The following is a 139704-nucleotide window of genomic DNA, read 5'->3' on the forward strand; positions in this document are numbered from 1 at the left end:
TGGTGCAATGTAAGGCCATACCTTCATGGTGCAATTCTGGAAGAGATTGTATCCATACTACAATTTTCACTGGGAAGCTGCAGAATGCACGCCTCTCCATGTTTGGCAAGAACTGCTGGCTGTTGAGGAGGGAAGACAGGAAATGGACTCACTCCTTTTGGCATTACATGCTTCTGGGAAACCTAGGAGGGAGCAGTCTCTGTGCTTGAGGATTCTCAACGACTGTGACCATGTCTGACTGCTGCACTGCGGCAATAGAGGGGAAGCTTCTTGCAACTTTCTCTTCCCTCCTTATGCAATTGCCCAAGGCCCAGTCACATGCTGATCCTTTGTGTTTACACTCCTTAAATACTGGTAGATGCATATCGCACTCTTTCTCCCCTCATCATTTAACTAATCATGCTATTTAGTTCTTGTAATCTTCACTCATGAATCCATCATTCCAGTCCTTGAATAATTTTTGTGCTTCTTGAACTCCCTCCAGTTTGCCATCTTTCTGAAATGGAAGCTGCCCAAATTGTGCTCAGTGTAGTAAGTACGCTGGCCCTAGAGCCATATACAGAGGGACTATCCTTTTCCTGTTTTGTGATATGATATTTTGCCCACGCATCCCGAAATCTCATTAGCTTTTTGGCTGCTGTAACATATTGCAAGTTCCTATCTAATTTGCAATCCAGTATCACCCTAGGTCTCTTTCAGCATTATTGCCTTTCAAGTATTCTCATCCTATTGAACATCTCTGTTTTGGATTATCCCCCTCCAGATATATCAGTGTGCATTTTTCCAATATGACTCTCATTTTGTAATTGTTTGCCTGAATTTTTGACTTTTTATTATTTCTCTGTCCTCACAGATGTTTGCAATATCTTTCAATGTAGTAACGTCTGTGAATTTAATTAATATGCCATTTACCTTTACCCTCCAGATCATTGATAAAGATGTTAAATAAAACTGACCCTAACATTGATCCTAGTAGTGCCTCACTAGAAACCTCTCTTAATAACATGCTTCCATTTATTTACATTTGCCTTCGTTTACAGTCCTTCAGCCAGTTTACAGTCCATGTGACAATGATCATATGCAAGTAAATTCATATTTGTTTTACAAGCAAGATTTTCCGAGTCACTGCATCAAACTCACTTTTAATCTCCACATATAAAACATATACTGTGTTACATTCTCTTCATCCATTAATTTTGTAATGTAATCAATAAAAACAATTGAGTTTTTCATAGTCACAAGTTAGCATGAGACTAATCATTGCTGACAAGATGGGGTCAAATTCAAGTTTTGATAAGTTGTTTTGGTTGTATTGTTGTTTTAATTAAGGTTTGTGTCCCTGGCAAGGAAAGACACTTTTTAAAAAAAGATGCTCTATGTCACGTGATGCTGCCTTACATTTATTTTGTGCCTTATCCCAAAGAGCTTTACAACCAAGTGGGGTATATAGCAGAGGAACTAACACCTCTAGGGTGAAATGATTTAACGTTACACTAAACACTACACAATGAGTTAGGAAAGGAAGCAAAGAATACCTTACCCTAGTGGAATTGAAGTGGGTATTTAAAATACATAGATTACAGCTACCAACAGAATTTGGTGCTAACCTTGCTATTTTGGCAAAAAGTACCATGAACTCTTTAGGTGATACTCAAGTTCTGTCTCTCATCTGGGGACATTTCCAGGAGCACGGTCTTCTATCACCTAATGCTATTCTGCGGCATTGGCTTAGTCCTAAACAATAGGAATTGAGAGAGAAGAGGGCCACTTCCTAAATCACCAACACCATACTCAATATTGATTGTACAATTTGTAAACACAATGTGAAAATGAAAGTATTATGAACAAAGGCTTATTTTTTTTTAAATAACATCATCTGCTATCATATGTGCAGGATGGCTGTGTACAAATGTAATAAAAGGGAATGCAATGTGTCATGTACTGAGTGGCTCACAACCGTGAGTGCCAACTTCAGGGCCGACACCCCAAACTGGTGGTATGTTTTATAATTAGATTTCACCAACCCAGTAGCAAATGTGAACTCCTGAATCACTATATGAGTCTTACCCTAGAGTCACAGACAGTCCCCTTGGGAACGGCAGTCTATCTGGCAACCCAGGCAAGCTGGATTTAGTGATAAATTTAGTGATCTATGGTTCCAAAAGGTGACAGAGTTGTAGTAATCTCTCAGTACTGAATATCTTTTGAAGGCTAAACCAGGTTGACCTTGGGGATCTCTGCTTCTGTTTCCTAGCTTCAGCCCAATGAGAGTCCAAACAGCAAAGACATGAAGAATTTTCATGTCAGCTATCTTTATTTTCTTCTTCCAGAATTAAAGTTGATGGGACAGGCTTCCTTGTACATAGCTGCTTTACAGATGTGAGAAGGCAATTAGCCCAAGCTTCATATTGTGATGCTTCACAATGGCCCACTTAGTTTTGATACAAACAACGAGGAGTCCTTGTGGCACCTTAGAGACTAACAAATTTATTTGGGCATAAGCTTTCGTGGGCTATAAGTAAGTGAAAGTAAGGTGGTACAGGCTGGTATGCCGTACCGGTAAAAAATGGCCGCTGGTACCGGCTCCTACCGCCTTACTTTAAAGCGCTGCCGCTTTTGCGCCACCCCGTCGGCGGCCCTGCTGGGTTCCTAGTGGCAGGGCCGCCAACGGGGGAGCACAAAAGGGGCAGCGATGTTAAAGCGCTGCCACGGCAAAGACCCTGCTTAAAGTGCTGCCACGGCAGTGCTTTATTGTCGCTGGCCCTTTTGCTCCCCCCCCCCCGGCTGCCAACGGGGGGGGGGGGGGAGGGGGAAGGGCAGCAAAAGAAGCAGCTGCGCCGGGGCCAGCCATTTAAAAGGGCCCAGGGCTACGGCCGCTGCTACGGTAGTGGCAGCAGCGGACGGAGTCCCGGGCCCTTTAAATCGCTGCTGGAGCCCCGGGTGGTGCGGGCCAGGCAGCCTGGAAGGGCTGGCTGGGGGATGCTGACCCCCAACCCTGCCAGCTTCCTCCTAAGGCCCCGCCCCTTCCGGGGGGGCCAGAGCCGGCTCCCATACGGTAAGTTTTCAATTTTACGTTCACCCCTGGCTATAACCCACTTCATTAGATGCATGGGGTGAAAAATACAGCAGGCAGATATAAATATACAGCACATAAAAAGATGGGAGTTGCCTTACCAAGTGGGGGGGGGTCAGTGCTAACGAGGCCAATTCAATCAGGGTGGATGTGGCCCATTCCCAACAGTTGACAAGAAGGTGGGCTGGGGAACCACTCCTTCTCCTGGGTTTGCAGGTTCAGAGCAGGCATTTTTACAGTTATAAAGCGAAACTTACGTATTACCTTACAGCATGGGCTATAGATATGACAAGTAAGGTTAATGCATGCAGCAATTTACAAGCGTTTTATAGAGTCTAAACATCCTTACAAGTCCAACACCTATCTTGAACAGGAGAACTGGTCTGATTTCCAGCTATGGATTTGTCAGTGCTCAGCCTTGGCAAGAGCTGACACCTAGTTTACCAGTTTCACAGAGTGCACTATAGATGATTAGAAAGTTTCCAAACAACCTATACAATATCTGTGCTAAAGGACAGAAATGAACAAAAAATATCTGACTGATTAAAACAAAGCAGATATTACTTTCCTGGAAGTTCCTTTCCTAATTAAATTATATGTTTCTGCTGCATGTTTTATGCCGCAGAGATAAAAGTGCTTTTGCAAAATTGTGGGAAAGCTATATCAGCATTTTCCTTGCTCTTCGGTCCAGTGTGTCATGTTAGCAATTGTATCATACTATAGCTCTGTTGCTTTGCAGTTCTAATACTGCTTAATTCACCAACAGCATTTGATTCTGCTGACCATAAAATACTTCTCCACTGCCCTGAGCAGCTTCTGCTTCTTTCATGTTTTTCATTATTTTAGCTTTTGTCCCCCAACCTCTCCCAACATTTACATTTTGTTAAGATAGACTAGAGTATAGTGGTTAGAGCAGAGAACTGTGAGTAGGGCCTCCATTTACCAATCTGTAAATGAGGAATGTTTGCTTTCCTTTCCTTTTTTTCTACTTCTGATCCTGGACTTAATTTAAAAAAAGTTAACTACCTGCCAGGTATAGTAATATTACCTACCACTCTGAGGTTTTGAGGTTTTCTTAATTAGGTCCAGATTATCAAAAGTGGGTGCAGTGGGCACATCTACAAATCCCAGATTTGTGTGCACAAATCAGGTATAGTAACAGTTAACTATCCCCTATATATGGTGCAATTACAGGATCTGCTCACCCGCTTACGAGACAGACTATTGTAATTGTCTGGTTACTCATGTGAATACAAGTTTATGGATGTACCTATTTATACCCACATCTTACAATTTGCTCATTAATGTTTATAAAACTCTTTGGGATTATCAATTGAAAGATTTCAAAGAAGAATTATTAATTATTTTTGTTTGATTTAGTAAACACTTACATCCAGATAGGTATTCAGTGTAATCCTTGTTTACGTGACGTAAGTGACAGAGGGAACAACCTATGGCAGTTTCAGTGTCAGCATCATATTCCTCTTATGGGTCCAGACCAGGGGTCTTATCCAAAGTCCACTGAAGTCAGTAGGAATCTTTACACTGACATCAGTGGGCTTTGGATCAGGTGGTGTTGGTCCTGCTTTGAGCAGGGGATTGGACTAGATGACCTCCTGAAGTCTCTTCCAACCCTAATATTCTATGATGCTATGACCAGATTGCCAGGGAATTCCCTTAGGTATCCTGCAAAATGAAAATAATGCTGCTTGTTTGTAAATCTGGGGTTTTGCCTCCAGTACTAGTAACAGAAAATGAGGCAGGGCAATCAAATTTTAACACCTTCTGTTGTAAACTGTTGGGTGGTCATTGTTCATCCTATCCTATTCTTTTGAGGAAAAATGTGGTTAGAAAGACCTTATTACTGTTGCTAGATTGAATTTGTTTTGGTTTCAGTCATGCCTTAATGAAGGATGAGCACTTCATCTATGCAGAAAGAGTTGCATTGATTGGTTACCAGTCAAATAAATTGCTTTTAAAGTTTACTCTGCGAACTTACATGTGGCCTCGGTGGAGCCCTCACATCTTACTTCCTAAATTGCTTGTTAGTTTTGCAGTATTAAATATGATGTGACAAATTTCTTGGTTTTTAAGTATGAAAACATATTGCTGGCAACGAGGGAGCATTTTGAAGGCTCCTCTTCACCTCTTTGGAACACTTTACTATTGATTTAAATGGAATTACTTATAGCTCTAGGCCTGGTAGCAAGTGTTTACAACATCAGTGGCATAAATTATACAAAAATCTGTATGAGGTCAGAAGATCTTTCTCTTCTTACATGAGTTGTTTACTTACACATACTTTTGCTAATCAGTAACATGTAGACAGAGGACATATTCCAACATGAATGTTTTCAGCTCTTAGATCATTTGTACTGTATGTGGTAGACACTGCATATTGGGGGCACTGGAAAAATACTGGTAATATTACCTGTTGAGCCTTTTGTAGCACTATATAGTAGCAAACATGGATCTCTGAGCAGGACACATCAGTGCAAAGTGTAGGCAGCAAGAGTTAAATGAATCATCTATGTTTTTTTTATTGCTAATGTAAACACTTTAGCAATGCTAATCAGTTGTACTGATTTTCTGTTTTGATTTTCATTAATAATTAAGCAAAAGATCTGGAATGCAATCAAGTTTTACACTAGGGGGCTCATGCAAATGATTTTTTTTAAAATATATTTTAAAATTTGTTAAATGTATCCAAAAGCAAAGTTATTGAAGTTAAAAAAAAAAAAAGAAAGAAAAAAGAGAAATACAGTATACAGTCTGCATATAAATAAAAGTGTCTATTTTAATGGAGGAAATCACCACTTTGTTGGTATTATTAAATTGAAAATGCAGCTGCTTTTATTTGTTTTTAAACTAACTCCACACTAAATACCTTGGCATGCTATGCAGAATGATAGGGAAGTTCCAGAGCATGAAATGTCTTCAGTCAGGCCTGGGATTTGAAGGAAGGTTTTGAAAAACTGGGCAATCTCTGTGATTTCTACTTCACAATTTAAAAAAAAAAAAAAAAAAAAAAAAAAGCATGTTTCTTTGATTTTTTTTAAACATGATCTTAAACTGCTTGTATATTTATTTTGTATTCTTAAGGAGATACCATTAAGTAAGTCTCTGTCTATTTCATGTTGCTTCTGCCATGTTCCAATGCATTTTTATTTTTTTTCCTTTTAAAATAATATGTCAGTAGGTTTGGTGTTACTCTGTAGTGAAACAACTCAGAAACTTTTTGTTTCAGATACATTTATTTTACCAAAAATATTTTTATTACTTAAAAAAATAACTCTTTGGTGGGAAATCTACTTTATTTCTACATCATAAGTTAGCTTTAACAATCTTAGAATTGTTTTTGCCCAGATTTCGGAAGCCATGTATAAATATAGTGTTAATGTTAGAGTCATCAAATGAGGATACAGGGCCAGATCCTCAGCTAGAGTAAAATGGTATAGCTCTATTGATTACAATGGAAACATGCCAATTTAAACCAAATGAGGATCTGGCCCAGTATAGCAGATCTATAATAGATCTTTCTTAATGCATCTATAAAATCATTGTTTTAGTCTAATTTCTCCTTTTACACAAAAAAGCAAATTCCAATTTGTAAATGGATGATTTTTTTGGTTTGAATTGTTGACTCTGTATATAGTTTCTAATTTAAGGTAATTGTTTTTGTGTAGATGGCAAATTGCTGCTTACCAGCCTTCATTCTAATCTTTTGTGGGAACAATATTAAGAGCCTGGGTCTTAAAAAGTAAAAGCATTTCAGTGTGTATTTTAAAATTCAGTAGCTGAAAATTCAGCTACAACATACTCAAAGCAATTGGGCAGCATTTCAGTTTATTTTTAAGATGAGTTTTTTGATGGAGGAGGGAGTTGTGCTAGCATAGAACTTTATGACTTACAATCGGGGATTTTATATCAGCCATCAATAAATGATTTTTACAGATATTTGATAGTTAAATTTAGAAGCACACCAAAAAATTGGAACCACCTGTGAGAAAATCTTGCAAAAACTTAAAGCAAATTGGTTAAAAAACCCACATTGTCAATGTATGCACTTACATGGGAATTATGGGTCTGGTTCTGCAAGGTATTGAGCAATTCCTGGAGGTGGTGAGCACTCTATACTCTCATTGAGGGGTTTGTTCAGCATCTTGCAGGTTTGAGTAATATGTGATTCATAAACCAAAAAAAAAGTGTAGCATTTATTTATTATTACTTGATTGTTTATCTGACTTCCATCTTTTCCCTGTGATTTTGTTGTCAGTTTCACCATCCCAGACTGGGTAAACAATAATATTTATTAAAACATGCTAACTGTGATGTTATGTGCATGTTAGTAGGATGTTCCATGTGTTAAAGATAGTCCTTTTCCAAGTAAGTCTTATGTTCATCTTTTTGCTATCAGCATAGGATCCAGTTCAACTCTGTGCACAAGCATCGCCCTTGTGTGCAGTGGGACATGTCTATTCTCACAGCCAAGATCAGAACATGCACCCTTTTCACAGTGCATTCAACCATCACTGGTCCAAGATCAGTCTTGATTTTGCCATTATTCACATCATTTCTGTGCGAATCTTATCTGAAATATAGATCTTTCTCATTTGCCTAGCTCTCCTCTGCTGGTGTGCACACACCACTGTGTATCATGCTGAACAATATTATCTAATTGTTTTCTTGTATTCCCCATTTTTTCTGTATCCTTTTCTTATCTCTTGTCTTATACTTAGCTTGTAAACTACTTAGAGCAGGGACTGTCTTTTGTTCTGTGTTTGTACAGCCCCCAGCACAGTGGGGTCCTAGTCCATGACTAGGTCTGCTAGCTTCTACAGTAATACAAATAATAAACAATAAGAATATTGAATTCTATCAGTAGGAGGAAGTATGGTCTAGTGAATAGGGCATTGGACTTTGGACTCCGGAGACCTGGGCTCCATTCCTGATATAGACTTCCGGTGTGACCTTGTTCAATCTCTTATTCTAATCTGTGCCTTAGTTCCCCATCTGTAAAATGGGGGTGATATTTCACTACCTCAAAGAGGTATTGTGAGGCTAAAATCCATTAATGATTGTGTAGTACTCAGACATAGTAAGGGGAGCCATTAGAAATAGATAGATGAAGAATTCTGGGATACAGTTTTTATGAGAGATGCTGTGCAAAAGACAGTTGTTTCACATTATACACTATCGTGGTTTTTTATAAGTGAAGTTGGGTCTTATTAAATTGTGGGACTCATAGCTCTAAATACTTTGTCCCTAGAGCCATTCTGTGAACAAGTGCGGTCTGCACTTTTGGACAATACTCAACCAATTGCATCTTCATTCTGATTGGGAACATTCCTGCTCCTCTAGTCTTCAGTCTTTTCTGAGCTAAAGATGTCAGTTGTTTTAATTTGTGTGTCTGTTCTGTGGTATAGACAGATAACCACTAGTATGTAAACTGAGCCCATCTAACACAATTTCACGTGACACTGGTCTAGGGTGACCAGATAGCAAGTGTGAAAAATTGGGACAGGATCTGGGGGGTAGTATGTGCTTATATAAGACAAAGCCTCAAATATCGGGACTATCCCTATAAAATCAGGACATCTGGTCACCCTACACAGATCTCCAGAGGTAAAACTGTAGTGCATTTGCTCACTCAGTGCCATCTAACCTGTTCACATTTAATTTCTGATTTTGAATTCTATTAAGCAGAGCCTTGTATTCCTACTACAAGGCTGTCACCATGTGTCTTGCTGTTAAATGCCTGCTAGCCTACATAATCCGGTTTGGGGCCAGATTCTAACTTGGTGTAACCAATGGAGTTTCACCAAGGAAGAATTTGTCTCCCTATGTTTATACTTTGAATATTACCTTGACATAATATAAATCATGTTTTTGTTTACAGGTCATTTATTTGAAAGGATGATTATTAATTTGAACTGGTTTGTGTGCTTCCCGGTTGTACTGTTACACCACTGGATGGAGACAACATTATCCTTGAATCTTGAAGATCCAAATGTGTGTAGCCACTGGGAGAGGTAATGTTTCTCTTAGCATCATAGATCTGATATATCCTTAGTTGCTTCTGATTATATTTATTATTTATTTTATACAGGGCATTTCACATGCTTTAAAGTGTTTTATAAAATAATGAACTGTGGACCAGATCCTGCAGTTACTACAAGGGGAAAAATGAAAAATTGGGCCATGTATATGTAAAGGGACCATCTCGCTTTACATTAGAATGCAGTCATCTCTGGGGTAGGATGCAGCATCCATTATAAGGACACCAATAACACTACACAACCGTACAGGGACAGAAGTTAATAAGAATACCTTATCCAATTAATTCAGCAGGGGAATTTGCATATTCAGAATATAATTAGCCATACTGGAATTGGGCCAAGTATGATTAGGGTGCTTCTTTACTTTTCAGCTTTCCCTGAACCTAAATTAAGACTTGTTGGCTTAATTTTTTGATGAGATTCAGAAATTTAAAATGTACGTCTATAAATTCATCAATCTAGTTAGTCCGTTGCTTTCATGATTTCATGATAATTGCCAGTAGAATGTTCACATTGGGTAAGACAAGATTAAACAATAAGCATTTGTTTTCCCTTCTTTTCATGTATAAAGATTATAATAATGAAACCATGCCTCATGGTCTCATTATCATTATTTAATAATGCCTACAACTGATCAGCTAGTCAGTAAGCCAGGCTGACTGTTAGTTTGAGGACATCTCTAGGTTATTCTTCCGACATCAGAAGTAAATTGTATTATATATTTAAGTGTTGAGAGTTTTAGTGAGCATTAGTAGACACGCATGCCTTATGGTGATATTTCTACATTTTATGGGCCATTTATCAAAAATCTAAGGGCCTGATCCAACAAATACTCTGAGATTCATGTGGAACATTTCAACTCTCTGGCCTTAAATTCTCACATGCAAGTTAGAATATGCAAAAACTTGTATTTGCTGATATATATCAAGCAGTTAGCTGAATAAATACCCGGTTTCTGAATGCCAAGCACAAAGCCAGAAGCTTGTCTGATATTACTTTATGTCCTATGTGGTGTGGGATGAGGAGGGGTTGGGGGGTGCTGTCTTTAGCTCTAGGGATGATTTTGAAGGAAGCTACAAGATAAATGTAAACAAAAAGAAAAGAATGATCTATTGCAAGATTTCTTTAAGATAAATAATCAAAGGCTGCAGAAAACAAAAATGTAACAAATCTGCCTAGTGTTTCTAAATGTCAACTTTCATTCATCCTTCCATTTTCTGGGGCTTAGAGAGTGGGTAGATGTATACAAGCACAAACTGAAAATTGCCATAGCATTTATATTCCCATTCAGAACAGACAGCAGGTACATAAGTATAAAAGAGTAACCACCAGCTACCAGCTTATTACTGCTTGTGTCATTGGCATTCCTATACACTTTAAGTAAGAAGCCCGCCCAATAATAAAACCCTCATTACATGTGAACTGAGAGCATAGTAGGAATGAACAGAGCTGGCCCTGTGTAAAGTAAGAAGTGCAGGGCCCCAGGGAAGTTGAGGTAACCCCCATAACATTTGGTTGGACAGAGTATGACAGCTGGATGGATTAGAGTTGTTTGTCTTTAGGAGGATGCAGGAACCAGCAGGGAGTGGGTTCTGGGCACTTGGAAAAGTTAGATCCCCAGTGTCCCCTCTCAAGGTAAGTGGTCAAAACAGGAAGGGGAGATTGTAGGTGCTGTCTTGGAATAGACACTGACTGATCAGGGACACCAAATGTGTGGGGCCCTATTTGGCCGCACACTTGGCACATGTTTGTGGCCAGCCCAGGGAATTAGCACCACAGAAGAAAATGTACCCTTCACTCTCATACGTTATAATCCCATTACTCGGTGAAAAGTTGATTTATTGCCAGCACAAACAGTCTGGTTAAGAGTTTTCTAAGATTCAATTATTCTTTTCTCCTCTGAAATGTAGATGGATTCCACTTGCTCCAATGGCTTCTCTGCAGGCTTTGAGTCCCAAACCATGTATACTTTCCCACTGGGTTGCACCTGTAGTTTGGCAGGAAACAAAACTAACACTTTAAAATTGTATTTCTTGAAAGCTATTTTAAAAAAATATGTTTATCTTTAATGTCCCGTACTTTCTAAGCCTCGTTCAGAATACACTTTATCTCCTAAATCTGTTACATGAAATAATTGTTCTACACACTGTCAGCAATTATCATCCAACATATTTCTAAGATTCCTGTCATTTTAGTATCTAAGTATACCATAACTTTAGGTATTCTCTTAATCATCCCTCTAAGTCTTTCCATTCACAGTATTCAAAGCGGATTTCAGGTACAGTTTTTTCAGACATTTCTCTAAAAGTCCTAGCAGATTTTCTCTCTCTACTTTCTCTGGTTGGTCAAGAAACCTCATTTTATGGCTCCAAACTTGGCTCTCCAGCTGCTCAGTGAGATTATTTAAAAGCTTATTCCCTTGATATATCCTCAGGAAAATGTATTACAAATTTCAGTCTCCTGCCTTTATTTCTCCAATTTGGTCCTCACTTGAGACAACTGATTTTTCAGATTGACATTACTTTTCTTTAAACAATCCAGTCTTAGTTCCATTTGGTCGGATATATTACCCAGCAGCGCAGTCCCTGCCTGCATGCAGAACAATTTTCTTTTTTTAGTGAGGTCTGTGATTTTTTCAGTTCATGTCTTCTCTCTGTTCTTTAAAGATGGTTGGGTCACCTATTAATTAAGCTTGTACTTCCTGATGAGCTTCAATTTTACATATAGTTGTCATTTTTTAACTTTAATATTCATCAGGAAACATCTCAGTACAAGTGGATATATCCATTACACTACTGTGTCTTGTGCTGTATGTTTTTAATGTGGAAATTGCAACATGGTAGACATTTAAAAACTAAACGGAAATCAATGTTATGTTTGGCTATCTGTTAATATCTGCATAATATAGGATTTATTAGGTTGTTAAGATCCAATCTGTGGCAATTAGCTGTTTTCCATTTCATAAAATGATGGACATTGTTAGGATTGAGAATAAGAACATTAAAATATTATGACTGACGCAGATGTTACTCTTTAGTTAACTGTAAGATCTCTTGTTATACTTTTCTCACAATCAACAACAATTCACAGCATAATAGAGCTCAGTCATTTTGTAGAAACTCCTAGATTACATTGGTTAGTTATCATTGCCATCCACTTTGAATTATTAAAGTCTTCAATAAATCAGAATCTAGTGATCACTTTCTTTGATAGACATAATTAATTTCAGGTACAGTTTTCTTGAAAAGAAATATGACCTCCCAAGTTCAGAAAATTTGGCACAAAATGAAAGGCTGTCTTTAAACAAACAACCCAAACAACAATAACTCTTAGTGGTCTGTATCTTTAATAAACTCACATGAAAATATTAAGGAAAAAAATAAATGTAGAGTCAAAGTTAAATTGTATGCACTGATATGCTTCTGTTAGGATGGTGATTATTTTATTTTATTTATGTAGTACCAAATTAAGGCCTTAGGATCCAATCCTCCAAATTATTGAAGGTCCATAATTTCCACTAAAATCAATCAAAATTGAGAGTGCTCAACACCTCTCAGGAGCTGGCCCTTTTTCTGCAGAGTGGGTGAATGGCCTTCTGGGGCACATAAGGCTCATAATGCCTCATAAACTACTTGCTGCTATTAGCTGACCTGTTCATGGCCCCATGTGCAAAAGAGAAACCCAAATAAACCCTTCAATTTCACTGTTCTTAGTAGTGTAGCTACTCAGGTCCGGCACTGTAACAGCAAGATGGGCTGAAGACTGGGATAGCCATCCATCTCCTCCCTCAGAGCCTGTGCCACAGGCCATGAAAATATCTACAGTATTACAGCTGTAATTGGTGTAATTCCTGCTGTATTATTCCCTCCTGGAGAGGAGAAGGCGGTGAGAAAGGAACCTAGAACTGGTGTTCTTTGTAGAAAGTAACAAATCTGCAATTATTGGTTAGGATGAGGATCTTCCTACACTGATAATCACTGCTGAGGGCGGTATTGGCTTGGGGTTGGATGTGTTCCACTTTCCTGGAAGTACTTGCAGTGCCTATTCCATAGTTCAGTGTAGTGAGGCAGGGAGCTCATCCTTCTTTTTCCTCCCTGTTCCAAAATACCATCATGACAAGAGAACCTTCCATTCAGTGAATCCTGCCCTTTTTTAGCTGTGTTCCATTTTGGAGTTGTCATCCCTGATGGTTAGGCACCCAGGGAAGAACTTGCCACTCCATTTTACATTTACTTCTGGTAAAACAGTAGAGAAAGCATTGAGTGTGCTAAGTGCTTCCTTGATGCCATTTCCTAAATTTTCATACATAGTAGTTGGAGCTTGACAGTCACAGACTCTACCCTTAGGAAGGGGACAGTCTTAGTTGATAGTGTAATGTGTAGAGCTGTTTCTTAGGGAGGCTCAAGGAACTTCTCTTCTGCAGGTCTGCATCTGTGAAGGCAAACTTGGATGGAAAAGGACTGTCAAGTTCATAGTCTTATATTGTTAAATACTGATATAGATATTTCTAGGGGTTATTGGCTCTCTCGCAAAGACCTGTGTGTAGTCATCAATTCTAGCTACAGCTAATCTACTGGGATTGATCTTTCTTTGTAAAAAGATTAATACTATGAGCATATACTTGCTCAGTAATCTGTTTTCTTTCTCTTCAGTTATTCAGTTACAGTTCAAGAATCATATCCACATCCTTTTGATCAAATTTACTACACCAGCTGTACTGACATACTGAACTGGTTTAAATGCACACGACACAGGTAATTTATAATTATCAATATTTTCAAATTGTTCATTTGTTGTAGTAATGTATGAAAGGTATATATTTAGAGTGTTAAAAACTGACTGTTGTGTACAACATACATCAACAATAGTGAATAAACTGTCTAGCAGTTACAGTTCAGCTCATCTGGAAAATGTTTGTCTAAATCAGTCAATAGTATATGTGTTTATAGCATTTGTCCCTGTCAAGATCATAGGGTCTATCAACCCATCATATATGGGTATGTATCTAATAGGTGGTGACCAGGTTAAAAAAGATTTGTATGATATACCAAAAAATGATACCCCTCAGCTCCTATAAGGAGTAACTGGAGGGAGGTGTAAAATGAGGCATATGACTTGCTGCCCTCTTTGGAGAAAGGGAACATTGCCTTCAGGGAAAAAAAAGGCTTGTTCAAGGAAATCCCTTTCTTATGCATAGTAACAAAATAAGGAAGGAATGAGTGACTCAAAACTGGCCTCGGCAGCTGTAAAGTATTCTTTCTCTTCTGCCCAATCTGATACACCCATTAGTTATGGTGGTGTTGGGTAACTACTCCTTGAGCATACCACATAAGATAGTTTAATATTGACAATACGAAATACAAGTGATACAGAGTTCATGGAGATGTTGTACTGACAACATGTGTCTTCTATGTTGCCATTTAGATGTGTGCTGTTCATTGTTCAGTGTTCATATTAGGTCAGATTTTGTGAGGGTATGAGTATTGTTTCCTTAAATCTGTAGTCAGAAGCCAGGCAGGAGAGAGCTTGGGAAGGTTCTAGGCTGGAACTCTACAGTGAAGAGAGAAAGTGTAGAGAGAGAGGCTGTAGGGATAAAGCTATATTCCTTATTCTAATAAAGTTGCTTGTTTAGTGTTAGGAAAAAAAAGCAACTCTTTCTGTGATTCTTTACCATTGTCACATTGACACAATTTGTATTTCTTTTGTTGTGTTAGTGCTTCTGTTCACATGGGGCGTGATCCTGCAAGGTGCTGAATGCCTCACGCCTGTGAAATTCTGTGTGCCCTCATGTTTCACAAAAGTTAGCACTTTTCAGGATCTGAGCCCATAGAGCTGTGCTCTCTTCCTCTTAACCCTGCAGTATGGCTCTGGCTCTGAGACCCTGAGTAAACCTTTTGCAGGGTAATTTCCAGAACTATTGCCTTTGGAAGTTGGAACCTATAATGATCTTATAGGCTGGCCAATTTGTGTTGTGTAGTTCCTTAATTTTATTCTAGAAAATGTTACATTCGAAAGCTCTATTTCCAGAAATGTCAAAATCTAAGATGGCGACACCTATTGGCTTAAATGTAGGCTAATAATCAGAATGCTTAATCTTTTTTACTGGCCCCTGAAAAATAAGGTTTATGATGGTAATACTGGCAGATTTCCAGAATGGAACATTGATATTGTTAAATTTATCAACCAATAAAGCCAAATCTTTGTTTTTGTTTCTCTTGTATTATGTATCAACCCAAGATATTCCTAAATATGCTAAATTAAACATTGTTTTATTTCAAAGCTATTATAATAAATTTAACATCCATTTATTTTTCATTAGAATCAGTTACCGTACTGCCTACAGGCATGGAGAAAAAACAATGTACAGACGGAAATCTCAGTGCTGTCCTGGATTTTATGAAAGCAGGGAAATGTGTGTCCGTAAGTTCAACTTTGTATTGCTTTGAAATTCCATGTGTTTATCAAAATGCTGGGTCTTTGGAGGTAGACTTGTGGAACTTGAATTACCAGGGGCTCAATTATCCCATCAGTTGTGCACATGCAACTCTCTTTGAAGTCAGTTGGTGTTGTGCATATGCAGATGACAGGATAATTGGACCTCAGATGTATAAGTAGATACATTTGACATGATTTTCACTAATGATCAGCTGGCATGTTGCACCTCATACAGTACAAGTGTCTGTGTCCTTTCCAACACAATACATAAATACTTAATACTAGACCAGTGTTTTTCAAACTGAGGGTCGCGACCCAGTACTGGGTCGCAGAATGTAAGGCACTGGGTTGCGGCGGCTCTGGTCAGTACCGCTGACCGGGCCATTAAAAATCCCGTGGGCGGTGCTGCCCAGCTAAGGCAGGCTAGTCCCTACCTGTTCTGACATCACGCTGCGCCCTGGAAGCGGCCAGCAGCAGTTCTGGCTCTTAGGCGGGGGGGCCATGGGGCTCCACGTGCTGCCCCCGCCCTAAACACCGGCTCACCGACCAAAGGGAGCTGGGGTGGGGGCGGTACCTGCGGATGACAGCCATGCAGAGCTGCTCGTGCACCTCTACCTAGGAGCCGGACCTGCTGCTGGCTGTTTCCGGGAGTTTTTCACAATTCTTACAGCATCTTATCTTCCATTGCTGTCCTGCTTTCAGGAGGAGCTTGGCACCTCACTATTTATTGCCCTAAAGTAGTAACAATTACAACATGTGTTATTTCATGGCTGGCTTTTGAAGGGTTATAGTCCTGGGTGAAACTTCTTCCCTTGGTAACATTTAGATTCTCAGGAGCATACTCTTTGTCCACTGTTGCCACCAGGAAATGGGATTTTGGAAATGGAAATGAGAGAAAGCATCAGTACTGTGTATGGTTCAGTTTTCCTGGCACAGAATACTGTGCTATTTGATTAGGGATATAGTACATGAACACTCGCTAGTTCTATAATTGATTCTTACTTGGCAAATTACTATTGACTTTTACTACTAGGACCTTTATTATTCAAATATAAAAATAACTTTCTATCTAACAACTATCTATCTATCCTATATGAGCAATATTTTCCATAGGATTATCAGTCTGAAATCAACAAGATGAAATTCCATAAAGACAAGTGCAAATTACTACACTTAAGAAGGAAAAATCAAATGCACAACTACAAAATGGGGAATAACTGGCTAGGCAGTAGTGCTGCTGAAAAGGCCCTGGGGATTATAATGGTTCACAAACTGTATGAGCCAACAATATGAAGCAGTTGTGAAAAATGTCATTCTGGGGTATATTAACAGGAGTGTCAGATGAAAGAAACGGGAGGTATTTGTTCTGCTGTACTCAGCACTGGTGAGGCCTCAGCTGGAGTACAGTGTTCAGTTTTGGGTGCCCCACTTTAAGAAAGATGTGGACAAATTGGAGAGCATCCAGAGGAGAGCAACAAAAATGATAAAAGGTTTAGAAAACCTGACCTATAAGGAAAGCTTAAAAAAAACTGGGCATGTTTAATCTAGGGAAAGAAGGCTGAGGGAGAACCTGATAATAGTCTTCAAATATGTTAAGGACTGTTCTAAGGAGTATGGTGATGAAATTTTCTCCATGTCTATTGAAGGTAGGTCAAGAAGTAATCCGGGGGCATGGATCAGCATTCACGTCACACTCCCCATCAGTACCCCTCCTGGGCAGGCTAATGATCCAACCAGCTGACCAAATTTGGTGATGAATCCTGGTCATGTGTCACCTGAGGCACTTTGCGCATGTACTAACAAGAAGTAATCAACTTAATCTGCAGCAATGGAGATTTAGGTTGGATATTAGGGGAAAATTCCTAACTGTAAGATAGTTAACCACTGAAATACGTTAATGTTGTGGGATGTGGCTTCCCTGTAGCACCCCCCCACACACCCCCGCTGGCCAAGTGTGGCACTGCCTCAGTTTCCATTCCTGAGATGGATCTCCTCAGCTCTCTACACACAGGTCGGTGCTGGAGATGTGGCTTAGGTCCCTTTCAGCCCTACATTTCTCTGATTCTATGACCTGCTTTGAACACCATGTTCCATAAAATGCCATGCTTCTTAAAATTAAATTCCAAACCCATTGCCAGGGATGTATTTGGAAAAATCTGCGCAGCAAATATCTGTAGCCATTCTGACTGTCAAATTGACATACTTATTGAGTTTATGAAGGAAAACTTGCTAAATTCTTAGATTATTCTATAACGCCATTGTCATCTGAATGAAATAGTGCCAACTTTTTGTTTCGGAAAGTATGGATAATGCCCTTGCAAGTGAGACAACCCGATCAGCAAAACTTAGGTGACCTAGCATAAACCACTGTTTACTCAATATGTTCTTTTTGGCTACCACAGCCAAAACATATTTCAATTTTTTAGAGGGAAACCAGAATCCATTGCTGTGGAGTGCAGGTTCATCCCTGGAAACATACCTGTAAAGCACTGTGAAAAAGCCTTTGTCAGCTTCCTTTGCTAGTGGTGGATTTAATTTGCCCACAAATTAGACCCTTATACTTTCAGAAATAAAAACAGTTTTTACTTTAGACAGAGAATGAGAGAAGACCCCACACATGACAGATGCCAATCATATTTCTTGATGCATAATTAGATGGCATTCATTGTGTTCTTTAAGATCAAATCACTCATTATCACTGCAGCAGTAGGACTAACTCAAAGTTATACATTCTGTCAAGCAGGGTGGGAATGGAGATTATCTGAGTAAAGATATATTTTTGTTCTAGTTTAAAGGAGATGTGAAATCTAAATAACTCCCCCCAAAAATTAGGGGGGAGAGAAAGAATCAATCCATTCATTTAAATGAGACCACTTGCAGAATAAGTAAGGGTGCCAGAACTGGACCTTTAATTGTACTCTGGCTAAAATACCAGTGGGCTAAAATACCAGAGGCCACTCACCTCTATTACTTCTGTGGAGATGAGCTTCATTTTGGATGTCCAGTACCGCAGGTAACAAGAAAACATAAAATCATCACTGATAAAGTTTGCAGATGACAAAAGAACAGGGGGAGTGGTCACTGATCTGGATTGCTTGGTATGCTGGGCACAAGCAAACAATGTGCATTTTAATACAGCTAAATGTAAATGTATACATCTAGGAACAAGAATGTAGGCCATACCTATAGGATGGGGGGCTCTATCCTGAGAAGCAGTGACTCTGAAAAAGATTTGGGAATCAAGGTGGATAATGAGCTGAACACAAGCTCCGAGTGCGACGCTATGGCCAAAGGGGCTAATGCAATCTTTGGATGCATAAACAGGGGAATCTTGAGTAGAGAGGTTATTTTACCTCTGTAATTGACACTGATGTGACCACTGCTGGAATACTATGTCCAGGTCTGGTGTCCACAATTCAGGAAGGATGTTGCTAAATTGAGGAGGGTTGAGAGAAGCGCCACAAGAATGATTAAAGGATTAGAAAACATGGCTTATAGTGATAGACAAAGAGGTCAATCTATTTAGCTTAACAAAGAGACGGCTCGGGGTGTCTGAATAGAGTCTATAAATACCTATTTTTAAGAAAGGGAAAAAAATGTGATCCGCGTAACTACAGGCCTGTTAGTTTGACATCTGTAGTATGCAAGATCTTGGAAAAAATTTTGAAAGAGAAAGTAGTTAAGGATATTGAGGTTAATGGTAATTGGGTAATTGGATGTCTGGTGGGTGAGTCTTGCCCACATGCTCAGGGTTTGGCTGATCACCATATTTGGGGTTGGGAAGGAATTTTCCTCCAGGGCAGATTGGCAGAGGCCCTGGGTTTTTTTTGCCTTCCTCTGCAGCGTGGGGCACGGGTCACTTGCTGGAGGATTCTCTGCACCTTGAAGTCTTTAAAGCATGATTTGAGGACTTCAATAGCTCAGACATAGGTTAAGGGTTTGATACAGGAGTGGGTGGGTGAGATTCTGTGGCCTGCGTTGTGCAGGAGGTCAGACTAGAAGACGATCATAATGGTCCCTTCTGACCTTAACGTCTATGATTCTATGAATAAGTATTTGATAATGGGCTCTTCAGTCCAGCAGAGAAAAATATAACATGATCCAATGTCTGGAAGTTGAAGCTAGATAAATTTAGGCTGGAAATAAGAAGTAAATTTTTTAACAGTGAGAATAATTAATTATCAGAACGATTTACTATGGGTTGTGGTGGATTCTCCATCACTGGCAATTTTTACATCAAGATTGGATATTTTTGTAAAAGATATGCTCTAGCCTAGGAATTATTTTGTGGACATTCTGTGGACTATGGTATAAAGGAGGTCAGACTGGATGATCACAGTAGTCCCTTCTGGCCTTCATATCTGTGAATCTATGAAAAACTGATTGCAGTTGAGCCCCACAGAAGTTCAGAAGAGCTTTCCACCATCTCTCTGCAGACCCTGCCTCCTTCCTTTTCTCCTCACAGGGACTTCGGAGGCTTTTCCCCCAGTGACTACAGTAACTTCCAGGGAGCTGTCTGTGCAGGGGATAGCGGATTCTGGGGATCAGAATTCTGTTTGCCTCCACTCCCACCAACACCATGTGCTTTTGGAAGTGGCTTAGGGAGGTTGTAAAGGATGAGCCCTTCCTCCTCCTCACTTCTTTTGCCTTAGAAGGGTCATTCTCAGTTGCAGTGTCCTTTCTGGGCTGATGGCTCCATTTGGCAGTTATCTGGTACTGTATCTCCTTGCTCCTGTCAGTTGTGGGTCAGCAAGGAGAACCTGCTTCCCCATTTCTCCCCATGCTGGGACATTCCTCCCAACATCATTCCCCAGTGATCCCATTGTCATACACAGCAACAGAGGGCAGGTTCATGAACTCTGCCTGTGAAAGAGGGAACGGGGATGGGGACTTAGGATTTGTTCTGTGGCCATTACAGGGACACATGCAATATCCACTAACTGCTCTTTGGGCACAGAGTCTGGCCCAGAGGTAAAACTGGGCTATAGCTTGGATCAATGCCGGTAGGGCAGCGGAGTCATGATTTAGCCATTCAACTTCAAATGTAGTTTTGCCAAGTATGGTTTGGGGATTTGACCCTTTATAAATATATTTCTCTCTGGAGTTTTGCGAATAACCAATTTTTCAGTTCAGTGGCAGAACCAAAACATTGAAGAAAAGAAGTGCTTGTGCTTGTGGTTGTGGTTGTTTTGGGTTGACCCAAAATTAACATTTTTTCAAAAGTTTCAGCAAACTGTAAAAGTAAAAAAAAAAAAATCATTTCAGGATGAACAATGCATTTTATTTGACCTGAAATGAAACATTTTGTTTTCAAGGGCTTTTTTACCTATAATTTTTAAAAAATGAAGTAAAATTCAAAATGAGAAGTCATTTTCAATTGAAAAATCTAAATGTTTCATTTCAAATATGTCAAAAACATACTTTGACTTTTTCAAAATTTTATTTATTTATTTATTTATTTTCCAGCTGAAATAATTTGGCAGATTCACAGTTCAGTATATCCAAATCTGCAGTTTTCGTTGAAAAAAAAATTTAATCTGAAAATTTTCACCTAGCCCTATTCCTGAGCAATATAGGTTTAATTCATTTCAAAGTATTTGACAAAGTTCTTCAAAAAATTGTGCATTCCTTGTATTAAAGATCAAACCCTCTTTCTCATTTCAAGATTTACTGTAGTGAATTCTTCAGCATCTTCTTTTGACATCAGAAGCTGTTTAAACACAGTCCACAATGGCCTATGATTAAGAAATTTCATATCACTTTCTTAGTTACTGTGCGGATTCATAAAATGCCATTCAGAAATTTTGATTCACCTGATTATGTTTCACAGCTGACAGGCCTGGTGCACAAGTAAAGGTGTAAGGTTAATAAGTTCCAACACTCAAGTGTAATACTTTAAGTAGATGGTGGAATTGAAGAGAAGTCTAAATTTGCACCATAGGTGGTGTACTGTAGCACATTAATGTAAAAAGAGGTTTCTGGATTGCAATCTTCTCTCTAAATGTCATACTGTCTGTCTGTACCCCCGTGATAACAGACAAGTATCAATTAGAGGCCTTGTACTGGTGGTAGGACTAATGTGGTTAGTGTCTGAAAATCGCAAGTTGATCTGAAACTGTATTATATGCACTAAACATGGTTTAATTCCCTTGGTATGATCTCCCCTCACCATGATACGATCCTGTGATATGTCTGAAAATGTGTGTGTAGAGTTTGCCACCACCAGTTGCAATAGTATAATAATAATAAAAATGGCTATGTTCTATGCAGATAACACTTTTTACATTTTAATATGCAGTACTGAGCTTACTCAGCAATGTGTTCTCATTTGAAAAATACTCTCATTTTTTCGTATAAATGGTTGTTTTGGCATTGGTTGATTTGGCAGTGCTGAATGTGCTTTCTGCATGCTGCTTACTACTGTCAATGACTGCTTGGTGCTATTTGAACCAGACTGACTCAATGTTAAGTTACACCAATCCTTGTACATCAGCATGTTAGCATCAGGTCTGAAAGTTCTGATAACGGGCCATAACGCAAACAGGACCTCTTTCCTTGATGCCATGCCTTGTTCAGCTTTTTCACTAGTCCAAGTCATATCCCACCCACAGCCCAGTGCAAGTCTTCTTACATCTTTTCTGACACATTTCACACATCCACAGATAATATGCCCCTATTTGCACTTCCTTCCACTGGAGCAGATGCTGTTGCTCTGTTTGGTGCCAGCTCTGAATTTACCTTAGAGTTTTAAAATGCCAGAACTTGATGATGTGGTATTTTTTGCCTCACACAACATATGTTAAGGATGCTGGCATGAGTTCAGATGCTGTGAGTCCAACAGTAACCACAGAAGATTTATGGGAAACAAATAATTATTTTTATGACTGTAAGCAGTTATGGATATATTAGTGTCCTGAGTATGGAAAGAAAAATTTCTTGAATTAGATATATTTTTGGATTTAAGAAGCTTAACTAAGAAATGTTTCATGTCCCTCCTTTCTCTTCTTTCTTAGGCACACATAGGATGTGATCCTGCCTTTCTTATATTACTTAAATATTCCTCAACTTTAGTATAACCTCTTGAAAGTAAAGAATTACATGTGGATCTTCTTTTGTGTAGAATTTTGTAAATATGGTATTTTCATTTGATGTTTTAAATTATCTTTATTATTGCTTCCAAAATATTTTAATAATCATGTTATATAATATCCTTTATATCAATGAACTTCATCCTGCATTCCTTGTACATAAGGAATGGCCAGAAGAGTCAGCAGGAGTTTTGGATGTGAAAAATTAGTTTAAAGCCTATTCGAATTTCTTTCAAAATGGCAGTTGATCCAATGCCACCTCCCTGCAGTCTCTACTCATAGTGTAGGCAATATGGTAGTCCTCAGCTGGTGGAATGGACTAAGGTTGCTTTTATTCTATACTACACTAGGAGCAGTGCTGGCTCTAGATTCAAGGAGCCTCAACCGGCTTCTTTGTGCCCCTCTGCTGTACCCATCAGGCATTGGGCACAACTGAGAATCTGGGCCAGAGTCTTTCACCTTTAGGTCACCCAAATCAGTTCTGGACTTTAGTGACTCAAAGTCTTTGCCATCTGATGGTTAATCTGTAATCTATGTGAAATGAGGCGGTGGTTTTAATTCAGTTCCTGATGGGTGTGTGTCCACTTACACCATCAAAGAGGGCTCTTAATGGCATCCTTGTTAACAGCTTTAGTGGAGTTGCCAAAGAACTAATGGAGAGGGAAACTGAACTATGCTCACTGTTTCGGGAGGTCCTTTTGAGATCAAGGACACATTGGTAGCTGTGTGGTGAAGCCTGAACTGCTATTGCACATGCTGTAGCTCCTCTATAGATAGATAAAGGACTTCAATCTGCAGGATTGGCAACCTGGCATATTTCACCAGCACTAAATTCACTTTATTTTTAAAATAACAGTTACTTTTCATGGGGGTTGTAAATCTCTAGCTTTATAAGTTTAAAACAGTCTAGTAAGTAGACTTCTCTGCAGTTACTGATAAAGGTATTACAGAGGTATTAAGTTATAAAGATATTATATAAGTATTATTATTTAGGCTTGTATTAACACATATAAACTTTTGCATGTGTTATTTCTATGTATTTCACAGTGTGCATAATGGGATATAATGAAAATGGGGCCAAGGCAGAACTATGTAGCCCCATTGCATAGAAATTTGGGTTTAGTATATGAGTAATCACCTGTTTATCCACACATGCACATAGTTCGGGCTTGCTGCTTTCACTATCACTGTGTAAACCCTATGGTTCATTGGGAAGTTTACAGCAGACTTGGCTGAGGAAACACTTGTAGCTATTCTAGTGTGTGAGGCAGCATTAATTTAGGGCAAGAGTCTTCAGTGATGTAGGTAGTGCATATCTAGTTATAAGACTAGTGGAAAAGTATGATGTATCATTTAATTTAATTATTTAGGAAATTAACACAAAAAACCCCAGTGTGATTGCTTTATATTTTCTGTTGGCTGGTGCTTTAAAAATATATTTTCTCAACCTAGATTTCTAATGAAGGTCATTTTAATGCACCTCTGAAAAAGAGCTTACCAGCACAAAGCATCCAGAGAGAAAATTAGAATCTGTGAAACCATGAAGTTTACAGTCTGGGGCTCAATAAACAAAACCTTTATTGGTTTATGAGGCACATATCTATCAGACTGATCTCTATGGGTTTTCATTTTTTTTTTTTTTATCATCTAAAGCTTAAAGATGACCACTCTGGCCTCTTATCCTTAATTAGAAAAAAATCAGTGGGAATGTTGAACATATTTTTATTCTTCAGTGCTAATTAACTTATGGGCTGAAGCATTTCCCACCCATTCAACAAAAGTCCAATTCATATGTAGCCTCCTTAAACCTCTTGCAAACACCAGCCGAGCCATTTCTCTTTTCCCTCCCTCAAAGATTCTCTTCTCATTGGTATAAATGATCAGGTTTCTGTTGTGGATGTTTCTTTCAAATGGCAGACTTTGAAGATGTTACAGAGAGAATCATCATCCCATGTGTATCTTTTGGAAATTACTGTTTGAATTTGTTGTTGAAAAATTCCCACAATGTATGTGTGTGTGTGTGTCTGTGTGTCTGTGTATATATAAAAATTAACTGACCTTCCTGGGGATGTACCTTCAGTGTATGTAGTTTTCTTTATTTGTTTTTCTTTGCTAGAGTGATTTCAAACTCTGAGAGGTGTGGTCGGTCAGTCATTGTCTTAAATATTTATCACCCCTAACTCCTGCAGAGTAGCTGTGATGGGCAATTCTATGAGGCTTCTTTAGTTTCCTGGCCTAAGCATTAGATAATGTTACTGTTAGTTGGGAGGGCAGGACTAATTGACCTGTCTGCCATTGTGACTGACAGAAGCTCTTCCCCTCAGTCAGTATGGTGATGTCTTTGTCTTGTTTGCAGTTTGGCCTTTTTGTCCAACAAAGCTCTGCCTTCACCTCAATCCCTACTCTGGACATGTCTTCACAACAGCCCCGATTCCTTCCCTATTCCAGTCTCCTCTGTGCTGCTTCCTCTCTGCTCTGGGTTCCCATAGCTTCCTTCTTGCTCTAGGTTTCCCTCCCTGTATCCCATGCTAATGGTATGTAGCTTTTTGTGCCCTTCTAGTGGCTAGACCACTGTTTCTGATTCTTCATCAATAATAATTTACACTGTGCTTTGCATCTTCAAAGAGCTTTGCAAACATTAACATTAATTCATGTTCACCCCATTATGTAGGTAAGGAAGTAACATGTATTTCAATTTTATAGGTGAGGAAATTGAAGCAAAAAGATTGTGATTTGCCCAAGATGACCTAGTGTAAGTCTTATGCCCAGGATTAGAACACTCTGGCTCCCACTTCTGTGCTCCAAACACTAGAGCACATCTCGCACAAAAGACTCAACATTAGGGCTGGTCAAAATAAAAAGTTTCCCCCCCAAATTTCCAATTTCAAAAAAGGCCCTTGTTTGTTTAAAAAAAAGTTTCAAATGAAAAATTTCAGCCAGCTCTACTCAGCACTGGCAATGATAATTGCAGGAGGAGTCAGCAAGTTTACATTTTGTATTAGTCTAGTGATCATGTTTGTTTCACTGTGCTGCTTCTGAGTCATACAGTCATTCATAAAGATCAATATTAAAGTACTGATGTGTTGTGATGTATTCTGTGTCATATAGAGAAAATCATGTTTTACTCACTGCTGCAGCAAAAACTGGCATGAGTTTTTCTCCAAAAGTTTAGAGTATCTTCTCATAGCTTATAAGCATGAAATGGTATTTGAGCAGCCTTAATGGAATTTATTTTGAGATTTTGAACTTAGAGAAGAAGTTTTATGGTTATAAAATACATGTTAAGTCTGAAAAATGACTCCCAGGCGAAGCTACCAAACATGAATTTATCAACAATTTTTCTTGTTTTTAAAAGATATTTGAGATAAAAATATAAAACAGCTGGATTGGTGAAAAGGCTATTGTGTGGTGTTTGTTTTTATTTTTGTGCAAGATGTTCTTATTTTTATTGATTTCTCTTTTTGACAGCTCACTGTGCTGATAAATGTGTCCATGGTCGTTGTATTGCTCCAAACACCTGTCAGTGTGAGCCTGGCTGGGGGGGACCCAATTGCTCTAGTGGTAAGTTTACACCTGCTGCTGCCTGTCTTGTGCTGTTTTTACTGTATTGTCCTTCTTTTGGGAAATTATCATAGATCCTGTGCTTGATCTCCTTGTCACTGTTGGAGGAGCTTGCGCTGATTTACCAGAATGTGTCAGAACTCTGTGTGTGGTCTGATTTCTTTCATTTATTCCAAAGCAGTTGCAGCAAGTGCCAATATTAAAAAATGCTAATTAATTTAGCCCCATTGACAAGCCAGATTGGATAGGGTTTCATTGCTGGAGAAGGTAAATATATTTGCCCTGATCAAGGTTCCCTCTAACTTTTGTTTTCTGAGTGCAAAAAGAATGACTGCCTAAGCTCAAGTTTAAACCTGACTAGTCTCTTCCGCTGCCTATTCCCTACCCCTTTTACTCTATCCCCTCCCTCGTCTCATTTACCCCTTCATTCACTCATTTCCATTCCTTCCTCCTCCATTGACTCAGTATCCTTTTTTGTTCATTCCATATCCTACATTCATTATCACCTTCTCTCCATTTGGTTGATTTCTTTTCATTTCACTCTCCCTCACTGTTTTTCACTTACCAGCCACCTCTCTCCAACTTTCCTCTCCCTCACTTTTGCTGTGTGTGAATTGCTGTATCATAAAAAATTTAATTAGTGCATTGAAGGCACTGAAAGAACTTGGGACTTCAGTTGTTCTTCATTATAACTAGTTTCACTACATCTGGCCTGCCCCAGATATTCATGAACAACTGTTGTTGAGCTTTATTCATTTTTGCTAGCATGGAGAATTGCCAATTACTCTTGCCTGGCCCCTTGAACCAAAGGAGGGATTCACCCAAGACAGGGTGGATTCCAGAAGAGCTCTGCCAGCCACTGCTGCTGAGTGGATACACTGTGTTTAGGGCATCTCGGCACCTTAGCCATGCCCCCTACTCAACAAGCTCCACCCACATTTTGGACAGCACTGCCAGACTATAGGCCTCCAGCTGAAGGGTGGTTGCAATTGCTTTCTCCTTTCACTGCTCTTTTCTTTTCTTGGGAGTCTTTCCTGTGGCCCTGTGACAATCGTTATACAAATAATATTAACAATCCCCAAAAATCATGAATCAAACTCCAAAAAATCATGATATTGACTTAAAAATCATGAGATCTTAAAAATATTAATTTGGGGATTCCTTTTCTTTGCATTTTGTTGTAACCCCTTTGGGGTTTAGAGAGCATGGCCCCTTTAAATCTTTTTCCTAGGGGGGAGGGAGGAGTGAGAAAAAAGAAGGGAAACTCCCGGGGGGGCTCTGAAGCTGAGAGGGAGAGAGAGGGGCAGCCCGGAGAGGCCCTCACAAAGTGAAGCAGCAGAGAACCTGCCTGAAGTCTGGGAAGGACAGGGCTGATCAGGGACACCCCAGGACAGGAGCCAGGAGGACCACTGTGCCAGGGAGGAATCGCCCGAGAAGGACAGGCTGGAGCTGGACCCAGTATCACGGCTGCCCAGAGCTGCATGGGGCTGTGAGTACTGGAGCTTGTGACTCTGCATTGGGAACAAGGAGAGAGGTTGCTAGATAGTGGTCACTCGGTGTAGCTTTGCAGAGAGCGGCAGAAGAGGGCACCGGAGGGGTTTGTTGGGGGAAAGTTCACTGGCGCCAAAGACGACCAGGAGCATCCAAGACTCACCACTGGACTGGAACTTTGCTCAGGACTCCTGAACTCTGTGTGCAGACACATTGCTCAATGTCTGCCCTTCCAGACTGTGCTACCACTGGGCCCGTGGGGCCTTGGTTTGGATGCAACCCTGTTTTACTGCTCCCCCTATATTTCCCCTTGTTGTTTTTCTCCTCTCATCCCTCCGTAAATAAATATTTCCCTTTCTTATATCTATTGTACTTTTCCTGTGGGTGTGTGTTCACTCTGGGGGGTTTGGAACAGGTGCCCATGGGGTGGAAGGGATTTCTCCTGCTGCATTCCTGCGCGCGCCATCTGTTGGCCAGAGCTGCCTGCAGAGCAGCCTCCATCTTGGCCACGAGGGCACTAAAGTTACATTGTTTTTTGAGCCTTCAGGGTGCACTTGGATCACGTTTTTCTCCACAACCACCACATCAAATATCAAGAGAATTGTGATAAAACCTGTGCCACTGTTACCCTGATCTTTATCTAGCGTGCTGAATTTAAAGTTGCACATGTGTAGCTGAATCCTTATGAAATGCGTTCAGTATGAAGTGTGTTCATATATTCATATATATTAGATATAATTTATTTATCTCCATGGATAGCCAATGGGAATTTTAAATTAACACATTGAGGACTCTGTTGATTTGTGTTCGAATAAGTCCTCCCCATCAGCAGACTCTCCAGGATTACTTTCCCTTGACTCAAGCCCCTTCAGTTATAATTTATTTTGAATATATTTGTATCAAATCAACTCTCTTCTGCTGCTACTTCTGCTGCCTCTGCATGTTGCCTCTGACTGCTGGTCATAGTACCTTCAGCAGTGAAAATACCTCGTGCTGTCTGTATACAAAAGACCTAGGCCTGGTCTACACTACACCTTTAATTCGGATTTAGTGGCTTTAATTCGAATTAACTCTGGAACCGTCCACACAACGAAGCCATTTAATTCGAATTAAAGGGCCCTTTAATTCGATTTCTGTACTCCACCCCGACGAGCGGAGTAGCGCCAAAATCGAATTTGTCAATTCGAATTAGCGTTAGTGTGGCCGCAATTCGATGTTATTGGCCTCCAGGAGCTATCCCACAGTGCACCATTGTGACCGCTCTGGCCAGCAATCTGAACTCGCATGCACTGGCCAGGTGGACAGGAAAAGCCCCGGGAACATTTGAATTTCATTTCCTGTTTGCACAGCGTGGAGAGCACAGGTGACCACAGAGAGCTCATCAGCACAGGTAACCATGCAGGCTGATAATCGAAAAAGAGCACCAGCATGGACCGTACAGGAGGTACTGGATTTGATCTCTATATGGGGAGAGGATTCAGTGCTAGCTGAACTGCGTTCGAAAAGACGAAATGCCAAAACTTATGAAAAAATTTCCAAGGGCATGATGGAGAGAGGCCACAATAGGGACACAGATCAGTGCCGCGTGAAAGTCAAGGAGCTCAGACAAGCCTATCAAAAAGCAAAGGAGGCAAACGGTCGCTCCGGGTCAGAGCCGCGGACATGCCGCTTCTACGCTGAGCTAAATGCATTTCTAGGGGGGGCCGCCACCACTACCCCACCTCTGACTGTGGATTCCGAGCTGGGGATAATCTCATCAGGGACACCTGATGATTCCGCGGAAGGGGAAGAGGAGGAGGAGGAGGACGAGCTGGCAGAGAGCACCCAGCTCTCCGTTCTCCCCAACAGCCAGGAACTGTTTCTCACCCTGACTGAAGTACCCTCCCAAGCCTCCCAAGCCAGCACCCAAGACCATGACCCCATGGAAGGGACCTCAGGTGAGTTTACCTTTTAAAATATAAAACATGGTTTAAAAGCAAGCATTTTTAATGATTAATTTGCCCTGAGCACTTGGGATGCATTCGCAGCCAGTACAGCTACTGGAAAAGTCTGTTAACATGTCTGGGGATGGAGCGGAAATCCTCCAGGGACATCTCCATGAAGCTCTCCTGGAGGTACTCCAAAAGCCTTGCCACAAGGTTTCTGGGCAGTGCAGCCTTATTCCGTCCTCCATGGTAGGACACTTGACCACGCCATGCTAGTAGCAAGTAATCTGGTATCATTGCCTGACAGAGCCTGGCAGCGTATGGTCCCGGTGTTTGCTGGCATTCAAGCAACATCCGTTCTTTATCTTGCTGTGTAATCCTCAGGAGAGTGATATCGCTTAGGGTAACCTGGTTGAAATAAGGGAATTTAATTAAGGGGACTGAGGTGGCCGTTCCTACTGGGCTGTTTGCCTGTGGCTGAAAAGAAATCCTTCCCTGCATTTAGCCAAGTGCAAGGGGGGGGGGGGGGAGGATTGGCCCAGAGCTTTTCGCGTTTTGCTAGCAGGGATCTTCCCTGATACCAGCCAGGCGGTGGGGGGAGGGATAAAGCACTCATCCCAGAGAATTCATGGCGGGTGGGGGGGGGGGTGTTAGTTTGGTTCCTGCAGGGATCTTCCCTGATACCAGCCACGCGGTGGGGGGAGGGAGAAAGCACTCATCCCAGAGAATTCATGGCGGGTGGGGGGGGGGTGTTAGTTTGGTTCCTGCAGGGATGTTCCCTGATACCAGCCACGCGGTGGGGGGAGGGATAAAGCACTCATCCCAGAGAATTCATGGCGGGTGGGGGGGGGTGTTAGTTTGGTTCCTGCAGGGATCTTCCCTGATACCAGCCACGCGGTGGGGGGAGGGATAAAGCACTCATCCCAGAGAATTCATGGCGGGTGGGGGGGGGTGTTAGTTTGGTTCCTGCTGGGATCTTCCCTGATACCAGCCAGGCGGTGGGGGGAGGGATAAAGCACTCATCCCAGAGAATTCATGGCGGGTGGGGGGGGGGGGGTGTTAGTTTGGTTCCTGCAGGGATCTTCCCTGATACCAGCCAGGCGGTGGGGGGAGGGATAAAGCACTCATCCCAGAGAATTGGATGGGGGGGTGGGGTGTTAACCTTCAGCAGCAGAAAACAAGCTAACAGGAAAACTGCAGCACAACGGGCTTTGCTTGGTATGTGGGAAAGCAGGGCGCAGAAGCCTAAAGACAGTGGCTTACCATGGCAGCATGCAAGGTGAATTCTGTTGCCCCGACCTGCGTCTGTGATCTCTAGCAGCAAAGCCACAGGCACTCAATATTAAGAGGCAAAATGCGACCTTGCACAGAAATCACATGTGCTATGTAATGTGAATAGTATACACCGTGAAAGAGTATAAGCATTGTTCTGAAAAATGTATCTTTTAAAAAAATTCTCTCCTTTTTTCACTCCCTCCAGCAGGTGCAAATGTTTCAAGCCTCCCTCCTCCTTCCCGAAGGCTATCCCAGATAAGGCGTCGTAAAAAAAAAACGAGAGAAGAGATGTTTTCCGAAATCATGCAATCCACCAGGAATGAAAGAGCTCATCTGAATGAGTGGAAGGAGACGGTTTGCAAGTATAGGAAAGAAGCCAGTGACCGTGAGGACAGGAGGGACCAACGTGAGGACATGAGGGACCAACGTGAGGACATGAGGGACCAACGTGAGGACAGAAGGGACCAACGTGAGGAGAGGAGAGACGCTCGAGATGAGAGGTGGCGGCAGGAAGATCAGAGGAGTCGGGAAGCAACGCTGGGGCTGCTGCGTGAGCAAACAGACATGCTCCGGCGTCTGGTGGAGCTTCAGGAACGGCTGCTGGAGAACCGAGTGCCGCTACAGCCCCTGTATAACCCCCCTACCTCCTCACCATGTTCCATAGCCTCCACACCCAGACGTGTAAGAACACGGGGGGGGAGGCTCCGTACACCCTCCCATTCCACCCCAGTGGACAGCCCAAGCAAAAGGCTGCCATTTTTTTAACCTTTTTTTACTGGGCTTTTCCTTCCCGCTGATCCTCCTCCCAAACCCCACTCAGGTTCTGTGCCGCTACAGCCCCTGTATAACCCCCCTACCTCCTCACCATTTTCCATAGCCTCCCCACCCAGATGTGTAAGAACACGGGGGGGGGAGGCTCCGTACACCCTCCCATTCCACCCCAGTGGACAGCCCAAGCAAAAGGCTGCCATTTTCTTAACCTTTTTTTACTGGGCTTTTCCTTCCCGCTGATCCTCCTCCCAAACCCCACTCAGGTTCTGTGCCGCTACAGCCCCTGTATAACCCCCCTACCTCCTCACCATTTTCCATAGCCTCCCCACCCAGATGTGTAAGAACACGGGGGGGGAGGCTCCGTACACCCTCCCATTCCACCCCAGTGGACAGCCCAAGCAAAAGGCTGCCATTTTCTTAACCTTTTTTTACTGGGCTTTTCCTTCCCGCTGATCCTCCTCCCAAACCCCACTCAGGTTCTCTCCCTCTTTTTATAATCAATTCATAAAGAATAAATGATTTTTAAACAATGGTGACTTTATTTCCTTTGAAAGCAAGCTGGGGGAAGGGGGAGGGTGGGTTCCTTACAGAGAATGAGTCAATAAAGGGGGCGGGTTTTCAGGAAGGATAAACAAACATAAATTTCACACTGTAGCCTGGCCAGTCATGAAACTGGTTTTCAAAGCTTCCCTAATGCGCAGCGCTTCATCGTGTGCTCTTCTAATCGCCCTGGTGTCTGGCTGCGAGTAATCAGCAGCCAGGCGATTTGCCTCAGCCTCCCACCCTGCCATAAAGGTCTCCCCCTTGCTCTCACAGAGATTGTGAAGCACACAGCAAGCAGTAATAACAATGGGGATATTGGTTTGGCTGAGGTCTGAGCGAGTCAATAAGGATCGCCAGCGACCTTTTAAACGGCCAAATGCACATTCTACCACCATTCTGCACTTGCTCAGCCTGTAGTTGAACAACTCCTGACTCCTGTCCAGGCTGCCTGTGTATGGCTTCATGAGCCATGGCATTAAGGGGTAGGCTGGGTCCCCAAGAATAACAATTGGCATTTCAACATCCCCCACGGTTATTTTCTGGTCCGGAAAGTAAGTCCCTTGCTGCAGCCGTTTAAACAGATTGGTGTTCCTGAAGACGCGAGCGTCATGAACCCTTCCCGGCCAGCCCACATGGATGTTGGTGAAACGTCCCTTGTGATCCACAAGTGCTTGCAGCACCATTGAGAAGTACCCCTTGCGGTTTATGTACTGGGTACCCTGGTGCTCCGGTGCCAAGATAGGAATATGGGTTCCATCTATTGCCCCACCACAGTTAGGGAATCCCATTGCAGCAAAGCCATCCACTATGACCTGCACATTTCCCAGAGTCACTACCTTTCGTAGCAGCACCTCCGTGATTGCTTTGGCTACTTGCATCACAGCAGCCCCCACAGTAGATTTGCCCACTCCAAATTGATTCCCGACTGACCGGTAGCTGTCTGGCGTTGCAAGCTTCCACAGGGCTATCGCCACTCGCTTCTCAACTGTGAGGGCTGCTCTCATCTTGGTATTCTGGCGCTTCAGGGCAGGGGAAAGCAAGTCACAAAGTTCCATGAAAGTGCCCTTACGCATGCGAAAGTTTCTCAGCCACTGGGAATCGTCCCACACCTGCAACACTATGCGGTCCCACCAGTCTGTGCTTGTTTCCCGGGCCCAGAATCGGCGTTCAAAGCCTATAACCTGGCCCATTAACATCATAATCTCCAAAGCACCGGGGCCCGCGGTCTCAGAGAATTCTGTGTCCGTGTCCATGTCCTCATCACGCTGGTCGCTGCGCTGCAATCGCCGCCTCCTCCTCCTCCTCGCCTCTTTTTTCTGGTCCTGTGTAAGCATAAACTCCACGAGAAAGCGCGAGGTGTTTATAATGTTCAAGACTGCGTTCTGGAGCACAACGGGATCCATGCTTGATGCAGAATGGAGTCTGCAGAGTTCACTCAGGAAAAAAGGCGCGAAATGGTTGTCTGCCGTTGCTTTCAGGGAGGGAGGGGGAGGCTGTACCCAGAACTACCTGCGACAATGTTTTTTGCCCCATCATGCACTGGGGTCTCAACCCAGAATTCCAAGGGGGGTGGAGACTGCGGGAACTATGGGATAGCTATGTAAAAGCTACCCACAATGCAACGCTCTGGAAATCGATGCTACTATGGTAGCTTGGACGCACACCACCGAATTAATGGTGCCTAGTGTGGCCGAATACATTCGAATTTATAAAATCGGTTTCCTAAATTCGAATTATATAAATTCGAATTAATCCTGTAGTGTAGACATACCCTTTGTGTGAAAGAGCCTTTGATATTGTACCTTGAATAGAGTGATCTCATGGGATATTTGTGATGCTCTGTAAAAGTTTTTGCATACCAATACAGCTAAATTTAACTGCTAAAAATTTGTTTCAGATTGCTGTTGTTCTTCTAGGAAGGATTAAAGAGGAAGAGGGTATTTTGTTCACATACTGTTGAAGCAATGTTTGGGACATGGGGTTTGGCGTATATCCAGCTTTTTTATGAGATGTTGCTTAAATGAGATGTTGCTTTAATTGGATTGTCTTGCTGAAGATTCAGTTGTTCATAGGCATTCTAGGAACAAATAATATTATCGTTGGCCAGCATAGAGGGGAGGGTAAGTTTTAATTTGAGCAGTGAAGTTTGTTACTAGATATAGTATGACAGAATTGTGCAATCTCCTCATCTGTGTTGACAGACAGCGCCTCTTAAAACAGACCCGTAGTGGAAATCAGACCAAATAAATAATAGTTTGTAACACTGGGAAGGCAACTACTAGACCTGATTTTCATCAACATTTGCATAATATAAAAAAACCCAACCTCTTCACCCAATATACTTTCAGCTATATTATCCATGGAGTCCCAAGACTTGCATTTTCTTTAGTTTGAACAAAGGCACAATAAAATTATATATATATCAGATTATTTATTTTTATAAACTTTTGGGGTTGTTATAAAATAACATGATTATACGGTGGTGATGATATATGCCTAGATATCTAACTCAGTAAGTAAGACAAGCTAGAGACTCTCCATGAAATCCAAATTTATTTTGCATGGCTGAAGCTCTGATTCAGAGGAGATGGGTGGCAGGATAAAATCTTAAAATAGAGAGGGAGACATTTTCCTAGGATTCTGAAATTTGTTGTAAATTATTGTTTGGTAAATCCTGATTTGGTGTTTAATTTATTTGCATGGTCATTCTACTCAAGAATAAAACCTGTTATGTAAATTGTGCAGAAATGAACCTACTCTCCAAAAAATACAATTCCTTATCAAGGAGGGTCAAACACTGCCCTTATGTCGGAGCTGCACATATTGGTATCTGAGGATAGAATTGGACCCATAATGGATCTCTTCACCTGTTCTTCCTCTTCAAACCCTACTTGCATTTTGACTATTATTTATCAATTGTGTGACTGTCTTCTGTTAACAGAACTTTTATTTCAAAAAGTCTTGGGCTGCTGTATTACTGTGACTGTTTGGCTTGCTGGGTGGTAATTGTAGACAAGGACTTCCTGAGTGTTATAATGTTCTCTCTAAAAATGACAACATGATTGCACTGACTCGATTCAGGTATCATGCATATTACAGCTGTGCAAGCAGCCTCCTCCCATACCCATTACTGCCAATTCACCTCAGTGTGATATGAGCTAATGTCCATTTGGGACTAGCATGGGACTCCAATTCACTTTTGATGCAGATTTGAACTCCACTCTCTCTAGAAATGCAGGGGGAAACCCACCGAAGGAAATTCGTGTATTCTCCCAACCGTATCCTGTGCACTTCTGAGCACCTGGTTCCTCTCCATCCTTCCCACAGAGTGGGGATCTTGGTTCTTCTTCATTCCCTGCAAGAGGGAGGACATGTTCATCAGCTTTTCCCCTCCCTGATTTATTGCAGGGATTGCAGGCATAAGATTCTCCCTCCCTAAGCAGGAGATTCTCTTCAGTCTCCCTTGTTCTTGACTCTTGGTCCCTACATGCTGTGACAGACTCATGTGAGAGGCCAGGAACGGAGACGATTCAACTTTATTGAAACACCAATTCCTTAGATTGCTAGTGGAGCAACTGCAAACTTTTTATAAGTAGGTCTGTTCTTGCTGCACATTGTAGTAAGAGAGTGTGTGTGTGTGTGTGTGTGTGTGTTAAACCTCCCTACATTACTTTAGGTGTCTTGCCAAGGAATTACTCTACTGTGACTCTCAACCCTTGTATTGAGAAAGCTCTTTATTGCATGCCAGTATTTAGTCTATTTTCATAGGTAAAATCCTGACGTCCTTAATCAGTAAAAATATCAGTGTTTTTTACCAGTCCCTGAGTAAAATATGAGCAGAGACTTCAGGCCTGCTATGTCTAAGATCTCCTTGATGAATTTGTCATATGTATAGATGTTTTTTCTTCAGACCTTAGATCTTATCTTTTTGGCAAACATATTATGAGGCATTGGGTAATGTATTGCCTGCGGTATAGTTCGGTGCAGAGAGATTAATGAGATGATGATAATATAAATCTGAAAAGAAATGCCACATGGATTAAAAGGTTGCACATTTACAAAACATTTTCATTCCAGTGCAAGAGCTGATATTCATGTGAAGTAAATTATTCTAATAAAGATTTATTGACTGGACACAATAGACAGATCAATGTCATTTGAATGGACAGAAGACATATTGAACCTATCCCTTGGAGCTAGTGAATCAGTACATCCATTTCACTGTCAGGATCACTTTGAAAAATTGTTCATGAAGCTAAGAGTATGAACTGATCAGTTTGCTTTGGTCAGAGTGAGGGCAGAATTTAGGAGAGGAGAAGGGTTGATCATGATAGGAAGGGGTGGATTAAACATGAAAATATTTGACAAAAAGAGCCTCTGATTGTCTCTTAGTTAGCTTGATTTTTGTCAACAGTTATAGTGAAAACTTGAATTACAGTAGTGTAAGTTTTACTGGTTACAATATTAGAGGAATAAAATAAAATAAAATAAGAGCTCATACATATGCAGTTTTTTTCTTGTAAGAGTAGTTCTGCCACTAGCAGAGATTTCACTTACGGGTGTGGGATCAAACTGTATATCATCAAGTACTGTGAGTTCTGATTCATGTGGGTTAGTGTGCACTGCAAACTCTAATTTTATTTCTGACAAGTAAAACAAATTCCTTATTTGCGAATTCCTCAATAGCAAAAGATAGAAACCACCAAGTGAAGATGTGTTGTGTTCATTTCTATACATCTAGACAGACATGAACACAACACATCTTCACTTGGTGGATTCTACCTTTTGCTATTTTACCTTTTTTCATGATTGGGGGACACAGAGTGATATCCAGATGAAATGATACATAGCATTATAGATCACACGGGTCTCAGTGTGGGACATGTATGTGACTGAGGTATGCATATGCTGTAATATTGATTCCTGATATGTATTAGGAAATTCCTTTTCTTAACATTTTCTCAGACTGAATAGTTCTTAGACCACAAATTGTTCCACTGAAATCAATAGGACAATTCATAAGGAAGCTTTTCCTCAATGAGAATAAGGATGACAGAATCCAGAGGATGATTCATTCATAGAGCTGAATTTGGTATCGTTTTAAAATTTATGTTAAGTGCGAGTGACAACTAGTAAAGGAAGGATCTGGTCCTAGGCTTTGGTCTGCACTAAGAATGCTCACTGAATCCCTCCACATCATTCCCATAATCTCATATGCCTTGGAGTGCCAGGGTCTAAGACTCTTGGGCAGTCTGATTGGTGGATTTGCCCTACAGCTGCAGACCAGGGTCCCCTGCAGCCCACCAGGAATCCAGGCAGGGTTCTGTGGGAACCCTGCTTGGTTTCACTGAAAGTTTTTCGAATACAGATATTTCCAGTGAAATGTTTTGGGCTTGACAAATCGGCATTTTCCAAAACTTTATTTCATTGGAAAATTTCTGACCAGCTCTACTTATAGGAGCCACCAAAACTCGCAATTTACTTGTAATTTCTAAAATTCCCCTAATTTAAATCCAACTTTGTCTGATTAACTTCTAACTTTTCCCTCTAGAAACAATGAGAATCTTCAGCTTAAGATGTAGGGTTTCTTTTCCCAGCTATTTAGATGGAGTGCTGGGGGTCAAAAATGGAAACTATCAACACCTTAACAGTGGACAGAGTCATTACTGTGGCTTAAGTAATAGGTAACTTAGCTGCAGAACCAAAATTTCTGATGCTACATGGCTTTGGTACTTATCCAGGCCCCAAATCAGCAAGGCACGTAAGATTAATGTTATACATATCTTTAAGACCATCTCTATTCGGAAGAGCACTTAAGCATTGAAATCCCACTGAAGTCAATGGAAATTCAGCCCCTGCTTAAATTTAAGCACATGCTTAGGTGTTCTGCTGAATCATGGCCCCATTGTTTAAGCCCAGGAGTAAATACAGAGCTCTTCTCCAGTCCTTAATTAGGAGAATTACTTGTCTAATGATTTACAGTACCTTTTGGAATGAAAATATGAACCACAGTAGCTTTAGAAATCCATTCCAAACAGCACAAAGTGACATAAATAATATATGCCCCCCTAAAGAAAGTACTCAAGCACATGTTTATCTTCAACCCTCCTAATGTTCGGGGTCTATCTGGCCCCAACAAGCCCAAACATTTTTCATGCCAAACCTGTGCCTCTTCATACATTAAGTATGCTCAGACTAGGGATGAGGTCAGTCTTTCCACATTAGTTTATCATCATACCTGTTGTGGTTTTTGTGTAGCAAAAAAGATCACTAAAAAGGTAATGGGGTCAGTTAGACCACTCAATATTAGTGAACGGGGACAATGAAAGTACTACGCTTCCAAGATATTTGGGGGTCTCTTGGACCCTAAATACATACCAAAATTTAAATGAAATATGAAACCACTGCCTCTCTTTTCTTCAGGGATTCTCCTGAGGACAACCTGTATATCAACCTGTCTGCAAATCTGTTGTGGTGCAAAAAAGTCACTCAAAAGATATTGGGGTCAGACCCCAAATTAATTATGCAGGCATTTTATTTTGAGGCAGCAATATATTTCAGCATTGTTTTTACCATCATAGATTCAGTGTTTTTTGTTTTAAAAAAAATGCACCTGTGGGGTTTAGGGTGGGATGTGGGGTGGGGTCATTGACATCCCAGATAACATTTTCCTTATGTGTCACCACAATTGTCCAGCAAATTGAGTTTCTTTGAAGATAACACTGTCAAATTGATTTTCTGGGAAGCCTACACTTGCTAGGATTCTGAGGAAGCCACAGTTGTGAAATCTATTTTCTGGCAAGCACACACTTGACAGATGCTGTTGTTGGGGCAAAGAATTTCTGGGGAAAAGACTCACTGCTGCACATGCACATTGCATATCTGAATGCACATATTGTTTGGATTTTGTTGAATCACACATGGCATAATAAATCTTTGAGTAAGAGATGGGTATTTCTAAGGGACCTGGGTACAGAAATGGTGAAACCACTGGTGCAGGAAAGGAACATTGCAGACCTTCCTTAGGCTTCTAGGGAACATAAGAAGCATAAGTGATCCATCCCCTGTTGCCCATTCCCAGCTTCTGGCAAAGACAGGCTGAGGACACTTCAGAGCATGGTTTTGCATCCCTGCCCCTCCTGGCTAATAGTCATTGATGGACCTATCCTCCATGAACTTACCTAGTGCTTTTTTGAATCCTGTTACAGTCTTGGCCTTCACAACATCCTCTGGCAAAGAGTTCCACGGGTTGACTGCATGTTGTGTGAAGAAATATTTCCTTTTGTTTGTTTTAAACCTGCTACCTATTAATTTCATTTGATGACCCCTAGTTCTTGTGTTATGAGAAGGAGTAAATAACACTTCTTATTTACTTTCTCCACATCTGTCATGATTTAATAGACCTCTATCATATCCCCCCTTAGTCGCCTCTTTTCAAAGCTGAAAAGTCCCAGTCTTATTAATCTCTCCTCCAATGGAAGCTGTTCCATACCCTTAATTATTTTTGTTGCCCTTCTCTGTATCTTTTCCAGTTCCAATATATCTTTGTTGAGATGGGGTGACCACATCTGCACGCAGTAGTCAAGATGTGGTCATACCATGGATTTATATAGAGGCAATATGATATTTTTTGTCTTATCTATTCATTTCCTAATGATTCCCAACATTCAGTAAGCTTTTTTGACTGTTTCTGCACAATGAGTGGATGTTTTCAAAAAATTATCCACAATGACTCCAAGATCTCTTTTTTGAGAGGTAACAGCTAATTTGGACCCCATCATTTTATATGTATAGTTGGGATCATGTTTTCCAAAGTGTATTACTTTGCATTTATCTACATTGAATTTCATCTGCCAGTCACCCCAGTTTTGTGAGATCCCTTTGTAACTCTTCACACTCTGCTTTGGGCTTAACTATTTTGAATAGTTTTGTATCATTTGCAAATTTTGCCTCCTCACTGTTTACTCCCTTTTCCAGATCATTTATAAACATGCTGCACAGTACTGGTCCCAGTACAGGACCCTTGGGATACCACTATTTAACTTCTCCATTCTGAAAACTTACCATTTATTCCTACCCTTTGTTTCCTATCTTTTAACTAGTTACTGATCCATGAGAGAACCTTCTGTCTTATCCCATGACAACTTACTTTGCTTAAGAGCCTTTGGTGAGGGACCTTGTCAAAGGCTTTCTGAAATTCTAAGTACACAATATCCACTGGATCACCCTTGTCTTCATGCTTGTTGACCCCCTCTAAAAATTCTAGTAGATTTGTGAGACATGATTTTCCTTTACAAAAACCAACAAATCATATTCATCTGTGTCTCTGACAATTCTGTTCTTTACTATAGTTTCAACCAATTTGCCTGGTACTGAAGTTAGGCTTACCAGACTGTAATTGCTGCAATCGCCTCTGGAGCGTTTTTTAAAAATTGATGTCATATTAGCTATCCTCCAGTCATCTGGTACAGAAGCTGATTTAAATGATAGGTTACAAACTACAGTTAGTAGTTCTGCAATTTCACATTTGAGTTCCTTCAGAACTCTTGGGTGAATACCATCTGGTCCTGGTGACTTATTACTGTTAAATTTACCATTTCCCCCCAAAATCTCCTGTAATGACACCTCAATCTGGGACAGTTCCTCAGATCTGTCACCTAAAAAGAATGGCTCAGATTTGGGAATCTCCTTCACATCTTCAGCCGTGAAGACCAATGCAAAGAGTTCATTTAGTTTCTCCTCAATGGCCTTATCTTCCTTGAATGCTCCTTTAGCATCTCGATCGTCCAGTGGCCCCACTGGTTGTTTAGCAGGCTTCCTGCTTCTGATCTACTTAAACATTTTTTTTGCTGTTACTTTTTGCGTCTTTGGCTAACTGTTCTTCAGATTCTTTTTTGGCCTTCCTAATTATATTTTTTATACTTCACTTGCCAGAGTTTTTGCTCCTTTCTATTTTCCTCAATAGGATTTAACTTCGACTTTTTAAAGGATGCCTTTTTGCCTCTAACTGCTTCTTTTACTTTGTTATTTAGCCACAGCGGCACTTTTTGGTCCCCTTACTATGTGTTTTAATTTGGGGGATACATTTAAGTTGAGCCTCTATTATGGTGTCTTTAAAAAGTTTCCATGCAGCTTGCAGGGATTTCACTTTTGGCACTGTACCTTTTAATTTTTGTTTAACTAACTTCCTCATTTTTGTGTAGTTCCCCTTTCTGAAATTAAATGTTACCATGGTGGGCTGCTTTGGTGTTTCCCCCTGTAGCGAGGCGGTGGGATACCCCACAGCCCCGCTGAGGGCCGAACCTCCCCTAATACCGACGTGGGCGGAGCCACCGGGTCCGGTGCCTGCCCCTCAGAGGTCACGGTGCCGACCCGGAAGTATAAAAGCCCGCTTGCAGAGCTCAGTGGAGCCCACGCCGGCAGAGAGAGCAGATGTCCCTGGCCGAGCTCCCGCTTGGGAGACAGCTGCAGGCCGCGACCGGCCTGCTGACTTACCAGGCCTGCCGAGCCTACCCCTCGCCCGCTACCCTGAGGAGGACAGGCCAAGCCTGCCCCGTGCCAGCTACCCCGAGGAGGAGCCAAGCCTGCCTCGTGCCAGCTACCCCGAGGAGGAGCTGAGCCTGCCCTTCACCCGGTACCCTGAGGAGCCGATGCTGGTCGAGAGTACCGAGGACACTAGGACGGCCCAGGTACCATACGAGGGGGAGTGTGGAAGTAGCCTGGGGGCAGCCGACCCCAGTCTGGCTGCTGCACTGCCAGAGCCGATGTCAGTGTGTTGCGGCCAGGATCCCCACTGACAGCAGCGAGTTTCCGCCGCTGCTAGGGCCCCGGGCTGGGACGCAGTGGAGTGGGAGGGCCTGCGTCCCCCCTGCCACCCACTCCTTGGGTGGCAGACTCCCCCTTTTTCCCTGGCCTAGAGAGGCTGGGTTTCTGACTGACTATTTGCTTGCTGCCCCTCCCTGACCTAGGGCCTGGGCTGCTACAAACCCTGACCCAGCCCCTGCTTAAGGGCCTGGGCCTCTGATTGACTATCTGCTACTGACCCAGCCCCTGCTTAAGGCCTGGGCCTCTGATTAACTATTTGCTTGCTGCCCCACCCTGACCCAGGGCCTGGGCTGCTACAAACTGACCCAGCCCCTGCTTAGGGACCTGGGCCTCTGATTGACTATTTGATTACTGCCCTGCCCTGACTTAAGGCCTGGGCTGCTATAGACTGCCTCAGCCCTTGCTTAAGGGCCTGCGTTCGGACCTCTTGGCTCAGCCCCTGCTTACGGGCCTGAGCCCCTAACTGTGGGTTTGCGGTCCCCGACTGCCGCCGGACCAGAGCAAGGCGGTGGGATACTCCACAGCCCCGCTCAGGGCCGAACCTCGGCCCAAAACTACTACACCCCCCCACAGGAATGTTACATTTTATTATGTTTGGGTCACTATTACCAAGTGCTTCAGCTATATTCACCCCTTGGACCAGATCCTGTGCTCCACTTAGGACTAAATTAAGAATTGCCTCTTATCTCATGGGCTCCAGGACTAGCTGCTCCAAGAAGCAGTCATTTAAGGTGTCAAGAAACTTTATTTCTGCATCCCATCCTGAGGTGACATGTATCCAGTCAATATGGGGGTAGTTGAAATCTCCCATTAATATTGAGTTTTTTATTTGTATAGCCTCTCTAATCTCCCTGAGCATTTCACAGTCACTATCACTGGTCAGGTGGTCAGTAGTATATCCCTACTGCTATATTCTTATTATTCAAGCATGGAATTGCTATCCATAGAGATCCCAGGAAGCAGCGTCTAGTTGCTGAGCCAGAGACTAGGAAACAAGGATGATGTTCCATCTGTTCCAGAACAAGAAACAGAAAAACACACAAAAATGTGCAAAGTGTAAAACCTTTGTATGTTCAGAACACGTTACTTGTTTGCTCCCTTTGCTCGAAGTATTAGGCCACTGACTGCCACTTTGCTGTGTTTGTGCCTTTGATTTTGTTGCTGTTGCAATCTATTTTCATTGTCTAAACATAGCGTCAGTTAGAGCCTGACACTTGTATAATTTGTAGCTTTTAAAAAAAAATGTGTTTGATCATGGGGTCAGTTAGACCCCAACACAAGTACTGTGTAGTGTGCTTCTGAATCTAGGAAAGTTTTAATTTGTTCATAGTTTTATAATTCACTGGTTACAATACAGTTAGTTTTAAATGCATGCCATGTTTTTTTTTTTCAATTTTGACATACTAGGGGTCTCCAAGACCCTAATATGGAAATAGTTGGGTGGTTTTTTGTTCTATACGAGGTAAGCAGGCAGGGCCGGCTCCAGGCACCAGCCCAGCAAGCAGGTGCTTGGGGCGGCCAAGGGGAAGGGGCGGCATGTCGGGCTCTTCCGGGGCGGAGAAAAGGACCTGCCGCCGAAGAAGAAAGCGGCGCGGTGGAGCTGCCGCCGATCGCGATTGCGGCTTTTTTTTTTTTTCCCCTCCGCTTGGGGCGGCAAAAACCCTGGAGCCGGCCCTGTAAGCAGATGCTTACATCCAGTGGGACTAAGTATATGCTTAAGCACCTTCCTGAATAATTATGCTTCCTGAATCAGGGCCATAATTTCTACTTTAATTTGCTTTAAAATATATTATATATTAACATTATCTATTAAATGTAATAAATGAATAATTGGAAGTAATTTATTCCTGTTTTTAATTAAAGTTCATTTAGGTGTAAGGGATAGTCTCAATAAATCTTTCTTCTAAACATTTAACAGTAATTTAACAATTTCAATAGCACACTTTATTTCACTTAGCAATACTAGCCTTAATGATAAGCCTCTGGTGGGTTTTACCTTGTACTTTACATTTCCCTTGAAGCATGTAATTTTTTAAATATAACTAAATTTCTTATCAGCTGTTATGGTGTAGTTAATTACTAGAAATGCTAGTGTCTGTATTAAAATCAGTTAAAACAACTAATTGACTTATGACATACCCCGTGTTAAAATATGTAGTTTTGTTTTTTATGGTCACAAAAAGGCTTTCTTATGAGAGCTATACTTTTATTCAGACCTTTTTTAACATACACTCATACTATGGCTGAAAGAAACATTTGTATCTTTCTATTCAAGAGTTACCAAATGATCTTTAAAGCATATGCTTAGTGTGTCTGGAGGGAGCTAGTGGTGTTTGGTAAGTAGGTGTTGGGAGGAGAAAAAATATGATTAACTTTAGGTTGTCATAAAAACAGTGTTTATCACTGATATTATTTTACATGTAGAATGTTGTTTATATTAATAGGGTCACTGGTGAAGCTCAGCACATATTCAAGCGGCCACATTAAAACTTAACTTCTGGAAATGCTAAATATTTTAAATAAAGATTAAAAAATTGTTTAAAAAGTCTATATCCCTTAAAAATAGCAAAAAAGGAATTTCAAAATATCAGAGAAAGTAAGATTGGATTCATGGCCTGGTTGCTAAAATTAATACAAAATTGGGTTCAGTCCTGCAAACTCTTGCTCACAAGAATAATTTGTGAGTGGATGACCCTAAGCTGAGGGGAAAGGTAGATATGCTGGAGGGTAGGGATAGGGTCCAGAGTGACTAGACAAATTGGAGGATAAGGCCAAAAGAAATCTGATGAGGTTCAACAAGGACAAGTGCAGAGTCCTGCACTTAGGACGGAAGAATCCCATGCACCACTACAGGCTGGGACCAACTGGCTAAGCAGCAGTTTTGCAGAAAAGGACGTGGGGATTACAGTGGATGAGAAGCTGGATATGAATCAACAGTGTGCCCTTGTTACCAAGAAGGCTAACAGCATATTGGGCTGCATTAGTAGGAGCATTGCTGGCAGATCGAGGGAAGTGATTATTCACCACTCGTGAGGCCACATCTGGAGTATTGTGTCCAGTTTTGCCCTCCTCCCACTACAGAAAGGATGTGGACAAATTGGAGAGAGTCCAACAGAGGGCAATGAAAATGATCAGGGGGCTGGGGCACATGACTTACGAGGAGAGGCTGAGGGAACTGGGCTTGTTTAGTCTGCAGATAAGAAGAGGGAGGGGGGATTTGATAGCAGCCTTCAGTTACCTGAAGTGGGGTTCCAAAGAGGATGGAGCTCGGCTGTTCTCAGTGATGACAGATGACAGAACAAGGAGCAATTGTCTCAAGTTGCAGTGGGGGAGTTCTAGGTTGGGTATTAGGAAACACTATTTCACTAGGAGGGTGGTGAAGCACTGGAATGGGTTACCTAGGGAGGTGGTGGAATCTCCATCCTTAGAGGTTTTTAAGGCCCAGCTTGACAAAGTCCTGACTGGGATGATTTAGTTGGTGTTGGTCCTGCTTTGAGCAGGGGGTTGGACTAGATGACCTCCTGAGGTCTCTTCCAACCCTAATGTTCTATGATTCTATGAAATAGTCCCATTGAAACCAAAATAAATGTATTGTCTTTAATTTAATTGACTTGAGTTGAACTACTCACACGAGTAAGGGTTATTAGTGTGAGGGGTTGTAGAATTGGGTCCTAAATATGAGTGAACCTCTTTGTATTCAATTTGGAGCAAAAGCAGTTAGTTGTTCCAAACTATGGTTTAGAACAACTAATTGCTTTTGCTCCAAATTGAATACAAAGAGGTTCACTCATATTTGTTCCATAGTTGTTCCATATTTGTTCCAATTATGGTACAAGTTGTACCATTTCCATACCAGGGGGAAAAATTGCTAAAATTGGTTACATAATTCACTGCAAATACTGGCCCCAATTTAGGACAGCACTGAAGCATGTGCTTAGTCATGCATAAGTTCTTTCCTGAATCAGGTCTATATTCATTGCAAATTTTGGCAATTTTTTATCCAATAACTTTTGTTTGTTTAGGAATTTGATCAGTTCAGTAGATGGTGAACAATGTGTGGTGAATTTTGGTGAACCGTATTTGCAAAAGCAATTTTTTTCATTATTTGATTAGTTCTATCAACAAATGGACTGATCCTGTCTTATTTACTCAGACAAAGCTCCCAATGGTTTCACTGGGACTATAGGGTTAGTTACTGTATTAAAAATTAAGAACTTCAAAATACAGGGCAGAAAAAATTCAAGTCCCGGTCCTGCAATGAGGTGCATACAAGATCTGATTACATACTATACTCAAATTCATATGATTTTTTTAACCTTCTCTACAATAATTATTATTGTGAGTAGGGTTCATGTCAGTAGGACAGTAAAATTAGCACCAAAGACTGTCTATGTTTTTCCTTAACAGCTATCCACCATTGTGTTCTGAGGACCTAAATATTTTAAAGAGTCTTGTGAAATGTATGACATGTGAAAGACATACAGTTCCAGTCCTTTACAGAGTCTAAAAAACACATTTTCATTGTTCTTCCACTTCACAGACCAAAAAGCTTTTACAAAGTTAAAAAAAAAGTCTTGAATAAAAATCCTTTCTTTTATACAGAACAATAAGAAAGAATGAAAAATATGCCTCAGGGTAGAAAGCCTTCAATGTAACAAATGAAATCAGATATAAACAAAAGATTCTAAAGGAAATCCAGATTTAATAGGAAGTGTTGTGTTCTACAAAAACCACTAAGTACTTCTGTGTCTGGGATGTAGGAAAAATAAGTCTTTTAATAAAAGGCATTAATACTTCATAATTATTAAGAAAGATTTTTCTAAAGAAGAAGATTATATTTGTCATAAGAATGTAGTTCTTGCCTACTGAGGTAACCATACAGATCACAATAGCAAAAATGATATGGAGAATAATCTCTTGTTTTTATTTAATTGAAGCCTTTTAAAAAGATTCTCAGAGTGGAATATTCAGCATAGCTGGCCTTGATTTATAGCCCTTTAAATTGAATTCTGAGATCTCTGCTTCCAAATTTTACCACCTTGTAACCCTAGTAACATGCAGGTTTTGATGCCACTTGTAGGGATGGACTTACGCGTTTTATCAAATTTTGAACCCACTTGAATGTGGTTGATTTGAAATTTAGGATGAACTTGAATGTTATTTGGTTCAAGTTTCACTCAGGAGAGTAATTTTCCTCAGAGGGTAGCCTAAAGGAAAGGAGTGACATTATTTTCAATATCCAACTAACCAAACCCTGGTATCAGAGTTGAGTAGTCACAAGATTGCACTCAGAGTTGTGTAATAAGAATGGATTGGATAAGGTTGGTGACAGTGTCATTCTTGCCATAGGTTTTGCCATGTAAATGAATGGATATTATTCCATTTACTGTTCTTGACACAATCTAGGTCATATAATAACATTTTAGAATTTGTGTCCAAAATACTGCATCAATGAGAATAGTCTCTACCCTATTGTACCTTTTTGGTACTTTGTATTTTGTCTGACTGAGCATTCCACAGAGGCTAATGACACTGTAATCAGGGAACCATAGGATATAAAGCCATTCAAAATGCAGTTTTACAAGGTCTAAGTTGCATGATATATTACCATAGTATACGTTACTTAAAGGATATTAATATTCCTCTGCTACCTCCGTGTGGACAAAGGAGAGGAAAAACCCAAAAAGAATACCAATCCAGTTTTATGGCAAAGATTGTGATTTACCCAAAGCCTAGAAAATGTTACAGACATAACTCACAGCCTCTCTGGCTTCATACTGTAAGCTTAGAGTATCTTTTGGACAGTACATTGAACATATTTTAATGTATGCAACATATAAGAGGATTTACATCCTGATTTTTAATTCACTTGCAAATCTCCCATTGACTTCAGAGAGGTGGATGGGATGCCCTCTGTCTATGTAGAGTTGAAGTGACTTGTTTAAAGTATAGTTCCTCACAAGGGTTCTGCTCCTTCGTATTTGAGGTGGGCCTGAGTAACAAAGTTCAGATATGGATATAGATTTAAACTCTAAACTTCAGGGTGTTTGGATTTGGGATTCTCATGCAGACCTGCCACTAGTCACCACACTTGGATTTCAAACACATTAGTTCCAGAAATATAAAAAAAAGGGCTTTTCTCACTGTCTGTGTTATGGGAAGAGACCTTGGCTCAAATTCTAAGCTATGGCTAAGCTGTACTCAGCACAGCTCAGGAGAGTGGAAGCACAGGTCGTTTTAAGTCTTTGTTCATCTACTGAAGGTTAGTAATGCTGGAGAATCCGAACGGCATTTCACTATAAAGCCAAGTAAGCCACACGCTTTAAGTTTTGCTGAAAATTGTTGGCACGCGGCTACATCAACATCTTGAGACAAGAATTAGCAGAAGTCAGTTTGGTTTCCACCCAGGAGTAGGCATGAGGGAGGCAGTCTTTGCCCTGAGGATCTTATGTGAGTATGTGAGAAGCACAAAGGGAAATGTATATGTTCTTTGTAAGTTATGAGAAGGTATTTGGTAAAATCAAACACAAGAAGGTGATACAAATTCTTGAAGAATCTAATATTGACTCTCAAGATATATAATTAATAGAAAGCCTGTATAGGGGACAGTCTGCAGCAGTCTGAATGAACTATGAACTATCAAGAAAGATGTAAGTCAAGATTGCATTCTATCTCCACAACTAATAGTAGAAAGTACAATGAGGCAAAGTTTAGAAGACACTACCAGGGCATGCAGATCAATATAAGATATGCTGATGATCTATTTTGTATCACTTCACCTAGGGAAGAAATTCAGAACTTGCTTATTGCTGTGAACAATGTCAGCAAGAAATATGGAATGACAATGTTAGAAAGACAAACTATTATAATGAGTAAATACAGTGATGCATAAGGTAGGCAATGCCTATAACTTGATGGTCAAGTGCTAGAACAAGTGAATAGTGGGATCCCCTATTTAGTGGGTCCAGTAACATCAGACAGAAGATGTGATGAAGAAATCAAAAAAAGAATAGAGCTTGCAAAAATGTATTTAACGATTTCCAAAGACTTCTGTTTTCAAAAGTAAAAACTGCACATCTGCACTAGATTGCTGAAGTAGTGCTACATATGATCAGCTCTCCTGAATGGATGTGAGAGGTGGACGCTTAAAGGAATCCAGAGCATTCAAGTTTTGGTGTTATTGAAAAATGTTAAAAACATTCCTGGATAAACAAAACTACGAATGAAGATGTGACAAGAAGGATGAATTTAGAAAGAGCACAATTACTTGAGACCCTAGGTAAAAGAATAACATATTTTTGGGGCCACATAACTCTCCAATCGCAGAGCAACCTTCTTCTAGCACTTGCGCTATCAGGCAAGATTGCAGGCAAACCAGGAAGAGAAAGAAAGAGAGCCGGTTACATTGGTAATATCATCAGATGGATTGGTAGCCAAAGGAGAGTGGAAATTTTACAATTCTGTCATGATCATAAAGGCGGGAGGTTACAATTGATAATTTCCATATCAGAGATGTCTCTTGAAGAAGAATTACCATCGTGCCTAGGAGCCCTAGTAATGGACCAGGACTCCATTGTGCTAGGTGCTTCTGAACAAAAGACAGTCGTTGCCCCTAAGAGCTTACAATCCAAGTATAAGACAAGAGACAACAGATGGACATAGACAGATGGGGAAGTACAAGGAAACAGTGAGACAGTATTAGTTTGCACATTAGGCAGTGGTCACAGCACACCAGCAGCCTAGTTGTTGTCAAGTTTTTGTAGGCATCACAGCAAAGGAGAGTTTTAAGGAGTGTTTAGAAGAAGGAAAGTGAAGTAGCTTTCTGGATGTTTATGAGGAGCTCCTCCTAAGTGTGAGGAACAGCATGGGAAAAAGCACAAAGGTGCTTGTTTGAAAATTTAACAAGTTGCCAATGGAGGCTAGCACCCTGGGCCAATTGGAGGCAAGAGTTGACATCTTGATAGTGAATGAGCCTTGAAAGAGAAGATACATAGTTTATATGTGATGCAACAGAGACGTGCAATGGAGGGAGGCAAAGAGAGAAGTGACATGGTCAGAGTGACAGCCTAGAGAAATTATATTTGCAGCAGCATTCTGAAGGGATATGAGTGGGGCAAGATTGTATTTGTCAAGGCCAGAGAAAAAAGATGTTGCAGTAACTGAGACAAGAGATGATGAGAGCCTGGACAAAAGTTTTTGCTGTGTGGAAGAATAGGAAATAACATATCTTAGAGATGTTATGCAGAAGGAATCAGCAAGATTGAGATGTAACCTGAAGGTGAGGAGAGAGGTTTGAGTGTGAGTCAAAGATGATGCCCAGGCTACAGGCTGGTTAAGTCAGTTATTGCACAGCTGAAGCAGTGCAAAGCAACCTTAATGTACCATAGACCTCGACCTTTTGAACTCAGCTAAAGAAATTATGTTTGGAGGTTTAGAGGGACAGGGGATGAGATTTTTCACTTTTACAGTTGCTATTTATTTAAATTTTTGGCTGCCAAAATTACATTCCCAAATGAGTGAGCAGCTCACTCTGACCCACAATTTGTGGTTGCAAAAAACACATTTTCATACATGTGTTTTATGGTTAGACTTGTGCAATTACTTCAGGCATCACAGGAAAGGAGATTAAAATTATATTAGTCTAGTACTCTGATAAAGGTCTCTTCTGTTTTTGGCAGCAGTATAAATGGCATTTGTTTCCAGATACATACTATAATGTTTTGCTGTACAATCCCAGGAACAGTTCTGAGCCAGAATCAAATAGTATGTTGTTATCTCCGTACCACCTATCTGATAGGAACAAAGAAAGATGCTAAGAAAAATAAATCTTAATTTTAGTATGATTCTTTACTTTAACATCCATGTTTGCCTTAGCAAAAAAAGAAAAACACAAGAAAGTCAGACCTTTAAATAACTTGCCATAAACATGTTGCATCCTGAATATGACATTATATAAGTAACTTTATAGTGTACATGTAAGGTAGTTGTCTTTGTTGAGTTTCTAAGGGGAATTTTCTTCTGAAATGTTCTTTGACTTGATTGGATAGCCATATTTTGCTCTCATCATATGCCATTCTTTAGAGAAGCTCAGAATTACATGTGATCAAGATGGATTTGTCAGGAATAAACTTGGACTCATTCATGCTTCTCTTTTTGTTACCTTCTCAAGCGCAATCAACATAGAGAGACAGAGATCAGGTCATGTTAAAATTGGACTGACACATTGTTTTTGTTTATAAGGAATATAAGAGTTATAAAACCAAAAAGGTGTACTTCTAATTATACAAATTCCTTTCTCACACTGTAAAATATCAGGACACCTTGCCTACCTAATTTGCAAGTCACTTCCAGGCTAGATAAGCCATGTGCATAAAAATGAGACCGGTCTAGCATAATAACAATGTGCATTAAAGTTATTATAATATGAAATACTCAACTTTAAATCTTCAAGTATCATACAAAAGCCCCAAGAATAGTACCAATTTGCATCACACATTTTCTTCCTTTGCTTTTTCCTTGAAGAAGGTTCTTCGCAACTGAAGCTCTGGGACCATTTCTGTTCATAAAGTTGTCATCTGACACTACGCTTCAGAGAGCATTTATAATTTGTTTTTATGTTGGTAACTTTATATTGTCTTAGGGTTCCATATCATACTGATGCATTTTAAATGAGGGTTTATATAATATAATGCCCTTATTCCCAAAGGCATGCCTTCACTTTTACTGAGAGCCTTTTGAGAGGAATGTTTGCTGTCCTATATTTGTAACATTGTGTGATGTACAGAGGACATACAGTAGGGGACTAAAAAGATATTATTCTCAGATGAACAAACTGTGTAAGTGGCACCAAATATTTTTCTTTGCGAAAAAGTCTACTATGCAGTTTTTGGCAAACATTTCTCTGAGTTTCTTCCCACAGCGTGAGATGTAGGATATAAGATCCCTATGACTCCCACAAAAGAGTTGACTTTGAACAGTAACTCTGGAAAACTGTGTTTTATTTAAAATTGAGAAAACTAAGGTTGCATATAGTGTGTGCAGGAATGGTGTTTGGTATTTTGAAGAGGCTGTGCCCGTGAAACTGAGATCAGATTAGACCAAATATATGCAATATGGATATGGTGGGGCAAATCTTCTGTTGGTGCAAATTGTGATTACTCCATTGAAGTCAATGGAGCTATGACAGTGAAGATCTGTTCCAGAATATTTTGAAAAATATTGTTTCATTATTTATAAATCCAGGGATTAACTCCTGGCCCCACTGAAATCAGTGGGAGTTTTGCCATTGATTTCAGTGAAGCTAGGATTTCACCCAATAAGGAATAAACGTTCTCTAGCTACTAGGAATAATGATGAAAATACTTTGCAAATAGAACATCGCTATTGTCAACATCAGCTACTGATTGGTGAGGTCCATGATAATACATTAATATAATCACATTAAAGAAACAAGTTTTTACCATTCACATTACACATCTCAAAACTTAGTTCTTGAGGCTCATGAACATGATGACCCATTGAGAGAGCAGTCATTGGTGCATAGATTCTGAGTTGCTTTGGTATAGGACTCAAATCAATTCCCTGAATTGTTAGTGCTGAGTCTTATTATTTTCTGCTGAAACAGTTCTGAATATGGGACTTTTATTTCTTTTTACTGTGTGGTACTCTTTCCCCTCCCTTATGCCCTACATTGTGAAAGATGACTTACTACCCTAATACGGTTTGGTAGAAGTCTCTAGCTGACACTTTCTTCTGCCCCTGTGTGTTTGTCTGTGTGTGTGTGTGACCTTGGAGTAGTAAGGACGGTTGTTATAGTAGCTATTCTGATTGAACTCTAGCTGACAGTTTGTAACCTGAGGATACTCATTAATTCAAAGAGTACTCTTTTTACCAGATTAACAGCTGTGTGACTTCCAGCCTGTCTTAGTTTTTGAATATGAGGCAGGAGTAGAAATAGGCTGATGTAATATTTGGTAAGTTTAGCCTCCAAAGATAATTTAAAAATAAACAAATCTCTTTACAGGAAGCATTTCTACCCCTTCCCTTTGCCCATATTTGTTTTGTGTATTGTAATTTAAGTATCTGTTTCTGATAAATCACTTTAATTTCCTATGAGAGACCTTATTGATTAGAGTGATATACAGAAGAAAAGTATGCAATTTATCTATCTTGTGCAAGAATATTATTTAATCCCATTAATCATTCAGCTTTCTCTGAAGTGGTGCCCATAACTCACAGTTAGAGAGTAGGCTAGTGACAGACCTAGTGTAATAGACTACCTTACAGCAGTAATTGTTCTGGTAAAATACTCTGGCATTATGCTATAGTGAAATAACTAGGTAGTCAATATTTGTTTCCCACCCTCTCACCCTTCTCTACAGAGGGTGACCATGAGACTGGAAAACTAAAGCGTGAGCACTAGTGTTTTTATTTTAATAGGCCCCATGCAAACAAAATGAGAAAAGCACACCAGGAAACCAATAAAATTTCATACAATGTGCAGCACATGCCTCTTACAGTAAAATAGTCTAGAAAAGTTCAAGTTTAGAGATGCACTATGTTCATCTCTAACTTCAGTAGATCTCTAAGGGACAGTCTGATGATGTAGCTGTTAAAATGCATTATAATGGAGCAGAAGGCCTGCAATGCTTCACAAATGATACAGTTTGTGGTAATCCTGCCATTGTGCATATTGTCTGGTACTGTTACTGTGGCAGGTATACAGTAGCAAAGGCTGTCTGCATGTCTTTGAGACTCATTAAACTCTCTCTCCAAACCTCTGTGTGAATGTTGGTGGATTGCATCAAATATCCCACTTCCAGCAATTGGTAAAATAATACAAGCTGCAAACTGTAAGCCAAAAATAAATTTCTTTTTGCCTAGTGGTGCTTTTTATATTAAGAAAGGTTAGGCCAAGTTCACCCTGATGTAACACCACCAGGGGGATGCATATGGCTCATTTTATTTTATTTGAAAGAGCTGCTGTCTGATGGTAATTTTAAATCCTTCAGTTCTTCACAGAGGGTTTTTCAAACATTCCAAAACGTTCAAGTTTATTTTTAATTTCTCTATCAGGAATGGCTGAATTGTCCTTTTCAATTGGAAGCAGGAGTGGGACTGTAATATGAATCCATGATGGGGTGTGAAAGAAAATGATTTTGGTGGCCTCCATACAGTCCCGAGAGAACATCTGTCTGTCTCACAAATCCACTGCACACATACATACCTCTCAGAACAGTTGGTTTCCTGAGGAGAAGTTGAGGATTGATTCAGCATGAGGATTACTTTTCCTCCATCTAGACATTTTCAAAATATTGTGTTGCCAGGCCTGGGCTTATCTGTGAGCTATAATGAGGGAAGACATACATCTTGTGTGAAATACATTGTGCACTGTACAGATAGTCCAGCACATAAGAATGAATGTTTAAATAGCTAAATGAGGAAGAGAGGGGACAAGAATGAAGAAATGAAAGAGATGCAGTTACTACATGTTTGGTTTACTCCATTTATATATATATAGCCACGGTATGTGTACATAAACAATAGCTACATTGTGGAAAGCATGTTCCAGTGACCTTTTAGGAAAATACTGTTTGAGAGGAAACTGTCACTTCAAAGCATGCCATAGCTCTTAGGAATTAACCAGGACACAAGTCATACAGAAGGAAAAAAATCCTTAAAGGACCCTAATCCTGTTTATTTGTGTAGTCTGAGTGATCAGTTCCTATAGCAGAGCAATTCTTACCCCAAGGAGATGTCTTGAGTTCTTTTGTCTCGCTCTAAGAAAGTAGGTCTGTTCTCTGCTTGGCTGCTCTGCCCCAGGAGAAGACTGAGTGAACAATGGTGGTCAGTCATTAAGGGCATCCAGTGATTGCAACTGAGATTTCACCACTGCACTATTGTTATCAGCAGAACATAAAAATTAAAAGCAGATCCTTTGACCTTTATGATTAGCACATTTCTGGTGAACTGTAGGTGACCTTTATCTTCTGGTTTGTTATTGAAAACTCCTATTTCTCATTTTAACCAAATCTTTTCTTACTGTTAAAGATTTCTTTTGAAGGTTAGAAAACAAAAGATTCTGAGTAGGGTTTACTATCATTACTACTGATGGAGTAGAATGTAGAAAACAAAAATACATAGTAGAATGATTATAAAAACAAATTGGGTTAACTCAAAATATTAAACGTTAGCCTTACTGTCTGTGGTATAGATCACCATACTGTTTAACCAAATAACAGTTAGTTTCTGTTGTTTGATGGAATGTTTATTACATTGCTTACAAGCACTGTCAACCAATAGTATTGTAAAACATGAAAGGAAATAGCTGTAAGTATGTAAACTAGTTGGAAGTTTCGCTTTTAAAGAATTGCCATGCAGTGTGATCCTCTTATAATGAATTCATCTTTACATAGAATAACTTCATTGTGGGATTCTGATATATGTTTATGGCTCCAAAGTCAGATTATGGGCTAAATTTTGCTCTCGTTTATACTCATACAACTCCACTGAAGTAAGTAGCCAGATGGAGAATATGACCCTTTGACCATGTAACTAATGATTCACTATCATCATAATTTCAGTTTCACATCGTAATGCATTGAAGGAATTTGGAACTTACCTTTATTTCACTGTAGACGAAGTTTCAGTTTATTTTAAGTGCAGATTAAGGCATATACTTGTAAACAGGAAATTAAGTCCTATCTGGCTATCAAGACACTTAATAAATCAGGCAGGTCTACACTTACTTCCTGGTCCGGCCGTAAGCAATCGATCTTCTGGGATCGATTTATCGCATCTTGTCTAGACGCGATAAATCGATCCCAGATCGATCCCGGAAGTGCTCGCCGTCGACGCCGGTACTCCAGCTCGGCGAGAGGAGTATGCGGCATCGACGGGGGAGCCTGCCTGCCGCGTCTGGACCCGTGGTAAGTTCGAACTAAGGTACTTCGAATTCAGCTACGTTATTAACGTAGCTGAATTTGCGTACCTTAGTTCGAAGTGGGGGGTTAGTGTGGACCAGGCCTCTGGTATCCTTGTAGAGGGTGTCTCTACAAGGATAACACTACCATTTCTGTGTCATAAAAAAAGCCATCTTGTCTTCTGCATTGCACCATGCATGCTTATAGAAGTGCTATGACATTTTCTTTCCACTTCCTCAGCATGTGATAGTGACCACTGGGGACCCCACTGCAGTAGTCGCTGCCAGTGCAAAAATGGAGCCTTATGTAATCCCATCACTGGAGCCTGCCACTGTGCTTCTGGTTTCAAGGGCTGGCGCTGTGAGGAACGCTGTGACCAGGGAACATATGGAAATGATTGCCACCAAAAATGTCAGTGTCAAAATGGAGCCACCTGTGATCATGTGACTGGAGAATGCAGATGCCCTCCTGGATATACTGGTGCTTTGTAAGCAGAGGGTATATTATTTACTCTTGGGAAGGCGGGTTTGGCATGGCACTAACCCCAGGGTAAAATATTTAGTATTTAGTAACCTATGTGAACATTATGCTGCAAGTGCTTCTTTTAAAACTTACCAATACTTATATCTGATTATAAGTCCCTCTGTATACTTATCAATGAATGTTATTAAAATGCTAAAGCAAAAGCTCTTGGTAAGGTACAGCTGTTGCACTGGTAGCACCAGCAACTTTGTACAAAAGCATTCCTGAGGTTATGAATCTTCACTAATGAGTAGTATGGTTTACATTTAGGTTTTAGTATAAGTTTGAGAATTGACTTCAGCTTTTAGATTTGTGTTTAAATTAACCACTTCATCTCCAGCCTACTTCTTGCAATGGAATATCGGGACAGGGCAGATGCATCCCATAATTTGAGTGTTAATGTCCTGGCTGCATTAGGTAGCAGTCAACAGTTTAAGATTTGGGGGTTGAATTTTAAGGATTAAGCCCAAATTTTCAAACCATTCTCTGTACATATGCTCACATTTTGGGGGGCATATGAATGAGTATTTAAACACACGCAATAGATAGTTGGATGGGCAGCACTCTGTTTGCATGCACAAACTCCTGGTAGAAAACTAGCTGGCACAGTCTATAAGGGAACAGGACTGGCCCAAGAGGAAACAAGGCCATGCAAGACAACAGTGTCCTGATTCAGAGCTTTCCCTAAAGAGTCTCTGCTAGTGAAGTTCATGTCAAGTCTTGGCTGCTAAATAGAGCGGCTCCCTATGCCCAGCTTAGAAGGTGAACACTGCTGCCAAAGCAGCTGCCTCTTGGAAGGCAAAAGGGACAACAAATTGCAATCCCTGTACCTGCAGGAATGAGTTTGGCCCATAAAATATGGTCCAAATTCTGTCCAAGTTTTATAAAATTCAGCCAACAGAGATTGGCCCTGTAGTGGAAAATTAAGCATAGAAAAATGCACTTGATTGGGTTAATCTCTCTAGCAGAGAGTTTTAATCTTTGTCCATACCAAGACCAAACTTGTTTTTTCTAGAAAGAAATATCTTTAAGGAAAGATGCATACACTTACAATTTTTTAATTGCTAATTTTATTTCCATATGTTCATGTCATTGATCCCATAAAGGTTATTTCCCATTATTTCTGAGTGCTTGCCTAAGAGAGGGGGAGAGACTGAACTTTGCATATAAATAACAATTATACTCATTATGCACCAATTGTTTAGCTGTGAGGATCTTTGTCCCCCCGGCAAACATGGGCCACAGTGTGAAGAAAGATGTCCATGCCAGAATGGAGGAGTGTGTCACCATGTGACTGGGGAATGTGCCTGCCCACCTGGATGGATGGTAAAGCTGCTTTCTAAAATAAATATAAACTGGGTAAATTTCCATGTTTGTGGATTTCAGGCAACTTCAGGAGAAAGTTTAATTGGAAAAGCAAAGACAGTGTGACTGAAGCCAGGAACAAAAGGAAATGTATTTTAGCACATGGTACCACCACAAGGGATCAAAATCCAATATAAATTCTGGACTGCCTTGTTAACCTTTTCAAAGAGTGGGAAAAGGAAAATGTGCTTTCTGCAGGCATGCAAACAGCATCTTTTGGAACTTGATCAGAAGTGATGTCCTTGTGGATATAATTTGATATAACTGTTACATTTTGAACAGCAGCACCATTAAATACTCCTATGGTGGCCTTCACATGTGTTTCCAAATATATGATGCTACCCTCTTAAAAGAAAAGTAGGTAATGGACAGGTTCTGGTGGCACCTTCATAGCCCAGGAATACAGTGACATCAGAACATCCGCTTCATAACTGATCAATAGACTTTCTATCCCTTTGCACCTCACGCCAGCAAGGACCCATTCCTACCACAAGGGCAAACATGAGAGGCTCCACTGGTTTCCCAGCCCCACATGGGGAAGCGAATGCTATAGAAGAACGGAGGCCATTGTTTCAACAGTTTATATCCAACAACCAACAAATTTAATCATGCTAGATACCAGGGTGGTTGGAGCTTGTCTATATATAGTAAGGGGGCAAACAAACAAAACAAATAATATATAAAATAATAGGCAGTGAGCCCCGGGTGACCATTTCTGGCAGGCTGTGGAAAGGGAGTTAAAATGATGTGACAGGGAATTTTTAAATAATTAAAAGGGAAACATTTAAAGTTTAGATTCCAAACCATCCAACTGTACACATGTACCATGTGATCTTATTGCTGTTACCCTCAGTCTTCTTTCCCTACTGATGTCTATTGCTCTTGCTGTGTTTTGTTTTTAGTTAAAGCTACTCAGAAAATGCTAATATATTTTCTGCGAAAAACTTCACACAAAATTAAAAAATTTGGCTTTCTTTGGAATATTTCATAGAATTTTACAATAATATGAAAATTGAAACGTTTTTTAGTTTTTGTCCCCTCCTCTCCTTTTCTACTTGAAAAGAGTGTATGTGGTGAAAACCCAAATGAACTTTTTTTTGGTTCTCATTTTTTGACCAAAACAAAAATGTTGCATTACTTTTTTCATTTTGACAAAACATACTCTGTGTTTAAGGCTAAAAATGAATCTGGCATTTTCTAGAAGAGCATAAGCAGTCTGATACAAGATCCCATTAATCTCCTCACTTCTTTCCAAGCCCCTTCTCTTCTTCTTCTCCACACAGCTGCAGTCCCAAGCCTAACATTTGGATTCTGTTTGTAAACAGGGCACAGTCTGTGGTCAGCCTTGTCCAGAGGGTCGTTATGGAAAGAACTGCTCCCAGGAGTGTCAATGCCACAATGGAGGGACATGTGACTCAGCAACAGGGCAATGTCACTGCAGTCCAGGTTACACAGGGGAACGGTAAGTAAAACTCACTTCTACCAAATTGTACCAAGGATTTTACAGCAAAAGGAAACACTAGGAAGCAGGTGGAAGCATATCATCAGTGATATAATTCAAAGTGTTTTATAGATTTGTCAGTTATGTCACCTAAATGATAATGAATCAAAAGTAAAGGTGGCAGTTCAATTCTTGAAAGATGTTTTAGTCCCTATGAGAAATGGTTTAGTTTAAGGACTCTCATACTGTGCCCAGTGTACCCCCAGTAATGTACAGGCCCCTTGCTGAGGGGTCTGCAGAATGAGATAGTTTGAGAACCAATAATGGGGTGAGATGGATCAATGGTGGCTATAGGATGAGGTCACTGAAGAAGCGCTGATCCATTTGGGATCACTGGGCTACCAGTTGTCTTGAAGCTCTGAACTGGGCTACCAGTTGTCTTCTTTTCAAAGCATTTTAATTCAAAAGAAGAAATTAATCTTTTTCATTGCCTAGCTGCAGTTAAAATGTCCATCAAATGTGTTTCATAGCAAAAGTGAACATAACAACATTTTTCCCTTATAGAGGGGTAGAAAGTTCTGAAAGAAGCACCTTCCTGCATACCTTTTAAACAGTACACAACCCAGTTGCTGAAGTCCACAGTAACTTAATCACTGGGGTTAGTCCGTAGTATCTCTGCCAACAATGATAGGTACCATCACCACATTCCACATGCAATTCCAGTGCAGGCATCCACAGGATGTGGGGATAACCCAACCAACCATAAAAAAACATAAACAACCCCAAAGAAGAAAAACAGCCAATTCAGAGCTATTAGTGTTGCCAAAATTAAATGTTTGCCTCTGTGAAGAAACATTGGAGATTGTGTTACATGCATTTAAACAGACACAGGCAAATCAGAATGAAAGCACAAACCACTTTCATGAGAGACAGGACGATATACGCGAGAATCTCCATGCTGCACACATGTGTTTCTAAAGACAGTTGTGGCTTCTATTTTTCTCATTTGAGATTCAAGTCTTGCTGTAATTTGACCTTACAAATCAGAAACAATGATAGGCCACACTGTGTCTATCCCTTGCAGAAGTTTGAGGTACAAAGAGCCTTTCATCTTTTGCATAGGGTCCAGGCATAGTTGTAGTCCCTGTGCTTACCAACATGCTGGGCCTATTCCCTGCTAGGGTGCTACTTATCTCTCTGTGGTATGGATGGGTCAGAAGGCCATGGCCCCATTGGCTACTCCACACCAGTCGACCAGCCATGGCGGGAAGTACTTGTTGTGTTCTGTGTTCCTACTAGCAGCTAACAGGATGGTGTGAACAGGTGTTGGACTACTCCCTATATCAATTTATAACTTCAGGCTCACTTATACACCAGCAAATGTCTGTTAGTATGTCTAATAGAGTCTAAGTGAGTGTAATGAGATCTAATTAAATTCCAGGGAGTCCAGTTTATGCCACCTTAGCCATCATTTCTGAACACAGCCCACTAGGTATTCATTGATACCAGTCTTCAGTAGAGGATGGAAGAGGTTCTTTCCTAAACAAATATTTTGATGAGAATGCAATTTTAAAAAAATTGCAGTGTGAAATTTGGTCTAATTTTGTTGGATTTCTTGATCACCATTTTGCAAAATTTCTCCTTTACCTTTTTTTGCACAACCCCAGTGAGTAAACATGTAGGTGGGATTTTCTCCCAGCATTGTCCTAATGACTCTTCTATTAATGTCAACAGAAGCATTAGGTCAGCACTGAGCATTTTTGAAAATCCCACCATCAGTGCTCATGAAACTGAGGGACTAAGAGCGCTGGCTTGAGCTAGGCACAGGGCGGGCAGGAGCTGAACATGTTTCCCCCACTTATCTCTGTTAAGAACCTCTCTTCTGCTCTGAAGTGCCCCATTTGTAAGCAGAGTCTGCCAATCATACAAAGATATTGTGATATCTCCAAGGAGACTATTTTTTCATGTATTGGGGAAGAGAATTGGTTCCTTCTTCAATAGGCAGAAAAACAGTATTAGCTGTAGGCCAAATCTTCGAGTTCTCAAGCTAAATCTCTCATTTAGCCAAATCCTGGAAGGTGCTGTGCACCTGGAACTCCCATGGGTGCATAACACATCTCATGATTTGAGTGTCAGTGTGGCCTGAGTAAGGATTTCAGCATTTGGCCCTATTTATCTATCTGTCTTTCTGTTTCTCTGTGTACATTTGTATGCACCAGTCAATACATCGTGTAATTTGTATAGGGCCTGTATCAATAAATATTCTCTGATTTTCTCTGGCATGTAAAGCTGTGAAACACTCCACATCCTGGCTCTGTGCATGGTAACCTGTTCAGTAGGAAGGTCAGCCTGCTGTGAAATGCATCATAAAATCTTTAGGGCTTTTAATAAGGTGGTGGTGTCATTCTGATTTTAACAGTTCAGTCATAAAACACAGAGAAGCACAAACTGAAAACATCAAGCTGAGATCATATATTCTCTCTAAAAACCCCCAAGTGAAATGTCTATTAAAAAGTACATCAGGAAAATGGGTTATATGTTTTAGAATGATCAAAGAGGAAACTGGCTTTTCAGTATTTGTGCTAGATAGCAAGATGTACAGAATCATCTTCAAAATAACTAATGTCTTTTTACAAAACGTGTGTAAAAAATTCAACAGATTTTTACTCTTCGAAAAAGCTGTTAATTTTTCCTCAAAAGCTACATGAAAGAAAGTCTGATGGAGGCTTTAGAAAAGAAATCCCTTGATCAGAAATTGACTTTGTGTCTTTATGGTGCTGCTACCTAAATGAAGCAAAAGAAAAAAATGCTCATTATTTTTTACTATCTTCTGTGTTATCCCACAGCCTCCTCTGACATGTATGTGTGAAAAGGAGTAGCCAAGTGGGTTGTTGTTTTGTGCCCACTCCCAACTACCGTTGAATCTATGGATGTTCTCTGTACCAGTTTTCTCTCTCTCCATTTGTCTCATCTGTTTAGACTGTAATCTCTTCAGGACAGGGTCTGCCTCCTACTATAAATCTGTACAGTCCCTTAGCGCAATGGGTCCCCTCTAGGCACTACTATAAAATGAATAACTAATAGTCCTTGTCTATGGCTGGAGCCATGAAAAAGGTTTGCATGTTAGAGTGGTTTCTATGTTTTAGCACAAACCTCTTTGGTCCCTTAGGTAGTTTCCCTGCTGGGATTAATCCTAATTTTGATTTCATTTCGGAAGTCCATTCAGGGATACTTTTAACATTAGGGTTAATTAAAAACCAGTTTAATTATTTCCCCTCAGATGGAAAGTCAGGTTTGTCTTAATGACATAAAAAATGATTGGCCCAAACTGCTCTTTCTGAGTTGGAATTGGAAGGAGTTTTGGTATTTACAAACTCTTTACTTTGGGGTCAGTGCTGTGTTTAAGGCACAGTCGTGAAGATTGAAATTATTCCTAGTGCCGTTCCAAGAGACATTGTGTTTGAAGCAGAGAATGTCCAGATTCAAAGCTACTGTGCACAGGGGGCTCTCTCTTGTTCCAAACTGGGAAAGACATAGGACGTAGTTTTGGGGAGGCCAGAAGAAAAGTCTGAGGCTATGTGGATCTAGTGACTGGAAACCTCTACATGTGGGTTGTAAAGGCGCTACTGTTGCTATTCCAGCCCTCAGACTGTAAAATTGACTCAGGAGAGGATACATTGCAATTTCAAACCTAGCCTCCAATTTCGGGGGTACATGGTGCCATGGCCTGACACTGGAGGACACTGGAGGTGAGGGCTACTCTGTCGCACAATACTTGTAGTTTTCTATTTCAGACTGAATTGAAATCATACCAAGTGCCATATTTTGTGCTGCTTGGATCCTTGAAAGGTAGGATTTTATTCACCCACCTTGTATTTCATCTTGTAGAAGATTTCGAGCTGTCAGCATTAGGTGCTGTATACCTGGAAGCCAGAAGGCAAAGAATAATGAAAGGCAAAGGATATATATAGGCAGCTCCATGCTATTCCAACCTGTCAATATTCTTTGCCTACTCTCTTGCTTCCTGGCATAATTGTGATTGTCTGGAATCATCTGCAGGAAGGGAGGAGATGAGGGAGTCTGACAAACAGAATTACTGGTGATGAGTAATTTCCCCAGGTTTTAATGTGGGTTCAGTGTTGTACGTAACGGAAACCTAGAAAAGTTAATGTGACTGAATTACAGGGAACTGTTAGTGGTCTCCGTATGTATTTTATCATATGTTGGTAGAGCACTAGTGTTGTGTGGAAAACATCTGTAGCAGCTGGTCTTAACTCAGATTTTTTCCCCCTAACCTTCAATTATCTCCTTACAACCAGCTTATGTTCTAAAGAGCAAACACTGTTGGGCATAGACTTTTTGCTTTATTCTTATGTCAGCTGTCACAGGAAAAATAACAACCTTTATGCAAGCCTTATTCATCTTTCAGGGCCTGATCCTGCAAGGGGTGCTGAATGCCTCTAATTCTCACTGAAATCACCCCACAAGTTCAGCCCCTTTGTGTTCTTGTGGGAGTAAGTTGTTAAATCCTGTCCAATTGCACTTCACAAATCCCAATGGCTACAGAATTCATAAGAGAGACTTTAGAAATCTGCCCTGTTTTGTTTTTAAAGAGCAAATTGCTTCATATTCAATGAAACACAACAGCAGTGGGGGAACTAAGAGAGGGTCACAATGAATGCTGTGAAAGTGTGACTAAATCTTTTTCTATCCTCATATTTGCATAATGGATCATTTCAACTCACAAACTGAGATGGCTCCGTTCCCTCACAATCTTCAAAATAATAAAAAAACATGTAACACATCCAGTGAAAACCCATTTTAAAAAGTAGTTAACAGGTGTTTGGGTGACAAGTCCTATAGTAGCAGGACAACTCTGTACAGATGGGTTTTTACAGCTTAATTGTTGATTTAAATAGAAAGTACAGCCTCCACCAATCTCTTTGCATTTATACTAATCTATTATTAAACATTCTTTTGCACAGATTTACAGACCTTGTTGGGTTTTTTCTTTTGAATGTTTATTTTTAATACAATTGAATTTTTTATCTTTTTCCTTTGCTAGGCTGACAATTTATTTAAAATGAAACACTGACCCAGATCCCTAGCACAGTATTTGTTAGTGACTTGGCAGCATGAAAAATGCCTGCTACACTGACTTCCCATTTACATGACTTCACTTGAGTCCCTAGAGGAATTTTTCTGTCTCTCCAAATATTGCATACCATGCTCCAGGAAACTACATCTCTCTCCTCAGTATCTAGCTAAACCATTCAGGAAGAAACTCAACCTGAGGTCTTAGTTAGTATAAGTTCCTTCTTGAGAGAAATGATTAATTCTTCTCCTTTTCAGCCTTTCTCCACTGGAGAAAATAACATTTTTTGCAATTGCTTGCCATTTGGTAATCTCTTTCCTGCTAGGGGACAGTATCATCCCCTTCATCAACATGTTGAATTTGTTTAAAGCAGAATTAGGATTTCTGGTGACTGACTGGCAACAGTTTCCGCAGCTAAAACCCAAGAAGAAATACTATCTATTTACTAAAACTTCACCATGCTTTAGGAGCAATAAGTCTTAAGGCTTATTTAGAGTTAGGATGTCAAGCCTACTTCTAAAGACAGAGCCGTACTCCCATATTTTGACAATATTGAATCATATTCACAATCACTTCTATACAGGTAATTCCAAATTGCTTCACTACTAAGGATGGCAAATGTGTTTATTATTCATATTTAATACAAAAAACTATATTAAAAGTAGATAGGAAAGTCAAGTGCTCAAAAATTAGGAAATGCTTGTGAAAATTTAGTTTGACCCATTTGTACATTAAGATAGTCTTGCCTGTCTTCACATAGGAAACCTGGGACAGAGCAAAGGAGGGAATCCAGATCTCCAAAATCCCAGTAGAGAAGCATTAAACACAAGAGACCAGGCTTTCTCTTCTTGCAACTTACTGATTCTTCATTGTCCATCCTGTGCACTGAATGAGGCAGGGTTCCTATAGAACAAATACTGTGTGATTGTGTAACTAAAGTCAGTATCATAATGCATACTTACACTGGGGATGAACTGACCTTTGCTTTGCCATTTACGTTTCTTAACTTTTGAGTGTTTGACATTGCAACCATAATGGGTGAGATCCTTGCTCTGGCCTCTTTATTCTGCACAAAAGGGCCAGAGTGGCATAGAGGGCCCCCCAAAGACCCATATTCAGCTGGGTGTGCATTTCCTCTGATGCAAGCACTGTGGAAGACAGCTGTGTGGCTGCCTTCCAAGGACCTCTTCACAAGTCCTGGTGTAATGTGTGTGTGTGGGCAGAGTGCAGAAATACCAGGCAGTGCAGCAGTCCTTAGGGAAACCCAGGAAGCCTGTTGTAATTTAGACAGGCCTGCTGGAGGTCTCGCTAGCCACTGGAGTAGCCCAGGATCCGTGGACACACAAAGGTGGCTTAAAGCTATCATATCTCCCCTTTTCTCAGGCTGCCAGTTCTACCCTGTGTCTGTTTGAGCCCAGAATCCCACTCAATCTTCTTCTAACATATGTTTTTGAATGTCATTTCTAGGATTTTTAAAAAAACAAACTGAAAAACCATGTGGAACTATATTTACATTCCCAGTCTGCAGCCCTCATGGTTATCAGCTGGGTCCAAAGTCAGGAGTTTTAGATCATAGCACAAATGACTACTTGAGCTAAAGAAGGAACTATTAGTGTCAGTAGGTTGTCCTACTGTGTGAACCAGCCATTAATAGAGGTGGTTGGTGTGTGTGTGTGTGTGTGAGAGAGAGAGAGAGACATATTTAACATTGGAAAAACTATTTCCCCTAACTTTTGTACTCAGAAACGAATGAAATGTTTTTGCTGAAACTTTCCAAAAAACATTTAGTCTGAGGCTGATAACAAGCATATAAAAGTTAAAATTTGGCAAAGTTATAAGCAGTTGAAAACAGTAGCTTATAGTGCAAAGTATTAGGCAACCTTAAATAGAAGCAAAATTACTAGCTCCACCTATAATGATTTTAAGAATTCTGTCCAGAGAAAACTCTTCAGAAACTAAAATACATTTTTACATTGATTCTCCAAAAATGTTTTAAATTTAAGGCAAGTAAACCTAATTTTTTCTGACTTTCACAGATGCCAGGATGAATGTCCAGTGGGGACTTATGGAGTGCAATGTGCAAAGACCTGTCAGTGCATGAATGGAGGGAAATGCTATCATATTAGTGGTGCGTGTCTCTGTGATCCAGGATATACGGGAGAACACTGTGAAACAAGGCTTTGTTCTGAGGGAGTCTATGGTCTCAAGTGTGACAAAAAATGCCCCTGTCACTTGCAGAACACTCGCAGGTATGTTGTTATATCTTTTAGCAGATTTTCTCCAGGTGGAACATTTAACCAAGAATGTAAATTATAAGGAAATAAGTTCCTTAGGTTTCCAGGAAAAGTGAATCAGCTAAGAACCACAAAGCTTAGACAGAGAGACTATTTAATGTTTTTATAATCATAGCAAGAAACACAATAACAAGCAGAGCAAGAACTGCATAGATATAGATATAGATATATTGGCTTACAGCTTTATTTGATGTCCTTAAATAGCAATTGATAATCAGATTTTAAGATGAATATCAAGATTCATTGACACGAGATAAATATTGACCTGGTCTTGGCCTTTGTCTAAATTTACCACATATAAAAATAAATCTTTACATTTTTCATCATATGAGGTCAATAGACCTGCTTCTCCTTTCACTTACACTGGGGTACTATTAATTAAGAGTATCTCCAATCAAGTAAATGGAAGTACACCATCCCGTACACACAAAACTGATGTGAGAGGAGAATCAGGCCCAATATATATATTGTGGGGAGGAAGCATGCTGATTGTTTTAATGAGATATATCTGGAATTCTCACCATTATGCCTATAAATTTCAAAAGTGTAACTTTTTCATTTAATCTAACATTCGACAAAAGGTGAAGTTTGATGCCAAGAAATTGAATAAAATTATTTGTATAAGCAATCTAATTGATTTACATTTCTCCATACCTCTGTAGTATTGACTCAGAGAAGCTAAACAATAGACACTTACTAACTCATCACATGACTCTTTTCAGGCAATCATGAGCCAAATATTTTTGCATTGTGTATGTATGTATGGGACCCACAAAGCCTTAACATGTTGTAATAAAAAATCTATAAACCAGAAATTCTGAGATAATCCCTTTGGGATGCTAGGGAAGGGATGGGAGATAAGACAAGATAGCATACAATCAAAATATAATTCTCATGACAAGGCTTATCTTCTTATAAAGCACACCTGGCTATATGAAAGACTCCAATAATTTTGCATTCATTCACACATAATTCCATTAATAATACACAATATGTCAGATAAGTTTTGTGTACATATGCCAAATGTTTTGCTGTCACGGATTGCTGTGTTAAAACTATTTGCAGAAATGATGTACTCTTACACAGAACAATGTTGTGTTTTGTATCTGAGATGCACATTTTTTTATACATAAAAATAAAGCCTTTATTCAGAATTTAGAAGTAACATTAAAATGCACTGGGACATTAATGAAAAAATCTCCTTTTGAATATCTCTGTTTGTGTGATCCTGTTAGAGGGCATTGTGAGAAATAAATTCTTGGATTGCTTAAATTGTTCAGCATAACTTCTGTTGACAAGCCATGTAAGAGAGGGCTGCATTTCTCTCATATTTCACTTACGTATTTGTATGTTGGTGTACTTGTACTTCTGTTTATCCCATCTACTTGAAATGTGATTTGAAACAATACTGTTTGGACAGGATGTGAAATCCAGTAAATTATGGATTGGGGAGAGAATTTAGGAGTAAGAAAAACTATAATCCCTCCCCATTTCTCTGCACCTTGTCTGGCACTCAAAACAGCAGTATTTGGCCCTCATAGCACTATGTGTATAAATTATGGTTAGCCAGTTTTCTGCAATTTTAATTGAAGACTACTGTAGAAGTTTAGTTTGACAGAAAAGTATTGCATTGTATAGCATTTCTGATATTTCAAGGATTACTTCTGAATTGTGTTCAACACAGCTGTTCCTTCATTTATACCTCTGGAAGACAGCTTGTGGTCAAATCAAATCACAAATGTTCAAATGTAAACAGCAGCATATGGCTGATCTTTTTTTGAACATTTTCCCCTCTGTATGACAAATCAAATGGAACTTAGCACTGTTGTGGGTGTGGGAACATGTGTGTCTGTAAGTGCATGTTACAGTTGAGTAGAGAAAAGTGAGGGGAGGGAAGCAAAAATTCACAGGCTTCACAAGATATTTTTATATTTTTCTTCTTCCTTCGTGCTGGGGGGTGATTAAGACCACCAGCTAGTAGCAATCAGATAACTTATGAATAATAATGGGGAAAACATAGGCCCCACTGAGGATACTTCCCTTCCACTTTTGATGATACAGTTGTTTCTGGCTATCTTCTGTGACTAAATGCCAGCCTGGTGGGAAAGAACTTACTCTCACATAAACACATCAGGGAATGTCTATGTAGAGCTGATTGGGACTTTTTCCATTAAACATTTTTTGTCAAAATGGAAGCTTTTCATGGAAATGTTCAGAGGGAAGGTCTCTGAGGTCCAGGAGGGAATTTTGGAGAAAGAGAGAATTATTAACACATCCCAGTATAGCTAATAGTCCAGTGGTTAGGGCACTGAGCTGGGATGTGGGAGACCCAGGTTCAAGTCCCTCCTTGATCTCCCTTATGAGTGCCCTAACAATCATGCTACAGAGTCAGTCTCTCTCTTTGGCCCATGGGCTACAGGTATCATAGGCTGTGGGAGGCTGTGCCTCCCCAAACAGCCTGGTGTGGCTCTGCCCCCAGACTCCCTCTTGCAGTTCCCTGCGCTTTGTCCTGGCTTGGGGTGTCTGGGACTGCACTACCCACCTTGCACTTGGACCACACTGCCTGGTGTTGGGGGTAGTTGCCTGGCACTGGGACTGTTGGCCGTGGTGAGGGTGCTCTGGGCTCCTGTGTGGGAGCGGAGGGAGAGCAGTAGGGCTTGGGGCAGAACAGGAGAGGCCGGGGGCTAGCCTCCCCCAAAAGCTGGGTCACCAGCCACCCATGTTCTGGCCCAGTGAATATTTAACTATTTATATCAAGTGGAACAGCTTCAACAGAAGAGAAAGACTGACTGACTCTATTGCCAAGGGGTTAGAGCACTTGCTGTTGATGAACAAAGATCAAGCATCCATGCTGATTCTTTTAGATACATCAGCTGCCTTGAATGATACTGACCACGTGATATGGTTGACATGCCTACTGACGCTGGCGGGGATGGAGTTGTATTTGAGTTACTTTGTTCTCTTCTGTCCTAGATGGCTCCAAGGGTTGTACTGGGTGACCGGCCATCTGCTCCAAGGGCTCTCTCATGGAATGTTTTATTCTACACTCTCTCATCAATATGTATGTGAAGTAGTTTGGGCTGCAGTGCCAACCATATGCAGATGATGTGCAGCACGTCTCTCTGCTCTTAGACCAAATGATGCTATTGATCAATTTTCCATGAATGAGAGCTAGCTGGCTGAGGCTAAACTTAGATAAGACAGAAATAAAACTAGAAGGTTACAGGAACAACCTGGAGAATTGGTGAATGTAATATCTAGCCCTTTTAATTAGGGGGTTTGCCTGCCCTTGCTACTCAGGTTCACAAACTGTGGGGCTTGTTAGACCTTCAGTTGCTTCTGGAGGTTCAAATGGCAGGAGTCAGCAAATAGTGACTTTCCATCTGCCTTTGGTAAGACAGAACTGCCTTTGGCCAATTCTTTTGGATATGGACCTGTGCTGTGTCACTTTGAGGTTGGATTGCTGCAGTCCCTCTACTTGGGTGGCATCTGATGATCATTTGAAAACTTTAGAAGATACAGAATGCAGCTCCTCACTTACCTAGTGGTAATTCTTACAGGGAGAAAACTACACCTATTCTCCAGAGAGTGCCCTGTTTTCCAGTTAATTTCTGAATGCAGTTCAAGTTGTATTATTTTTTATCTGATAAGCTTGTCAGGGCTTTCTGTTTCATCATTGTTTCATCCTGGCAGTTGAGATCAGCTGGAACACTCAACCTGGCATGCCAAGGTCATCCTTAATAGTGGGGCCTTGACTCAGGACTTATTCATGATCTCAGGTTTAACACAGCCCCAGTATGTTGCTCTTCAGCGCATACCTATTTTCTCATGCTTTTTCTGAGATAAGAGTGGATGAGATGAAGAGGGATGGATTCAGTTTATGTGTGCTGATAGTGTTTTTAATGTTGACATTAGGTCATTTTGTATTTCTGGATGGGTTTTTTATGGAGGAATTGTACATATAAATTGCCTAGGGAAGTTGTGGAATCTCCATCATTGGAGATTTTTAAGAGCAGGTTAGACAAACACCTGTCAGGGATGGTCTAGATAATACTTAGTTCTGCCATGAGTGCAGGGGACCGGACTAGGTAACCTCTCGAGGTCCCTTCCGGTCCTATGAGTCTATGATATACATAGCTTTTTCATCAGACCATTTTATAAATTGAAATAAATATATGGCATAAAGTGTGCCAGAAAACTGCAGACTTAAATAACTTTATTTATATTATTACCAAATATACTGAAATTTATCTTAGTGCTTATATAGGAAATATACATATATGTCCCTAAATTGTGAACAAAAATGAACAGGAAAAAAAGCAGAAATACTTGCAGCATCTCTCAACGTCTATTCTACCTCCCTATCTTAACACACAAATCTTATTGCCAATTAAGCTAACTGCATGAGAACCATCAAAAAGCTTCAAAAGTGCTCCAGCTTCCTACATCTAATTACAAATTACAGAATACTAATTTTGGTGTCAATCAATATATGTGCGAGTATGCCTTACTAATACTCACTGGGGGGCACAGAATATCAATGCCTCTGTCTGCCTCATATGCTACACTCTTTAAAAAAAAAAAAAAAAGGGGGCAGCTCAAAGGATTTATTTCCTGAAATCACTGCACCACTAATTTTAATTTTTTATATATTTATCTTATTTCTTCATGCAGTGCTGCCTATTGTTGGGCAGGTTGAGAATGCTTTCCATATCACTGAATACCTCCTGTAGTGATAAGAAATATGGGGATTAGATCCAAAATGCCTTTGGAGGCATACAGAAAAGCAATTAGGTATATGGAACTTATTTCTCAGGGAACACATTTCTGCCTCTCTTTCTACATCATGTGTTTCCTGAGGTTAATATGTATTTCATTTGAGAATATTTCCATTCCAGCCCCAATTACCTGCTGGTGTTCTAATATTTTAATATATAGACTGTTCTCAGCAAACACCACATAGTCTGTTGGTGTGGCTTGATCTGTTTCCATACACACTAGATCAGTGGCTCTCAAACTTTTGTACTGGTGACCCCTTTCACATAGCAAGCCTCTGAGTGTGACCCCCCCTTATAAATTAAAAACACTTTTATATATTTAACACCATTATAAATGCTGGAGGCAAAGCAGGGTTTGGGGTGGAGGTTGACAGCTCGTGACCTCCCATGTAATAGCCTTGCGACCCCCCTGAGGGGTCCCGACCCCCAGTTTGAGAACCCCTGCACTAAATAGACCACTCTAAACTTCTCAGTTGAAAAGATCAGGGGCTAGATTTTCCTCTCATTGACAGCAGTTTTACACAAACTAGTCATGCTTTGTTAAAAAGAGATGTATACATTTAATGCCACATTCCCTATTTTCACTTGTGACTATTTTAAAGATGATGATTATTAATTCTACAACACCCAAAAATACTTTTCATACCTTCAAATAGGGAAAAAAACCACCTCTCAGTTTTATTCATGTGTACACACACACACACACACACACACACACACACACACACACACACACACACACACACACACACACACACACACACACACAAAGTCAGCAAATGAAGGAAGTCTAAAGGCATGTAAAACTTCCTTGATGTCATGGGTCATTTAATGTGTCTGGACTTAGACACATTTTTTTCCAGCACACTTCAGGGGACTTTACTTCAATCAGTGCCGGAAGACTATCTTTAAACAGTCTTCCTATTGTAAATATATTTGATTTGGATATTGAAGCTTTCCTTTGGTGAGAATTAAACAAGTGCTTTGTCTGCCAGAGTGCCACAGAGTACTCCATTGTGTCCACTTTTCCAGCACATATATCTTAGCACAGCTGATGATGTCCATTTGTTATGAGGCAACAGCTGTCTGACTGGCCATTCAATGGAACTGCTGTTTCAGGTAGAGACAGCTGGTCTATCACCAGGTATGTACAGTGTAGACTAGACACATTCTAAAAGGTCACTGAGTTTGACAGTGCCTCTGACTTCTCCCTATGAAAGTGATTTGGTATCATTTCTTGGAAAGAAGCCAGTTATACACTTCTCAACCACAGCTTTAAAGAGAAGAGCATTCATGTTACTCCTTGAATGTTGCTTTATTAAAGAAACTCGTCATCTTTCTCAGACAAAAGGATTATATTTCTAAATGGGCTTTGTAAGAAAATAAGATGCTGATTTTAACCATTATTTGAAAAATAATTATGTTTTAGTTACAGCTGAATTACCAAGAAGCATAGATGGAAGCTTGAATTTTTCACCATTTAAATATTTTTCATGTCATGAAATTTACAGTCATGAAAGGTAACTGTAGCATATGTAGGGTTTTTTCGACACAGAAATGGAAAAGATAGATCTTTTCTTTTCAAACTAAATAAACACATAGATTTGTAAGTATGTGTCTTTATGTTGTATTATGTTACATTATACTAATTGTGTGTGTGTTGTGTATGTTTAGTTTGGGGAAAATATATATCTTTATACACAGTATATGAAGTCCTTTAAACAACATATCTGTAACAGCATGTCGTTCTCTGAAAAAAATTACATTGGGATCTTGGTGTCATATTTAGTCCCAAATTATTTATTCCTTTCATCTTCTTCTGCCAGCTGTCACCCTATGTCTGGAGAATGCTCCTGCAAGCCAGGCTGGTCTGGACTCTACTGTAATGAGACATGTTCTCCTGGATTCTATGGTGAATCTTGTCAACAGATCTGCAGCTGCCAAAATGGTGCTGACTGTGATAGTGTGACTGGAAAATGCATCTGTGCCCCTGGATTTAAGGTAAATAATTCTGAAGTTCACAGTTTATTTTTTTCCTTTACTTCCTTCAGTTAGGGCCCGTTCAGTGAAATGCTGAGTGTACTCCTTCTTGTGAGGTTACTGGGAGGTCAAAGCATTCAGCTTGTCACTTGTCAGAAGTCGCTTAGCTCCTTGTGGGACAGGCTCATAAAGGAAAAAAATTGCATTTGGATCTCTTAAAAATAATGTAGTGATGAGAATGGAAAAGTGCTAATAAGTACATACCTACTACAACAGAAAGGAATCGGGGGAACTGTGACTGTTGCAGCACTAATCTGTGGATTTAAGTAACTATTTTATAGTAAAAATCTACAATAAATACAGTTATTTCTACAAATCATGATACCTGATTTCAGTGGTTCTCACAGATGTTTGTTCTTATATAGAAATTTGATACTAAAAATGTAACCTTGAAGACATACTATGGTACTTCTTTTCTTCTATCAGTAATACTGTGCATAGTAGAAAGAGCACTTTAATCAAATGATATTTTTTGGAATATTTTATATGTCCAAATTGTTTTCCATTACATTACCATTTTACATTACACTCTGCTTTCGTAAATTGCTTCTTTGTACAGTAGTACTGAATATTGGCTTACCCAAGTGCTGGCAGGTATGTGACATGCTCTCCCACATCAACTAATGTAAAACAAATACTTATTGTAGATTTAAAGAGTATTAAGAGCCTTGCTTAATGATTTCCTGTAAACCCAGGCTGACCTGATGACAGCCTAGAATGTGACATGGTCTGCACATTTTCTTATACTTGTAATACTATAACAACAGTCAGTCTCTCAGAAAGGGGTTGACAAGTCAGTTAAATCTAGGATTAGAGAAAGTGCTGGTGATATTTTATTGTTTGAACTCTCGTTGATGTTTTGTCAAATATTTTTTTAATATATTTGTGTATGTTTTAGGATTCTGATTGTGCTACTCCTTGCCCTCCGGGAACCTATGGAGTAAACTGTTCCTCTGTGTGCAACTGCAAAAATCAAGCCATCTGTTCTCCGGTGGATGGTTCTTGTACCTGCAAAGCAGGTCAGAGTGCCTAACAAATTAGTCTCCCATCTCTGTAATCAGTCATCAGTATAAGTTATTTATACACATCAAAATGAGCTTTTGAAATAGAGAAGAAGAAATAAACGCAAACTTAAACTAAAAAAGAGTCAGGCACTAAGGCCATAACAATGCTGGCTCCCTCCACTGTTCAGAAAGGTGACAAACAGAAAAATATCTTCTCAGAGACAATTGTGGGCAGCTTGCCTTTGCCATCACTATTCTGCTTTGTATCCACACACCCTTCACATTGCTCTCTGTGCAGGTCACACTGGAGTTGTGGATGCCGGGGGGATCACTGGTACCCACCCCAAGCTAGAATGCTGCTCTCTTCTCTGGAGCTGCTGAGCATAAGTTACTGTAGGTTTCCTTGTGAGTGTATTTGTCAGCAGCCCTACTTGACTGTATACTTCTTTTCAACTCCCACTCCAAATCAGCATGAATCTGAGCAAGCTCCAGGTCACTGCAGCCCTCCATCCCACCGTGGACACGTGATATTCTTCCTGCCTGTTCAGCACCACTCTCTATACCCCCAAAATCATCATCTCCCCCTTGGCTCCCCCACACCTTTCCAGCTCAATCCTGTGTTCTCCAATCATTCTCTGACTTCATCCCAACACTTACCCTACTCCCCTTCTCAGCCTCACCATCGTTAGTGCGAGGTACTGCTCCTTCATTCCTCAGCACCCCCACTTTGACTCCACTCAGCTGGCTCTGCCTCCATCAGTATCACCCATCCCACTTTCTTTCATAACCCTCTACTTCTCTGCTTGGCATTCTCTCCCTGCCATAACTTGCAAACCCTCCATGTACCACGTGCTCCCCAGCTCACCTTCTCCCACAGCAGATGTTGGTGTGACCTTGCCTGTATATGGCAGGGATGCAGACTGTTTGCAAATTCTCCAGCCATGTGTTCTGCAGATAGAAAGGAGCATGACAAGAACTCCATTTTCCCTCTCTCATACAAGGTTCTACAGCCCTGCCTCATGTTTCCATGTAGTTCCTGTCCAAAGGAATATTTAAGGTGAAGGTACATGTAAGGATATTTTCTTACACACACAGAGCCTGAGGTTGTCCCCCTATCATCTGCAGGTGGAGAAAACCTTAAAAGCAGGAGAACCATCTTGGCTGTGCTGCTAGATTGGTCAGGGGAAATGGGCAGGCCACAGAATGCTGAGCAGGGGACTCCTCCATCTCCTATGTGCCATGGAGCTCTCCTCTAAAGTGCCTCACTTCTTAGAGGCACAGGAAGGGGATTTGGAGGTGTGGCAGAATCAGCAGGGAAGTGACTAGTTGATTAGCCGCTCCAGGGATTCGTAGGCCTAAATCCCCCATGTAGCAGGTGTGCTGGCATCCAATCTACTACTATAAGCTATGTGCTGTAATAGTGGCGTTGGGCAGATTTGGACTTGCAGCCGCTCTTTGCCAAATGGCTGGATTGGGAGGAGAAATATTGCTTTCCTCAGACCCCTGCCCAAAGGTCATTTGCTTGGGCCTTGTGAGAATTGAACAGAAGGTAGAATTTTACCCAACTTATTTAATACTAAGATGAACAAATAACTGAATTTAATTGTTTTGCTAAGCATTAAACAAATACTTGTCATAGCAAAAATAGTGTTGGAGACAACTGCTAAATAAGGTGAGGATCATATCTACCCCTCTTGCAATGTGTTATCCCTTTATGGTATTTCTGAAGAGCTCTGGGTTAAACCCCATTGATTTCAGTGGGACCAGGTTTTTACCCTCCATTTTCAAATATTCCATGTATTTACATGTACTATTTCCCCAAAATTGCTCTACATTTTTTCATTAACAACCATGTTGTTGCCCAGCTCTGGCAATGGAACAGGGAGCAAGACAGTGATGAGTCTGTGAAGGGGGAAGTGGGACAGATTTGTGGGGGGTGGGTCAGAGAGTGTTTGGGGAATATGATGTACTAGAAACATTCCAAATTTCATATGATTCTTCATGGAATTGCTTACTTTAATGATGCTTGTATTACAGGATGAAATGTAGGGCATGAAGGGATAGAACACAAATCCTGGAAAGAATATTGTGGAAAAATGTGTTTCCATATTTTAATTATTACAATGCAATATTTGCAACAAATATTTTTTCCTGAATTAAGCCCTAAGTTCTGTAGTTAGAAATCCAGAGCACAAGGCAGATTCATGACAACATGTGTTCTGAATAGCTTATTGATTAGATTCAGTACAGTTATTTTTACCTCCGCTTACTGTAAACAGAGTATAGAAATAGAAACCTAACTTGTGTCACTGTCGATGATAGCATATGACTACTTGGCTGTTATATCCAATAGATGTATAGTATCATGTTTTTAAAAGCTTTCTGCTTTTCTGCTTACTTCAGTGTGTACTTCCTGAGTCATTTCTCTGACTTAATCACTGTTTGAAGCATCAACTTATAGGCATCTTCTAATTTGTACTGGGGTTATTTTTAAATATTCAGAAGGAAGTGGGGAATCTCCTGAAGCATCTCATATCTGTCTTTGGAAAAACCCATCTCACATAATGACTTTTTCACTGATCTATTTTTTTTATCCTTGGTTTCTTCTGCCAAGATCACTGTTATGACTGCACCATAGCTCTGTCTGCACTGAATATAGTCTGCAAAGAGCCCATCAGAAAAACTACTAAAGAAGTAGCAAATACATACCCTATATGAGCAACTTTGTTTTTAAGAAGAACTGACCATATTTTCTAAGGAATAAATTATTTTTTTTATGCTGTCCCTTGCAAAATTCAAAATAGTTTAGTGCATTTCAGTGAGCATTCTCAAGGTGTCCTGTTTTCCCTTCAGATGTACTATTAATTGCTTTCAAATGTTGACACCAATTTATAGTGTGCTGTGCACAGCTGTTACAGGTGCACAAGGACACCTCTGTTTGAACTTGAGCAAGGCCTCAGCTGGGAGGACTAATACTCTTTCATAGGCTACATGGCCATCCTTGCTGCTGTGTGTCACTGAGAGATTCCTAAAGAGGAACCTCCCAGCAAAGGAAGAGAAACATGTCCTTGTTTAATATGACACTTCATTTTTGTTGTGGCAGGTTGGCATGGTGTGGATTGTTCAATAAACTGTCCCAGTGGCACATGGGGTCTTGGTTGTAATTTAACTTGCCAGTGCCTTAATGGAGGGGCTTGCAATGCTTTGGATGGAACCTGTACCTGTGCTCCAGGTTGGAGAGGGGAAAAGTGTGAACTCACTTGCCAGGTAATTAAAATTCATTCAATGATGAGCTATAGGGTTTCTGTTATAAGTGGCCTGATCCTGCAAAACTTCCAACTGAGGGTATTTCTACTGAGTACAATGGGCTCCTCAGCTGTGTATATGAATATACAATACTTTTTTGTGCCTTCATATTGAAAATTTGACTCCAGATGTTTCGCTGACTGTTTCAGAACTTGTTAAGCTTAGTTAGAGTCAAATTCTGCCCTTAGTTACAACGGTATAAATCAGGAGTCACCCAAACTATTTCAATGAAGATATTTCAAAATGAGCATGTAAACAAAAAAAATGTAACCTCCAATTAACAAAAATTACTCTGAATATAAGAATGTGTTTAACTAGGTTAGTTTGTCTTCCATCATTAAAATAAAACCCAAATGAAAATCTTTCTCTCTCCTTCTTCAACCAGATGTACATAATCTTTTGTTGTAGTAGCTTGTTGTCTTCCTCTGCTTCAGAGCTTTGTCTGCTACTTCCAATATTTAAGCAATTTCTCAGGGAACCACAAAAAAATCTGGGTTTTAATAGAGGAAACTTTATAATCAATATAGAACAGAGTTTTACTCAAGATCTTTGGGAGTACTGTGAGTTAGACACTTGGGGGTACTGTGAGTCAGAATGCCTAGTAAAGGTGGTGGTCTCTTGATTAAGCTTTACTGCATCTCATTTCTTCCAGCCTGTTGACCCACACCCTTATGCTTCCTCAATTCTATCTCCATTTCTTCTTCTTCTTCTTCTTCTTCTTCTTCTTCTTCTTCTTCTTCTTCTTTTTGTTTCCAGAGACCTGCAAATCTGTTTGTCTCATCTCTCTTTTTCTTCTACAGACCCTCCTTCTGGTACAATTGTTTTTCTAGAGCGGGCTAGAAAACTCAGATTTTCCCCCAGGAACATTTTAGTAGGAAAATCCCCTTTTGAAATTTTCCCATTGGGAAATTTCAGTTTTCTCACAGGCAATGTATAAAATGTGGTAAAGTAGTTCCCTATCGACCTTTCTCACTGTTCCCCAGTTTTTTCAGCTGGGAAAGAGAAAAAAAAGGGAGCTAAATAAACTATGTTTCACTTTTAAAAGTAACACTTTCAATTTTAAGGGTTAAGGGTTAAAAGTGAAAGTGTTACTTTGTCTTTTAAAGTGTTAATTTCAGAGGGAAAGTAACACTTTCACATTTAACATTGTTAAGTGCTAAGATGTAACTACTGGCAAATGGGAAACAGTCAGATATTGGAGTGGTGGGGGAAATTCACAATTTCAGAATGAAAACATTGGAATCTTTTTTAAATAATTGTTTTTTCTCTGCTTTTTTTCTGTTTCAAATACATTTCAGAAATGAAAAAAAATCATCCAAAATTTGTTTCCAATGAAATCTTGTCTTCCAATGAAAAGAAAACTTTTTTGTGAAGAAGACTCTCTTGTGGAGTTATGGATAAAGAGAAGCTTTGGGTTAATTCAGTTACAGATGAATTACCTGAATTGCACATGAACCCTGTAAATTCCCCACCCCTGCCACTTCCACATATATGTGTTTTGCTTAGCTCCATTTTTTTCAATGACGTGGCGGTGTGAGCAGCTGGATTACAACATGTCTGACAGCCATACCTGTGCTACTTCATTGCATCCGGATTATGCAGCTCTAGGAGCAATCAGGAGTTAAATTTTGGGGAGACTGTTTTGCTTTTAATTAATTTTCTCCACAAAGTAACACAATATAATATAACTTAACATACTAAAATGAAAACACATTCTGTACAAACAGAAAACTGATAGGGTACTAACAATATAAGCACATACAATGCTTCCAACAAGAATATGAATTAAGCTCCTAGAAAACAGGATCAGATTTCTTTAAAACTACCTTGTCTATCTGATTCTGCAAAAAGCTGAATGCCCTCAACTTGCATTGGCTTGCATTAGCACCTTCCAATATTGGCTCCCTAAGAGAAAGCTGCTCTTTCAAGGCTGCTAACCACAGCAATCCACTATTTTCAGCAAAACAACACCCACAAATACTAACCTTTATCAAATGCTTTTTCCATCTCAAAATTCTGTAACATGAGAATAAACAAAAAAACTAATTTGAATGTAAGTCTCTACGTATGTCTTATCTCTAAGCGTAGGGAGATAAAGTGGGTGAGGTAATATCTTTTATTGGACTTCTGTTGAAGAGAGAGAGACAAGGTTTTGCACTTACACTGAGATCATCTTCTCTAAGCTTGCTGTTTAAATTATAAAATCTTCAGGACAGGGACTGTGTTGAGTACACAGTTGAAAATTAACAAATTAATATTATGAAAAGTGAATATTTTTGAAGTACACATAATTTATCCATTAGAGTTTCCATCCATAAATATTTCCCCTCCGCTTTTATTATGTGAGAAATGTTTTTGTCAACGAGAAAGTAAGTTATTTATTTGGGCCCACTTTAATATCCACATTCATTATTAAATTGATCCTCCTGACTAATACTTTCTCCCAAAAAACATAGATCAGAGGAAGTGCATATGACATAATATATGTACTGAAGTTTTATATTTTAGCCCATATCTCCAACAGTTATTAAACTTGAATCTAGACCTCATTAGTTTTCCTGTGTCCAATGTGGTCTGGGGAAAAAAATTTTATTTCAGCCACAATTTCAGGCTGTATACTTAGGTTGGTCATTCCAGTTCTGGTGAGCATAGGATATATCTTTTTATTAAAATTATAGCTCATATTAGTACTCAAAAGTAAGTGAGTTTGCAGTGTCTTATTTCTGCTATGTCTTACTTATAAATTACCCCCTTTCCAGAATATATTTGAGGATTTTCTTTCTTCACAAATCTGATTATATGCAAAGGAAGTACTTCCCTTAATCTCTTCTTCTCCCTTACATTAAAGTGGATTATTGAGATAAGTAAGACACTACTTATTCTTGAGTCGTGTGCAGAGCAGTGCAGTACAGTTCAGTGTTGTTCTGTTTTGGAATTGAAAGACTGGTAGTTGAATGGCCAGATCCTGTGGAACTCTATACAAATGTAGGCATGAGTATCAAGAAACAGCAGATGAATCTTGATTTAGGCTGCATTTCAAGTTCTGATGTTACTATGACTATATTTTTAGCCTTGGTATTTAAATTATCCTACTGTACTAGCTTTTTAAACAGTGCTGTGTGTTTTTCTTTTCTTGTTTTCTTTTATGCAGGTGGTGCCAGGCACATAAGTGTGATTATACTACCTATTCTGCCTTATATTTCATTTTGGTTCCAACCCCCTTTTCTGTAGTTGCACATTACTGCTAAACTTTTCTTTCTTCTGGGAGGTTGAACTAGTGGTTTTCCTTGGTGCAGTTTCCAGGGTTGGCTTGATGGGGAATTGTCTCTAAAATCAGTTTACCCTCTCCTACTTAACAGAAACTAAATGCAGTTAGAATTGGGTTCCATTAGAATCCCATGGAAATCATCTGAATTGCATTGGGGAAATTTAGAGGAGAATTTGACCCTTTATGTCAAATCCATCATACACCAGCTTTCCATCAATCCTCAGAAATGCTACTGCACTAAAAAATAATCTTTGTCTTACATCATTGTCCCATCTCCTTTTGCAATCAGTAAGCATCCTTCCCATTGTCAGGTTGCATTTACTGTAATGCAAAAGAAGGGAATTTTAATAAAAAGAAAGTGAGGCTGTTTGTGCTTATTTATAAAAGATTTATATGTAAAATGCAGTCCTAGTATCACTGCAAGCTAAAAGTTGTACTTCCATACTTCTACTTTCTACTGAGTTCATTATAAATGGCATCACTAAATGGCATCCTTCTTGGCAATCTTAATAGAGAGGTCAAGGACTGAGTCAGTATGGAAACTGAATTACTCCCTCCTTCAAGGTCTCTCCAGGTTTCAGGTCAGGTTTTAGGGCCATTAGTGGGACAGTGCAAGGAAGCTGCAGTAAAGGAAGATTGTTGCTGCTTGAGAGAGGACTGATCAGAACTTGTTCTCCTCTGACTCTCTTTTTTAGCTCTCGTGGTTTCAGCTATGTTTTTTGTTCTGACAGGATGGCACATATGGAATGGACTGTGCTGAACGCTGTGATTGCAGCCATGCAGATGGCTGTCATCCAACCACTGGTTACTGTCGCTGTCTCCCTGGATGGTCAGGTAAAACAGAGATTAATATGAGGGTTAAAAAAATGATGACAACCTAAATAAGGTGGGACCCAATCATTCCTTTTGCTGGCAGAGAAGATCCAGACTGGTAGTTTCTGGGATGGGAAGTACAGAAAGATGGGAATGCCACCTCCATGGCATGTGTTCCCTTTCATGGAATGTAAAGCTCCCTAGGATCTGGGCTCTGCATACATTTGGGAGTGGAAGTGGGAAGTCTCAAAATGCAGCCAACCTCCACACCATGGTCCCTTCAAGACAAGGTTGGTAATTGTGTGGATATCTAAGGTAATGCTGACAGAGCCCCACCTGCACCATCCCCAAGGAGACTTTTTAACACTCAAGCACTAGGCAGCCAGCCAGTGGGATCATGGCTCCTGCAGAAGCTGTGTTGTCAGTAGAACTGTCTGAAATTATTTGCACACACAGTTTTTCTGATGAAAAATAAGCTTTAAAAAAGCTGAAATTTTGGTAACATTTCTGTAACATTTGTATTGATTTTTTATTCAATTTTTTGTCAAAATTGTGTTTGAAATTGTTACTGAACACTTTTATTTTCAGAAAAATGTTTTCAGTAAATGAAAATGTTCATTGTTTTTATTGTGATTTTGATTAAAAAAAATTGATGATAAAAATGTTGTGGAAACTTGCAAAAAACAAACAATTGGTCCATTCCAAACACTGTGAAACAGAAGAGGTTTAGAAATTTATTATGAGACTCTTGTTCCATTTTTTTCTACCAGCTGTACAGTAACTCCTCACTTAACATCGTCCCGGTTGTTATGTCCCTGATCTATTAGAGAACATACTCATTTATAGTTGCGCAATGTTTCCTTATAACGTTGTTTGGCCGAGCAGGCTTGGAACCAGGGTGGGCTGGCAGCCCCCTATCAGCTCACCTCCACCACCACCCCCAGCGCCTCCCACCTCTCAGCGGCCTTGAGGATCAGCAACTTCCCCCTCCCTCCCCGCAATCAGCTGTTTCGCAGGTGTATAGGAGGCTCTGGGGAAGGGAGAGGGGGAGAAGTGAGGATGCAGCGTTTGACAAGTTATAGCATATTTTTCTGCTCACAGAAAGTTTGCAGACAGACTGATTTCCTCAAACATAAGCACTATTTGAATTTACGTGGTTTATTTTGCAAGTTTGTATTTTAACTCTGTGGATAGATCACAGACATTTCAATGTAAGTATTTGATACTCAATATTTGAAATTCATGCGTTGGTTAGCTGTTGCAATTGGTTATAACTTGTGTTATACTGTTTCTGTTCTCTGATCGGTTATGTTTAGTTCTTACAATCAGGTGAGGCACTGACAAAGCCAGTGAGGCTTTGATTCTTGCAGAGAGAGAAAGGAACTAGCAAGGATTCATAGACCTTGCCTGAACTATCATTCTAGTGTGTAGAATACTGTACAGTTTATTGACTGGCTGAAGAGCTTAAATTAATTTTCACTTGTCAAGTTCATACAAAATAACTTTTTGCACCAAAATTCTCATATTGTGTGTTTGGTTCCCGATTATGAGCATGAGTGTGCAGGGTTGGTGTGTGTAATCGGATGTCTTCACAAATTGTGCAGGCACAGGTAAGAAGACCAACTGAAAAATTGTCCATTAGTCTCTTAATATGGAGGCAAATAGTCATAAAGGCCAGCATCATTTTATAAAACTTCAAAGGAAACTTCAAAAATATAACACATTTGTTGTAATGACTTTAGTAGAATCATGACAAACTTTTTTATAACAGGTCTTTCCATAAAAAAATATTAGAGACTTGAAAATTATCAGTAGAATATTCTAAACTAGATTGTGGCCAAGACTTTTAAACATAGCACAACTCTCCTGTCCTATTTGAAGCCAGTTACTGAAAAGAGGGCAATGACTATACATTTTTGCTTCTTTCAAAGTTAATTTGCCTTTTAGACTTAGGGATGAGAAACGTTTGGAAAAAAAAAAAAAAAGCCTCACACATGGTTATGGGTGAAATTGAGTCTCCCTGATGATGTCATCTTGGCAGTGTGTGTAAGAGAGACTAGTTTCAACATGTCACTGATGTCTAGACATACAGTATCTTATAAACAAAATAGTTTTCTTATACTGTCTGAAAAAATCCTCCACCCACACACCATGGGTCAGACTGACAGCCATGCGGCAGCCACACTTATTTATGAATGTACCTATATTTAGAACAGAAAAAAAAAAGATAATACTTTAGAAAGAGGTTCTAAAATGGCTGTGCCATAGATTCACATTTTAGTGATGGCACTTTGACTGTTGGGGGTAAACAGACTAATAGTGGTGAAGATATCTTTTGTTATAACAGAAATTTAAACAGATTGGTAGTGTATGAAAAATGAATGGAGATACTGAAACGCAACAACATAAGATGATTAGATTTTTAAAATGAGATCATTGAGCTGGTATATGCTAGGATTAAAAACTCCAAATTCTGTAGTTTACAGAGATATCAGACCTGATCCTGCTTCCACTGAAGTCAAGGAGAAATGTACAAGTGGAAGGGACCCTGAGAGATCATCAAGCCCTGCTGCCTGAAGTGAGGCAGGACCAAGTAAACCTAGACCATCCTGGCAAATGTTTGTCCAAGCTGTTCTTAAAAACCTTCAATGATGGGGATTCCACAACCTTCCTTAGAAGCCTGTTACAGAGCTTAATTACCCTTAGAGTTAAAAAGGTTTTCTGAATATCTGACCCAGAAGTCCCCAATCGGTGGGGCATGCCCCCTAGGGTGGCGCAGAGGAACATATGGAGAGGCACGGGGGGCAGGGAGGGAGCACCATACAGCTCCATTCCTGGCCCTGGCCCCAGTCCCGGCCCCGGCTGCCGGCTCTGTGCCTGGGGTCCTGGCTGCCAGCCCCACTCCTGGGGCTCCGTTCCTGGCCGTGGCCAGGGGTTCAGCTGCCGGCTCCATGCCCAGGGTTGGTTTGGCATGATTTGTTCTTGATAAATCTATGCTAGCTATTTCTTATAACTCTATTATTCTCTAGGTGCTTACAAACTGATTAATAATTTGTTCCAGTATCTTGACAGGTATCAAAGTTAGGCTGACTGGTCTATAATTTCCTGGGTCATCTTAGGGTATGTCTACACTGCAATTAAACACCTGCGCCTGGCCCATGTCAGCCAACTCAGGCTCATGGAGCTCAGGCTACAGAGCTGTAAAATTGCAGTGTCGATGTCCGGGCTTGGCCTGGGGCCTGGGCTCTGGGACCCTCCCCTCTTGCAGGGTTCCAGAGCATGGGTTCCAGCCCAAGCCCGGACATCTACGCTGCAGTTTTATAGCCCGGTAGTCTGAGCCCTGTGAGCCTAGTCAGGCCACTACAGGTGTTCAGTAGAAGTGTAGACATGCCCCTAGTTCCCCTTTTTAAAGACAGGTATTATGTTTTCTCTTCTCCAGTCCTCTGGGACCTCACCCACACTCCATGAGTTCTCAAAGATAATTGCTAACAGTTCCTAGATTGATTCAGCTAGTTCCTTAAGTACCCTAGGATGAATTTCATCAGGCACTGCTGACTTGAATACGTCTAACTTATCTAAATATTCTTTAACCTGTTCTTTCCCAATTTTGGCTTTTGTTTCTTTCTCCTTGTTGTTAATATTAACAAAGAATATTGCTATCGACTTTATTGCAAATAGGATTCAGCTCTTCGAAAATACTGTGTCTGTGTCCTCCCTTTTAAAAGAAAAGCAGATATTAGGCATTTTCAAATGGTAGTTTTGTACATCAGAGGAATATTATGCAATAGATTGATTTTGTGGCATCAAGTATGATCTTAAGAGGGTGCTGAGCAATTGTTAAAGTCAGTAGCAGTTGTGGTATTTATGGGGGAGCAGGTACACAGCCAATACATGTAACATTTGGTAGTTAGCACTTTTCCTCAGTTTTCATTATTCCTCCTAAGGGTCATTTGTGTGCCTAGCATCATGGGTAGCAGTGTGGTGGGGAAGTAGGGCTTCTACGTGTCCAGTTCATACAGGTGGTTCGGAAAGGGCAGAAGAGGGCGGGGGGGGGGGGGGGGGGGGCTTGGCTTCACCTCCTCCTCCCAAAACACAGTGGGCTGGGGAGCTGCACCAGCATGCTGGGGAATGTGCACTGCACCAGACATAGACCTGGTACAAGCTATTCCTCATGAGCAGTGAGCGAACTGGCTGCTCCTGAGGCAGCACAACAGTATCTTCTACTGTTACACAGTGAGAGGTTTATGTTAAGAATGTTCATCCTAAAGGAAACCCCACCCTGTTTGGAGAATTCAAGCTAAGAATGCTCACCCTATGAGAACCCAGCCCTGTTTAGAACTTAAACTAAGAATGTTCACCATATAGAAGCCCCACCCTGCTTAGAACAGCTGGAATTAATGGAGTGGCTTATTTTCTGGTTCTCACTATTCTGATGCATTCCAGGAGCCACTTGAATCATTATGGTATAAAAGGGATGCACCCACACACATTTCAGATGACCTCTGTGCATAGCCCCACCCTCCGTCCCTTGCCATCTTTCACTCTATTTTTTAATGTCTTCATTTGGATGGAGAAGAATAAATAGGATAATGGAAAAGAGTAATGTGCTTTAAAATAAGAGAGCCTTAAAACTAAGAGACTTACACACACACAAACCCCTTATTGTTAAATAGTGACCATTACATTTGGTACAATGTGTACATGCACGTTAATTTACATATGTATATATTTTTGGTATTTCCAGTTCTCATCTTAAGCTCTGGGTACTCTATATCTAATTAAAACAAACAATAGTTTAAACTTCCATTTTAAACCTAATGCGCTTGGATACTATGCACTATTCCTCTCAATAATCATTATCCAGCAACTTCAGTAACATAACAAAGCTATTACCCCTAATTTCACCACTTCCACAAACAGCCATGAAAAAAGTGGAGTTTGGAGCAGGCCAGTAAAATTAGCAAATCCAGGCAGTAGCAGGCCAAGACGTTCCACTGAACCAGTGTAAAAAGCACAAGATTTTATTTCAGACAACTTAAAATATGCCTTATTTCTTAGTGATAACACATTATTCTTTTGCTATGTTGCACACTATTTGGTTAGATGTTTGGAGACCCTGAAGTAATACCATGTCATACTGATACTGCACATGCAATTTTAAAAATCAATTTAAGGCTTACGTGGTGCTGGGGATTATGAAATATGCTATGTATATCAAAACAATAGCACTGGCTTATGGAAAAGACAGATGCAATAATTCCTGTCTATGTTATGCCAGCAACATGTACAGTATTCAACCATATGTTATGCCAGACAGGATGTTGGTGGCTTTTCCCTAACCTGGACACCTGCTGATACTAGTCAGATTGTCTGTCACCATATGTGTCTGCTGTAATGAGGAAGTGTTGTATTTTTACCATGTGATCCTGACATTACTTTGGGAGCCACGCTTGTTATTGAATAGAAAAGTGAATGGCCATAATTATCAAAATCTGCCTCATGGATGTAAATAAGCAGGTTCTCTGGGACGCCTGAATTCTCTCTCTCTCTGTGTCTATCTTTTATTCAGTATGCATTTTTGCATACTGTGGGCTTGTCTCCACTTATCGGTGGATCAACGCTGCGGCGATCGATCCACCAGGAGTTGATTTAGTGAGTCTAGTGAAGACCCACTAAATCGACGGCAGATCACTCTCCCGTCAACTCTGGTACTCCACCAGAACAAGAAGAGTAAGGGGAGTCGAGAGGAGAGCATCTCCCATCGACATAGCATAGCGTGGACCCCGCGGTAAGTAGATCTAAGCTACGTCAACTTGAGTTACGCTACTAATGTAACTCAAATTGTGTAGCTTAGATCGATTTTCCCCCCGTAGTGTGTGATATCTTTTGTGTCTTTTTTTTCTGTGCCATTCCCTCCCCACATTAACAGCAAAAAATGATCCATTTCAGCATAGATGAGAAGAGGATCACTGACTCTTTAAAAAGATTACTGTAATAAATGGTGTGTATAGCACTAGTGCCCTGAAGGAATTATAATGCTCAGCTGTGTGTCATAGGCACTATACTGCTGATAGCTGAAGGAGATTCTTGTTTTGCTCAATTGACTGGTGTCTGTAATTTGGAAGCATAAGGATCTGAGTCCTATCCCTGCAATCTCAGTGAGTGCTATAGCATACTGACAGCCATCACCATAAATCATATTGCCACACATTTGTGATAATTCTGTACTATGATAAAGAGCACATTTATTTTCCAAAACACATGGTATGATAAAGCCTTTGTTCAATAACACTTTTTGTTTTGTCCCATATTGTTTTACAGTGAGTTCATTGTGTCCCCAGACCTGTTGGGGTTGTGCACTCTGACTCCTTCTATATACAGAGGCGATAGTGCTTTCTTTTTAAGAACAAACTTTCAATAGATTAACATAAGAAAAGGAGACGTTATTTTATTTCTTTTTCCTGTGGCTGTTCAGAATCTGATAACTGAAAAGTTAAGTATTATTAGACAGGGTGGCAGTGTGTCGAAACAATAGAGCCTTGAAAAGAAAAGATCACCCACTAAAAACCGTGAAATCTTAGAAGTAACTGGGCTCTTCCTTTAATAAAATAAACAAGATGTGTGCTACCAGCCTGTTTCAGCAGGGATTTTGTAGAAAGGTTGGTGCTGGCTTGCTCCCTACAAAAGCAGCTGGAGACTTATTCCTTCCCCAGATACAAATCAGTATATGTACCTGTCTGCTTATATGTGCCTCTTTCCCCTCCACCCCCAATACAGTGGAACTGCCTTGCTTATAGTGAATTTAGATATAAAGAAATTCCATTTATAATAAAGTGGATGGAAAGTTCAGAATTGTTTCAATGCATTACGTTGTGCAAATTGAAATTCCAAATGGTCTGAACTGATATGAAAATCTGTGATCCTGTATTTTCTCCAGTTGGAGACACTGAAGTTCTATCTATTCCCCCAGCTTCCCCTAATTGGAGATCAAGGGCTCCCCCTCTTCTCAGCTGGAGACAATGAAGGCATCCCCAACAACCATATCCCCATTGAGATTGTCCACCTCTGCACCCTGTGCTCTCTCCATCAAGCACTCACCCCAACCTGATTCCCTTCTCAGTGTTCACTCACTAATCTAGTAAAGAATTAGAGAAGCTTTCCTTGGTTTTCTCCATTATAGGATGCACCTGCTTTCCCTCTCAGGTGTCTGAGCTTTCTTTTGAACTGAAGTATTGTAAGTTTAAGGAAAAGTGTTTCTCATGTGAATAAGAACAAGGGATGAAATCCTGCGCCCCATTGAAAGCAGTGGAAGGCCAAGATTTTATGGAACATTTTGAGGGCCTGATCCTGCTCTCAGATGCAGTGTTCTGTGTCAGAATTAACTCCAGTGTATAGGAGTTATAGTAGGTTAAAAACAGGTCTTGACTCTGTTCCTTAAGGCTATAATGGGAGACTCCATATGCCATACAGGGTATAAATACACTGGCATAGTAGCATGATATTTATCTTATTGTATGTTGGACTATTTTCCTCAGTGAAATGGAGGGTGGGTAAGCTAGAAAGCATGCTCAGTGTCTGGGAACAATAGTTTTGCCTGTGTCACTACAGATCAGAAATAATTATTTATGGAATTTTCCTCTTAAAGGACAAAATAAATAAGCCATGAGCTTTCAATGTGGGTTGATTTGGATAGATCACTTACTCTCAAAATATTAAAAGTACTGTGTATGGAGTATGTAAACATTCTGCTAGTATGGCTGAAAACACTGATACCCCAAAAGAATTATTTACTTCAGTCATGCAATTCGGATGCCGAGGGAATGCTGATTTAGATGTGAGGCCCTTGGCATAAAGCACTGGGCATTAAATGCATGAGCATTTCTTCAGAGCTGCTTAGCTGAAGTTTATCATGACCATTCAGCTATTGCCTAGCAACTTGTGGAAGCAATCAAAGAGCTCTTTGTCCGCAGCCCTGGCAAAAACATTTCTTCACAGATCTCCTTATCAGGATCAAAAGCAACACACAAACTTATCAAAAATACTTTTATTGGATAAGAAAGAAAATACACATTTTTAAATCAAATTGTTCATCACCATGTCATACTGGTTATGTCAAAACATCTCTTGCAAACCCCACTAAAATCTTGTTTTCCTCAGTTCATAGCTTTGCTATAAAGCTTAGCTCTCTTTTCTGAAATGTAGTATACAAAATCAGAGCTTGGAGAATTCTTTGTCTTTTTTGTTTAATCTTTTTGAAATTTCTACCCTTCTCTCAAAAATAAGTTAGTTTTTAAGTTATACAGATGTAAAAATTAAAACTAAATTTTCCTGTTTTTAAGTTCTTTTTTGTGTTCCTCTGAATAACAACTAATAGATGAGATATTTTAAAATATGTAGATAGAGATACAATATGTCATTAAATTAGTATATGTTCCTCTCTGCTTATACATGCCCCAACTCCCAATACAGTGGAACCTGCCTTGCTTATACTGAACTTAGATATAATGAAATTTCCTGTATAATGAAGTGGATGGAAAGTTCAGAATTATTCAATGCATTACGTTGTGCAAATTGCAATTCCAAATGCAGCAGTCACCATTAAAAATGCAACATTTGCCCATAGTTATGGACAGTAGTATCTGAGATACAATGTTTTTTCCTTAGCTAAGTATCCTGAACTAATTCTCCACCTGATCACCTTCACCCATCAGAAAACACATGGGAAGAGGATAAGAAAAAGGAAATCTTTAAAGTTTTCTTCACGGAAGTATCTCCTTGACCACTATAGGGGGAAAGGGCTTGTCTTTTTTTCTGTTCCTCCATGGCTCAGGTTGGGTCCCCCAAACCTCATTGACCCTATGGGCCCGGGACTCTGCCGCTTCTACACTAATGTCCCCACATAGCATGGTTGTCATGATCAGTGATTTTCAAACTTTTTTTCTGGGAACCCAGTTGAAGAAAATTGTTGATGCCCGCGCCCCAACGGAGCTGGGGATGCGGGGTTTAGGTTGTGGGAGGGGCTCAGGGCTGGGGCAGAGGGTTGAGGTGCAGGGGCAAGGGCTGCGGGGTGGGGCCAGGAATGAGGGGTTCAGGATGTGTGAGGGGGCTCTGGGCTGGGGCAGAGGGTTGGGGTGCGGGAGGGGGCCAGGGCTCTGGGCCGGGCGTGCAGGCTCTGGGGTGGGGCCAAGGATGAGGGGTTTAGGGTGCAGGAGGACTCTGGGTTTGGAAGGGGCTCAGGGCTGGGGCAGAGGGGTGGGGTGTGGGGCAAGGGCTTACTTCCAGCGGCTCCCGGTCAGTGGCGCAGCCGGGGTGCTTAGGCAGGCTTCCCGCCTGTCCTGGCACCACGGACTGCCCTGCGCCCTGGAAGCAGCCAGCATAGGGTGACCAGATGTCCCGATTTTATAGGGACAGTCCCGATTTTTGGGTCTTTTTCTTATATAGGCTCCTATTACCACCCACCCCCCGTCCCGATTTTTCACACTTGCTGTCTGGTCACCCTAAGCCAGCAGCAGTTCTGGCTCCTAGGTGAAGGCGCGCACACGGCTCTGTGCAGCTCTTGCCCACAGGCACCGCCCACCCCCACCCCCAGCTACCATTGGCCGGGAACTGGCCAATGGGAGTGCGGAGCCAGTGCTTGGGGCGGGGGCAGCGCGCGGAGCTTCCGTGGCGCAGCGTGGTGTCACAGCAGGTAGGCACTAGCCTGCCTTAGCTGGGCAGCACCGCCCATGGGACTTTTAATGCTGACCAGAGCCGCTGGGTCACTAAGCAAGGCGACCCAGTGCCGTACATGCTGCGACCCAGTACTGGGTCGCAACCCGAACTTTGAAAAACACTGTCATAGAGGCTTCTCAAATTTGGGTTCCTAAATAAGTCCATATTTAGGCATCTAACTAAGTGGTCTAATTTTCAGACATGCTAAAATCCCACAGTTCTCACTGATTTCAAATGGGGGTCCTTAACATGTCTCAATATCAGGCCACTTAGGTGCCTAAATATGGACTTATTTGTCTAATGTTAGGTACCCAAATTTGAAAATATTGGCCCAAGTTATTGAGAAGCTGGTTGTTTTGTGTCTTAACTGTAGATGAAAGCAGGACAATCAAGATACCTATGTAGGCAAAAAATCAAATGTGATGGTGGTATTGTTAAGATACAGGAACTCTTTCACCTCATGGCAATAAAAATTCTTTTCAGGTCAATATTAAGCGAAGGGTTGTTATTATCTTATGGCTGTTCGGTGACCTGTATCTGGATTCTAATAGAAAAATGTTTTCACTACTGTTGGCACTGTTTTGGCCCCCTTTTTGACAGTCTTAACAGAGAGGCCAAAGATTTAAGAATCTGGAGATTCACCTTTCCTCTAACCAGAGAGGTGCTCATTCCTTAATTAGATTCAGGCAGTTTGCAGGGCAGTTGTTGCGGGGCTGGGAGGGGAGGGGAATGACACAGTGCCTGTATGGATGAATAAGGTAATTTATTTTCAAGGATTTTCAGCATTTCACTAACACTAGATATTCACTTTTCAGTGTTTTTTAGAAGATTTTTCTCAAATATCACATGTGAAACTGTCTGTTTTGCCTTTTTTGAAAAGTCTGACAGTAAGTGACCAGAACCATATTTTGCTGGAAATACTTCTAAAGCAAGTCGTACTTGTGGCTGGATTTAGTCCATTTTTTCTTTAGCCAAATGATTCATTCAATAGAGGCACTACAGTAATCGTCAGTTGCTAATGCAAAGTACTGTAGACACAATAAGGTCTGAGTACCACAGTAGTTGCTTACTGGCATTTAACATGCGGGGGACTTTTCAGAAGTGGGTAGAAAAGAAATAAAATCAGGAAAGTTAGATTTAAGGTTGCTGGTTTGTAAAGAAAAAAATGTCTATGATCCTAATTACCAGTTCATATTATGATTTGTGCCTGTTTCTGTATTGGGGTTCAGGTCATGGCAATTTTATATTCAGTTTTGTGCCAAAAACAGACAAAATACTGAATGACGGATGTCCTTAGTACTGTGTTGCAGCTAAGCATTTTGGAATGCTCACATAGTGTGTTTTGAAACCTTTTGTGTGCTCTACATTTTTTCATTTGGTATGAGGCTTAGTGGTAATCAGCTCACCACTAATTAGAAGTCATTCCCTGTCCTGATCACTATTGTTACATGAAATTATCTCAGGCCTTAAGAATTTTTACATTCAGAAGAGAAGTTTCAGCAATAGCTTGCTTTGTCTTGTATATTTTCCTCACAAAGAAGTGACAATGATCTTCTGCTATCTGGAATGATCATTACAGAGGAACCAAAAGCCATGTATGCCGCATTTGGATTATTTTGCACTTTTCCATTTCCTTTCTCTTTGCAGCTGGTAAACAGAACATACTCATGGTGAAAATGAGGGGTGGACAAGGCCTGGTTTTATAAAGGTCATGGGAGACACCAAAAACTTTTGTAATACTGGAGCGTTGGCTACTTGGGGGCTTCAGCCCTGTGGAATTCTTAAGCTTTGCTAAGCTGAAGCTAAGCACCTGAAGAGTTCCTAAATCATTGTGGCTTAACTTCAGTTTTACAGATCTTAAAAGCTCAGCAGGAATGAAGCTTGAAGGTAGGATCTCCTGTAGCTCATATGTTCTGTGGAAGCAGAGCTGCAGCGATGCTTTCCTGCTGTAGAGCTTAGGATCAAATCCTGCACACAAGTAATCGAAGTGGGAATATAAAGGGATCCAGTGTTATGGAGTCCAGGAAAGGCAGAAGCAGGGAGAAGAGCCTGATTAAAGAATGGGATGAAATCCTGATCCTATTAAAGTCTATGGGAGTTTTGCCCTTGACTTCCATGGGGCCAGGATTTCACCCTGTTTGTTATCTGTGGTCTATAGAATCTGACTACTGGTGCTGCTGGTGACATCTCTGTGTATTTAATGGCTTGCAGGTATACATTGTGACAGCGTGTGTGCCGAGGGTCAATGGGGTCCAAACTGTTCATTGTCCTGTTACTGCAAAAATGGAGCTTCGTGCTCTCCAGATGATGGAATCTGTGAATGTGCACCAGGATACAGAGGCACCACTTGTCAAAGAAGTAAGGACAATGCTTTAAGATTTTATTCCCTTCTTCCTTTTTAAAATATGTGTATCATATAACTCTATTTGGTTTTGCCAATATATGATGTAACAGGCCCACATTCTGCATTTTAATTTTGTTAATATACAAGGGGAAACAAAACATGTGCTTTATGTACAGTTATCAAATAATTCCCATCAGTAATCATCATCTTCTTGTTACTATAGTTTTATACTTTTATTTATTATTAATATACTGCTATAGTAAAGAGTCTTACAATCAAAGTCCAAAATTTTCAAATCCAAGTTCCTAATATCAGGGTCCTAAATCCATATTTAGGCAACTAAATAAAAGAAGCCTGATTTTCAGAAGCACTGAACATCTGCATTTCCCACTGAGTTCAATGGCAGTTGCTAGTCTAATTATTACTATTATTTAACAATTATGTTGCAGGAGCACCTAGATGCCAACTAGGCCAGGGTCTCATTGTGCTAGGCACTAACATAGTATACAGTACACAAATGAACTATATGTACAGACATATAAATATGAAAGGTTTTGCAATCTAAAAGACACTACATAACAGAGGAGACAAACAAATGGGCTGAGGTGGGGTGGCAAAAAACAGGATCACAAAAATAATAGGGGGGGCGCAATTCTTAACCACCAAAGAGTACTAATCACTATTCACCACCTTCCTAGGTTTTTCAGACTGTATTTTTCTGTTTGTACCATAGAAGAGGTGAGGGAGAGAGATCCAGAGTAGAGGTAGATTTGTGAGTCATAAGCATAGAGATGGTAGCCTTTTTTTTTTTTTGAAGGAGATCACCCCCCCAGTAGGCTTTTGAGTGAGAAGAATAAGGGACAAGGATGGAGACCTGAGAAATCCCCACTGAAAGAGGAAAGGAGAAAGGCCCATCCAATGACTATCAAAAGATAAGAGCAGAACCAGGAGTGGATGGAGTCACAAAGCCCAGGAATGACAGGATTTCAAGAAGAAGATGAATATGAAAACAACAAGGAGTCCGGTGACACCTTAAAGACTAACAGATTTGTTTGGGCATAAGCTTTCGTGGGTAAAAAACCTCACTTCTTCAGATGCATGGAGTGAAAATTACAGATGCAGGCATTATATAATGACACATGAAGAGAAGAAGTGAGGTTTTTTACCCATGAAAGCTTATGCCCAAATAAATTTGTTAGTCTTTAAGGTGCCACCGGACTCTTTGTTGTTTTTGTGGATACAGACTAACACGGCTACCTCCTGATACAAGACGAATATGGTTGACCCTAATATTAAATGCCTGACATTACTGTGGCATTAGTATTCTCTAAGCATTTCTAGTTAAGTGGTGTAATTGTTCTTTACTATCACTTGCATACCTCTCAAAGGACTTTTTCAGTAAATCAGTTATCCCAAAAGAAGACTAAGAACCTAGGAACACAAGAAAGGCCATACTCAGTCAGATCAATAATCCACCTAGCCTAGTATCCTGTCTTCTGACAGTGGCCAATTCCAAGTGCTTCAGAGGGAATGAACAGAACAGGCAATCTTTGAATGATCCATCCCGTGTTGTCCACACCCAACTTCTGGCAGTCAGAGGCTAGGGATACCCACAGCATGGGGTTGCACCCCGACCATCTTGGCTAATAGCCATTGATGGACCTATCCTCCATTAACTTATCTAATTCTTTTTTAACTTTAGTTTGGCTTTCACAACATCCCCTGGAAATGAGTTTCACAGGTTGACCATAAGTTGTGTGAAGAAGTATTTCCTTCTGTTTGTTTTAAACCTGCTGCCTATTAATTTCCCTGGGTGACCCCTGGGTCGTGTGTTATGTGAAGGAGTAAATAACACTTCTTTATTCACTTTCTCTACATCATTTATGACTTTATAGACCTCTATTATATCCCCCCTTAGTCATCTTTTTTCCAAGCTGAAAAGTCCCAGTCTTTTTAATCTCTCCTCATATGGAAGCTATTTCATACCCCTAATCATTTTTGTTGCCCTTTTCTGTATCTGTTTGAATTCTAATATTTATTTTTTTAGATGGGGCGACCAAATCTGCATGCGGTATTCAAGATGTGGGCATAACCTGGATTTATATAGTGGCATTATAAAATTTACTGTCTTATTATCTATCCCTTTCCTAATGATTCCTAACATTCTATTAGCTTTTTTTGACTCTGAAAACATCCACTCAATGTGCAGCGGCAGTCAAAAAAGCAAACAGAAGGTTGGGAATCATTAAGGAAGGGATAGATAATAAGACAGAAAATATCATATTGCCTCTATATAAATCCATGGTACGCCCACATCTTGAATACTGTGTGCAGATGTGATTGCCCCATCTCAAAAAAGATGTATTACAATTGGAAAAGGTTCAGAAAAGGGCAACAAAAATGATAGGAGTATGGAACAGCTTCCATATGAGGAGAGAGTAATAAGACTGGGACTTTTCAGCTTGGAAGAAATGACGAAGGAGGTATATGATAGAGGTCTATCAAATCATGAGTAGTGTGGAGAAAGTAAATAAGGAAGTGTTATTTACTACTCATAGCAAAAGAAGTAGGGGCCACTAAATGAAATTAATAGGCAGCAGGTTTAAAACAACCAAAAGGAAGTATTTCTTCACACAATGTACAGTCAACCTGTGGATTTCTTTGCCAGAGGATGTTGTGAAGGCCAAGACTATAACAAGGTTCAAAAAAGAACTAGATAAGTTCATGGAGGATAGGTCCATCAATGGCAATTAGCCAGGATGGGCAGGGATGGTGTCCCTAGCCTCTGTTTGCCAGAAGCTGGGACTGGGCGACGGGATGGATCACTTGGTGATTACCTGTTCTGTTCATTCCTTCTGGGGCACCTGCCATTGGCCACTGTTGGAAGACAGGATACTGGGCTAGATGGACCTTTGGTCTGACCCAGTATGGTCGTTCTTATGACTGCTGCTGCACATTGAATGGATGTTTTCAGAGAACTATCCACAATGACTCCAAGATCTCTCTCTTGTGGTAACAGCTAGTTTAGATCCCATCATTTTATATATATAGTTGGGATTATGTTTTCCAATGTGCATTACTTTGCATTTATCAATATTGAATTGCATCTGCCATTTTGTTGCCCAATCACCTGGTTTTGTGAGATCCCTTTGTAGCTCTTCACACTCTGCTTTGGGCTTAATTATCTTAAGTAGTTTTGTATTGTCTGCAAATTTTGCCACCTCACTGTTTACCCCTTTTTCCAGATCATTGATGAATATGTTGAACAGCACTGCTCCCAGTACAAATCCTTGGGGGACACCACTGTTTACCTCTCTCCTTTCTCAAAACTGACCATTTATTCCTATCCTTTGTCTCCTGTCTTTTTACTAGTTAAATAAATGTAAACCTTCCTAGTGATTTGGAACTGGGGGTATAACAAAGGTGTAGTGGCTTCCACAGTTTAGCACTCAAATGGCTCTCAGAACCAATCGCTCCTGCACAGTCTAGAGACCAAGGAGACAAATGGTCACACAAATAAATCAGGGCCCAATGACAAAAATGCTTTTTCTGTAAACAGGAAAATCTTATGACTGACACAGTGCTTCACTTGAAAATGGTGAAGCACTCCAGAGGGATTTGACCAAGTAAACTGTATCAAGTGTACATTTAAGAGACTGAATTTTGAACTAAATTAACATAGTGAAAATATACCAGGTTACTTTGGTAAATAGTAATTGCTGCTGTACAGCAGACACTAAACTTAAAGCATTACCGAATATATCCTAATTTATCAGGAAATAAGTGCCAAAGGGATTAGAGAAACAAAGAGAGAAATTCCATGCAGCAGGCCTTTTTTCTTTCAGTCTCTTTATGTGGCTGGTGATATAGCTCTGCTGAAGAAGGGACTAGTACCATTGGCATAAAAATTAACTGGAGGCCTCAGTGTTTCTGGTCTCAAGTTGTGTAGAAACCAGAGGTGATGTGTAGCACTCTGCACTGTGTTAAGGAATGCAGCGACTGGCTAATTTAAAGAATAGCTGGAAAACACGCTACAACTGTGCCTTTCTGCCAATACAGCAGTGGGCTGAAGTAATTTAGATTTTTCCAAGTGAGAAAAAATATAAGAAGTCAATAATAGGAAAGCCTTAGGGTAAAGTCTTTCCTATTAAGGATACAACTATCTTACTCCATTCACCTGTGTATTGTGTTTTAATGTTTTTTCCAACTACTTATCCTTTAATTTTCAAATCTACATATTTTTCAAACATAATTCATGGAAGTTATTACTCATTCTCTGCTTAAACAGAAATATGTTTGATCTGAGTCACATTCTTGTTTGTATTTGTTTGGCTGCTGTGAAATATAGCCTGAATACATGGCTAGGCCACGTTCTGCCACTGAATTACAACTTGTGCAACCCCACTGACATGAATGGGATTGCTCAGGGTGTGGGTCAGGCCAGAATTTGAGTCACTGTCATTATAGGCTTTAACACATTCAATGCTGTTCTTCACTGCCACTACTGTATGGTAGTCCATTGTGGCAGCATCCTTTCAAGTGCCTGAAAGTCACCAGTTACTAACCAGACTGTAGTAAGCTCCTCCGGGTAGGGTCTTTTATCTTCTTAGATATCTGCAAGGCATTAAGCACTCATTGGAACTAGATAAATAACAATAACCACTAGTTCAACAAGTATGTACCTAGTAAATGGAGCAGAACTGGAAGTGACAGGAAGGCAGCACTGAACTGGTTAACTGTTAACCCATTTAGTTGTTGAAGAGGAATAGATCATTGTGGGGTAGAAAGTGCAAGAGGAAAGGACTGTATATTCTTTCTGATTTCAGTTTGCTCTCCTGGGTTTTATGGACATCGTTGTAGCCAGGCATGCCCCCAGTGCGTGCACAGCAGTGGTCCCTGCCATCATGTAACTGGACTTTGTGACTGCTTACCTGGTTTCACAGGAGCCCTCTGCAATGAAGGTAAATGCTGTAATAAAGACCCTTGCAATGGATACAGTGACCAAGTGTGGCAATTTTTTTCATTCCATGCATTCTAGACTTATCCGATCACATTATTCCAAAGTGGTTTCTGGTTTTGTACATGCAGTTTGTAAATGTAGAAACTGAAGCCAGGTTGAAGTTGGTTGAAAAGATAGCTCTTAATGTTTTAAAAATACCTTTATTCTATTTGTGGAGATATGTTCATTATCAAAAGAACCCTCTAGGTAAATGAAATAGCTGTACAATAAATAATATAAATTTGCTCGACTGAATTTATAGCAGCATTTATTTTGGCATTATACTAAATAGGAATTTAATTGATCCAAGACATGAGATTTCAAGTACAAATATTAGGGAAACAATACAAATGTAAATTACTGAAAAATTCACTAAAATGTTTTAACAGTGTGTCCTAGTGGGAGATTTGGCAAGAATTGTGCTGGAATTTGCACGTGCACCAACAATGGAACATGCAATCCTATTGACAGATCTTGTCAATGTTACCCTGGGTGGATTGGCAGTGACTGCTCTCAGCGTAAGTACCAGTTTTTTTCTTTGAGATATCTTGTTAAAACAATTAGACTAAGTTCAGTTCCTTTTAATTTTCTTCTTGATGTTGAGGAAACACTTCATAACTGACTGATAAATGACAAGGACTTGTATTGGCACCTAGAATTTGTTTGGTTTGTTATAAGAAAAAGAGATGGACAAGATTAAATAAATAAATAAATAAATAAATAAGGACTCCTATGTTATACGGTTAAGAGATATTTACCTACTTTACATTTAAAAACCCATTTGAACATTTGCATAGCAGTTTCATTATCATAAAATTCAAACTTCATGATTAAACAGTCATGCACTTCCTTCTCTGTCTAGCTACGTACATGGCCCCCATCACTCTAGTATTGTGAACACCCTATGAACATTAACAAATTTATCCTCAGGACATGCTTTTAAATTATGGGAGTATTATTATCATTATTATTATCCCTATGTTACAGATGGGGAACTGAGACATATAGATGCTAGGTAATTTCCCCATGATCACACAAGAAGATTGTGGCAGGGCTGAAAACACAACCCAGAACTCCTGTGTTCAGTGCCTTTACCCACAAGACCATCCTTCCTCTTCTTAAACATTTTAAATTTTCAAAGCATTTTCTTGGTTTGATTTTTGCAGTCTGGCTTCTTGCAAATGTTTTTTTCTTTCCTTAATAAAACGAAATTTGAATTGTGGTAACACTTCCCAAAAATACAGGCTATACAAATATAGCCTGTATTTTTGGGAAGTGTTTTTACAGATTTCTCTCTGTTCCTTATTGATGTAGCTTTCACTGATGCATATTTTTTCCAATGACAGTCTATTCCTTGTTGTTCAGTCTGTAGATTAGTCTGATCATGCACCAATGAAGTCAATGGGAAATTTTATCAACATTTTACTTTTCTTATGATTTGTACAATCCATTATTATATTAAATATGGGCTTCCTCCTGACACCTACGCCGGGTCTATCTGAATCAGTAATCACTGGCATTAGTTTTCTGACACAAGCATTTTCATTGGTAGCAAGGCCTAGTATAAAAGCAACTTGATGGCCCAATCCTGTAGCCTGTACATACATAGCTTCACTGGGACAGTCTCAGACACCGATATGTCAGAATTCAGAAAATGTTGAGCTGTGGGTGTGGGAAAGCTGTTCAGTTTCCAAGGAGATGCATCTCCTAATAACCTGTCTCATTAATTTACATTACTTACGGTTTGACTAGCACAGGTTAACTGGCTGTGTCTCAGTGCAATGCAAAGTCTCATCAATTTGGAAAAAAAAGTCCATTGGCTAAATTCTCAGAGGCACTGAACACCCACAACTCCCACTACTGTTATTACTGGTCAAAATAAAACTTAGGACCTAATAAAGTCAATGGCAAAATTCTTCATTGGATGCAGACTCTTATTCTGTTGTATTCAACTCCTTACCTCCTTTCTGGGGTATGAGTGTTTGAGAGGATGTTGTACTTACAGAAGCAATGCAATAAAATTATGCCAACAGCATGAATGGGGGTATCTATTAAGGCTGTGCTTGTGACCACAAGAGAGGAAGTTTATTTGGTTTGTGCAAAGGCCGTCAGTTCTCATGGAAAATAATGGTTCCATTAATTTCTATCTTAACTGGTGGCCTTCATGAAACCCCTTAGCCTTTTTCTGCATGTGACCTGACATTCCTTCTTGGCTGACCACTAACTTCATGCAGAAATTTTAAAAAATCATCATTACTCTTCACAGCAAATATGGAAACATCAGAAAAAGAATGGACTGAGATTTAAGGAAGAAGATACTTCTTGCAAATGTTTTTTTCTTTCCTTAATAAAACGAAATTTGAATTGTGGTAACACTTCCCAAAAATACAGGCTATACAAATATAAAGCTTTTTGCAAATGCAAACATTTAGTAAAATATACAACTGCTGACCTGCCTTGAAGGAGCTAATTAGGTCTCTGGACAGCCAAATCAGAATATGATATGGGGAAAACACTATCTTACCCTTAACATAGTCAAAATCAGGGATCAAGCTCCAGTGCCTAATTTGTTTCTTCTCTCCTGTAAAATAGTAATTCTTTGTTTCCACAAGACTGTATTTAAATTTAGAAAAGTAACTTAAAGCTAATGATTTCACAATGAAAAATGACAAAACTCTTTACTTACGCTAAAAATAGAAATTTGGAAGAGTAATTAATCAAAAAATAAGAGGTCATTTTTACAGCACTCACTGCTCTCGATGGGATCTGATTAATTCATATATACATGTAACTTTTCTTTTGCTACAGTGCTATTTACATATAATAATTAGCATTTAGGGAGACATTTTACCATTCTTTCTGTTAATACCATTCAGTACCAAAGTCATTCAATGTACCATTTTCAAAGCAGTTTCCAAACCTGCACCAATAATATTTGCAACTGCGGTTGTATGTGCAAGAACCTTCACTTACTTTATTGTTTATAATTAGGGCCCTACCAAATTCACGGTCATGGACCATGAAATCCGGTCTCCCTCTGTGAAAGCTGGTCTTTTTGTGTGCTTTTACCCGATATTATACATATTTCATGAGGGAAACCAGCATTTCTCAAATTGGGGGTCCTGACCCAAAAGGGAGTTAAAGGGGGTTGCCAGGTTATTTTAGGGGAATTGTGATATTGCCACCCTTACTTCTGCACTGCCTTCAGAGCTGGGCGGCTGGAGATTGGCAGCTGTTGCCCAGGCGCCCAGCTCTGAAGACAGCACCGCCACCAGCAGCAGTGCAGAAGTAAGGGTAGCAATACCACCCCCCACCCCATACAATAACCTTGCAACCCTCCCACAACTCCTTTTGAGGTCCGGACCCCTACAATTAGAACACCAAGAAATTTCAGATTTAAGTAGCTGAAATCATGAAATTTATGATTTTTTAAATCCTATGACCATGAAATTGACCAAAATGGACCGTGAATTTTGTAGGACCCTATTTATAATGATTTGTTTGTTGGAAGGATTATATTGATTCATGGTCTGATGGGGACCAGTGAATAAATCAGAGGCCTCAAATCAAGAAACTAAAGCTAAACCATGGAATCTCTGATTCATCCTGCTTCAGCCATAAATTACATTTTGGGAGAGGAATACAGGGATTTAATTGATAACTGGGCCAGGGTACAAATATTTTTCCTCTCTCCCTGTTTATTCTCCTCCTGTGCTAGGATTAGAGTGCACAACCTCTCCATCTAGTTCAGTGGACTTCAGGAGGGGTGACAATTTCCCGTCACTGGAAACCAGTGAAGAATCAATCAAAAAACCTGATTTATATGACTCCCCCTTTTGAACTATGAGAAACCAGTGATACTGGCCACATAGTACTGTACTGAGATCAGGATCTCACACATTGATTCCTCTTTCCTGTTTGTGTTTTTCATTTGTTCTTATCTAGGGTAAAAGACTAGTTAGTTTCAAGAAAAATCTAGGAAACTATTTGGTTGAAATTGATCAGACTGAAGAAGGTAGAAAAGAACTGTTTTAACATTTGTATGTAGTGCTGCTTTGTGTCTTTACCAGATGAGATTAATTAATTGATTTGGGATATTTTAGCTTGCCCACCTGTCCATTGGGGTCCAAACTGTATTCACACCTGCAATTGCCATAATGGAGCTTACTGCAGTGCCTATGATGGGGAGTGCAAATGTACTCCAGGATGGACTGGCCTTTATTGTACCCAGAGTAAGTGACTCTTATGATCTACTTATGTTGTTGTGTGACTACCAATTAGTAACAGTATTTTCCTTCATTTCTTTTAATACTTCCTCTTTGTTCACTGATTTTTCCAACACTGTTATGCCATTCTAATCCAGAAGATGTGTCTCATGTCACCACTGCTGGTACAAACGTTGAAAATTGTAGCCACCTATATTAGTTGGGACTGCTGCATCTGAGGGGGAATTCACCCTTGGAGGAGGATAGGCTATGTTCACACCATTGCCTTCCCTTTGGGTTTCCTACAGAGGAAGGCAACATTCAGTTACAGCCAGGAGTCCACAGGAGTCTCAGCGGCAGAAGCTGGCATGTGAATGTGCTGAATGAATGCTTTCCCAGGTGCCCAGACATTGTCTCCTAACCTGGCCAGAGCTATACACTTCTGAGGCAGCACTTGCTAGGCCCTGACAAAAAGGCAGTATGCAGTTATCTTGTACTCCTTCCCCACCCAAAACCTTCTCTGGGAGGAATTCTGCCACTGGGCACTCTGCACCCAAAATTACATCAGCATTACCCAGGGCTGAATCAAGTCCTATGAAGTGAACAGCTTCAAGTTTGCTCATGACAGTGATTCATAGAGACACATTCCTCTCCTCAGCAGTATTGTAAAGTGATTTTATTCCAGGTCCCCTATCTCTCTAGTCATTAGCTTACAGGGAGCAAGCTTTACCAACACATAATTTAGGTACTGGCATGACTATTTATATTATCTGGAACCAGAATCGGAACTTCATCAGGTCACTATTTTATACTCTACTCTAGAATTGTTTTTGGGTGACTCATACATTTAATACCTGAGATCTCTCTCCAAGAACTTTACGTTAATGAATTAGATATTGGAAGTGTTGTGACTAGAAATCTGCATATGAGTGCTGAGCCATAGTTCATACAAAGTTTGAGATAATTTTTCTGTTGATTGAAGGAATGTTGTCTTATTTTCCCCATTACAGGTATCATATGATCACATTTATAGCTATTATTTGGCTTATGCTCAAGTCAGGTGTACTCATCATATTTGATCTCAGCAAATTACCACTGAACTCTGCTTTGCATGTGGTGCTTTTTAAAGTCACAGCACTCCTTTTTCAATAGCACAATGTCAGAGCGGCAGGAGATAACACATATTATGGGGCCATATGGATAATGCTGTGGAAGACATTCACTGTATTGGTTCAGCTGTCAGCTATCATGGCTCTTTTGCTTCCTGCTGGTGAATAATGATCTGTTTGCAGTGATATGTCTTCTTCATACTGACATGGAACCTTTGTGAGGAGCTGAGATGCAATATTTTTACTCATTAATGTTTCAACATCAACTGTGCAGAAAATATGTCCAAAGATTCATTCATCATTCAACAGTCTTCCTGGGCTCTTGCACAAAGTCCCCCCTCCCTCCTCCTTCAAATGTCTCCTTAAAACATCTTCCCATTCCAGCAATCCTTCCTGCCTATCTTCTTCTCATCAGCAGCAGTCCCTACATCCTCCCTTACCTGTTACTTTGTCTTGTCTTTTTGTCTAATATACACAGTAAACTTTTCAGAGCAGAGAAGCTCTTCATCTATTATCTTTATAAAGTCCTGTATAAATTAGTGGCATTATAGAAATGATTTTTAATAAATAATAATAATACTTGTATATTCCTCATAGAAGATTCTCTTCTCTTTTTTTCCTCCCCTTTGCACTGCAGGATGTCCCTTGGGGTTTTATGGCAAAGATTGTGCATTAATATGCCAGTGTCAGAATGGAGCTGATTGTGACCACATATTGGGGCAGTGCACCTGCCGCACAGGATTCATGGGGAAACACTGTGAACAGAGTGAGTAGGAAGCAGAAAATACTCGTGCATAGTAGGAACAAATGCAAAACTCCCTAGACCGAATACTGTGATTGTGAGTCCTTACTCAGACAAAACAGCACTGACTTCAAAGGGAGTTTTGCCTGAGTAAGGACCACAGGATTTGGACCTGTGATGTTAAGGTTGTTTCTCCATCTGATGAAAGCCTGAGAGATTAGTAAAACAGACTTTTATAGTCTTTCTTTAAATCTTTTTGATTGTTTATTTACATGTATAGCTACCTTTAAAAAGCTCCTGTCCTAGACTACCTATAGTTGCCTTTGACTTAATATTAGAAAAATGTCCATAACTGTACAAAAATAACAAATTAATCCAAAAAATTATTACCGTCATAACACCCTGATGAAAATAATAGCCGGAAGACTGAGAGCCAAATTCATCCCTGGAATAGCTCTATGTAAGTCAAAAGAGTTACCAAAGGGGGGCATATAAGGCACATTATATTTTCTATACATAGGGCCTGATTTTCCTTTCACACATACTAGTTCTACCCCAGTTTAACTTCACTGGTTTCAGTAGAATTACATGAGAGAGAAGAACGAGGCCCAAAGGCTCACACTTGTGTTGGCCTAGTTTTTGGCAGGGTCAGGAGAGTGGTGTGTCTATGCCTAATACATCATATTACCCCCCAAATTGGCTCCAGTTCAGAAGATCAACACAGGGCCTACCCACTGTATAAATCTCACTTGTTCTGAGCGTTTAATTAGCACTTGAGTGGTACATAAACCTTTTGTAGGCCCTTTGCACAGGGCTCAATTTCACATGTGTAGAACAGGCTTCCCATTAGGTATAAGGAGGGGGGGGACAGGACGGATAGCTCAGTGGTTTGAGCATTAGCCTGTTAAACCCAGGGTTGTGAGTTCAATCCTTGAGGGGGCCACTCTAGGGATCTGGGGCAAAATCTTGCTAGAGGAGGCTGGAGTCTATGATCTTTCAGAGTCCCTTCCAGCTCTATGAGATAGGATAGATAGGTATATTATAACAGATGTTGGTTTTGTAAAATTAACTAACATTTTTGTGTAGAATTGTCAAAAAATGTTGACAGAACAGTTTTCTCTCAGAAAATGCAGTTTTATCAAAATCTCAATGTTTTGCTGGAATGTTTTGATTTTGATGGAATTTTCAATGGCAAAATCTCAAAATAAACCATTCTGACTTTCTTGTTTCACTTTGACCATGTCAGATGTTTCATTTTGATGAGGTGAAAGTGTTTTGTTTTGACTTTAGCATATTGATTCATTTTGTTTTGAGTTTTATATTAATTAAAGCATTGATTTTAATATAGCATATTTGTACAAATTATATTTAATATTTTATATTATAAAATGTTGACATTATTGAAACAAAATGTTTTGATGTTAATGCATAGAATTGTTTCCGAATTTCAGCTCTGTGGAAAATTTCAAAATTTTGGCTTTTTGTTTTGATTCAGAACAAAACCAAATATTTAAATGTTGGAATTTTCCATGTAATAGATATTCCCTTTTCTGATCAGCTCTAATTTTGGGGGAAATAAAACATGGACTTAAATTGCAATAAATACATAAATAAAAATTAAGAAAGCAAACTAGTTTTCCACCCTCCCCTTCCGAAAAAGTCTGAGAACTTCACAAAATTTAAGCTCCAAAAGGTTTGCCAATTCCTGTCTGAAAGAATTACACTTTTGTAATCCAGTTTTGTTACAATAAAGTAACAAGCCACAAATGTATGAAGGTGGCAATATAAAAAGAAGCCAAAGCTATCAGTAAAGTGATGCTAATAACATGATTAAAGAGACACTTTTAATCAGCGCTGTATTACTGCACCTATAGCAATGCTTAGCATCAACGCACCAAAGTTTCTTTGTGTATCTAGCCCACAGTGCCTTATTCTGTACTGCCTTGTACCATAAGTGGCCTTTTAAACCTGTGCCATTATGATTTGGAGACAATTTACATTCATTTTGCATAGATGTAAACAAGGAGCTGGGCAGTGGAGAATCAGGCCCGGGTATCCACATGTGAACATAATATTTTGTTTGTTTTCCCAGATAGAAAATCATTTAAAACAAACAAGATATTTTCTTCCCTCCTAGAGCTCCAGCACCAATAACACATTGCCACCTGCTGGTCACTTATAAAAAGTACCTGCTTTACAATGGCAAATCTTTAGGGTGCTTAATACTGTGTATCTGTAACATTAAAATATTTCAGCAGCATTTACTACACACAGAGTTCATATTCATAGGTTCAAATATGAAGATGTGCATTTTCTTTTTTATTATTTTGCACAGAGTGTCCCCCAGGTACATACGGTTATGGCTGCCGGCAAATATGTGACTGTCTCAACAATTCAACTTGTGACCACATCACAGGAACTTGTTATTGCAGCCCAGGCTGGAAAGGAGCAAGGTGTGATCAAGGTAATGACATGCAATAAAATGATTGCGAAAGTACTATAAATTCTCTTAGATATCATATGTACATAAATAATGAATTCCCTCTGGGATGTGTATTTAAATGACTAGATTGTTCATTAATAATATTTATACTTATGAGTCTTAATCCATCCCATGACTTATTGATAGCTTACTGGAGGAAGGAAGGATCGTGAGTTAGGACAGTATGCTTGTTTTTAACACAGCACCTGATGATATCTTTTGCAGCGTTGTACTTGATAATGCCATACAAAGCTGCCGGTGGGTCAAGTACTTTGTACATTTTGTATTTCTTGGCCAGAGGGCAGAGTGCTATTTTTTCAGCCACATGAAATAGACATATAAAAGTAGAGTATTTGCATGAATTATTGTTGCCGGGTAAGGCTTGGGCTGTCACTCCTAATGCTTTCGGCATAACTCTAACTATATAGATATGAATACAGTAAGAGAGCTTTAAGAATAGAAGTCAGATCTCTGCTCTTCATTTTATAATTCTTGTATGAATTTATGCCATGTGTTTTCATTTCTTCTTGTTTTACAGCTGGTGTGATCATAGTAGGAAACTTGAACAGTTTAAGCCGTACCAGTACTGCTATCCCTGCTGATTCCTACCAGATTGGGGCTATCGCAGGAATCATTATTCTTGTCCTGGTTGTCCTCTTCTTGCTTGCACTATTCATTATTTATAGACACAAGCAGAAGGGGAAAGAAACAAATATGCCAGCAGTTACCTATACACCCGCTATGAGGGTCATCAATGCAGATTACACCATTTCAGGTAGGAGTAGAGCTACGTGAGGGACATGACTAAGTAAATCCCAGCCGGAGAAACAAAATTGCAAGTTTTGTTCCTCACTTAACTTTTACAACTATTCGTTCTCTCTTAATCAAGCTCATATACTGGCTACATAAATGCCCCCACAGGCTTGAGGAGGTGCAGATGGCACCTTTCTGCATCCGTAACTGCTACTATGATCAGGGAAGTTTATGCTTTCAGGGAGGGTAATTTGGGTTTCTAGTGCCTTTAGTTTCTAGTGACACCCTCCCTTGGGAGTTCCACCAATGGGAGCAGTTTTAATCTCCATGGGGATAGAGCTTCATAGGTACCCCATATCGAAGAGGGAGATTCTCAAGGATCTACTGAATTTGTGTATGCCCAGTTGCTGCAGGCTGTCCCTCCTGTCTAGCCAGCAACTCAGCTTTTCAGGACACACTGGACAGCAACAGCCCCCCATGGCAGCCCCTTTCAGCTGTCAGCAGCACATAGTCATAGTTCGGAGTGAATCTTTCTGAGTGTCTATGGCTGTGAACTGTTGTGTGTTGTACAATATAGCCTCTTTAATCTATGCATTTAATATATAAAGTCCATCTATGCTAGTAGAAATGTGTACTGTTGAACAAAGGAAAATGCTGACCACATACCATACAATACAACTTTGTTCTCTAGCATCTTTCACGCAAATTGTGTCTCAAAACATGTTTCAGAGTTAAGTAATACAGTGACGGGGTTAATTTTTCTGTTCCTCTGCTAACTATATTTAAAGGGTTTAAGAAAGGCTGAAAGGCTATGGTTTCCACTGAGATTTGAAATGAAATAGAGTAGTATGAGACAAGTGAAGGGAGTGGAAAGAAGAGAGGAGGCAGGAGTCATGGGTTAGGCTGGAGCAAGGCCATAAAGGGTTTTAAAACAAGGAGATCAGTTTTTAGTTAGACCCTGAAATCAGCATGGAGTTGTTTCAGAGTTGGGTTGATATTGTCACATTTTTTGTATTCACAAAACTTCAGGAGTTAGGGAAGCTGGGGCTTTGGGAGGCCAGGAGTTGCAGTAGTTAGAGCAGATGAAGGTATGTTTGAAAAATGCGGCCAAGGGGGAGTCACAGTAGTAGCAACACACACAACGTTGTGGAGCTGGTGGTCAGCATTTTTGCAAACTGGTTAATGCCAAGGTTGCAGACAATGGAGGCAAAAAAGAGTGAAAGGACTGAGTCTCAGGGAAGTATCTTCAAAAGGCAACAGCACATTCCTTTAAATTGTTCATTTTCTTCTCCCTTTCTTTTCAGAAACCATTCCTCATACTAATGGTGGGAATGCCAATAGCCACTACTTCTCCAACCCTAGCTATCACACCCTAACACAGTGCACAACCCCACCTCATGTCAACAACATGGACAGAATGACCCTTGCTAAGGTAAAACAAGAAAACAGTGGTGGCCATTATGCAGATCAACAAGCAGTATTAGCTCAATGTTTTCTTTTACATGGTACATCTCTCAACAAGTCATTTTCATAAAAGATTTGATTTCTTAAACTACCTTATTGGACTTAGTTTTGTTTTCCCCAATTATCATCTTGTGCAAACATTAGTGATCTATAATCAGCTGCAGTCTACATTATCTTTTGTTTGTTTGTTTGAAATAGTCAAAAAACAATCAGCTGTTTGTGAATCTTAAGAATGTGGATCATGGAAAACGGGGTGCAGTCCTGGACTATACGGGAACACTGCCTGCAGACTGGAAACATGGAGGCTACCTCAATGAGCTTGGTAAAGAAATAAAGAGAAAGGGTGCTGTGTGTTACCCTGTGTGGGTCTAAAGGATGGCAGAGCAGACATTTCCTGTGTGAGGTCTAGGCACAATCTGGTTCTTCTGTGAAGCTAGCTAACATTGCCAATGGTGCTAGCCTTGCCAAATTGAGCGTAGAGGGGTCAAGGCCATGGCCCTCCTTCTAGGCTGACCAGTGGAGCAGTACCCTCAGAGAGAGGAATATAATTAAAGACAATCTAGTTGGTTTTATGGAAAATAGGTCTGGTTGATAAAGGAAATTGTGTAAACATAATATACTTAGACTTTTATTTGACTTAGGCCTGGTCTACACTGGGTGACATTTAATGGCCTATGATATACAGAAGATCAGACTAAACGATTAATGGTTCCTTCTGGCCCTAAACTCTATGAATCTAGACATTGTTAGTCAGTATATAGGTGTACAGTCACACTGCTTCTGCAATGAATCTGTGCTCTCATTGTAGGAGTATTTCTCCTGTGAGGCACAAATTAGCCATGAAACAATTCTGTAGAGATTTTGAATGGTTGCCCAGAGAATTGCAATTAGATTTACAAAACGTTCTGTGTTTTTGTTACTCTCCTTTTTCATAGGTGCTTTTGGGCTTGACAGAGGATATATGGGAAAATCCCTGAAAGGTGAGTTTTTATTTTCTGACACATTTAAATAAAAATACACAGATATTTAATGTCCTATTTAAAATTATTCTTGGTTTCTGTGGAAAGAGAATATATGAAGTGCAGTGACTCTTTGTAAGCTGATGGGTCATCTCACTAGCCCAGGAAGAAACCAGTGCAATACCCAAAGCTTTCAGACCTTTGCCTCCTGGCACAATTTATTGGTTAAACAGAAAACTCATGAGTAACACCAAAATAAAGCAACTCCCCTGGCTAACGTGGGCTGCAGTCCCCAGAGACTTTTTCTTTGCCTCTCTTCCTTTCTGGAAGGAGGATACATCATTCCCTTAAATCCCCTGCTGGATCCTGTGAAAGGCAGGTAGCCCATTACCCTTTCCTAGCTGTTTCCCCCCCCCCATCACACTCCAGTTACCCCTGCGAGGATAATATAGCTTTGCATGAGGCTGTGCCTTTCGGGCACAACTGAGCTCACATGAGTGAACTGAAGACTTCTGTCAGAGCTGTGTTCTAGTTTGGCAGTAATAAGACAAAGAATACAACTCCTTTATATGTCAGTAAGCTGTTAAAAGTTGAAGAAGACAGCAACATGTTAATACTGCAGTGAAAGTTAAATGTGATAATGCTACAGTGTTTCAGATTACAGAGCATCTGTTCTGACCTATGGTTGCCACTATGTCCACAAGTGAGCCTGCAGTGCTTTGGCACTACGTGGGCACATTAACGGGATACCACATACCCTTCGGAAATATTTATTCCACCACTTGAAGATTAAGTTGCAGCAATGGCCAGGTCCTTTTTATTATTTAACCTACAGCCAAGAAGCTGTAACTGGTCTTTTCAGATGTGCACCTTTGCAACTGTCGTGCATGTCTTTGCCACCCACATCAAGATTATGCAACTGTAATGTTCTCTACTTAGGGCTGTATTTTAGATCCATCTGGATACTAAAGATGGTGCAGAATGTGATGGCCCACTTGGTAAATTTAACCTGTGTTCCATGCTCTGCCCCGGCTGGCTGTGAGTTCTGGTTTCGACCTTTAAAGCTGTAAATGGCTTAGTACTTGAAAGACCATCTCTCTCCCCATGCTATACCACCACAGCTGAGATTAGCAGAGGTGGAGTCCTATTGGTATAAATGAGAGAGGTAGCTGGCAGGGCATAGTCTGTCAGGGACATAGTCCATACAGCTATGGAATTTGCTCCCCTCCTTGGTCTGAAATAGCCCGATTCTCATCACCTTCAAGTCTCACTGGAAGGCTCATTTTTTCCCAGGCATCTGAAAATGGGAGTAGTTAAGTATATAGATAAGAGCAGCTATTTTGTAGAGCATTTGTATAATACAATATAATTTAATTGAAGGAATCAATTATAATGTTTCAGTATGTGATATTGTCTGGCAGTGAAGGATTCTCTGGATGTTCTTGAAAGATTTTGGGGTGCTTCATTTGAGACTCCTTAAAAGGGCCTGGTTGTTGAAAAGTTCTGACCATCCACTCTCTGAAAGTCAGATACCTATAAGGCATCTCAAGTTGCGTACCCAAAATCAGGGTATATCTACACTATGGAGCCCATACCGGTACAGCTAGGTGCCATAGTTATGCCAGAATAATCCCATAGTGTAAATGCGGCCTACACTAATGGAGGAGGTTTTTCCATCAGTGTTGGAATACACCCAAATGACAGTACCTAGGTCAACAGAAGCATTTGTCCATTGACATAGCTGCATCTACACTGGGGGTTAGGTTGGCATAGCTATGGTGCTCAGGGATGTGGTTTTGTCAACTTAACTTTTAAGTGTAGACCAGGCCTCAGTAGTCAGATCTGAAAGTCTTGGCTGCAAATCTGCAAAGACAGAAGAAACTCTCACAATGTCTTCCCAGCTCAAGAAAACACTTTCCATCCCAAATCTCCTTTATCACTCCCTTAGCCACACCCCAAACTGACTAACCAACTGACCCCTGCTCATTCTTTCCTCCTCCATCCCTACTATTAGGGAAATTGAGGGAAAACAGTTGAAAATTTTAGCATGTCTTGATGGTTACCAATGAAGGCACTGACAGAACAAAATGGCCCCTCACTAAAAGCACGCTACCTTCAGTTCTCTCCCAATTATTACAGGAATCATCTGTTAGCTCAATCCCTTCAGTAATTGTAATGTTATTTATGTGTCATGAGTTCAGCACCTGCAAAGGCAAATGTGTTCTAAAATTATCAGTTACAGCCTGATCCTGCAAATTACCTTTAATTAGTGCCAGACCCAACTTTAATGAGAGTTGAACTTTGCAGCAGGAATGCCCCAGGCAAAATCAGGCCCATAAAAAGCAGGGCAGTTGAGGTAACTCTATTAATCACCATGTAAAACAAATCTGGGGAAGTATTATGACAAGTTTCTATATATTTATTGTTTTATGAGAAACTCTGCAGATCTCAAAGTAGCCGATCTATTTGGTGGCAAACATTTTCTGGAACAGACGTTTATTTTGCTTTACTTACTCACAATATTTATGCTTACATATTACGCAGCACATTCAAAAGATTACAGTGCTATTTTTTCTATTGTCAGATTTAATGAAGAACTCAGAATACAATTTAAGCAACTGCTCATTAAGTAGCTCTGAAAATCCATATGCTACTATTAAAGATCCACCAGCACTTTTGCCAAAAAACTCAGAATGTGGATATGTTGAAATGAAGTCACCGGCACGCAGGGACTCCCCATATGCAGAGATCAGCAACTCTGCTTCAGCCAACAAGAATGTCTATGAAGTTGGTAAGTACAAACTGCATTGTTAGGATGTGTGTGATGAGGACACAGCGCGCAAGACTCTTCCTTTTAATCAAGCTGTGGTGGGTCAGATGAGCCCCACCAACCAGACAAGGGTTAAGGAACTTCTGTGGTCACAATCAACCGCAGCTCGCCACATGTGCTTGTCAGGCCTGGAGGTGGGCCCTTAAAAGGGAGGAACTCCGAGCAGTAGGGGTGGCACTCAGAACAAGCAGAGACAGGGCTCAGTGTTCCCAGACTGGGGCCCCTGTGCCACTAACTGACTGATCGCTTGCCAACACCGCCCAACACTTTGAGAAAGAAGATGAAAGGGGATAGACTCGCTGAAGGGCACAGACAGAGGGCTGTACCCGGTAAACTCAGAACCAGACCACAGGGTTGTGACTGCCCAGAGAATAACATAAGAAGTAACCAAGGTGGCCGCTCTCACCCCAAAAAGGTGACCTGAAGACATTAACTCTTCAACACAGGCTCAACCAAAACAAAACAAAAAAATCACTAAAAAAAATATTGATACACTTTCAGGTTCTATACATGAACATGTAGCTGTAAGAAGAATCCCATTCTTTTCAAACTTGTGAAGCAATTCACAAAGAAGATGGTTTCAAATACCTCAGTTTCAGTTGTGTAAATAAGTCACCCACCTAAATATCTCTGCCAAAGAGCCAATATTTTTGCCCTCCTTAAAGCAGCAGTGGGAGACATATGTAGCCTCTCACTGCCATATAACTTAGTCCTGTACCAGGTTGTCCAGTCCTGAATATGGTTAGCCCTGGTGGACAACAGGGGCAGAAGAGCTCTGTGGCTTCTGTGCTCAGGCAATGTGCATCCTGTCCCCCGACCCCTGCTCTCCTATCAGTAACTCTGCAGATCCTGGTTCCTTTCCCATGGCAGGTCCTGATGAGTTATTACAGTCCTAAGAAAACTGTGACATACTGGTAGAATATTTAAATAATTTACCTAAGGTCACAGACAAGATCACCTGACTGCAGGTCCAATGCCTTAATCACAAGACCATCCTTCCTTTCTTAATTCATACAGAATAGGCAACAAGATCAGTAGCCCCTTACTAGCTGGAATGAAATACTTTAAGATTTTAGATGTTCTGTTTTCTTCCTAATATATAAGGTCACAGCTTTTAAAAAGTCAGAAGCATTACTGTGAATAAAATAGAAGCAAAATAGCGGATCTCTGTATGGTTAGTTGTACATTACTTAATTATTCTAAAGTGCATTAGCAACACGGATTAAAAAAATAGTCCTGATCCTTTAAGGGGATCTGTACTGTACATTTTGGATTTCTCCTAGTAGGTTGAAAGATGTCCACATTGACAGTTACCTCTGATGGAAGATGCTCTAAAAAAGTTGTTTAAAGTAGGATCAGAATTTAAAGAACATGTAACTGCTGTGTACATTGAAGGACCTAACTCTCCCTTTCTGTACCTATGTGGAGATTTCGTAGAATTCTATGAGGGTGTCCATTGTCTTGCTAAGGACTGTCTATTCCATGGTGACTCTCTTTGGGGCATCCCGGAGAAGAGTGGGATCTGTGGGATGAAGAAGAGTGGGACATGACTAATGGGTCTGTGTGAGAGAGAGAACCAAGCAGCTGCATGGTATTCCACAACCTGTCTGTCAGGATTAGTATGCAAATTTCCATTGGATGCTTTGCACAATATCCTTTTACTGCTGATGCTTTGCTCAGAAGTCCAAAGTTTGGCCCAATGTTTGTTTAAGCAGGAGCCTGGATTCCTGCAGCTTGCCCAAAGAGAAAAGAGGACATGCAATTCTGCTTGATTGTATTATCATCTTACAAACTCATGAATGCGCACACAATTGAGTTTGTTGCATAACTGAGCAGTTTTAATGCCAGGCCAGCAAATTTTTAAGCGACATGCTCTTTACTTGAGAATTTAAAGCTGAGTCAACAAGTTCTTTCTTTTAAGCAATGGTAACTATTTAGCAAGACTTGTTCATTTTTATGAAGATATTTTCTTCCCATTTGCTATTACCAGTGCCCAAATAAGTGTGTTCTCTTTTATCACAGAACCTACCGTGAGTGTTGTCCAGGGCGCATTCAGTAACAGTGGACCTTTCAGCCAAGATCCTTATGATCTTCCAAAAAACAGTCATATTCCATGCCATTATGACTTGCTACCAGTACGAGATAGTCCAACGTCCTCTGAGAAAGAGGTCAGCAGTGAATGACACCTCAAGCTCATTGTACGGCACAGTGGAACTCTTAAGGAGAATGGTGGCTTGGTTATGCTCCTTCCTGTACTTTGCCACCATATTTGGCTCCTAATCCATTCTGTAGACAATTGCTGTACGTTAAACAGGAATCTCAAGCTGAGGTTTGTATACACACATACGGCATGTGGATAGATGCCAAACTGAAGAGACCCTGATCAGATTTTCCATTACAGTTATTTTTACAAAGACACCAATTCCACACATTTACACTGTAGTATACTTGTTTAAACATAGTAGTTTGCAGAACAGTTTTGATAACAGTTCCATTTCTGCTACTTTGAAATTGGATTTCATGTTTGTTTTTCACTTGCTCATGTTTCATAGTAGAGATACCCCTAAGGACTGTACAACCTACCAAATATCCACTTCTTACAGGTAGTCTGATTCATTTGTTATCTAGAAGAAAAACTGTCTGATATTGCCAGATTTCTTTCACATCACATCATATTGTGGTGGATTATATTGTTTTTAGTCAAAATGTGTAAAAAGACTTGATCTGATGGGATGTAACCAAATGCAATGCGGAAGTGATTTGAAAAACTCAACACAAGTTTTTCATGTCTACTACTGGTTATGGAAATACATTGCCTGTGTAGTTTTGAAGGTGATGAAAGCATTGCATGCATTAATATTATTGCAACACCCGAAGATCAATGGATACCCCATACTAGTAGGCTTTGGCACCCATCCTTGCCAAATCATTTGGTGCATTACTGCTCCATATACTACAGTTCTGACCATCATTCCTGTCATACTCGAGTAATAATCCATAACATATCAGTAATTATTGCATAAATATGTAAATGAAATCAGTTTATTTTTGTCAGAATGGACTGAATGAGTGTGTAAGGAATGGACAAAAATGATGAATGCTGTAAATTTGAAGTGCAAGAAAAGGTTTAAATTTTATAAACAAGTAGTAATATGGACTGTAATATAGAATAAGAATAGTAGTGTTTTGATTAATTTTTTCCCTAGACATGACTGAACAATCTCTGTGTATACTTGCTAAAAAGGCACCTTTTTTATATAGTTGATGTAGGGAAAATATGCTTAAGCTGGTCTTTTGCATTGCTAATAACTTGACACATATATCCCATTTTTCATTAACTTGTATCTCCATTTTTAAATTTTGTATCTATGTTTCTAGTGCTCTAGCTTATAACTGCAAAATATTTTATTGTACATCCACTGTTTATTGCATTTTTGACAGCTGGCCTTTATTTTGTCTGGTTAAGAAAAATTTCTCTTTGGGAGGGATGGGGCGGGAGTATAAAAGTGAGAATTGATATAATATTAATGTCCACCGGAGATGGACTAAACGGGTTAGTTAGTAGTGTAAACTGGTGGATTGAATCAGCAGGAAAAAAATACAATTAGAAGGTGTTTTGCTTGAGGGATAATGTTTATAACAAGAAAGCATAATAAGTTGTCCTACGCAGAAAAGAAAAAACAAGACCCCTAGCTTGGGGATCAGCTCACTCCTGATCCTGCATGTGGAGGCCAGCCTTCCCAAAGGCATTCTCTCCTCTGTCTCCCAAGTAGCCAACTTATAGTCAGGGCCCCATGTCTTCTGCAGTTTAGTGGAAGTAGAATTGTTCATGGAATCCACCCTTTGAAACAGAATTGTGCTCCGGAGTCCAAGCTTTTATTTATTTGTAATTGTTAAAACTGATGCAAAGACATCTCCCTGAATCTTCAAACAGTCTGAAACAATAGTTAGGGTGTCTGGACTGCTTGTTTCATCTCACTGGGATGTTAGATTCAAAACCTAAAGATGAGGTTATATATCAATATTGTTGAAGATACCACTGCTGATCATGTTAGTGAAGCATCCTGCTGATGGCCCATAATCTCAAACAGCCTTTTTCACCTTCCCAAACTAGTGACTCTGCACCCGGTCACAAGTAGGTTTACCTTTAAACACATCCGAACTGTGTGATATGAAGGCCAGCGGTTGGTCAAGCATTTTGGTACTCGTATGCTCTCTGCCTCAGTACACTGAGGTGCCACTATGGCTCTGTATCTGAAAGTTTGGATTATGTTAGAATCAAAGACAAAGAAGTGTTGACATTGTGATGGTATTGGCTCCTAAGAGAATCACATCCCGTTGCCTTTGGCTGGAGGAACAATAGCTACAATACAGAGCCTCAATGAGAAAAACGTTTCTGGATACAAAACCTCCTTGGGCTGAAGTGGAAATACTGTCTGATGTTTGCTGCGATTAAAGTGGTGACAGATCAGAGCTGTACACACGAAGACCTCACCATAGCTGGGCTCAGGCCTCTGAGGCACATGTGGATGTATGGGGTGCCCATTTACACCCCATGTTTGTGTCATACATAAATATTGGCTGATTTGCGGACAAACTGGAACTTCCTGGGCAATTGCACATCCTTGTAAAAGTTGTATGACCAGCTCAGGACATCACAGATATAAAAATAAATGCTGATGTTTCAGAAATTAAGCAGCACTTTACACCCCACTTAAGGTAAATGACTGATTGGGTGTGTGTGTGCCAAGTACATGTAGTGATATTGATGTGTTTGTACTGTGTGATCCAAACTTAAAAATAAAATCTCCTTTCTGAAGCTGTGAATAGAAAATGCAATATACTACAACTGTGAGTTCACAAAAGTCGTCTTCTCTTACTTCATATATAATTTGAATTTGATGGCCAATAGAACAATTATTCATTGTAACATTTAAAAAAAAATCCCTGTCCTTCATACTATACAATGGTGAAGAGCAGAGCAAATTATTGTTAACTTGTGTAGGAATTCCAAAAGTGGTGCACATCTTCAAATTATGCATTCAAGCGAACACTCATGACAATAAATCCTGCTCAGACACTTCAGGCTATTGTGTATGCTCTAAATATACTCATACATGCAGGTCCAAATTCAGTCCTGCTGTATGTGGTGACATTTCTGCTGTGGCCAAGGGAAGTTGCACCTGCTTATATTTGGCCCCTATAAATATACATACGTCACATAAAAGACTTGTGAATATGCATGTCTGTGTGAGTAGGTGTACGTGCTCACACACACAGTTGCCTGAACATTTAATATGTTCTATTTAAACAATCTCTGCATGTCATTAACTTGAGTGAATAAAGCACATTGGATAATGTAGAAATTTATCTATAATCTTTGATTTAAAAACCCCAATCAATTTTTACTGGTATTAATAAAGGCTAAATACCTGCTTGGTGCAACAAGGGGAAGCAAAAATTTTCCCAGAGCACTTGCTTTAGCAATCATGCCATCTAGAACAGGTTTCCTCATGTGCCTCAAGAAGACATGCTTTGGAATACACTTTGCTGCTCTGTTAAGCACAACCAGAGCTCACATCTCACAGCTGCCAAAGAGCCCTGGCTGCTGATCACAGCATGTTCATTAACTCAGAGGGAGAATTTAGACCCTTCCCAACCTCCATACCAGGCCACCTTAGGGACATGATGTATATGCTGGTGCATTTATCTTTCCAGATTTCTTCTTGAGAACTATGGGGAGAGATCCTGCCTTGCCACTTGCACAAATGGAAAAAGGTGTCTGTGTCTTTGTATGTTCAGAACCCCATAAAAAGGAAAGCAATATGAAAACCTAGGATAAATGTCCGTACCAACTTGTATACCAATGCAATAAGCGCAGAATTTAGCCCAAAGTTAATATCTTATTTTAAAATGTGGTATTTGGTATAATCCCTGAAATTTTAAATGATTTAGACAAACTATCCCCTGGCCATTTAGAAAAACACTGATCCTCAAAAAGACTTTTCTGTATCAGAGACTTTTACTCCCAACATACTGCTGCACTTAAACTTTGCCCTCATCTTCATTTACACAGAGAACTCCCATTAATTTTAATTGGAGCTGCACATACAGATTGAGGGGTGAACAGATTTCATTGTGCCTATCCTTTTTATCACAATCTGCAAAATCAAACTAATGAAATAAAGTTTAAAAAAAGTATAAATATTGGTGAGTATATTATTAAAAATGTATTTGATTTTCAAAATATTATGACTAAAACTGGACTGTTGAGTAGGGTTATGTTTCCAAGTAATGACCCTTACACTGAGCCACGTGAATAGGACAATGCATCTTTAAGATCCATACTGAAGAATACAGAGCTAATGTTGACAAAAATGCTTTATATTAAAGACTGTATATAGCAGTTTAAATGACTTAAAACTGATGGGTGCTTGTTTAACTATTGTACAGAAAACCTTGCCCTTTTTGGTACAATTAACACTAGTGCCATAGCACTGGGCCTAACTATTATATTTTCAGTGTTTTACCCCAGCCACTCTCCACTTTGATATGATTGAATTATAATATATATTTTTAAAGAAAACCTACAAACGGTGTCTAGCTTGTATCTCGATTGTAACAAAAAAAAACTGTTGCAATGTTGAAATGTTTTCTATTTTCCAAAGATGACTGATGCTCATCATATTACCCTTCACTACCATTTATATCACCGAACATGCTTGTAGGTTAATGTAATAAACTTTCTAATAAAAGACTTGAAATGTTGTGTTTGATTTTTTCGTCCTGTTTTTCCTCTCTCTAGGGGCACCGTGAAGTACCTCAATGGATATACATAGTAGTCTGTGTGTGGAAGGCTTTATGTGAACATGGTCAGTTCAATAACAGTCATAGGGTGAAATCCAGGCCCCATTGAAGTCAACGGGAGTTTTGTCATTGACTTCAGTGGGACCAGGATTTCAACCACAGAGTATTACATGAAAGCTCAGTTATTTCTATTGTATTTGGGTCAGTTCCTTGCCCCCACTAAGGCTACTTTGCACTGCTTCAATAGCACTAAGCGGTGATAAAGTTGGCTTAATTGTCTCCCTGGGTATCCACTTGTGTAGGGAAATCTCCAGGTGGAATAGAGCCAACTCTATACCACCGCTCTTTTCAGCCTCTAGTGGCATGGCTGGAGACAAGGGCCATAGCTGGAGTCCTGCTGTACTCTGTTGATGCCTAGCTGTCAAAGTGGTGCCTTTGGAACTGTTGCAGCCAGTCTAATTTTGAGCAGCATTGAGACCATCAAGGAAAGAATAATGTCAAGGCATTTTCTTGACCTCCACACATCTGTTTGGTAGGATAACAACATCCTATTATCAACCATGTAAAATACCAGTGAGAAGCCTAAAACTACAGGCACGTAGAAAGGAAGAGATCATCCAGCAGCACCCGCAGTCTCATTTCTGTTCCATATCCTGGCATGAAGCCTCTAAGCTGGCTCAAGAACACTGGTTGTGGACAAATGTTCTTGGAGATGGCTTTTTACTGTCTCCTCAGTTAGATTGCTCAGGAACGTGAGATCTGGCATTGAGTGTTAATTGGAAAGTTCTGTTTCATCTCGCAAAGTTTCCTTCAGGACTGGTTGGGCTACAGTGTGCTTTAAGGAGGGCTATAGTAGCTAGTTAGTCTCACATCCAACCTGGAGATCAGGCCCTAGTTGTGTGACTCATTATGAGGCTGACACCAGAGGTTACTTTTAAGAGTTCAATTATAGAGAGAAAGAAAATAAGTTTTTTGGTGTTTGCATCTGACTCCCTGGAATTAACTGAGATTCTTAAAGAAGAAAGTTGAGTGAACTATCTTAAACAGGTTAAACAAACGATTCCAAATATAGAGCCAAATCCTGAAGTTCTCTTCCTCATGTATAATTTTTTTAAAATTGTAATCCATAGTCTGAGATTCAAAGAGCAGAAGAAAAGAAAATGCCTCAAACATAAAAACTTATACTTCCCCAAAATGTCATGATCCTTGTAATATATGAGTGAGTTAAATTGCCTCATTAGCATCTTTAATTTGTGTGATCAGCATTTATGCTGCAGATCAGCCAAAGCATATCTGACCTCAGCAGCATTTCAAGGATAATTTTTTTAACAGATCAACTGCACTTTAAAACTGCCCTATTAAGTACAGCCTCTGGCTCTTTTCTTCCCATCTACAATAATTATCAGAGACTTCAAGAAAAATTCTACTTTCCATTCATGTTACAGTTCCTGTATACCTCTAGAGCTAACATGATTATGATAATGGTGTGCAGGATCTTGCTCTACATACATGTCCTTTTGACATGGAAAAAGTGAAAGATTTTCTTTGAAGACTCTAGTGCAATGAAGCAGCTGATCGTGTTTATAATTTTTCTAGAAGTAATTCTATTTTGTGGTTACAGAGAGATTGGTTGATTATACTCATCATGACATAATGCATGAGGCTAAAATAGGGAAAGAACAAGTAAAAAAATTACTTAGACAAGTTAGATATCTTCCAGTCACCAGGGCCTGATGAAATATATCCTAGAATACTCAAGGAGCTGACTGAGGAGACATCTGAGCCATTAGCAATTATCTTCACAAAGTCATGGAAGACGGGTGAGATGCCAAAGGACTGGAAAAGGGCAAATATAGTGCCAATCTATAAAAGGGGAAATAAGGACAACCTGGGGAATTACAGACCAGTCATCTTAACTTCTGTACCAGGAAAGATAATGGAGCAAATAATTAAGCAATCAATTTGCAGATACCTAGAAGATAATGAGGTGATAAATAACAGTCAATATGGATTTGTCAAGAACAAATTATGTCAAACCAACCTAATAGCTTTCTTTGACAGGGTAACAAGCCTTGTGGATGGGGTGAAGCAGTAGATATGGTATAGCTTAACTTTAGTAAGGCTTTTGATACTGTCTTGCATGACCTCATAAACAAACTAGGGCAACACAACCTAGCTGGAGCTACTATAAGATGGGTGCATAACTGGTTGGATAACTACTCTCGTTCCCAGAGAGTAGTTATCAGTGGTTCACAGTCAAGATGGAAGGGCATATCAAGTGGGGTCCTGCAGGGATCAGTTCTGGGTCTGGTTCTGTTCAATATCTTCATCAATTATTTAGATAATGGCATAGAGAGTACACTTATTAAGTTTGCGGATGATACCAACCTGGGAGGGGTTGCAAGTGCTTTGGAGGATAGGATTAAAATTCAAAATGATCTGGACAAATTGGAGAAATGGTCTGAAGTAAATAGGAGGAAATTCAATAAAGGACAAATGCAAAGTACTCCACTTAGGAAGGAACAATCAGTTGCACGCATACAAAATGGGAAATGACTGCCTAGGAAGGAGTACTGCAGAAAGGGATCTGGGGATCATAGTGGATCATAAGCTAAATATGAGTCAATAGTGTAACACTGTTGCAAAAAAATCAAACATCATTCTGGGATGTAGTAGCAGGAGTCTTGTAAACAAGACACAAGAAGTAATTCTTCCGCTCTACTCTACGCTGATTAGGCCTCAGCTGGAGTATTGTGTCCAGTTCCGGGCACCACATTTCAGGAAAGATGTGGACAAATTAGAGAAAGTCCAGAGAGAGCAACAAAAATGATTAAAGGTCTAGAAAACATGACTTATGAGGGAAGATTGACAAAAAATTGATTTGTTTAGTCTGGAGAAGAGAAGACAGAGAGGGGAAATGATAACAGTTTTCAAGTACATAAAAGGTTATTACAAGGAGAAGGGAGAAAAATTGTTTTCCTTAACCTCTGACGATAGGACAAGAAGCAATGGGCTTGAATTGCAGCAAGGACGATTTAGGTTGGCCATTAGGAAAAACTTCCTGCCAGGGTAGTTAAGCACTGGAATAAATTGCCTAGGGACGCTGCAGAATCATTGGAAATTTTTAAGAGCAGGTTGGACAAACACCTATCAGGGATGGTCTAGATAATACTTAGTCCTGCCTTGAGTGCAGGGGAATGGACTAGAAAATTGCTCGAGGGTCCTTCCAGGCATACAATTCTATGATTCTATGTGAAGATCAAAAATGTTCCATTTCTCAGAGGCACTGACACAAGTATCAAAAACCATCAGCTTTAATGGATGGCATTGATGAAGCTTTACCACCTTTTTTTGAATAATACTAACAATTCATGTGCACTACATACGGGTGAAGACTGCCTCTTTCATAGGATTATTTAAAATGGAAGCAACATTTAGCTCAGTCATCAGTGCCTGGATTGTGGCAAGATTTATGTAATTATTCCTTTCCATTTTTTCAAGTGTAAGACAACAGTTGAGCTTAGAATCCCATGAATGTTGGCTCTCCAGGGCTAACCAGATTTTTATCACAGAAGGAAGTTGCTATTCCTTTAAATACACATAGGGAGCAGAATTATTGCATAAAAAGTTACCAGTTTTACTTATCAGAGGGGTAGCTGTGTTAGTCTGGATCTGTAAAAAGCGACAAAGAGTCCTGTGGCACCTTATAGACTAACAGAAGTATTGGAGCATAAGCTTTTGTGGGTGAATACCCACTTCGTCAGACACATGACGCAGTTTTACTTAGTTACTGCTCTGACTGTAACCATGTTAAGTATGTCAAAGTACGTGCACAAATATCTGTAGCTGCTTTGTAAATATACATGTTTACAGACTAGCAGAACAAATGTCTGAACTCATTGACACAGGATATTATTTAGATTAACAAGTTAGTAATTTTTAAAATGGGTTAGACATTTATAAGAATAAAAATACCACTTGTGCAGTTATATTAATAGCTAGCATATACAATATAAAGCCATGCTTCAGTGTGCAAGCTGATCACCCCCTGGGGTCAGGAAGAAATTCTCGCCAGGTCATAAAGGAGAGTGCATTAAGGATGTATTACATCTTCTTAAGTACTCATTGTTGGCCACTCTCACAGACCAGATACCAGGGTAAATGGATGATTGTTGCATCCTTGTATAATTATTCTTGTATTACTCCAAAAAGTCTGTGTAAAAAAAATAAAAGTTCTGTGCGCAACATTTAAATAAAATTTGCAGAATTTTAGTCAATAAATAAATGTGGCAGTTCCAGCATGGCAGTGGTGAGTACCCTGCAGGCCTCCCCCCAAGACATGGACTTGGCAGTGAGGCTGCACCCAACCCTAACACAGCACCAGGGCCGGGCCTCCCCAGAAGCACCCTGCAGCCCTGCCCCTCCATGCCAGGTATAGGTTCTGGAACTAGGGGTGCTGCCGCACCCCCTGGCTTGAAGTGATTTCCATCATATACATGGTTTAGAGTTTGGTTCAATGGCTCTCAGCACCCCCACTATATAAATTGTTCCAGCACCCCTGGTGCCAGGCCCACTAAGGTAGCAAGCAAGAGGGACAGAGTTTCTCACTCACACCCAGCCCTGGCCCCCGATCCAGGTGTAGGCCAGCAGGCTCAGCCCGCAGGATCCAAGTGTGGAGAGGCTTAGTGTGGGGGGATCCAGGTGTGGGGTGAGAGGGTTCTATGTGGGGCAATCTGGGTCCAGGCAGCTCAGTTGGGGTTCTGGGTGCGTGGGACATCTAGATGCACAGGTCTCGTTGAGGAGTTCCAAGTGCAGGGGGAATGGGACTCTGCAGGGGGGGTTAGGTGAAGGTGGTTGGGGCTCAGCATGGGGAGGTCTGGGTGTGTGGAGCTCATTGGATCCGGGCGCTGGGGAAGTGGGGCTTGGTGGGGTGGAGGTCTGGGTGCAGCTGATTGGGGCTCAATGGGGTGGGGGGTCTAGGTACGGAGGGGCTCAATGTGACCTGGGAGAAATTCATTCCTGACCCCAAATATGGTGATCAGTTAGACACTGAGCATGTTGGCAAGACCCACCAGCCAGACACTTGGGAAAAAATTTACTGTAGTAACGCAGAGCCTTCCCCATCTAGTGTCCCATTTCCGGCCATTGGGGATATTTGCTACTAGCAGTCATAGATCAGCTACATGCCATTGTAGGCAGTCTCATCATACCACCTCATAGACATTAAGGTTAGAAGTGACCATTGTGATAATCTATTCTGACCTCCTGCATATTGAAGTCCACAGGACCTCACTCACCCACTCCTGAAATAGACCCTTAACCTCTGGCTGAGTTACTGACGTCCTCAAATCATGGTTTAAAAACTTCAGGTTACAGAGAATCCACCATTTACACTAGTTTAAACCTGCAAGTGACCCATGCCCCATGCTGCAGAGGAAGGCGAAAAACCTACAGGGTTTCTGCCAATCTGACCTGGGGGAGAATTCCTTCCCAACCCCAAATATGGTGATCAATTAGTCCTTGAGTATGTGGGCAAGACCTACCAGGCAGATACCTGGGAAAGAATTCTCTGTAGTAACTCAGAGCTCCCCCTATCTAGTGGGTTGTCCCTGGCCATTGGGGATTTTTGCTACTGGCAGTCGCCGATGAGCCACATGCCATTGTAGGCAGTCCATCATACCAACCCCTCCATAAACTTATCAAGCGCAGTCTTGAAGCCAGTTAGGTTTTTTTTGTCCCCACTGCTCCCCTTAAGGCTGTTCCAGAACTTCACTCTTCTGATGGGTAGAAACCTTTGCCTAATTTAGAGCCTAAAATTGTTGATGGCCAGTTTATATCCATTTGTTCTTGTGTCCACACTGGCACTTAACTTAAATAACTCCTCTCCCTCCCTAGCATTTACCCATCTGATGTATTTATAGAGAGCATTCATATCTCCCCTCAGCCTTCTTTTGGTTAGGCTAAATAAGGCAAGCTCTTTGAGTCTCCTCTCATAAGGTAGGTTTTACTTTCCTCAGATCATCCTAATAGCCCTTCTCTGCACCTGTTCCAGTTTGAATAGCATCTTTCTTAAACATGGGAGATCAGAATTGCACACAGTTTTCCAGATGAGTTCTCACAAGTGCCTTGTGTAATAGTACTAACACTTCCCTGTCTCTATTGAAAATACCTTGCCTGATGTATCCTAGGACTGCATTAGCCTATTTCACGGCTTCATCATACTGATGGCTCATAGTCATCCTGTGATCAACCAATACACCCAGGTCTTTCTCCTCCTCTGTCACATCCAACTGATAAGTCTCCAGTTTATAGCAAAAATTCTTGTTCTTAGTCCCTAAATACATGACCTTGCACTTTGCACTATTAAATTTGATCCGATTTCTATCACTCCCATTTACAAGGTCATCCAGATGTTCTTGTATGATATGCCGGTCCTCCTCTGTATCGGCACAAACTTGCTCCATAAAATTGTCAAGCTCAGTCTTGAAACCAGTTATGATTTTTGCCTCCACTGCTCCCCTTGGAGGCTGTTCCAGAACGTCACTCCTCTGATAGTTAGAAACCTTCGTCTAATTTCAAGCCTAAGCTTGTTGATAGCCAATTTACATCCATTTGTTCTTGTGGCAACATTGGCACTTAATGTAAATAACGCCTCTCCCTCCCTTGTATTTATCCAGCTGATGTATTTATAGAGAGCAATCATATCTCCCCTCAGCCTTCGTTTTGTTAGACTAAGCAAGCCAACTCCTTAACTCTCCTCTTGTAAGGTAGGTTCTCCATTCCTCTGATCATCCTAGTAGTCCTTCTTTGCACCTGTTCCAGTTTGAATGCATCTTTCTTAAACATGGGAAACCAGAATTGCACATAGGTCTCACCAATGCCTCATATAATGGTGATAACACTTCCCTATCTCTACTGGAAATACCTTGCCTGATGCATCCCGGGATTGTATTAGCCTTTTTCACAGCTGCATCACATTGGTGGCCCATGGTCATCCTGTGATCCACCAGTACACCCAAGTTTCTCTCCTGCTCTGATAAGTCCCCAGTTTATAACAGAAATTCTTGTTGTTAGTCACTAAGTGCATGACCTTGCACTTTGCACTGTTAAATTTCATCCCATTTCTATTACTCCAGTTTTCAGAGTCTTCTTTGTATGATAAGAACGCAGACCTTTCCTAAATAGGGCCAACTTCCACAGCTATCTATTTGGAAAATTTTCTTGTCTATTTTTATGAATCAACATCTTGTTAGCAGCCTCCTTGTTTCTTTTAGCTCCACCCCTTTGGCTGTCCACAATGTCCTTTAAACGTGTGGGGAAATTGCTATCTTGGGGTCAGATTCTTTCCTGTGCCCAGCAGAGGCGAATGGGAGGGGATCATCAGGGAATTGGTTATGACTCCTTGATTCTGTGGGCCAATCTGCATGGGCCCCAGCCAAAGTTGTTGACTATGGACCCCAAAGGTCAAGGGACCATCTACCAGTTGAGAACTAGCAGAGCACAGCTGCGCTCCATCCGTGACATGCTGCCTCCTTCCCCAATACAACCCCTACAACAAGGTAGGGGTTAGGATGGTGTAGCAGTGGTGCAAAAGGAGGAGAGGATCCAGTTTGTGTGTAACTGGCCCATAAACTGGCTACATCTAGAGTAACTGATTAAAAGGATTGGAAACCAGAAGCAGAATAAATTCTGGAGTGCAAGGTATTACCAGCTGTGATTGCCTAGAATAGTTGTTTCTTTTTTTCTTCAAAGTCACTTTAATACAGAGCTCTCTAAAGCTTTATTTCACTTTCCAGAGGCCTCCTCTGATCCCCTCACCCCCATTTGTCTCTGATATTGATGATTTTTGACTCTATTGTTTTAGGTGGGAGTTGAGAGCTATAGCTCCTCAGGTGATGAGACTTAGCAATATCACACTTTGCGTGCTTGGGGGAAAAGAGTTTAGAAGATTGTGAACCTTTGTATTTTACTCTGTGCGGGTACATTTAAACACTTTTCTTTCCCCCAAGTGATCATCCCAGTAAGCTTTTATAAAACTGCAACGACAGTACTACTTACAGCTGCAAAGTAACAGCTCCATTTTAAAACAAAGTCTACTTATCCTCACAGCAGTGTGCAAATTTTCCCTCACAGGCACATGCATAATTTAGAGAAATCCTATTCATGTAGAAAAATGGAAAGAAATACCTATATCTATTTCCCTAGCCACAATGTGAGAAAGACAAATTGTTCTAAAATGAAATGGCGTGCATATAAACAAAACACAGATCATTTCTACTGATTAATCGATGACTTGCCATTTGACCACTGATTTCCCTTTGGTAGTGGGGAATAATTACTTAAAATACACAGAATCTGACATATAACTATAACACCACTAAAATTTTTACCAAGTCATTCCACTGACTTCAGTAGTGTTGCTCTGGATTTACCCAAATGTAACTCAGAGCAGGATTTGGCCAGAGTTCTTAAGCAAATGAATTTACTCAAGTCTCATCCTTATTACATTAAATTAATTAATTAAATAAAAGCTCTATCATAATAAATTTGGCACACCCTCTATCAGGGGATTTGAGAAAGAGTCAGTAGGTTAGGCATAGGTTCTAGAGACCAGGAGAGTAAGTGGAGTTATTCTGGATATACCCTGGTGTAACTTGGAACAGAATTTGACACCTTACTTGCAAAAGGAATTAGTGTATTTTCCCTAAAATATCTGCCCCCTCACTGTTATTTCTGCTAATTGGGTGACACGTTGTGCATTCTATGTCTGAAGTTTTCCTTAACCAAATGAGATGAGGAAACAAATCTACTGACCCTCTCTAGAATAATAAAACAAAGCAATTTGAATCCATTTCTCATCAGCCTCTCTGGTCTGCTGAGACCTCATTAATCACCTCACTGTACTGTTTTATGTGTTTTATGCACTTGTGTACTGAGTGATGAATATTTTTTCCTTGCTTTCCCTTTTGACTGTGCCTCTTATGACCAGTTTTAAAGCCACTGTCACCTGACACACTTACAAAAGCGAAGGTTCCTACTTTTAAAAGCTTTCCTTCTTTCCTTTATCACTAACTGATCTACTTTCAAAGATACCTTTGGCTTTTAGCTTGTCAACTACATTTGTTTAATCTCAGTGTGATGGGATGTCCACCCCATACAGGACTGGAAGGGGTTAAGGTGGCCAGGTAGGTTAATTCCACAGGCTGCACCTGGAGGAAGAGCCAGGGAGCAAAGCTTGATTGTAAGCAGGTTCAGCTAGGAAGGAATAGGAGGGGCCTATTAAGCCAGGAAGCTGGCAACAGACAAGGGTAGCAGATGCTCCCTGGAAAGAAGGAGGAGGTTTGGAGCTAGAACTTTCAGAGAAAGGGGAGAGACCTAGGAGTGGGAAGGAGTAGTGAAGGCAGGGAGAGTAAAGGCCAGAATTTCTATGATGAGGGTCCCTGGACTGGAACCTGGAGTAGAGGGTGGGCCTGCGTTTCCCTACTGACCAGTTGGGAAATGGCACCATCAGGGCAGTACTAGAGAAGACTGCCTAGGACTGCTGAAGGAAGACTTTGGAACCCCAGAAGGGGTAAGCACACTTTCAATAGTAAAATAGCCCTCTGGATAGAGACCATGTAGATAAGAGACAGGAATATTTAGTTAGATCATATTATATCTGGAGGCATGAGCCAACTATCTGGCATGGCTACATAGCACCTAAACATGCCCTTCCAGGAGAAACACAAAGAACTACAAATCAATCATCATTCCAGCTCTTATTTCAAAACACAATCCATGGCCTTCTTCCTCCCAGCTGCAACTGGATATATGTTGGAGGTATTGTATGTGGGTTGGCATTGGCATTGCAATATTTGCTCTGTTGTACATAATGGAGACCCCTTAGACTGATATCTGATGTCTAATATCTATATCTATCTATCTCTATTCTGGAATAGAACTTAAATTGCTAGATTCCTGGATTCCCAGGCCAGAAAAGACCATTGTGATAATTTAGTCTGACCTCCTGTAACATGATCCAATACTAGTTGCAACTCTAGTTACAGGGCTGGATCCTGTACCTACTGAAGTCAATGGCAAGACTTCTGTGGACTTCAGCAGGTGCAGAATCAGGCCCATAGTGAACCTCCAGTTAGTGAACTTGTCCTGTTAAAAAACTGTGGTGTGAAACCAATACAACAAGGTTCAATTTAAAGAAACACATGTGACATTTTCAAAGGGGGAATACAAGCATGTGTGTATATATACTGTGGTGTCATGGTAGCCTGGGAGCTGTGAGCAGCCATGCAGGCAGACGGTCAGTGTAAACAAACTGTCTCGTGGCCCGCCAGCGGATTACCCTGATGGCAGTCCGCAGGTTGCCCACCACTGGGTTAGACCATCCCTGACAGGTATTAGTATAAGTATATTTAATCCTGCCTCACTGCAGGGAGATGGACTAGATGACCTTTTGAGGTCCTTTCTAGCCCTACGTTTTTATGATTCAACCACCATGAGACTGTCCTTTCTCTTCCTGCAATTCCCTGTCTCATTCACTACAGACCTTCTAATCCTGGCTCACCTCATCAGTGGCCCCAAAAAGTTGTGAGATCTCCTAGTCCACTTCCTCCTGGCACTGGCCAAGATGACCAGCCATCAGTCCAGGAGAAGGAAGTTTGATTGGGGTGGGGTACTCTGAGCTATAGGCCTATTTCCGTTGCCTTGTTCAGTCATGCCTCTGAGTCCAAGCAGTTTTTTTTGGGCAGCATCCACTGACTTCTTAGAAACCTTTGAGAAGCTGTGGCCACTATCTGGGGCTCTCTGCTTTGTGTCCCCTTCTGGCTACCTGATTTTCACCCTATGACCATCACTCCCGTCCCTGTTTTTTCACTTCTTGTTCCCAGTATTCAGTTGTGGCTCAGGTTCATTGGCCCCTCCATGCCAGCTAAGAGGGAGGGACTTTAGTTATGGGTGGGTTAGGCCCACCATTTTCTCATTACCCACAATAAGTACAGACCTTCCAACTTCTGCATCAAATGAGGCAAAGGTCACAAAGACAACAGTCTCCTTCTCTATATAACCCTGATTCATTCCCAGAGCCTGGTCTGTCCTGTGCATTGAATGAGATGGGATCTTGTGCAAAAATAGCATATGCCGCACAGGCAACATTAATTCTGGTATTTCTTATCTTTTGAATGCTTGACTATGCAACTTTAGAATTCATTTAAGAGGGTGTGAGTTGTTTATGTATTTTATTAATCTCTTCGTTTTTTAAATAAGCCAACAGGAGTGGGTGGGGAATAAATTCCATCATGTGGCATCATATTGACACCCACATGGTTCATCAGCAGGATTGGAACCATTTGAGCCATCATCCCTCTGCCTACCTTCAGGAGAAATAGGTGAGGTCCAACAGTGAGGTCTGGTCTACACCACAGACCTATATCGGTATGATTTTTCATACTCCTGAGCGATGCAGTTATACTGACCTAACCCTGTGTAGATAGTGCTATGTCGGTGGGAGAGCTTCTCTCAATGACATAGCCAGTGATGAGCTCCCAAAATCCTAAGAACTGGTTCCCTACCGGGTCCTCGGTGGCACTTCGGTGGCGGGGAGGGTCTTCACTCACTCTGGGTTTTCGGCGGCAGGTACTTCACCCGGAGCGAGTGAAGACCCCCCACCCCCACCGCCGAAGTGCCGCCAAAAACCCTGTAGGGAACCGCGCGGTGAGTACAAGCCCCACGTGCCTGTCTTCTCCCCCCCATCTGACCCCAACCCACGTCCTGCCCCCGACTGCCCCCCTCAGAACCTGCAACCCATCAACCCCCCCCCCCCGCTCCTTGTCCCCTGACCACCCCTCCCAAGACCCCCCACCCTAACTGCCCCCCAGGACCCCACCCCCTACCCAACTCGCCCCTCTCCCTGTCCCCTGACTGCCCCGACCCCATGCACCACCACCCTGACAGACCCCCGGAACTCCCAGGCCTACCCAACCTTCCCCATCCCCTGACCGCCCCCCCCCCCCAGCCTCTGCCCCCTCCAACCGCTCCCTACCAGTTATCCAACCCCTCCTCCCAGCCCCGGCCCGGCCCCCTTACCATGCTGCTGTGTAAGGATGCTGCGCGGCTGCTGGAGCTCGCAGCCCCACCCCCTTACCATGCCACTCAAAGCGGAAGGAGCTGCAGAGCTGCCCAGAGCGCTGGTGCCAGCAGTGCGGCACGCTGGGGCTCTGCGGGGGGGAGGGGGAGCGGGGGAGGGGCTGGGGGAGCCTCCCCAGCTGGGAGCTCAGGAGGGCCGGGCAGGACGGTCCCACGGGCCGGATGTGGCCCGCGGACCGGAGTTTGCTCACCCGCCCGCCCCTTTAGGAACCGGTTCTACACCGGCTTCTAAATTTAACAACCGGTTCTTGCGAACCGGTGCGAACTGGCTCCAGCTCACCACTGGACATAGCTACCACCTCTAGGGAAGCTGGATTTACTATGCCAATGGGAGAGCTCTCTCCAGTCAGCGTAGAGTGTCTTCATTAAAGCGATACAGCAGTGCAGCTGCACTGATGCAGTGTCTTAAGTGTAGATTTGCCCTGAATTAGACACCTAACTCCCTTTGAAGGGCAGGAGTGAGGCCCCACCCCTATTTTCAGCATTTCCCACAGACTAGTTTAGGAAGCTCCCCACTCAACATGCTGGCTTCTGTGAATCCCATTCTTGGGCACCTAATTTATCAATGCATTGCATAGGGAGTCTGGGTGCCTCACTTGCAGATTCCACTAGGCAGCAGGGCATCTATATGTTAGCTATTGTGACACTGAGCCTAAATCCCCTTTGTTGAGCTAGGCTTAATATTTTCTTTTAAATGAAAGCTGTGGTCTGTCCATGCACCCTGCCTAGCTAATCATTTCCCCCATCCCTGCTTTCTTCCAAAGTGGTAATGCTCCATACCTTGGAAAGATGTCACTAATTAAATACAGTGGGATAGTTTTCAATGTCTCTACTGGGCTTGAAAATGTAGGGAGATTCAGAATGCTGAAAAAACATTCTGACAGTGATGATGTCCCTGAACTACTGAAAGTATCTCTGATTTTAAAAGCTCAGAGATAGGAATGAAGCCTTGAGCTCCCTCTACAGAGCAAAGATAAATTAGCTACTTTTCCAACATTTTCATGTTAATGTATTTGAATGTGCTTAAAAAGTGTTAAAGTAATGACTCTAAAATATTCTCTTGGGTACTTAATTATGAAGTGTTTAAGGTTCCCATAATCAGAGAAAGATGAAGAGTTAAAGATTCCATGATGTCCACTAGGATTCTCTCTATGCCAATCCAATTAACTTGGGAGCAAATACAGCAATGATAGGAAACACTATATAGCCCTACGGCAGTGGTTGTCAACCAGGGGTATGTGTACCCCTGGGGGTACACAGAGGTCTTCCAGGGGGTACATCAACTCATCTAGATATGTCTAGTTTTACAACAGGCTACATAGAAAGCACTACTAAAGTCAGCACAAACTAAAATTGATTCATTTTAATATTGCTCTATATGCTGAAATATAAGTACAATATTTATATGCCAATTGGTTTATTTTATAATTATATGGTAAAAATGAAAAGTAAGCAATTTTTCAGTAATAGTGTGATGTGACACTTTTTTGTATTTTTATGTCTGATTTTCTAAGCAACTAGTTTTTAAGTGGGGCGAAATTTGGGGGTATGCAAGACAAATTAGACTCCTGAAAGGGGTACAGTAGTCTGGAAAGGTTGATGCCATTTCCCTAAGGGCTTGATTGTGCAGTTATAATTTTCTCTGTAGAAGGGGCAGAGGAACAGAACAGAAAAATAATAATTCCTTAGACATGCTCACTTCCTTCCGAGCTTCCCCCTTGCCTCAGACAGGTGGTAAGCCTAACGTATGCTATGTTGTAGCCATGTTGGTCCAATAAAAGATATTACCTCACCCACTATGGCTCTCTAATGTCTTGCCTAACTGCATATTGCTACCTCACCCTGTGACAGCTTTAGATGTACTTGCTGGTACATTGTGGGGGGCATCAGGGAAGAACATCTGCAACAAGGAAGTTAAGGAACTTACTAGCACTAGATTGAATCAAAGAATAAATGTGCTACTGAGGGGGAAAAAATTAAGTGCTTCCTGAACTACTTAGTTGATAGTAGCTCCAGGGCAGACTTTTTGTTATGCATTTTATATGGTATTTCTCGTTGTATTCACCATACCCCATTTGATAATTGGAATGACAAGGGTTATGAAGACAGATTTAAATATGTGGAAACAGTTTTGAAAGGTTGCAGCTAAGGTATTCAAATTTAGAGTTCTATTTCTATATGCTGCTGGGGCCTGGAAGCTTCTTTTCAAGCTGGGCTTTGGAGCAGAGCCCAGAGCTGGAGCGTGGAGCTGCAGGTTTTTGCTTGGAGCTGGAGCGGAGCCGGAGCACAGCTCCAAAGCCCTGTTTTCAAGGACACACTTTCTCTGGGTAGATGGTTAGCATAGTTAACAAAGCTGTATTTGGAGTGGGTATTACTAGAACATTTCTCGATGGTTTCCTAAGGGTTAGGCATGCAAGACCTTCACCTATGGGGGGGGGGGGGGAGGAGAGGGGAATCATTCAGTCAATTCAGTAGTGCTATGCTGGAGATTGGATGGGTTCCAGCAAGCATGTCTTTGATCTATGGGCAGTTACAAACTTAGTTGAAGTTGATGGATATGTTAGCTGCCTTCCATTCAGGCTAATGAGAGAACCATTAAATGCCCCCTTTTTTAGTGATAGCTGAAACAATGGAAACCACGACCCAAGGACTGGACTGAATGCAAACCCAGGGGCTGGGATTGATTTGGTTGTAGCTGTCTATTGGTGTGTGCATAAAAAAGGAGTGCCTAACTCAGCAAGACAGGAGTGGAGGGGCACCTGTTCTGGCAGGAGGGTTGTTCTCAGTAGTATCCCAGCTCATCGAGGGGAGTCTCTGTGACCGAACCTGTTAGTGGTGTAGTCGGCAGGATTCGAACCTGCGCGGGGAGAGCACCCTTAATGGACTCCACTTAATACGTTTACATCAGTGATACAAGTTTATATCTTATTCTCCTAACTCCACATATAGAAATAATACATGCAAACAAATAGGATGAACACACTTAGTAGATTACAAGCTTTCTAATGACACCATACAAGGGGTATTTAGCATAAAGTATATTCCAGTGATGTCATTCATATTTCCATAAAGCATATAGAGTGCAATGTCACAACATAACTAATTTTTTCCTTCAAAAATATCAAGCACCTTTATAGAATCTGAATGTAACTTTAGGGCTGAAAATGTACATACATATCAAATACATGAAATTACACTACTATAACACAGTCAAATTGCACATCTCTTTTAGACCATAAAAGTTCTTAGCATATTCAAGAATAAAAAATACATTATACTGAAAAGGACGTTTCAACTGATGTAAGACCCTTAACTCTGAATTTCTTAATGCAATATAGAATTCACAGATAAAAATGCTTTGTGGTGATTAAATTTATTTTACAATTCCCTACCATAATGGCTTTAGTATACATTTATATTTTGTCCAAAATATCAGGTTGTTTTGCAAGACGAGGTGGGAGAGGTAATGTCTCTTATCAGACCAACTTCTGTTGGTGAAAGAGACAAGCTGGTGAACTTACTGAGCTCTTCTTTATTATTGTAGACACAGGAATAATCTAATACCAGATGTTCTTTCATATTCACACTGGTTCTGGTTCCAGAACTTCATGTAGGAGGCCAGTGTGAATTCTTTGCCATTGCTATAGGTAACACAAGAGTTGGTTTAGAATCATGGAGCAGTTTATGTGATATTGATAGTAATTGTGATATTGATAAAACAGGGAGGAGGGACTTTTCAGATATTAATTAAAATATCTCATAATTGACCAATAACCTAGCATAATTTTGGGAATCTTCTTGAGTGATGGCTGCTATAGCAAGTAAAGCTTAGCTGCATCTCACAACTTTGAGACTGTTGTATGATAATTGGTTGTCAGAGAGAGATGTCAGTAGGACTACTCACATCCATAAAGTTAAGCATATGCGTGAGTCTTTGGAGGATTGAACCCTAACCTATTTAATAGCAGAGACCCCATTCAGGGGTACTTGTACTTGCTAAAAGCAAGCTGTTGTCATAGCTAAGACTCAGACTGCTGCTCTTGTAGATAGGGTTGCCAACCCTCCAGGTTTCACTGGCAGTCTACCAGAATGGGGCTCTATCGGCTGGAGGCTACTGAAGCCAAAGAGGGAGATTTTAGGCACTAAAAGTCCGGCAGCGCAACGGGGCTAAGGCAGGCTCCCTGCCTGTCCAGGCCCCACGCTGCTCCCAGAAGCGACTTGCACATAATTGCGGCCAATGGGAGATGCAGGGGTGGTGCCTGCAGGCACGGGCAGCGCGCAGAGTCCCCTGTCCCGCCGCAGGGACATGCTGGCCACTTCCAGGAGCAGCGCACAGAGGGGGCAGTGCGCAGAGCACCCTGGCCCCTCTTACCTCAGGTGACTCCTGGTCAGCGGCGCAGTGAGGCTAAGGGAAGCTCTGCCCCCTCATCTCCCATTGGCCGCAGTTCCCAGCCAATGGGAACTGTGGAGTCGGCATTCGGGGCACAGGCAGCACACAGACCTCTGGCCCCCTTCCAGGGGCTGCAGGGACGTGCTGGCCGCTTCCGGGAGTGGCAAGGAGCCTGCTTTAGCCCCGCTGTGCCACCTGAGGTAAGCGCCACCGAGCCAGAGCCCGCACCCTTTACCCTCTCCCAGCCCTGAGCCCCCTCCTGCATCCAAACTCCCTCCCAGAGCCTGTACCCCTCCTGCACTCCAATCCCCTGCCACAGCCCTGAGGCCTGGCCCAGAGCCTACACCCCACACACCTTCCTACACCCAACCTCCTCCCTGAGCCCCCTCCAGCACCCAAACTCTCTCCCAGAGCTTGCACCCCGCACTCCCTCCTGCGCCGCAACTTCCTGCCCCAAGCTCAGCCCAGAGCCCCCTCCCACACTCCAAACCCCTCAGCCCCAGCCCATAGCCTGCACCCCAACCCCAGCCCGGTGAGAATGAGGAAGGATGGGGGAGAGCCAGCAACGGAGAGAGGGGGGATGGAGTGGGCAGGACGTCAGGGAAGGGGCGGGGGGCAGGGCAAGGGTGTTTGGGTTTGTGTGATTAGACAGTTGGCAACCCTAGGGCCTCCTGCTCCTAACCTTCCTTCCTTCACACCAGGCTTCTATCCACTCACCTTCCTGCACCTGTCTCATTGCCTCTCCCTACCCCTGTTCCTTACCCCATTGCATTGTTTAAGTTAGGCAGCTTCCTCTTTCTCCTCCATGCTTGCTGTGTGCCAGATGGAGGAACACAGAGCACAGGAGAGACAGTCTTCTTGCTCTCAATTCTGGTGCCCAGCAGGACAGCCACCTCCAGCAATCTAGAGAAGCACTTGCAGGGGCAATCCTGGTAAGCCTGTTCAGCTCTAGGATAGTTCAGTTGCTCTTTGCATGTATCCTCTTCACAATCTGGGTTGCTGTGAGGGATAATGCAGTGCATATGGAATCTTTGGATAATTTAGGTAGCAAATTCTAACAAGCCTCTATTGAACTGTAACTTCTCAGAGACTTATGATCTGGGCAATTTTTCACCATGTTAACAAAAGACACCCCTGACACCACAGCGACTCTTCTACCAAATTTCAAGCCCTTGCTCCAAAGCATCAAGACACTGGAACTTCCCAATAAACACCTGGCATGGAAAATTTCAGCCTGCTCAGTTTAAGGTTAGCAAAGTTATAGGCAACTGAAAATGGAGTCTTTATAATGGCAAGTATAACAGTCAGCCACCACCTGAGCACCCACAAACAGAGTAGCCCATGATACCCTTGCCACAGTTTCCCTTCACTCAGGACTTCTCAATAAGCCTACAAAGGAGTATGGTATGTGTCCATGTAAGCTTACAATTCACTGGCCAGCACCCTCCCGGTAGCAATCATTCCGGCCTGTGGTGGTCTGCTTCTCCTTTTGACTTGACCCTCCGGCTAAGTCAAAGACCCACCCCTTCCAGGGTAAACCAGTAATCCAACAACAAATAGTTCAAGTTCATGTTGAACACTCAGTGTGAGTCCAGACTCACTAGTCCTTACCACTAGTATAGCGGTAGGGGGGTTACAGTAGTCCTTACACCTTGTCAGGGGAAGGGAACCCAGGCCCTCCCTTCTTCCCTGGATTCCAGTCCAGGGACCCTTGAATGGGCAGTCAAGCCATGACTACAGAGACCCCCTTGCTACTTCCCTGGACCACTTCCTACCTTACCCTGTCTTGGGCCTTTACCTCAGCCCGTTCAGTGCATCAGCTCAATGCTCTCTTTGAGCCTTGTCCAAGAGCTTCTTACCACTTTCTGCCACCCAGCTGATCCTGCTGCAGGAGTTTTCCTTCACCTCCCAGGGCAGTCCCTCACTCATCAGGAGTCTTCCTGCTCTCTGCAAGCTCTTCCACCAGGGTACAAAATCTTAGGCAGACTCACTTCCTTTCCCAACTGCTTTGGGCTCCTAGCTGCCCCACTGAGCTTCCTGACTCCAGCCAGGCTTCTTACTGCCTGAGCTCAATAGGTGGGCTTTCCTTCTTAGTCAGGCCCTAATTGAACCAGGTTCAGCCCTTTTAACTCCTCCCTCCAGGTTTTATACAGCAAGTGTAGTAGGGCAAGGCTGATTGCCCCCATAGGCAATCATTAACCCTTTAAGTCCAGTGTAGGATTGGTACACCCGATCACAGTCCAGTAACATTCTTTCTTAGGGTCTGGTTCATTAACGAAGAATAAAGTCTCTTCTGCCCCCATCACAGGCTGGGCACAGCTTGTTAGACTTTCCCAGGTTCTGCTAAGTCTCTCCCCATAGTCCACCCTGGCTGGGTATATGGGCTCTGGTGTGGGGTGCAGGGTTTTGGGATGCAGGAGAGAGCTCAGGGCTGGGGCATGGGTTTGGGGTGTGGGAGGGGGTTTGAGCTCTGGGAGTGAGTTTGGGTGTGGGAGGGGGCTCAGGGCTGGGGCAGGGCGTTGGACTGCAGGAGAGGGTGATGGGTGCGGGCTCTAGGAAGGAGCTCGAGTGCAAGAGGGGGTTCATGGGATTGGGGAGTGTGGTGCAGGCTCTGGGAGGGAGTTTGGGTGTGGGAGGGGGTTTTGATCTGGAGCATGGGCTTGGAATGCAGGAGAGGGTGAGGGGTGCGGGCGTTGGGAGTGAGTTAGGATGCAGGAGGGGGTTTCGGCTGTGGTTGGGCAGCACTTATCTCAGGCGGCTGCCAGAAGCAGCTGGCATGTCTCTGTGGCCCCTAGGTAGAGGGTCTTTGAGCACTGCCTGCAGACACTGCCCCTGCAGCTCCCATTGGCTGTGGCTCCTGGCCAATGGGAGCTGTGG

General features: G+C 40.9%; 1 protein-coding gene across 2 annotated transcripts; it reads left to right on the forward strand.

The window, feature by feature from the left end:
* The first annotated feature begins 8989 nt into the window (after nucleotides 1–8989).
* On the forward strand, nucleotides 8990–115675 carry MEGF10 (multiple EGF like domains 10). 2 transcript variants are annotated; one of them, XM_065406302.1, is made up of 24 exons: nucleotides 8990–9105; nucleotides 13785–13886; nucleotides 15452–15552; nucleotides 26124–26216; nucleotides 56209–56455; nucleotides 57696–57816; nucleotides 59181–59317; nucleotides 66428–66640; nucleotides 73290–73464; nucleotides 74402–74522; nucleotides 77611–77774; nucleotides 81813–81915; nucleotides 93817–93963; nucleotides 98776–98910; nucleotides 99338–99466; nucleotides 103052–103180; nucleotides 104900–105028; nucleotides 107340–107468; nucleotides 108025–108261; nucleotides 109544–109671; nucleotides 109902–110025; nucleotides 110639–110683; nucleotides 113247–113453; nucleotides 115515–115675. In XM_065406302.1, the coding sequence occupies exons 1-24, from the start codon at nucleotides 8990–8992 to the stop codon at nucleotides 115673–115675; spliced, it is 3393 nt and encodes a 1130-aa protein (XP_065262374.1). The 2 variants fall into 2 exon arrangements, with proteins under 2 accessions (XP_065262374.1, XP_065262375.1); XM_065406303.1 differs by lacking the exon at nucleotides 110639–110683.
* The last annotated feature ends 24029 nt before the right edge of the window (nucleotides 115676–139704 follow it).

The sequence above is a fragment of the Emys orbicularis genome, chromosome 6 (assembly GCF_028017835.1).
Source record: "Emys orbicularis isolate rEmyOrb1 chromosome 6, rEmyOrb1.hap1, whole genome shotgun sequence".
In the NCBI taxonomy this organism is placed as follows: domain Eukaryota; kingdom Metazoa; phylum Chordata; order Testudines; family Emydidae; genus Emys; species Emys orbicularis.

What these genes read in the sequence shown, in the direction of transcription:
- MEGF10 (XM_065406302.1), top strand. Translation starts at nt 8,990, where the DNA reads ATGATTATTAATTTGAACTGGTTTGTGTGCTTCCCGGTTGTACTGTTA. An exon ending in GTGTGTAGCCACTGGGAGAG is followed by an intron (nt 9,106 to 13,784) that starts GTAATGTTTCTC and finishes CTTTCTCTTCAG; the next exon opens with TTATTCAGTTACAGTTCAAG. An exon ending in TCTGTGCCCCTGGATTTAAG is followed by an intron (nt 73,465 to 74,401) that starts GTAAATAATTCT and finishes TGTATGTTTTAG; the next exon opens with GATTCTGATTGTGCTACTCC.